A 144,179-nucleotide genomic window follows, 5' to 3' on the forward strand; every position below is an offset into this window, starting at 1 on the left:
TATAGAAACATAAACCAAGAGTTTGGGAGCTCAAATAATCACTAAAGACATGTCTCTGCCTATCAAATTTGTATGTGTTACAGTGCTTAGCACCTAAATTACACTTGCTTTCATTGCATTCACCTGGAGAAAAGAAAATCCATTTTGCTGTTAATGTTAATGGAAACAACATTCACATTTTAATGTTACACTGTCACCCTCCTTGTGCAACAGGCGGAACTCCCCACCCCAGAAGAGCTTCTAAAAAAGTTGGGTTTACACAGAAGTAAATAAATGTTCGTTTCAATATTTCAAACAGTACATACTAAGGGATATTTATACTTAAAGAGCATCTTAAAATTAATCCTTTATTTAAGCAAAGAACCCTTTTGCAATTTGAACAATCCCCATGTGTATTTGCAATATAAGCCTGGATTTTCATATATTAGGTTTGAATCACAAAAATCTTAGTGATAGGTTCCCCAGGCCACATATTGTATTATCTTCTTAGGCCATGACACTGCCTTGTTTGCAATGAATAGAACAAAAGGCATTAAAAGCACTAATCCCTCTTGCCCTCAGGATAAGGTCCAAACTCTTTAACCTTTCATGGATCTGGTTCCCCTTAATCCTCCAGCCTCCAGTTGACTGACATAAAATAGTGGGACCTCTGTCAGTCTAGCTTCCTGAGAAACTGCATGGAACAGAAACACCTCCACCCCACCACTGTCTCTTCCAGTCCTATTAGATATATAATGTGAGCCATAAATAAACAAACTGTTTTCCTGAAACTCTTGGATTTAAGAGTTGTTTGTTACAACAGTGTAGCCTAGCCTCAGCTGTCAGCCCTTGGGCAGCCAAGGTACAGTGTGGCCTGGAACACTGCTTTCCACACTTAAGCCCTGGACTTCCATGTTCACAACTTTTTACATCCCTGAATACTATTTTTATTGAAATCAATTTAATTTTTCCATCTAAAAATATGTATTTTAAAATAAAACTACATGTAGTAAAACCTTGGTTTGCAAGCATAATTCCTTCCAGAAACATGCTTGTAATCCAAAGCATTTGTGTATCAAAGAGACTTTCAAGAATCATTGGCTCAGTTGTGATCATGTGACGTATGACATCACATACTACTGGTATTGCTAGACATCCGTCTTTAGCAAGTTAAAATTTATTAGAAATGTTTGCCAATCTTGCGGAACACTCACAGAACAAGTTACTCACCATCCAAGGTTTTGCTGTATTACTATTGTAAGCGGAAAATCAGTACCACTTCCAGTAAGTAGAAACTATAAAAACATTAACTCTTAAAATAAGGTATTTATTTAGGTACTACATTAAAATAGGTAATGTACCACTGACATGGATCTAACACACTTTTAGAAATACTAGTAAAGTAAAGAAAGGCATTAGCCTTGACGTCTAATTGACTGGACATCATCTCCACTTCCCACACTGTATCCTCATGTAGCTTAACTGACCTCTCTGAAGCTCAGATATTTTATCGATTTTATAACATGGAAAGTGATTACATAAGATTAATTTGAAGATTAAGTGAGAAATGTCTGTGAAATTCCCAGCACATACTTAAAAAAATATATATTTTTTTAACCTTTATTTATTTTTGAGACAGAGAGAGACAGAGCATGAACGGGGGAGGGGCAGAGAGAGAGGGAGACACAGAATCGGAAGCAGGCTCCAGGCTCTGAGCCATCAGCCCAGAGCCCGACGCGGGGCTCGAACTCACGGACCGCGAGATCGTGACCTGAGCCGAAGTCAGACGCTTAACTGACTGAGCCACCCAGGCGCCCCTCCCCAGCACATATTTTTAAGTGCACAGTTTAATAGTTTTTAGTATACTGGCTCATTTTTAATTGTCAAAAATATTAGATTTATTGCTATTATTATCAGCATCTCATATCACTAGAGTGTGAGCTTCTTAAGGTATGACGCTTATTCATCTCTGAATCCTCATACCTAGTGTTGTCCTTTTTTGAGGAGGATAATATACCTGGTATTTGTCCTTTGTTTTCCATCCCTGTACATATAGAATCAACCAATCGATTAAATTACTTCTCATGGTTCAACTGTAAATCGCTTTAACCAAGCTGTGCCTGATTCCTACCTATAGGCTAATCAAGGGTTCTCATCTTCACAAACTGCTTTCATTCTTCAAAATAACCTAGATCTTGTCTTTTAGCTCAATGGTTTACTAATTAGTAGCAAAAGGATCTCAAGTTTGAAAGTTTGATGTAATTATAATAAATTATAATAATTATAATTATACTATATAATTATATATAATTATATATAAATTATAATAAAAGAAAAAGCCAGATTTTACACTGGGAAACCACAGGATCCAGGACATTCAGACATTCAGAGTATAAATTACAGCTCACCCTTCCTGCAGACATCCAGAGGCCATTTTGCAGTGGCTAAGCACACAGCATCTAAAATCAGAGACTTACGTTTGAACTTTGAACCCACCATGGACAAGTCACAAATCCTTCTGTCCTTAGTCTCCTCATCTGTAAGTGGCCCTATTAGTAGGACTCTCCTCTTAGGATTGTCAAAAGGGCTAAAAAGAAATGCACAAAGCTTACAAGGGTTTAGAACAGGCCATGGCACACAGCAAGAGCTCATTAAATGTTAGCTGTTATTACCATCCTTTGTATACATGATTATTATGATTATAAAACTATACATCTGACAAAGTATAAAGATTCACACTTTGAATCACGATAAAAATTTCAGGCAACTGAAGGGAGAGACCTTTTAGACATCCTACAACTGCTTTTTTAAATATTTTTTTTCCAGTTCAGTCATTTTATTAACAATGATAAACTAGATTATGCTGTGGTTTAAAAAGAAAAGTCCAACAAACGTTTCTCTCGCTCTTCCAGATGACAGAAAATAGGACACTCCAGTGTTGCTCATCTCCACATGCAGCCTTCGTTCTTACCTGCTTGAACCGGAAGGCATCTCTACCTCAACATGCATGTGCATGGCTGATGGGAGGGATGAGCAGGCTGGGTAGCTGAGCTGTAACTGACACACTCTACTCCCTTTCACAGGCCTTGGCCAAAGCGAACTGTAGAGCATACCTATCCTCAGGGAAGCAGGTGGAGAAAAGCCGCCCACCCAACTGTCGGGAGGCAAAGGAGAACCAGACACTGAAGAGGAGTCCTAATGCCTGCCACAGTTGTGAGTGAGTATGACAATCACTTGTGTGGTGACCAGGTCTTGGCATTTATAATGTCTTGAAACTCTTAATAGAAAGCTGTCATTACATCATAAATCCAATAGAACACTTAACAAAATTCCAAAGCAGATGTTAAAGGTTGCAAAAAAAAAACAAAAACAAAAACAAAAAAAAAACAAAAAAAAAACCCTGCTAAAACATACTTAATTCACATACAATCCTGTGATTTATAGTAGCTTATTTTCCCACCCTAAACTCTGATCTTAATTCATGCAAGAAAAAAAGGGGGTTTCCTCTTTTTTTTATCCACAGAAAAGCAAAAAGGGCTGTTCTAATTCTCAGGTCCAAGGAAATGTGGGTTTGGATTTTAGTCAATAGGATCGTGTGATTTGCATTGGGCAGGCAAAAAACCAACAATTACCTTCACACAGGAAAGAGGTGCCCCTATTTTTCTGGCTCCTTCCAGTTTCCCTCCGCTTTCTTCAAAAATGATAACTTTCTTATAATTCTCCTGCTTGTTCAAGCTATCTCCCCAGTTTTCTTTTTCCTTTCACTGTCAAACTACTAAAGCAAGTTATATCTCCTGACTCTTGTTCATTATTCTCTGTTTCCTCCTACCATGTAACTTTTGAATTTGATCCAAATCAGCACCTCCAATCTCAATCATCCAGCTACATGGATGTGACGTCACTTGAATATCTTACTCCACAAATCTAGAATCGCACCCAGAATTTCCTCCAAAGCCAGGTCTCTCTGTTTCATTATTTTAGTTAATATTCTGCCCAAGTTGTAATTGTCAATTAACTCTGATTTCCTCATGTTTCTTGACTCTAAATTTTATCTGGTCCCAGGCTTACTTAATTCTTTTTATGAAATCTTTGTTTTGCATACTCCTCCCTCTCCGGTCTTTATCATCATTATACCTAGTAACTCATACCTGGACCACTGAAATCATCTTCTAACTAATCTCCCTTTCTCTAGGCTTTTCTATCTCCTGATTTCAGCATGCCACCTGCACAGTCATTCCAAAACATTACCTTTATTAAGTTAATCTCCAGGAAAGGGAAAGACTCTTTTATAACTACCACTGCATACAGTATAAACAACCATCTCCTTTTCATCATTGGGAGTTTTGTCATGGGGCGTGACTCCCTCCCAAACAAAACCAAAGCACTCACTGATTTTAGGAAAGATCACCTAATTTCTCTTTCTCTGCCTTTCCCCATCCATTGTCCCTACCTAGCATATTATCTCCCACTTCAAATCTCACTTGTCATTTAAAACCTAGAACCAATTCATCCATAAACTCTTCCTGAACCATGGTTGGCTCTGTAAATAGAACTTAATTTGTATACAACTATGTAATCCCAAAGCAGCATCCCACAGCATGACACTCAGGTGTATTCTGTTTAGTCAACATGGTGTTGCTGTTGTTGTTGCTGTTGCTATTGTTTAAAATTTAATACTCTGAGGGACTACATATACTCTTCAGCTTCCTTACCACTTGAGTTTGAGAACCCTGGTCTATGCTGTGTCATGCTGGTGGCATCATTTCATAATTTTTGTCTGTGATTTTTAAACATATGCTTTGTTTATTTTTCCAACTTGTACGTTTCCTAAGGTCAGAGAAATGTTTTTATACAATTAAAATTTTAAATAGGGCAAGATGAGAAAACATTTATAAACATAATTAGCCAAAGAGTTGTTGGCTGCTCTGTTTCTTTTACCCCAAGTTCTGCCAGCACCAACACCAGGAGACATCTTTAAGCCATTCAGGAACCAACATGGTTTTATTACTGGGGAAGAAAAATCATTCCATAAATCTCTTCTTTCTTCTTTTCTCCTTTCCCCACCCAACTGATAACTTTTATTTTTGTATTAATTCATAGATTTCTTCAGCCCTTGATCCCGATTTAATATTCAAACAAAAAAATCTATATGTAAAAGCATCCATTTGGGAGCTCTTCAAAGCCCGTATAAGACAAGTAGTTGTTAGAGAGAGTAGATCCAATATAAAGAAATGAGCAAAAATCATTTCAAAGAAAAAAAATATGGAAATTCAGCAGAGAGGGGAAAAGTAATCTTAGTGTTTATAATGGCTTGGAAATAAAAGAGGAAAAATATTTACAGGAAATACTTTGAGAAAAGAGCAAAAATAGGAATATAGTAGTGATTGAAAGAGCAAATTAACTAATATTTTTGAGTATCTAATGCCCGCCAAGATTTCACACACCTTCTATCATAGTGACCATACAAGGTTGATGTGATTGTTCTTATCCTCAGTAAGGATCCTTTGTAGAATTTACCTGAGGCTACACAACTCGGTAAATAATAGCATCATGACCCAAACCTGGATCTGTCTGACTTGAAGCCTGCATTCTTGGAACTTGGCTACACAGCCTCCTAATAAAATAAAATAGAAATAGTAGGCTTAGTAGATGACAATTGACCCAACAATTTATATTAATTAATAAAAGCTTTCAACTTTATTCAAAAAGAAGTAGAAGCCCCAGAATAAAAATTCTAACACTGGCATAAGAAAAATTATGATTAAGAAGAACTATTCTAATGTGAAATGAGTAAGAAGTGGGCATCAGGCATAGCAAAGCAGCAGTCTGGAGAGTCCTCGACCTGGGACAGGACTTGGAGATAACGAACACACAAAGGCAGGAAATTCTAGCGAGACCACACTAGTGAGGGCCGAAATTAAAGTTGACTTTGTAAAGTGGTTCAGATTTTTTGGATGAGGATTTTGTAATATAGTTCGATATCCATTAAAATTTACATGCCTTATGTGAAACAGAAATCTCAACCTCTGGAAACTTAACTCAGAAAAATAATACAAAACGTAGGGTGCTGGGAAGACAGGAGCCTGCATGAAGAGAAATGAACATAGCTGTGCTTATATACAAACAAAAACAAAAACAAAAACAAAAAACAAAAAAACAAACAACAAAAAACTGGTAATAATATGAATATCCAATTTTGGGGAAAATATTGGTAAACTATGGGATATTATATAAGCCATTGAAGTGCTAAATGTGATTGCTTAGAAACCTTAGAAAAGTACTTAAAATAGGCTAAAGGCAAAAAGAAAAGCATTAATCATTTCGCAACTATAATAATGGCTACTATTTTTGAGTACTTACTATGTGCCAAATTCTGATCTAAAAGCATCACATGCATTAACTCATTTAAACCTAATAACTACTCTTTTCTATGAGGAAAGTGTTATCATCTCCATTATGTAGAAGGGAAATCTGAAGGTAACTAACAACAGGTTTGTGCCCCAGGTCACACAGCTACTGAAAGTATGGGACAGGTTTCCAGCCCATGCGGTTTGGTTCTAAAGCCCAAACAATTAACAACCACAGTGTTAATGCTGCCTCCATAATTACAAAATCTGCAATTTAATGAATGTGGAAGTGAAATATATAGATAAATATTAAGAAATATTTCTGAAGAGGAATTAGTACAACTTGGAAGTAAGATGAAAGTAGGCAATGGAGTAGATTTATTAATTTATTTTGTTCCTAATCTGTGTAAGGGCGTGTACTGTCATAATAAGAGAGCTCTCTGGCAATGCTTTCATTCAATCCTTCCTGGAGTGTTAAATTAATCTTGTGGTCCTTTCCACATTTTTGTTTTAGAGACATTAAAATCTCATAGTTAATACTGATCATAGGTAACTAGCCACATCTAGTTGAAATTTATACATACAGGCTCACAGAAACTTTCATCCACAAAACAAGACATTATAATGACATAAAAATAGTGAAGTATAAACAAACAACCAGTAATAGGAATAAAATTATTCCCCCAGCTCCGTCAAAAAAAAAAAAAAAAAAAAGTTAAACTCTTAAATTTATCACGTATGCCTTAAAGTAGTGAGCATTTCGTACCATAATCTAATTTCTTTGAACTAAAATATGATTAAACATTGTAAAGAGATTAGTGAACATTCGAATTTTCAAGTTAGATTTAATCCCTCAGCATCTTGGGGGATTATGGTAAAGAGAACTACATTGTTTTCTTTAGGATAGGACTGTATAAAATGATATATAATCAAATATTTCTTCAATTAATCCATGTCTTATGACCTACTACAAATAAATCCCAAAGGACTACTGCAATAAACGATGTTACATCTAACTTCTGCAAACCGCAAACTGTCACTGTAATGTCACATTTCACTTCAACCCAATTTCAAGACTATAACCCTCCAATTCTCAAAGGTAATTTAAACTGTACTCAACTTTAAAAGGTTTCAACTTCAGTTAATGCCATCTTCATTGTTGCTTGGACATTACATACCTAAAATATTAGGGACAAATTAATGTAGTAAAGCAACCAGAGGCTCTGTTATCAACAAAAGAGACATTTTTCTCGTGCTACTCCTGGAAAACGATTTTTTTTCACTTTATAGACACACCATATGTATTGTTTTCGTAGGCATCAAGAAATTATCAACCTAACAGCTATAAAAAGAGAATGGTTAAAGCCTCTGCATAATGAACACTGAAGCAAACCATATATATTACACATACAAATTTTCAAAACACTCCTATCACATACCATTTAAAAGGAGCTCATGTGATTGAGTGTTGTAAGCCAAGGAATTTTATCCATTGTTTCTAATACTGTTTCAAATGGAATCATTTGAAACCTTGATTAAAAATGTATACTGGCATGTCAGGTAAAGTATTAGGGAATAGAAATGTGCTTTTTAAGACCCATGATACAATTTTTTGCTATTGGAGGAACAGAAAGTAAGAAACAAAATACCAACGTAGGTTTCAAAATAGCAAAGCTTGCCACAGCACCCATCCTCAATTTTCTCCTACCAGAGGTTATATAAAGAAATAAAATTACCAAATGGAAGAGCATACCGAGGCATACAGCAGCATTGTAAAAATCAATTTAAGAAGTACAGCTGCAGTTGTCTTTCCTGGGTTTTTAATTATGTGTTTGTTTGCCATGGTGGCCTAATTTAGTCAAGAAGATGAGCCAACATTAAAAGCTGGTAGGAGAGGTAAGTAATCCCCAGGGTGGGCTGCTTGTGCTCAAGAGTTTAAAAGCTACATATACAGAGGCAGAAGCCAAGGCACATTTGAGAAGGGGGTCCACATGACAAACAGTGAAAGGCGAGCAAATCAAATTTTTCACAATTAGTTGAACAACAACTGTGACAGGTTTAGCGCTTAGCATTTTCATTTGTGTGCTCAAATTTGGTTATCTGTCCTCTTTTATGCAAATGCGATGTGACAGGAGAAGCTGGGAGCAGTGGAGCAGGCCAATCACTCACAACAGGGGCGAGGGGCTGCTCAGCTGAGAGGCCGGGATTAAATGGACTGAATGCTGATGGATAAATGACAGGAGCGGAGCTGAAAGCCTCATGAACTGATTTAAAACTTCTAAGGGAGGATGCCAAGAATATAATTATGCTTTATGCCCCAGCCTAAACTGTCAAAAATAAAAAGATAAAAGAAGAATATAAATTGTACCAAATGAATATTATCAGCATTCATAATTTAACTAAACCCAACATGTTTATCCTACCCTGGAAAATAGATAAGATTGGAAAGCTGTGCTTTTCTACCACAGGCCTTGGGACTGAGGCAAAGTTTAAAAAATTTAAAAGCAGAGCACGGTGGAAGGAAATCCATGTCGCAGCCCTCTCCTTAAAGGGCTTCCATCTCCAGCAGCGCAGAGGCCCTCTCTGCAAAGGGGGTACAGTCAGTTCACCTTCCACTGTCTCTCTGCAAAGAGCTGGAGGTTCAGGGTGGCACCTCCTTCATGCCTGGAGCCTCAGAGCACAGTCACCAGCACCTAGGAGATCCTGAGTGACATTTCCATGAGGTTGTAGGCTGTCTGCATTCTGCGCAACCAGCACTAACAGTCCATGATTCTATCAAGCCAGAAGGGTTGGAAAACACTAGAGCTTATTGTCTCATTTGCTTCATGTAGGTCTTACAATGTTATTGTCTCTACAAGTTCCTAATAGAATGTTCTATAACACTAAATTTCTCAGAAGGTAGATTCTCCTATCTGAAAACAGGGGTATGAACTATCATCCTTGGTTTCTTTCAGCATCTGACTACAATTTCTCTATTATCACTTCACTGCACGCGCGCACACACACACACACACACACACACACACACACACACATATCCCTTTCTGGGAAGACATCAATGATGTAAGACAAAAAGACAGAAAAACCCATGGTTGTGTACTCTGTGGATAAATACATACATGAAGGGAAAATATAATCTTAAATTCTCTTCATCAAACAGAAGAATACCAAGCAATACGATACAACAGGAAGAGACACAGAAAGTAAAGATGGTAACAAAGGCAATCGTGTTTAAATGAGCTGCATAATACTCATACTGAAGAAAATAAATACATAAATTTAAAACATAATTTGTCCCAATCAATTGATGCTATTAGCTAATAGACATTATTTTTACTTTGTAAGAAACTTATTTCTTTATAAGAAACATATTTTGTTACCTTGGTCTACCTCTTAAAGTTCATCATGGTTTACCACAAAATTAACTACTGTAGAGAATGTCACAAAATTCAGAAAATATTAATTGCTATACATAACGTATTTAACAAAAACAACAGAATAAAAATACCAATTCTTGTGCAAAAGACTTGACCTTAATATGCTCCTAAGAAATAATTAAGCCTATCTTTGCAAGACTAGAATAATATAAATAAAACATTTATTACTAAACTAACCTCTTAATATTTTTTATGAATGTAAAAATATGTATGCAGAAAAGCATTCAAATCATATATATCGATGACATTTTACAGAGTAAATACACCTGTAGCCACCATCAAGATCAAGAAATAGAGCATTACCAGCACTGCAGAAACCCTTGATATGCTCCTTCTCAGCCACTAACCCTTCAAATGTAACCACTCTTGAATTCCATCAGCACAAATCTCTTTTTCTGTTTTTGAAATTCATACAGATCAAACCATACAAAATCTACTCTTCTGGTCTGACCTCATTTTTAGGAAGGTGGGAATGTCCGACTTCTTTACGCAGTATTATATCTGGGACATTTATCCATGTTGTTGTGGAAGGGCAGTTTATACTTTTTCATTGCATAATATTCCATTGGATGTACAGAATATTCTACTCTGACAAACACTTGGTTTGTTGCTGAACATTCCTGTACATTCACTTTGGGACATATATATTTTCATTTCCATGGAGTACATATTTAGGACTGAGATTGCTGGGTCATTGCCTCTGCATGTATATTTTAATATGAATACACGGCTTTAGTAGATCTGGCCTAATAACTTTCTAAAGGAGAACAAACACTTTTTATATAGTAGGAAAATCTCACCATGCCCTGTGAAATTTTCTTTTAAGTTACAAAAAAATTAGCAAGAAAAAAATTAACCAAAATTAAATACACATGCCACAGACACAATTCTCAGCCGGAAAATAATGCACCTAAATTGAAACCTGGATTGATTTCTCTTAGCTCTGCTGATAGTATTTATGCCTCACCAGGAGAAGAAAGGAGTGGTAGTCATGGCTGGCAACTTGGACGCAGGCTGCTTAGAGCTCATTGAATGAACTAGAAAATGATCAGTTCATTGAGTGGTTTCCCCAAAAGTGTGCCGTGTGACTAAACCTAGGTATATTCCCACAAGTCCCAACTGTATGTGGCAGATACAGGACCCACACTATGTTATTCAGAACATGAGCCACACTTTTATTCATCTAATAGATCTGGGTTTATCCTTTTAGAACAACAAAAGGCCTGTTGTTTGATTTATAAATGTGTTTTTTCAGTGGGTAAACGGACAGAGCCCCCGCTGTTCAGTCTCATGGCCAGTTTCATACAGGTGAGGGCTTGGACGACACTGTAAGTCAATCACGATACTAATGAGGTTCCTCTACTGCTGAAATGGGGCCACACAGCTTAAGAAGGAAATCCAACTCCTAACGCTATCTACCAGGCATGCCAAGACATGGTCACAACTGAAAACATCAGCAATCTCCAAACAACATTCAAGTTTATATCAGCAAATTTACAGTCTGTGTCACACTCACTTCTTCCCAAGCTTTCCATAGCTCACAAGGAGGAGGAGCTGCGATCTGGATCTGTTCCCTCCAAGAAGGCTCTTCATCTGAGACTTTGCCCCACTTTCTCCCCAGAAGCAGTCGTGGTCTGTGGTGTTTTCTTCTATTGGAGTGGAGGGTAGTTCGCACACATTGGAAATGAAATCTTCACCCACTGTACGCAATCAGCTTATCTTCCCCTGGGTTCCACATCACCTTTCTTCTGGCAGCTGACTCCTCTTGTTCACCTGACCAGGTGATCTTGATTGTCATTCTCATAACTTCATATTTAACCTCACTGCCATTCCCCAGCACAAGATACTATTTATGTCTCTATTTTCCTAGAGAAGCTAGGTCCTTTCCTGGGATGTCCTTGATTTCAGGCCACCCCTTTCGAAATCCACACACAAATTCCTTCATGAACCCCTCCAATCCCCAACCCCCTTCCCAGTCAGTGTGCCCTCTTCCATTCTCTCTGAATGTCCAGTCTTGATTAGCATGGTTATGTCATCTCTGCCACCAGGTTGTTTCCTGGTGTTATCATCAAGAGATATTTAAACTTCCATCTGAAATGCCTCATCCTTCCTCTCCCAGGCAGTTCAAATTATGTTTCCACCATTTGACTCAAGTTTCTTAAACAAACATCAGAATTCTCATTAACTATTATATTTCATTTTTTTACACTCTACCTCAACCAAAACAATATGAAAAATATAAATAATTTGTGGGGAGAAATTATTTTTCAAAAGTGCCAGCATACCTAAACTATCCTTCTCCACCAGACACATTTTTATTCATCCGTTAACACTCAGCTCAGATGTCATCTCTGTAGAACCTGCAGCAACTCCTTGAGACAAAGTTAGTCATTTCATTTTTTGAGATTCATAAGACCATTGCAGCATTTAGCATGTTGTATTGGAATTATACCTGCTAGGGTATATGCCATCTCCACTGGGCCATGAACTCCACAAGAGCAAGGGCTGTGTCTGTTCATCTTTCTATCCTCCATTTCAGTTCAATTCAGCAAATATTCAGCACGCAGCACTGTGTCAATTTCAAAGTTGGTACTTAATAAATATTTCATGAGAGAATGGAAGAGTGAAGGGAGATAAATTTACATTCTTTTAAAACTCTTTCAAAAAAGTTCTGTCAGAACCTTCCTTTTTCATTCTCACATCCAAAAGGAAAAAGTGTGTTCTTACAAAATCCATATTTAGATCAGGGAAACTTGAGGTTTGTTTTTCCAAGTTTATTTTATGTTTATAAACCTAAGTTTACGTGATGAATAACTTGAATTATATAGCATTGCACAAGTGGCCTTGGAGGTAATCTAGTCTAGGGAGACAGCTAATATATGACACTCTCAGTGCTGCTCTCCACCTCCAGCACCCATAGCAGACAGCACTAATCGATCATGGCACTCCTTCTCATTAAGCCCAGACTCAGCCTTAGAATTCTCCACTCAGCACTTAACAAACAGGCTGCTCTCTAGAGTTAGTGGTCACGATGAATCCTGCTTGTCACTCTTGGTCTATTCTCTCTTATTACAGATAAGCAAAGAGAGTCCCAGAGAGGTTAAATGGCTTTGCCCAGGTCATAGAGCTAATTAGTAGTAGAGGCTGAACCAAACCCTTATCACCTAAGACCCTTTCCACGAGAACACACTTTTTATTTCTATACTTGATTAATAGGAATGAATACTTCATAGAAAATGTTAGTTTTGTTTATTTTATGTACATATGTGTTATATACTAGATTATATGTTATAGATAATGGTTTAGAGCCTTGGCTTGCTATCTCTCAACCAATTGTGTCAACGGACCAATGTATCATAAAGACCTCATTGGTATGTCATACCAATCCAATCTTCCCTTAAAGCCATGGAGGCATAGTTTTTAAAAAACTAACAATAGCTTAGTCCAGCTCTCTGGAACAAACACTAATTTTTTTTTTTTAATCAAAAGTGAAGTGCCTCTAAAGTTTGCCATAAAAAGTTGTAAAACAGGGAGTGTGGGTGATGGGTATTGAGGAGGGCACCTTTTGGGATGAGCACTGGGTGTTGTATGGAAACCAATTTGACAATAAATTTCATACATTGAAAAAAAAGTTGTAAAACACAAAAGGATGCAATGAAAAAGAAGCACTGGTCAGTTTAACTGTTTGATATCTTTCTTAGAGCTTCTTTTCAAAAAACATTGATTGATTGATTGATTGATTGACTGATTGATTTTGAGAGCGAGCAAGTGAGCGAGCAGGGGAGGTGCAGAGAGAGAAGGAGAGAGAGAATCCCAAGCAGGCTTCATACTGTCAGCACAGAGCCCAATGCGGGGCTCGAACCCACAAACCATGAGATCATTACCTGAGCTGAAACCAAGAATCAGTGCTTAACTGACTGAGCCACCCAGGCACCCCTCCTTTTTATAGCTTCTTATCATATCGAAGACATATTTGAAATTAGAATATAAGCAAGAGTTGTCACCTATGTTAGTGTTTCAATTGGTTGTTCAATTAGTAACTTTAAACTTTCTCTTCACATTTTCCTCTTCCATTGCAGTGTCATTGCCACCAGTACAAGTGGGGTCAGGTAGGAGTTCAAAACTTCTTATTAGTATTTTTTTAAGCTGCTCAAATGCTGTAGTTATCTATCTTTATCATACATAAATGCTTATTATGTGTAAAAGAATGTATGTAAAAGAAAACCAAAAATATATTAAGAAGTAAGTGTAAGCCATTGTTTTCTTTTCCAGAGTATAAGCTTCAAATTCTCCAAAGGGGTAGACTTGTTTCTTCCCAGTGGGCCAGCAGGGGTATAAGAAAGAAACCGAGAAAGTTGAAATAAATTAAAATCTCAGATTCCTTAGCCTCTTTTTCTTTGAGTAGCAAAGTGAAAAGTACTCTCAAAGAATCAACACCCAGGATACCTCATTACCAGAAGTAGAGAGGCAAATAAGAAAGAGAGTAAAGAAAAAGCAACCCCACAGCCCAAGAATAGATGAAAGAAGACAAGCTAAGTTCTTAGACATGGAATCACACAAAGGTTAGCCATTTGAGGAAAAATGAAATAAACCATTAGCAAATAACAATGATAGCTTTTTGTGGGGGGAAGTATCTGACTTTTATGGACAAAGAAAAAGTGCTTATAACTGACCCTTGATTGATATTTGGGCAACATTATTTCAATGCATGACTTACAGGTGTAGCAGACTTATGACAGTGGCCCTGTAGAAATGCCTCTTCAAAGATCTGAGGTAGCAAAGGAAAGCATCAACAATCCTATTTTTGCAACAATACCTAGGAGAAATTGTGATGGCAATTATTACAGTTATTTACCTACTGCTTCTCAGACCCAGTCCGACCCTTCTATATTTGGCTTTAACTGTGTGTCTCCAAACTACATTTGCCAGACTAACTGCCGATAGGAGGCACTGCTGGAAGACTTACAGGGAGAAGAAGGGGAGAAGAGACGCTCCCACTTCAGTCTTTTTTTTTTTTAATGTTTATTTATTTTGAGGCGGGGGAGACACAGAATTTGATGCAGGGCTTGAACTCACGAACCACGAGATCATGACCTGAGCCGAAATCAGCCACTTAACCGGCTGAGCCACCCAGGCGCCCCCCACCCCCAACTTCAGTCTTATGTGCATCCTTCCAGCATCTTTTTCAGCTGCGTGTGATCCCCTTAGAAGTCCAAACACCAGCTGTGAGTCAGTTCTCTTCCGTGACAGCTATCTGTTCCCTTCTATTCTTTGCTGTTGAAAGAACAATGACTGCCTCCATTACTTTTAAGCTGTTGTAACTAACACTCCATTACCTATTTTTGTAAACTGTTACATGAAATTTATCACTGGGAGACAAGAAGGCAACATGCTATATATGCATGAACTGAATAAAAGATGCACAGTGACCAATCACAGACAGACTTAGAAAGAAGCAATGTGATTGTTTACTGATCATGATGCACATCTCTTATTTACGCAGTCATTTGTGGACTTAAGAGATAGTGATGAAGTTAGTACTTTAAACACTCACAGTTAATACACTATGGTAACTGATTGTGAATCGTAGTGTGTGGGACTGGTGTTATTAAAACTGTGGTAAGTAAAATTCATGTACATTGGGGTAGTCTAGAGCAAAGACTGCCTGTAGTTATTTGTATTAAGACTCAACTATTTGGGGGCCCCTGAATGGTTCAGTTGGTTAAGTGTCTGATGTCAGCTCACGTCGTGATCTCATTGTTCTTGAGTTCCAGCCCTGCATAGGGCTCTATGCTGACAGCTCAGAGCCTGGAGCCTGCTCCAGATTCTGTATTTCCCTCTCTCTCTGCCCCTCCCCTGTTCGCACTCTCTCTCTCAAAAATAAATAAACATTAAAAAGTTTTTTTAAAAGACAAGTATTTGAGGGTTCATAACTTAATTTCTTTTGAATCATAATTTATCCATTTCAACAAATGTACCTCCAAACAGACCTGACTAATCTTTACTTTTGAAGCAAATTCATGGAAAATTTTCAAACGAGGGTTATCCATTTCCTTCTATTCTTTATTCCTTCATTCTATTGACACCTTTCCTAGAGTTCACACACTAGACATGAGTCATGGTGGCTCATGCCCATTGGCCTATTTTCACTGTGGGATGCTCTATTCAGCAGACTTTTGTTAAGCACAGCCAACGATTACATGAGAGTGGGTACCTGATACAGACATAGATTATAGTTGTCTGGGACAAAGTTTGAGTCACTGTTTACAGTTCTCCATAATTTCCTGTTTTAGAATTTTACACCCATGCTCTTTCCCATGAGACATTGCTTTATTAGAGTAAGAAGAGTATATTTTTACCATATTGGTGGCTTTGGCTGTGCCTTGCTTGAGCTGATGCAATATGGGTAGATGTGACAATGTACCAGACTGATGTCTCAAGAAGCATGACTTATTCGATTATCTACCATGAGAAGAGAATGCCCCAGAATGAACATATATGAAACATAGCTGAAGCCAACCCGTAGCCTCAAGCAAAGCTTCTCAGTTGACTCCAGTTCTAGATCAGCTGAATCACTGTCAACCTATAGACATGCAGAAGAATAAAGCCTTATTGTAAGCTACTGGGTTTTTTGGATGTTTTCCTACACATCTGTAGTTTTTTTGTTTGTTGTCATTGTTGCTGTTGTTTTTGCAATAGTTGATTGATGTAGGACAACAGAGTGCATTTAGCCAATTAGAAAATCCCTCCAAAAATGTATATTGGAAAATACAGAAAAGTGGAAGGATCAGAATGGAGTAGAGACACAGAAAAGGATGAGATATTATGGAAAAAGAGGCACAGAGTAATGTTACCAACCTTGACTAATTTTGGAATTTCAGGCCATATATACCTCTGAAGCCAGTTTTCTCCAAGACATTGAGCCCACAAGGGGTACCTGAAGCAGCCTGAGTTCTTTGCAACACGAAGAGTTCAACTCTCACTATTCCACAGCTTCCATGACTCCTAAGATCAGGGCTTCAGAGTATATTAGAAGCAGATGGAGGGGAGAAAGAGAAATGATGAGACTTTCCATAGCATTCTCTATATCTAAAGCAGACCAGGTCTGAGGGCAAATCCAATTCATCCTTCTGAATAAGGCACTGGGAGTAGATGGTAGAACTAGCCTGCATCCATTTTCCTTATAACTATGTGGGCCTTTCCTTTGCCCTAAGACATGGAGCCCATAGGAAGTATTCTATTCTCTGAGCCTTTCAGATAAGTAAAAATACATTAAGCCATTACCATATTCCAAGAAAATCCTTAATCCACATAATTTCGTCAGATTTTCTCAATAGTTCAGTGAGAAGGTGGTATTTTTTTTTTACTTCCATTTTACATATGAGGAGACTGAGATGGACACTGTAAATTAGTTGCTTGAGGTCACATAGTGACTAAACCCCAGGTGTTCCACCTCCATTCTCCAGTCATCTTATACCGGTTGTTTTTAGGAAGTAGTGGCAGGAACCAAAGTACCAACTCTTGCCCTGGAAAGATTTTCATTACCCTAATCATCAAGATACAGTCCTTGAAAGAAGCAAACAGTTCAGGGGGGTGGGAGGGAATCTTTTTCTTTTACTCACAACAAGCATAGACAAACACATTTTTCCCTTACACTGGATGTTTTTATTCTGGCACTAGGCTTTGTTATTCTGTCTTCCTTCCCTGGGATTCCCCCCCTCCTCAATAGTCCTTCCTACACCTTTTTTATTTTATAATTTCCCTTCTTCTGAGTGGCCTGAATGGCTCAGTTGGTTGAGCACTGGACTCTTGATTTAGGCTGAGGTCATGATCCCAGCTTCATGGGATCGAGTCCCACTTCGGGTTCCATGCTGAGTGTGGAGCCTGCTCAAGATTTTCTTTTCCTCTGCCTTTGCCCCTCTCCCCTACTTGTGTTCTCTCTCTCTCTCTTTCTCTCTCTAAAAAAAATTAAATAAATAAAATATAATTTCCCTTCTCCCTTTCCCCAGAAAAATCCAGGGTAGCCTAATCCATTTATTTGACAAACATTTGGGTGCTTATTACTATCAGCAAGTTACTTACATTTTGTAATGGACAATTACAATATTCCAGCAATGTTAAGATTTCTAGGGATTGGGTGAAAACAGTAATCCACATATCCTAACACCTCACAGCTGCCTCAGTTCTGAGCAAAAGAACTTTCTATCAAAACTGACTTGAAACACAGAATTCCATTAGTTCCATGCATTTCTTTCGGCCATATCACACTTGGGCAGTCCTCAAATGATGGGGCTGTGATGACTATGTTCTCATGTGCTCTGTCACTCTTCTCACAACTCATTCTGCCATCCTTTCCACCGTGCACCCTGAAATGTCTATCAGTTACAAATTCTCTTACGTTCTTCCCTCCTTCCCATTGACTCTCTTCCTTCAGTCTGTAAAATATGGACCTTTCCTTTGCTTTACCCAGCAAAGTCTTCAAGCTACCATCCTAAATTTTGCCTCCCATTCTGAATTTCCTACATTCATTCTCTACCAAACATCAGTCTGACTTCTCCTTCCATGAAACTGCCCGTGGCCTTTTGAATCGGCAAATCCACGGGTCCTCGCTGTTCTGATCTTACGTCTTATTTTATCAAGCCCCCATGTGTGATGTTCTCGTCCTCATTGGCTTTTGTGACATCCTTTCAATTAGGTCTTCTTTTTTTTCCTAGCAACTCATTTTCATCTACTCCTCTGGCCCTTGCACATGTTGGGGTTTACCATCCTTAGTTTTCCTGCTTTGCATGCTACCTGTCCTAACTGGGAAATCTCATTCATATAGTGCCTCTGGTTCTTAGGCTTGTATCTCCGTCCCAGACTTCTCTCCTATACTTTGGGTAGCAGACATCTGCCTACAGGATATTTCTGTTTTGATATCCCATGAGGCCCTGAAGCTCAACATGTCAGACATGAATTCAACTCCTTTTCTTGTTCTACAAACTTTCTCCCAATCCCACAGGCCCAACTCAGGGTATGACACAGCCAAACTTGGTTGCTCAGCCTAGAATCCAGGAGTCTCCCTGCCCCTACTATGCCCAGTGTCTCCCTTGCTTCCAGTACATCCTCCTCATCACTGTAAAAAATGAACTGCAAATATAATCACTTCACATTCCTCTGCCCTCATCTCTGTCTTCCACTCCATCCCCTTCTTTCTTCTAAACTTTCAAACCTTTCCATGCCTCCCCGACACCTTAGCATGATGAAATTCAATGTTCTTACCATGCTCTGAACCATGTTTCTTTCCAGACTCTTTGTATTCTAGCTTCCATTTCTTTTAAAACCCTTTACATTCCAATCGCTTCATGCTCCTGGCCACTTCTCTCAGTACTTTTCTTTTCTTTTCTTTTTTTAATTTTTAAATGTTTATTTTTGAGACGGAGAGAGACAGAGCACAAGCGGGGGAGGGGCAGAGAGAGAGGGAGACACAAAATCTGAAGCAGGCTCTAGGCTCCAAGTTGTCAGCACAATGTATGAAAGTTTATTTTCATAAATTGATATTTATGGGAATTTTTCCCCCTACATATCAGGAAAGAGAGTAGATAGAGCAGAAAAGGAGTATAAAAGAGATGGCAAGATATTTGTTGACTCACTGGCTTGAGAGGTTTAGGGCAATAAGTAAAAGGAGCTGTGTTCGAGAAAGAACAGATGCTACGCATTGTGTCCCAGGAACAAAGACTGATGAGCTGGAGAGGGGTCAGTGACTTCTTCAGACTGCAGTGCAGCACTGCCACCCTGAAAGTGTGGTGTGGGTAGGGGAGAGGCACTGTGAGGTCTGGGTGCACCCAGTAAAGCAGTGTTTTAACAGAGACCACTGTGATTGGCCATAGAGGCTGTGGTGAAGGGTCCAGTTGAATCTGGTGGGGAAGAATGTGAGGGGACTAGTTAAGGCAGATATTCAGGGAATGCTCAGGTGTAACTGGGAAAGAAGGTAAAGCAGAGGGCGTGCTATTCAGCAGTTGTACGGGGGGTGGGGAGACCATGCAGCAATTGATATTCCCACTAGCTGAAAAGAAAACTGAAGTCATCTAACGGAAACTCTGAGTTCTACTACCAAACTTTCCCAGAACACGAAATTTTCTTCCCCTCCTTGCTGCCAATTAAAATGGAGGACTTGTGTCTACTACTCTCTAAGGACACTCTTTCTAAATGTGCTTTGGATCTTTTCTTATCCTGTTTTTAAACTACCATTATTGTTCATTCTATCTTATTAGAACTCCTTTCTGTAAAGATTTTAAAGTGTTTTTTGTCTTGTTTTTGTTTGTTTTTCGAGAGACAGAGAAAGCATGAGCAGGGGAGGGGCAGAGAGGAGGGAGAGAGAGAGAGAGAGAGAGAGAGAGAGAGAGAGAGAGAATCCCAAGCAGGCTCCACACTGGCTTGAACTCACGACTCATGAGATCATGACCTGAGCCAAAACCAAGAGTCGAATGCTTAACCTACTGAGTCACCCAGGGGCCCCTCTGTAAAGATTTGAACATGATTGTCTGGCCTTCTATTATCCTACCTGCCTTGCAAACTACTAATCTCTCTCTCTTCCACCTTTAAAACTCTTCTAAAAAAACCTACCTGTACTCTGTTTCTATATCCTTATCTTCCTTTTACTCTTTAGCCTATTCATTTTGGCTCCCATATCCGTCATTAAAAAGCAAATAAGCAAGGGGCACCTGGGTGGCTCAGTCAGTTAAGTGTCTGACTTCGGCTCAGGTCATGATCTCCCAGCTCGTGAATTCGAGCCCCATGTCGGGCTCTGTGCTGACAGCTCAGAGCCTGGAGCCTGCTTCGGATTCTGTGTCTCCCTCCCTCTCTCTGTCCCTCCCCCACTCACGCTCTCAAAAATAAACATTAAAAAAATAATCAAAACGAAACAGAAACATTCCAGAGTCATTAATGACTTCCTTATCCTAAAATCCAATGGACATTTTTCATATTTCATCTTACTTTGCCTTGTAACATTTGACACTTTTATCACTCCCTCCTCCCTAAAACAAATTTTTGTTGTTGTTTTGGCCCCTATTTGTAATTACCATCCTGGTTTTCTTCCCACCTCTTTGGCTGTCCTAATTCTTTGCAGAATCTGCCTATATCACAGAAGTTCTTCATTCTATATGTGATCTCTAGGAATCTCAATCTTATAGATTAAGATTTCTATGCTAAATAATTCTCAAATTGTGTATCTCTGCATTGCAGTCACACTGGGCTTCTTTCCGTTCTTCAAATATACCATACTTGGTCCCTGTATAGTATTTTTGTACAAAATTGTTCATTCTTCAAGAATATGCTCCCCCTCTAATAAACTCCTACTCAGCTTTCAGATCTCAACTAAAAGATCACTTTTTGTGGGAAGACTTTCCTGACATCAAAGGTCAGGTTCATTCACTTTATACTCCATAAAACTCTGCTTCTTTCCTTCAGAGAATTTAATTTATAATTTTGCTTTTGTTCTATGTTTCTTTTCTCTTTTGAATGATTTCAACGTGCTCCCTGCCCCCCCCCCAACCCCTGAACTATGGTAAAGGGCAAGAAAAGCAAGGTAAGTATCAGTTGTTTTCATCTTCACCCACCTTTCCATAGGCGAGCTCTGCCCTTCCTCAGTATGAAGTCTCTTTTAGGCAGCAGTGCTGACTGGAAGAATAAAAGGTCAACATGTATGTAGAACTACTTCATTTACTGGCACTGGTTGTAGTGTAACCAGTGGGAGAAGTAAATCTGCAGTACTTCCAGGAATTCTCAAGCATGCAAACTCAATTGACTCCTCTTACAAATATACCTCAAATACTTGCTCTCCGGACCTTATTCTTTATGAGGAACACACATCTTTCCGAGACATTTCCCCAGATAGTGCCCTAAAATGGAAGTAGATGTTACTCTGCCTTTATGTTTTTCTCAAATTAAGCTTTTTGAGATAATTTAAATCCACATGCAGGGGCGCCTGGGTGGCGCAGTCGGTTAAGCGTCCGACTTCAGCCAGGTCACGATCTCGCGGTCTGTGAGTTCGAGCCCCGCGTCAGGCTCTGGGCTGATGGCTCGGAGCCTGGAGCCTGTTTCCGATTCTGTGTCTCCCTCTCTCTCTGCCCCTCCCCCGTTCATGCTCTGTCTCTCTCTGTCCCCAAAATAAATAAAAAACGTTGAAAAAAAAAAATTTAAATCCACATGCAGTTGCAAGAAATAAAGATCTCATGTATCCTTTACCAAATTTCCTCTCATGGTAATATCTTGCAAAACTATAGTATAAGATCACAACCAGCTTACTGACATTGGTAGTCAAGAGACAGAACATTTCCATTACCTTAAGGATCCCTCAGGTTGTCACACCCACCACCTCCATAATCCCCTGGCAACTACTATGTTCCCATCTTTATAATTATGTCATTTCAAGAATGTTATGTAAATGGAACCACACACTATGTAACCTTTGGGGATTGGCTTCTTTTCATTCAGCATAGTCTTTGGAAATTCATCCAGGTGTGGCATGTATTAATATTTCTTTTTTTGCTGAGTAGTACTTCATGGAATGAATGTATCAGATTAATCACTCACTCATTGGAAGTCATATGGGTTGTTTCCTGGTTTTTATTACGAACAGTTATGTACAGGTATTTGTGTGAAAAAAAAAGTTAAATGGCCCAGGTGTACAATTATTGTTGGATATGATAACTGCATGTTTAGCTATTTAAGAAAACACTGTTTTCCAGACTGGCTATACAATTTAACGTTCCCACAAGCAATCTACGAGTGATCCAGTTTCTCTGCATCCTTGCCAGCGTTTGGTTTTGTCACTATTTTTTCTTTGGCCATTCTGATAATATGTAAGGATATCTCATTGTGGTTTTAATTTCCACTTCCCTAATGGCAGATGTTGAATATCTTTTCATGTGCTTGTCACCTGAACATTACCTTCAGTAAAATGTTTGTCTTTTGCCCATGTTCTAGTTGGATTGTTTGCTTTTTATTGTTGAACTTTAAGAATTATATATTCTGGGGCACCTGTGTGGTACAGTCGGTTGAGCATCTGACTCTTGGTTTCAGCTCAGGCCATGATCGTGAGTTCGAGCCCTGCATCAGGCTATGTGCTGACAGTGTGGAGCATGCTTGGGATTCTCTCTCCCTCTCTTTGCTCCTCCCTTGCTCGTTCTCTCAAAGTAAACATGTATTAAAAAATAATTATATGTTCTGTATCCAGTGCTGACACATACTAGATGTGGATTGTAAATAATTTCTCCCACTTTTGTAGCCTATGTTACTATCTATCCTCTTAACAGATTCTTTCACAGAGCAAGTTTTGATTAAGTCCAATTTATCATGCTGTTATGGATCATACTTTTGGCATCAAGTCTAAACTTTTGCCTAGTCCTAGATCCCAAAGAATTTCTCCTTTATCCTATTTCCTTCAAGTTCTGTAGTTTTACATTTAAGTCATTGATCCATTTAGAGTTAATTGTTGAATACATTGAATCTTAGGTCTGGGAACAGGGCAGTTTGTTTTTCGCCAATGGTGATTGTTCCAGGATCACTTGAAAAGGTTTATTTTCTCCAATTGTTTTTACCTTGCCAAAAATCATTTGGGCATATTCACGTGCATCTTTATGAGATCTGTGTTCTGTCTCCTTGATCCATGTGTTTATCCTTCCCATCAAGATCCATCCATCATAAACAGTCTCAATTACTGTAGCTGTAAGTCTTGGAATTGGACTCCTTCCACATTGTCTTTTTCAAAATTATTGTATTCTAGTGCTTTTCCATATAAGTTTTAGGAGAATCTTGTTATACACACACACACACACACACACCTTCTTGGGATTTTGATAAGCATTAAACCTGCATATGAATTTGGAGAATTGACACTTATTATGTTGGATTTTCCAATCCATGAAGCATCTCTCCGTTTACTGAGGCCTTCTTTATGGGCATTGTGTAGTTTTCAGCACACAAGCCCTGTCCACGGTTTGTTAGATTTACATTTAGGTAGATCTTTTTGTTTTTTCCAGGTATGGGTGTACCTACCATTGTGTATCTAATTTCACTCTCCCAAGTGCTCAATGTTAGTATATAAAAATACGATTTTTATGTTTATTTGTAGCAAGCCATAGCTAGAACTGCACATAGGAAGGCCTGAAGTGTTCGCATTTTGGAAAATTCCCAGGCAAGAGCGGTCACAGGTAGGGCACAGAATATAGCTGTGAAAATCTTAGGAAATTGAAGTTGGTTGGACATTATATCTGAATGGTTTGGCCTATGACTTCATGTGGGAATATAAATTGTGCTGAGGTGCTCTTGTGGCAGATTAAAAGGGTGTCTTTTTTGGTGGTGGTGGTGGTGGGATAACTTGGAACTCACTCAGGTTGCTATCATCACACCTATATTGAGTGCTTCCCATAAGGAACGGAAGAGGAACCCTGAATTAATGTACTCTCGGATGCGTGTTAACGTAATTTTTATACATTTGATGCTCAATAAAGTTTGTCAGTTGCGGGGGGGGACAAAAACAAAAATGTATTACTTGCTTATAGGATGCTTTCCTTCCATTAGAACTTTAGCAAATTCAAGATTAAATCTGGTCTTCCCATCTTCAGCACCTTAGAAGGCTCTGTTCTTTTGTGAGTACCCCCAATTTGAGGAGTCTCTCCTATTTTTCAATGGAAATCTTGATCAAACAAAATTTAAAAACCCACTCTAGGTTAATCAAAGAACGGTTGGTTAGGATTCTATTTCATTTTTAATATATGTAGTTTTCATCCATTTAGTATTTACAAATATGACACATGTGAGGGCTGTCATGGCTAACAATCAGATCAGTACTCAAAGAATATTTTTGTTAAAAGTTACCTGTTTGGTGCTTAAATTCTTACCTCATTCAGACATGACAATTGTTAAGTGCCAGAGATCTTCTTTTCTATCATTTCTTTAATTTCTGTTAACTCTGAACATTAACTTGATTTAAAAAAATATATATGAAATTGACATACCACCTACTACACTTAGAACACAAAAATACTACTACATTGAACTTAGTACCAATATGACTGCTGACCATTTCTACTCCAAAATCTCAGACCTCTACAATTTCTATTTCTTCCTAACACCAATTTCTAAAAAAAAAAAAAGGGGGGGGGGGATGGTCATGTCCCTAAAATATTTTATTTAAATAAGACCTTTGGAATAAGTAACATTTCAACATTAAAAACGTTCCAAAATGTGGAAGACTTTCAAGGCTTACTTTGAAATTTGCACTCTATCCTCCTTGAAGTCAGAAGTCTTTTCATTAATTCCACATCCTAAATTCAAAATCCTCAAAATACATTGCATACTGTATTTTAAATAATCAGAATCATGATTCTCTTTAGCACTGAATACAAAGTGCATTCTTGTACACTTCATAACACATTTTAGGTTTTAAAAAAAAAAGTGGATCAAATACTGGCAAGAGAAGTCTGCCACATTCCAAACCCTCAAATACTAGAATTTAATGTCATATGATACAGCATATTAAATATTAGATAAAACATCATTACATAAATAGCTCAGGAAAACGTTCATGGTTTGCAAGGACTTTTATTTTTCTCAAGAATCTAGATTATCTTTTCAAAAACTTTTTTTTTTTTTTTTGGCTTAGGACATAGAAATAAAATACATATGGAACCCATCCTCCCACTTCTTTATAATTTTCTTTCAGCCTATTTCATGCTTTATGTTTCAGAAACAAATGTTCATGAATTTCATGGGGAAAATTGTTTTTTCTGGAGAAAAGGAATTTAGAGAGAGAAAAAATATGGGGAGTTTATTGTTGCTATAAATTACATGGTCTTTGTGTATCTAGTGGATGTGGTATTGAGAAATGGAAATTCCAGTCCTGATTCTGCCATTCTTAAAATCTTATTTAATAAATGTAAAGATTATCATTCTATCTTTCAAAAGACTAGTTACAAGACTGCAAAAGCTCTTAAAAATTTATAAAATGCCATAACAAAATTATAAAAATCTGTAGTTCCAAGGAAAAAAATTTGCTACGGTATACAAAATCTTGGCAATGACATATTGTAGAAAATACTAATAATCGTGTCAACTAATGCATCCAAGCTGAACTACTGTATCAGGCATAATTTGGTTCCTGCTAAAACATGAATATAAATTCAACAAATTTTAACACGTGCAAAAAACTGAATTTACAGAGTTCTCCAAAGCTAGAATACTAAAGTATCTAGGCGTTTACACATTATGTCCTTTGTAAAAGATCAACTGAGAAAGTCTCACGAGTTTTAAAAACAAGTATACTTTGGCCCAAAAGTTTTGAGAATTCATCTCAAAGGAATAATCAAAGATGCTCAAGGATACAGTATCATTTATGTTAAAATAAAAAATAGAAAGAAAGGCCTTACATGCCTAAAATGAGGATTGACTCAATACATTAGGCTTTATCTACAAACTGGAAGGGCTTTAAAAATGGTATAAACCTAGTATCATAAGTGAAAAAAGACTACAAAACAGTATACATTATATAACCCCATTTTTAAATGCTCTGTGATCACTTATAACAGGCTTTCAATCATCCTTTTTAATTTCTAGCTTTTCTACATAACAGGTATGACATGTGATTTAAAAAAAAAAAAATTTAAGACCAAATTCATATTTCATGCAGAAATATTGTTTCAGGTTAAGTGAAAGCTGACAACACACTCAATCTGCAAATATTCCACAGGGGCTGTATATGTAAAGTATATATTACATAAAGTATGTTTTAAGAACAATTTTACTAAGTACATCATTATTTATTAACCAAAGTCCTCTACTATTTCAAGCCAGAGTCCTCTACTATTGCATAACCAGATTTCTTTAACTAGATTTTTATCAAGACTTATGCACTTTGAGATTGATAATGTATTTTCTTGTAGAAGCAGTGTCACAAGTGGAAGACAGATGATTACCAAGCTTATTTAACCCACGTTATAGGTGATAGAAGGTATATCTGCAATGAACACAAAAGAATATGGCAATATTTATCACTCAATGCAATTAAATATGAAATGAACATGCTGAATGCTGGAAAAGCAGGTCAAATCAGACCAGAAGAATAAATGTTGAGATGAAAACTGAACATTACGGAGGGACGTTCCAAAAAGTGTCAATGGCTTTAGAGGCTGACAGTATAAGCACTTTACATCTAGTTTCACTTCAGAATATATGGCAGTCTTTCTTTGACATCACAATAGTACTCTACCGTTATTACTCATGATAATGATAAGGAGAAGCACTGTGGCCTTCAAACAGAATAGAGATCAATTCTAGCAGAAAAGAGGCAGGAATTGGAAGAAGGGTATGAAGGATTTGTAGGTGTGTGAGAAAAGGAGTCATCAGGCCAACAACACACAGGTACCAAAGGTGACTTAGAACAATTTAAAGTGGGAATGGAGGGTAGAGAGGGGAAGAGGCAACCTGGAGCCACTTGTATAGATACATAAACATTTTCAGAATTCTCAATTGTACAATGCCTGAGGGCTGCAAATTTTTCTTTCTACTAGGTCATATAACTGATGCAAGATGCAGGACAATTTTAAAAAGTTAACAACTGTTTTTAGTAAGACTATTTTATTTAAAAATTTTCAAAATATAAAAATAATAAACATTATGGATATTTAACAAACAAAACAACATAATTCAACTATAAATAATAAAAATGTTGACAACCCCACATAAACATGTAACACTATAAACATTCTAAGCATACAAGAGTAGTTTTCTAGTTCAAGTTTTACCTTTTTCAGTTCAAGTTTTATTATCATTTTGAAAAATAAACAAAAAAAAGCTGCTACAGCTTAACCAATTACTTTCGCTCCACTCAAAGAGCAGGGAATTTTTTCCCCATGCCAACACACATTCGTGAAATGGGATACTTATGGGCACAGGTATTAAAAACTGGAACAACCCAGTCTCCAGACAAGAAAAGACTCCTTTGGTGTTTTTAGGTTCAACAATCCACAGAACTTGAGTACAACTAAACCACTTATTAAAGGAAATCTTGTGCCAGATAACATGTTCTGAAGTAATAACACACCCAAAACAGGTTCAGGATTCTGAGAATCAAAAGTAAGTATCTATGAATGCTTTGCTGATACTTAAAAATTGTATCTTTAGAACATTCACTAAGGTGCTGGAATGAGTCTTATAGATGTAGAGAACAATCTACACAACCAACGCAAAACTTGTACAATGTAAATAATACATCTCTTTTCAACTCATCAAATGTTCTATAAATATTTAAGAATTACCCTGCCTCCTGTTCAGCAAAGACAGATGGGAATTTGAAGCAGAGCAGGATTACACCATATTTAAGACTAGAAAAATTTTCCATGTGAAATATGGGAAAACTGAGCCATGCTGAATGTATTGTTGTTTTTATTCTAGCCAGATTAAATTCCTCTTATCAAAAGAGCTAATGACAAACTGAAGAGACTATTTTCTTTTTTGGAAGCTGGGCACAAATAAGCATACTGTCATTCTGTATCGTATCTTTAAATTATGGGGTGTTTCTAATGGACTGGGCTCTTTTCCTGACTCACCACAGACCACTTTTATAATTATGCTGCTAGATTAGAGTAAGTCACAAGTGATCATACATTAAAGCCTAGCAAAGTCTAGATAACAGGTTCAAAAATGATATTGAAAGGTTTTGTAGCACCAATAACTTTTTCCTAAGACACTTGAGGGGCTGCATCACTTTAAAGTATTATTTATCTTGTAAACAAGATCAAAAAATATTCAGTTGATCTGTATTTTGAGCATAAATATTTATAAACTCTATTTAAAAAAAACAAATATAGCATGACTAGAGCCGCTAATAGTGTAAAATCTAAGAATATTGAAAAATATAAAGATATATAAAAGGCTTCCATAATGCAATCATGCAGAGGTAAACTGCTTCAATCAATTACACAAAAGTGATTCTGTACAGTTATCTACACATAGCTCCATGAGAATCCTATTTAGGAAAATGAAATAATGAAAATCCTCATCTTTAATTAATCAACATATAAGGATTTAAATATGTAATGACCTATTGGCTCTCACAGAAATTTTCAAAAAGCACAATGATCTTAATGAGAATCAAATCATCTCGATTTCTGATTCCCAATGGCATATTCAATTTTGTTTTGCTTTATTTTGTTTTTAATTTAAAAGCAAGGGAAAGAAAAAAGAAAGATGACAAAGTAAAGTTGAGGGGGCTGGTATGTGGTCCACATCTAAGAACCAACTGAAACTGTTAACAAGTATGGTCTCTTCAGACTATGTTCTTTGGGCTTCTAACCTAGCAAGTAAATCACTATCACAGGGGAAGAGAATTTTCTTTCCTTAAAAAGAAAAAATACTGAACTAATCTGGGAAAATATCTCCGAACTCCTTGTGGCTATATGCTAGTTTGCAAATGTGAACTAAAACAAAAGTCTAATTTTAAAAATGCCCTGCAGGCTACCAAGTCATAATTATATTAGAAGACTTTCTGAAACATGTACTTTTCCCTTAAATCAAGCCTAATATTCAGGAAGCTGTTGTCAACTAATGTGGATCAAAATAGATAATTTACATTATGATTGATGTGTTCATTCTTTTTATTTTTCACGAAGACAAATGCATTGAATACTCAAAAAGAAGTGTTTGCAGAATAGTCAACTTGGCACAAAAACTATGAAAATATGAGCACGGCTGAATGAAACTAAAAAAAAAACAAGGGCAAATAGAATCAAGTGTAATTTCCACTTTTCTAATAAAGAGCTGCTACTAAGAACAACTTCCAAACTTCTCAAATGCCTCATGAGAATCTATGAAGAAATACTCAGAAATTAATTTTCTGAAAACTTCTTTATATGGTGCCCATTACAAAAAATGGTATTTTGGGTGAATATTTAGGATAAGATTTAATCATACTCTTTATAAATAATTTTAAGTCACACTGCTTATAAATAAATATGGACATACACCTTTTAAGACAGTAAAACTATAATCTTTAACAATGTTACACACACAACACAATTTCCCCTTGCTTTTAAGATTGTCTTTGATGTCTTGATTGCAAGTGAGGAAAATATGGACAAACTGTGTAAACCAGACATTTAATAGAAATTTCTCAATATTTATAATCCACAGATCATCCTGTATTATTTGAAAAGAAAGAAAATTATTCTCCTTGTTGGTTTTGAAGAGCTAAGAAATTTTTTAAAAATATTATTTGGGTAAGTGGCCTTGGCAACAACCTCAGTAAGTGTATTTAGAAGAAATAGGCAAGTTATTATAGTGTATAAAAAAGTATTTTAGCATCTGTTCAAAATCATTTAAGTGACTACCTTAACCCCAGAAATGTATCCTAAAACCCAGAAAAATTAAAACCAAACCCATGCTTAACTTTTTAATCATTTTCTTCATTCTAAATTGTTCATGCTAATGAACACAATATCATGGCTTTATAGATTTCTTAGACACAATTTTCAACGTGGCTGAGACTGAACTTATCTCATATTAGGAAACCAAAAGGTCTTTTTCCTTAGTGTTTAAAAAATAAATGGATATAAAGTAAGGGGAGAAGACGTTTAAGAATAAGGTCAGACAAAGCACACACTCAGACATACTTCTGGACTCGGATGTACCAATTAGAGAACTGTGAAGAGACAAAATGCCAATTATAGTACATGTAAACATCTATTCAAATTGATAAAGAGCAAACATAAAATGATAGGATGATATTTTAACAGTCGTCTCCAGACAGGAACAGGTCTTGCTGTTGTAGTCACAAAGCTAAATTCAGGCAATGATGATCTCTCTCTGCTGGAAAAAGAGAAGACTATTAAAAACACTTTGAAAATAGTAAGTAAATCTAAAAACTGAATCACACCATAAATTGATCGCCAACTTTTCTAAACATTAAAAAAAAAAATCTATTTCAGAAAGGAATCAAAATCAAAGTTGAAACAAATTCCACAAAGAATCAGCTTTGGGTTAATGATATTAACAAAACCTCTCTGCATCATGCTTCCTTAAAACATTAAGCCACAAAGATCTCAGCACTACAGCATGGCTGTGGTCTACAATTTCTGCTTAGGAAATGCAGTAACTGACAAAAGAGTAAACTGTTATAGAAGTATGGGTAGGCAAAGTAGTTTTAAGAAATTATGAACAAATTCCAAGACACTGTATATAAAAATTAAAGCAAGAACAATCTTCTTAAATTTCCCAAAGATTCCAAAGTAATTGTGAGTTGGATCTACTTTCCTTAAGCTCCATATGATAATGACTTCATTCTTTAATTAATATAGGACATAAAATTCTATACTAAACACAATGATTAACAACCAAAAATAAAAAGAACACATCAGAATGAGACAGTGCTTGGTATACAAAAGAAGACTAACTTTGGATGATGGGAAGATAAGTGGATGGATGAAATAAAGTTAATAGGGAGGAGTAATTAGAAAGAAACAAGTAATCTTAAATTGATACAAAAAAAACGCAAAAAATGCTTTCAGTTACACTAAGTAATGAGTACATATTACTGATAAACTGCAAGAAAGTTATTTACCAAATTAAGAATTTTTCTACTAACAAAGTATGACGTTTTCAATTAGAAATTACTGAGAATGGCAGTCATTTCACCAAGATTTCTTTCTTTCTTAGAACTTTTAGGTAGCTAATCTGGAAGATAATCTGTCATCTGATAGGTGTATAATGATCGGAGAGAGAAAAAAAAACTACTCTTCTCTAAAAGCCTGTATACATACCTTAGAATAACTAGCCAGTTCAGGAAGTTAACAAGAACAAGGTAGTTCCTGAGATCTGGGAAAAGGAAATTTTCCTCTCTGCCTTACACACATCATTCCCTGATGGTTTAATCCTAGATTGAATTTTCATTTTTATTTATAGGGCTTTAGAAGAGTAAGAGAAGCCCTGAGAGAAAAGACCAAAAAGTGAACTAATTTAATTAGCCAGAATTTCATGCAGAATTTCATGCAGCCTTTGTTTTAAAAGGCTAAAAGGGAAGGGAAGGGAAGGAAAAAAGCTTACAAATATTTATACAAATTCTAGAAGGACTAAAACTAATTTTCTACAACTGGTTCACATCATGTGTAAGGGGAAGGAAAAAAAAGAATATATAGATTGATAAAGTTTGTATAACACTCTAAAATAACCATTCATATTTCCACATATCAAACAAGCAACTGTTTTTGCTTTCTTAAGTAACCCTTAGAGTCAATGATTAGTGTTCCAAGTAAGATTGGAAATACAGTTCCCATAAACAGTTCTAGTCACAGGAAATTTCCTACATTTAAGCTCAGCCATACTTTCTACAGGTCATCAGCTAAAACACTAAAGTCTCATCTTTATAGTAAACTACTGGTTGATACACTTGATCATATTACAGTAAAACAAGAGCTATGGAATACTCTCCCATTCCTGCAACATGATTTCATTAAATGGTTGGGCATCAGTTAAATACTAAAATTAATTTTTTAAATCTTACAATTATCCAGTAACATTTAAACAACACTGCTTAAGTAGACATAAAATATTGAGTGAAATATGTAAAATGACAACTCAACCATCCCTTGAAGTAATCCTAATCAATCTTTTAACCAATAATATATAATTTCTCTCAATTTTTTCCTGTAAGCAGTGACTACTACATTGTTCTCAATCCTTTTTGACTTCAAATTCAGCTCAGATCTATACTAAAACAAAGAACTTGTTGGGAGAACTGTAGAATTTAAAATGTGTTTCAAGTTTTAGGTAGCATATTGTAATAGGAAAAGTGTTTTAGCCTTTGAGTTTAGAAGCAAAAGGAAAAGTTATAGGTAGGAAAAGTCTAGTGAATTTGGAAGTTTATCTATACTTTAAAGGTTAAATGAATTTTGCACCAGCCAACGGTGAGCATTTGGGAACACTTACATATAAAACTGTACCAAGACATGATATACAGATTATCATAATCAAATCTAAGTTGCTTCCATTGATGACAGAAATAATGGCAACAGATAGGGAGAACTGGTACAGATACATTAAATTGTTTTAGATCAAATACTAATATACCACCAAGGAAACTGTAGATGTGCAAGGGACCTTACAGATCATCTAGTCCAAGCCTTTTCATTTTACAGACAAGGAAACACTCCTGGTTGACACTTGCTTAAGGCCAGAGAGTTAGTTGCAGAGCTGGGACCATAAGCTAAATCTCTTATCTAGTATTCTATGCGAGGTCATCTTTGGATATAAAGAAAATTAGTGGGATGGACTAGATTGGTGGCTCTTGGTATTTCTATTCTTATACACTGACAGAAACCAAAAGCTGTTTTACTCCTGAAACTGACAACATTTAATACTCCAAATTATTAATGTCTCACTTAATTGCTGTGGAAATTCCACTAAGACTACATGTACATTCCTCCAACAGTATTTGTAACCCCACTGTTGCAATACTTAACTGTATCACTTGTTTAGCAAAATAGTCTCAATAACGGAGAAGACCTTCAGGAGAGACTTTTGAAAAATTGATAAGAATTAACAAGGGTGGTAATTGTCACTCCATTATTGGAGATTTAAATATGCATTCATTCGTTAATTCATCCAACAAACATCTGAGTGCCCACTATGAGCCAGGCTTTGTGATAATCACTAGAGATAAAAAGATGAATAAGACATGGTCCCCTTCCTAGAGGAGCTTGTAATTTAGTGGGGAAGACAGACATATAAACCAGATAAATTATATTACAACATAAGTACTGTAACAGAGATATGAACAAAGTGCTGTATTAGAAGGGAGTGTAAAGGTATGAACTAGCTAATGACCAGGAAGTCTACTAATTTTGTGCAAGAACTACCACATTTACTGCAAACACAATCTCATGCTCAATCAATAATTAGGAAGGAGTAACAATGTAGAAGTAAAAAAAATAAAAAAAAAATTGGCACTGAAATCAGAATGCCGGCATTTAAATCTAGTCCTTTCACTCACTAGCTGTGACTTTGGGCAAGTCACTCCAACTCTATTAGCCTAAGTTTCCTTATCTGTAAAATGGGAATCAGCAACTACTTCAAAGGGATATCTTAAGTTTTAAATCAGAAACATGATAGTACATACAGAGTACTAGTATTTATAAACATATTAATTTTAAAAATCCAATCATTAAATACTAAGTAATATTTATAGCTAAGATCTTATTAATGAGAATAATAATATAATTGTGACCCTAATGAATGTGTGTAATGTTTAATCCCCATACTTTGGGACCAAACTGAAACGCTTGTTTTCTGATTCATTCAAAGCAATATGGCTTAAGAAAACATTTTAATTTTGGGTTACTAGAGAATTTAAGACTAGGGAAACTGATAAGCTATTTATGGATTTAAATAAGTAGGAAGTAATTATTTTACAATAATTTTTAAAATATCAGGCTAAAATGTATTAATCAAATTATAAAGCCAAAAAATCAGCATGGAGATTTAACTGGCCTTTGAAAGATTTTCTTTCTTTATAATACCTGTTTGGTGTAAAGAGAAGAAACGTGAGCCTCTGCCAATTTGGCACCTTTCACGACTACTAAAAAGAAAAGAAAACAAACTTACCTAATGAATCAGAATAGCACATAGTCAACATACAAGAGACTACATAAAAATATATCACAGATCTAAGAAGTTTTTGAGTAAAGTCACTATTTTGACAAAAGAAATTGATTTTGAAATTTTAAATATTAACACGTGTACCAACTGCAAGCCCAAACATTCCTATGAAATAGCATTATCATCAGGAACATATATACAACTTTAACCCTAAATGTGGGAGGAAAAAAAAAAAAAAACAGGAACAGCATCCATTATTTACCCCACTGACAGAAGATTATGGTGTTTGGAATTACAGTTGTGACTGTGAGGATCCCAGTATGGGAAGAAAGTGATTTTTTTTTTTTTTTAATGTGACATTTAATATAATCACTATAATCTCAGAAGGGGCAGGAACACTTGCAACTGAAATGATGAATTTTAAAAGATAAACAGGTAATCTCCCACCCCCTCAATCTACAAAGAATGCATTTATTTCCTGAAACTGCTGTTTTATCAACTTTCAATGATCACGTTCATTTGCCAGAGAAATCCACTTAAAAATCACAATATTGTGTCAAATGTCAAAGATTTTTATACAAAGTATAGGAAATGCACACTTAAAATATCAGACTGGAACACTTACCAAACAGTGTTTTCCTAAAGTAGTATCTATAGTACATTTCTTTATTCATACATCTTCAAATGGTCAAGTTTTCTTTCATACATCCAAAATGTAATGTGATGTTTTCTTATTCACCAAATGTTAGCTCTACTTGAAGTCTGGTTCCAAACTAATCAGCCTGCTTTTAAATTTTAAGACAGCTGTTGAAAATTTATAGGATCAAACCAAACTGAAGTGGTATAAATTTTTAACATTGGATTGTACATTATTTGTAAAGGTACCAGTAATCATTATTAATAAGTTAGTGATTATAGCTCCTTTTGTGATAATTGGGGGGAAGGGTAGATCACCATCTGGAATGGTCTATTTATTTTAATTTTTTTTCTTTTCTTTCTTTTTTTTTTTTTTTTTCTTTTTTAAAATCAAGGAACATTGTCTTGGTCTTTGTGGGCTTTTTTTTTTGTCATTTTCTTTTCTTCTCTTTTCTGTTCTTTTCAAGAGACCATTCCGCTTTATTTTTAACATCTGAATGTATAAGGACTTATATGCAAAGCAGTCATACACCGTTATCATTAAAACCCATATGGTAAAATACATACACAAGTCCAACAAAAGGCTAATACATAGTAAAGCCTAAGCATACTACTATGTAATATTATGAATACATAACTTGGAGACTTTAGTTAGAGTACTATGTTATCTATTCATTTTTGAAAACATTCATTAAGATTTTAAATGCAAATTCATTCCTTATTTGGAGTAAAACAAAATCCTCTAAGTTATAACAAGTATTGGTCATAAGTTTTTAGACCTATTCATTAAATTACAAAGAACCCAAAGAATTCTGTAATGTTCAGTAGAAGTATGTAATAAAAACATTGCATATGTTTCTAGTGTGATGTCTTTAGCAATTGTTTACTGAAATAAAATGCAAACATCAATCTTTCAAAATACAGGATCAGAAGGTAGTTTTCTTCTCTTTTGTCTATTTGTGAAATCCATCTTCATCACATTTTACCAAAAAATTGTTTTTACAAATATGTAAAAGTACATTAGATAATACTAATGAAACACAGGTAGAGTTCTAGCATATGCAGATCAATGATCAGTCAAATCATCTTCTCCAAGAACGAGATTCATTGTCCTCTTCTTCTTCATCATCATCTTGAAGTAATGAGTCATCCACCAAAGACTCTTCCTGAAACTTTAGGTTAAAATGCATTTAGGAATTTACCCAAAAAAAAAAAGAAAAGAAAAAAGGTGACACTTTTAAATACTGATTTCTCTCAACAGAGTCGAATACAAAAGGTATTTCTATAGCTACAATATTCAAGAAACAAAGAAAAGCAACCTTTATCCACTCAATGGTTTCTCTACAGTATCTATTCTATTGCTTCTAGCAAACAAGCACTAAAAAAATATCTAAGTAAGCTTTTTGTACATGCCATTTCTCCTGCCTCACTCAATCAAATTATGCCATCTTCTACACCTACAAAACATTGCTCAATACCTTTTGTTGGAAAAAAAAAAAAAAAGAAAAAAGAAATGAAAAAAAAGAAAGAAAGAAAACATCAATAAATCTTCTCTGACTTACCCTAACCCTGGACACTAAATCAACCAATTAACTTGTAGAAAAGTCTATCAAGATTTATATTTCTTTTCTGCTATATGTAACAAACATTTCTTTTATAGAATTCCTTGCTTTTCCCCATTCCCTTCATAAAAGCTTCTCAGACTGCTTTTCAAACTTTTCAAAATACCTAATACCAGGAGCTCTCCTGCTTTTCTCCCCATTCAATTCAAACTCATGGAAGGACAAAGGTATAATCTAAAATATAAAATGACAAATCATGTATATGAGTTTCAAAATACACATTTTATTCTTGCATTTGACTACGGATATGTATAACAGCCTTGAATGCTCTTCAAACAAAATGAAGTGCCATTACAAGAATCTAACAAAGGTAAAACATGGAATCAGTTCCCCACCTTACCTTTATTTATTAACTTCCTCAACTTTTTCCTACAGCTTATTTCATGATTAAAATAGAGTTGCTTATTTTTAAGTGTATGGTTTCAAAGTGCTCTCCCATTTCACTGTTCCTTATGCTTACACCTCTAAGCCACCATACTGATTGCTGTACCCAAGAAAAAGGGACCCTTCCATACCTGTTCCTCTTCCACACCTAAAATGCCTCTCTCAACTATATTCCCAGTTGGCTGGGATATATAACCAAGAGCTGGCTCTTGGTTATGGAAAGCTTTCTTATCCTTCAGGGTTCAGCTCCACTGTCACCACCTTCTTCAAGATTCTTCTGGACAGAAATAATCACTCCTTCCCGTGGGTTCCCACAGCGTATTGTTCAAATCTTTATTGAGCATATCACTCTGCCTTTCATTATAATTAATTTTTTATGTGTCTGTCACCACCCCCCTTTCCAGATTATAAGCTCCTTGAGGATAGGGACCGTGTCTTATTCATTTTTGTGCCTATCACAGTATCTACCATTTAGCAGGCATTCACTCTAATCAACTAAAACAATATGAATTAAAATAAAGGAAACCTGAAATGTTAATAAAGCAAATAAGTAGGATATATACTCTAAACTTAAAATATTACAAGATTTCCTGTGGATAAAAATCTAATGAATAATTATTGTTTTCTAAGAGTAAATGAAAACTGAGTATGTGTGTGTATATACATATATGTATATATGTATATACACACACACACACATATATATATATATATGATTTTCTTTTTCTTTTCTTTTTTTGGATTAGCAATCCACAGTTCTCATTAATCCAGAAAATTTAAAGTTGTCTGCATTTATCTGATATCCCCTGCCTGGAATATGGCTCAGGAATAAAAGTTTTAGGTTAAAATCACAGCCATAAAATCACATTTCATAAAAAATGTGAACATTTGAGGGCAAAGACAAATTAAAAAAAAAAACATACTTCCTCTTCATCAGGTTCAACTTCTTCTGTTTCAACAGCTGAAATATTAGTTATTGGTTTATTCCATGCCAGTTTTAGATCCTGCCCTTTGAAACGAGCTCCATGAACTGCAGCCTAAAACAATTAAGAACATTAGAATGTAGAACATTAATAATTTCTGAAGAAAACAATGAAATGTTACAGTACTTAATATTTAAATCAGTAAAACAAAAGTGAAGACAGCTATCCATTTACTTTGTGGTTATTTCTCCATTTACTATTTATTATTATATTTATAATTTACTTTTTATGGTTATTTACTTCTAAAATCAGTCTTGTGATTGGAAATACCTTTAAACAGGAAACAAGAACACTTTCTCATACTTCAACGGAACTACTTTACTACTGGCCGGTATCTGACTAGAGAACTATGTCTACATGTTTATAATACAATGATAACTGCTATTCAAGCAACAATCTCAAACCATTTCAAGATCTTGGTTGTAGGTTCTGAACTGAAGTCTCAATGAGAATCAATAGGCTAAATGTATCTTAATGCATTTTAATTCTTGTTAATTTACGAATGACATATGTAGTAACTACAAACTGGAAACCTTTAACAAATATAATAATTTTGCATGCGTAAAGTATCATATTATTTTAAAATTACATCAGTAGTTTAAAGTATCACATTATTTTTAAATATACGATGTATGACATATCACTGTTACAAAACGTAAGTATCTCCATGAGAAAAGAAACCCTGAATGTTTCTATTGAAACTAAAGTACTTCCTACAAAGCTTTCAGAACTGCATATAAGTTAAACTTAGTATTTGTTACATTAAGTGGCTGGTGAAGAAATCGTCCATTCAAATTAAAGTAACATGAACTAATAATATAAATCAATGTTAGCAACATACTGAAATAACTCATAGTCACAAAAGATTTATAGTACAACCTCAAAGTATAGCATAATGTGAAATCTAGAAACAATTACATGTTCAATGACAACTGATCATAAGTTGTATGACATTAAAGTCTCTAGGTATAAATTTTAAATCTGCACATAAAAATCCGTGATAAATTTAAAAGATTCTGCGCCTATTAAAATGCAGCTCGGGAGGAGTTTTTAGTCCATGGCTTCATCACAGTGTCACGTAACTGAAAGAATTTTTAAGTACTTATATATGATATTCCACTTAACAACTTGCAAGTTTTTAAACCTGTAACTATTACATAAAAATATACTACAGTAATATATGTACATATATATACATATATTACCGTAAGGAATTCGAATAGACTCATGCAAAATGTCTACTCAGAAAGTCCATCTTTTCATCTAGTTAAAAAAGGCCAAAAATTTCAGTGACATTTTCTATAGGTTCTTGACAAACATTTCTGATGACCTAGTATTATAAATCTCTATATTTAGCACACACATCTTCAAATTTATAAGGTGAGTCTACAACTCTCTAAAGTTTTAATTTTAACATTTTACAGGATGATTTTCAAAGTTAGATGTACTCAACATTTTATCAATGTTCTCCATTAGAAACTTTTGACTATTTGGCTGTATAAATTTTTGAGATAACGGAGTCCTTGCTTTGTGAAGAGGCAAATTTATTTTAGATAATCTGCGACATAAAATCTTTAAAGTTAAAAAAAAAAGTTCTGCAATCCATCCATTTTATTATTTAAAAAATTCAAATATTTCAGGTCACATAATATAAAAAATTGTAATTCATGATTAATCTTCCCAAAGAGATAACCACCATTCCATGAAGAATTTGGGAAAAAGCTCTGCAATACACTAAAAAAAGTCCTGTACACATACTAAAAGGGTTTGTGTATATACATATGTATGATATGCACATGGGAACATACTTTACATCATACTTAAACTAATTTCTTGAATGGAATTTTGTCATATTTGGCAAAATACTCTTATCTCAAATGGATCTGGATTTTTGTTTATAATGCATGTTTTTACTGCTGTTGTATTTGTCATAAAGAAGCTTAAATTTTCATGTTCTGTAATTTATCTATCTTGTGCCAGTCCTTTAAAAAGCTTTTCCACACTAGGATTATTTTCAGAGATCCCCTAGCTTTTTACTAGTCATATGTATTAAAAAAAGAAAAAAAAACTTTTATTCATCTTGATTTTGATACCAAAAATAAAGACATAATAATGTACTATTTTTTTCCTAACAGTCCATTGTCCTAACACTCTTCACAGATTATTCAGTAAATTTAAATTCCCTGACTTAAATAAAGCATTTCCTTGTAATCCTCTATAATTTTTATATATACTTATTATGTCTTTTCTAGACTCAATTTTGTCCTAGTCTCTATCCATACCATTACTATATTCTTTATTTCATAATGAATTTGGTATGCTTTTCAGAATATTTTTGGTTATTCTGACATTATTTTGTCCTATGACCTGTGGAATCTTTTGGCAAGTCCAGTATCATACTGTGTTACTGATGCTTGATAATATAGTATCAGCTAGATCAGTGCTTTTCATTTCTGTGGCATTTGCTTCAAGAGTTCTGCCACCATTTTATTAAAATGTACATTAAAAAATGAACTTCATAACTACTTATAAAATGTTAATAAAAAAACATGTTTAAATATATTCCAGGGGATGCTTATCTGAGCAAGGTGGCAGTGGACATAAAGGTGGAAGTGGGGCTCAACATAAAAATATACAAAATAAGAAAGGAAAGTGGGAGCAAGTAACTTCAGAGAAAGATATGAGGAAGATTCAGAGGAAGAAATTAAATTTGCTCATCTCAATGTAAACAGTTGATAATCCAAATGAAAAATTACCAAAGAACCAAAGTAAAGCCAGAAAAGGAAAATATATATATAAACAAATCTTTTCTAAAGAAAAAGGTTTTAAAACGATACATGGTCTAGGGGGCGCTGGGTGGCTCAGTCAGTTAAGCGTCCGACTTCAGCTCAGGTCGTGATCTCGCAGTCTGAGTTGGAGCCCTGTGCTAACAGCTCAGAGTTTGGAGCCTGTTTCAGATTCTGTGTCTCCCTCTCTCTGCCCCTCCCCCACTCACGCAGTCTTCCTCTGTCTCTTAAAAATGAATAAACGTTAAAAAAAAAAAAAAGATTACATGGTCTAAAATCAGTAAACCCTGATAATTTCACAGATAAATTCTATTAAACTTTTGAGAAAATATATCTCCAATGCTACTTAAAATTAACTCAAAGCAAAAAATGGAAACTTTTCAAGTAGTTTCTATGAAGTCAGGTAAAACGGATAACTGATAAAAAATAATATCCACTCCCCCAACCTACAAACCAATTTTACTTTTGAAAACTGAATTAAAAGTAAAAATAAATACAAGAATAAAACCTTGCCATTTGCAAAATCATGGATGAATCTGGAGACTATTATGCTAAGTCAAGTCAGAAAAAGACAAATGCCACATGACTTCACTTACATACAGAATCTAAAAAAACAAAAACAAACACTCTTAAATTCAGAGAACAAACTGGTGGTTGCCAGAGTCCGGGAAAAGGGTAGGGGAATGGCGAAATACACATAGGAGATTAAAAGGTAAACTTCTGGTTAAAAAATAAAAAGTCACAAAAATGAACAGTATAATACAGGAAATATTAAAACCGTAATAATGTACATGGTGACAGATGGTGACTACACTTGTGGTGAGTACTGAATAATGTAGAGAATTATCAAATCACTATGCTTGATTGGAACTAATTGGAACTAACTTGGAACTAAGAACTAACTAATTGGAACTAACTTAATTGGAAGTAATATAACACTGTATGTCAAGTATATCTCAATAATTTTTTTTTAAAAGTGAAACAAAACCAAAAACAAAAACAAAAAACAAAAAACCAAAGAACAGACTTCAGATTTCAGGGATTTATCAAAGAAATACAATACTGTGGGAATTTATACCAGAAGCAAATAGTTCAATTTTAGGAAACAATATAAATAGATGAAAGAAAACAAAAACCCTCAAATTTCTAACAAATACACAAAAGTTATGATATAAAATCTGTTTTTGATAAAAACCCAAAAATCTCTACAGCATTCAAAAATGGGAATCATTTGGGGCGCCTGGGTGGCTCAATCGGTTAAGCCTCCGACTTCAGCTCAGGTCACGATCTCACGGTCCGTGAGTTCGAGCCCCGCGTCGGGCTCTGGGCTGATGGCTCAGAGCCTGGAGCCTGCTTCTGATTCTGTGTCTCCCTCTCTCTCTGCCCCTCCCCCGTTCATGCTCTGTCTCTCTCTGTCTCAAAAATGAATAAACGTTAAAAAAATTAAAAAAAAAAAAATGGGAATCATTTGCATGCTACCTTCACCTAAAAAGTCAGCATCATATATATTACTAAAAGTATTAAAAATGTTTTCATTCATTTACCATTTTCATTCATTTCATGAACAAGACAACGAATGACATTTCATGAGTGAGTAAATGAGTAAATACACAACTACTACTACTACTACTGTTATTTAACATTTTTCTTTTTTTATTTTTTTAAGGTTTTTTTATTTTAATGTTTATTTATTTTTGAGAGAGAGAGAGAGAGAGAGAGAGAGAGAGAGAGCAAGCGAGCAGGAGAGGGACAGAGAGAGAGACACAAAATCCGAAGCAGGCTCCAGGCTCTGAGCTGTCAGCACAGAGGCCAACGCAGGGCTCAAACTCACGAACTGTGAGATTATGACCTGAACTGAAGTCAGACACTTAACCAACTGAGCCATCCAGGTGGCCCTATTGAATAACATTTTTCTGAAGGTACTAACAATTAAACAACACAAAGTAAGAAGTTATAAACATGAAAGACGAAGGTAAAACTACCATTACTTAGTGTTATGATTGAATGAATACTTGACAAACCCAAAAGAACAAAATATAAAACTATCAAAAGATAATTTGGTAAAACCACAGTTACATATTTAATAAAAACAAATAGTTTTTCTACATACAAACAATCAAGAGAAAATACAATGGAAAAAATACCTCATTTAAAGTAACTTTAAGTTAAATGATTGGGGAGAACTACTAATATATTTACCTATACAAAGAAATTATACATATTGTTTATATATATTTTATATTATATAATCTGCAACACATGTATATTACCTACATCTTATATATAAATAAAATACATACAAATATATATATATATATCTAATCTATATAAAGAAAATCTTTAAATGCTCTCAGAGGATAAAAAAAGGATTGAAATACAATGATATACTAGAGGAGTATTTAGTATCATAAAGATGTTAATTCTACTATAAAGTATTCTTCTTTTTAGAACCAGGTAAGTAATTTCTAAAGTTTATATGAAAAATAAACACATAAACATCTACCACGAAGATTCTGAAAATGAATAATAATAGCTGGGCATAATAAGAGGGAATTCAAACAACAGCCTTGAAAAGCTATTAAAATATATTATAAAGTTTAGCTTAATTAAAGATGAGGAAGAAGCACATGGAAAGAAAACTGATCAATGGAAGAGAACAGTACTAAGTAAGAGTACCCTTACATCCTACAGGTGAAATTATGGGAAAACTAGCTTTACTCAATGTAATCAAGTAGACACCTAGTTTATTCCTTACATCAAATAAAATTCTTACGAATTTTCATAAAAATGTTTAGAACTAATGAGCTAATTTTCTAGTATATAAAGAATTCCCATAATTCATTCAGAAAAAAAAAATCAGTAGAATAGACAACTCAGCAAGATAATAGGCAAATGACACAAATAGTTGACAGAAACAGAAATAAAGAGTATTTAAACACGAAAATGTTCAACTTCAATCATAAAAGTGTATTAAAAATGAAATGAGTTGCTATTTTTACCAAAATAAAATTGCCTGATATCTCACGATGGCTTATGTACCCATGTATTTTACATAAGCAAACCACTATGCAGAGTACACACATATGGCAAGTGTATGGGGAAAAGGCACTCGCATACATCTTTGGTGGGCAAGCAAATGTGGTACAACCTATATGGGTGGTGGGTGGTGGGCAATTTCAGAACTTTTAAATGCATATATCCTTTCATCCAGTAATAACGTTATCAAGAATATATCTTATAGTCATATTCACATACATACATAGAGAAATATTCACCAAGAATATTCACCGCTACACTGTAAAAGAATAAAAACAACTTAAAGTCCATTAACACGGTTATGTTTGGTATATCCATTTGGGGACAATCTCTCACTTTTCAGTCATATTTGAATGTCTCGTGTACCTTATTTTGTACTTTCACTTTGAAATATTGTGCATCTATGGATTATAGAAAATACAGAGACATTCATTCACTCATCTAGGACAATGGTTCAGTAAGAACAATGATATATTTGGAAATAAACACTGAAAAAGGTTGACAATTTTTTTTTCCCCCTTGGGAAGACTTATCACTTACCTTGAGTTTACATCCTCTTATATTTTTGGTGTTAAAATTTTATTTATTCTATAAAATGATGATGGTGCATGAAATTTCGTTTGTACTTTTAACGCATTTTCCTTGATAAAATTAAAAACTGATACCTCTATGTCAACACACTAATTTTTAAATTCCTAAACGTTAATGATCCCGGATATCCAGAAGTTTGAAAACCAATGCCTTAGCCTATATACCCTGCTTGTAGAAGATCAGCTTCAACTTAATTTTCTATTCTCTTCTACAATAGGAAGGTTACAAAATTTTAAGAATTTTTTGGTTTAAGCAAATGATTATGATTTAACAACTTCCATAACTTAATTTCAAATGTGTATCATGGCAATGGTAGTTCTTCGTTTCAGCCTACTGAATAATTCCAACTAAAATGGTATTTACTCTGAAAAGGTAATTCTTTATTATATCTAACTTATTTTGTCACATATTCAAACTCCATATAATTCAGCGTTAAAGTCTTGTTTATGCATTAATCCCTAGTCTTTTGAATTGATTGCTATTCATTTGGAAAACATGAATTGTATTACACACACACACACACACACACACACACACACACACACGTGAGGTGGAAAAAGCAACACCCAAGAAAGAAGGTATATGTCAATAAATCTTGTAAGAGCAAAACTTCCAATACTTATTTCAGGGGTAAGAGGTTTTTATTCCTCAGTCACATAAGCAAGGAGAAGTTTTAACAATGACAGCTACCATTGTTTTATGACTACTGTCTAGAAAATAGAACATAAAGAGACATACTCAAGCTACCTAACATTACACTGAAAAATGTCACTAAAGCATCAATTAAAGGAAGCTTATTCTTAACTTATACTCAATAATACTTTTTGAAAAAACCTGATCAAAGATTTACTTTGGTTAAGTACCTGACTCCTTCCTCTCTCTCTCAAAAAAAAAAAAAAAAAAAAAAAAATTTAAAGTATTTTAAAAAGGGTTTAGTTTTTAATGTAACATATATACATACAAGTTTTAAGAAGTTTTAAACTCTCATCAATAATACTCTCACAAACGATCTTTAAGTGAAAAGATTACCCAAACGAGATTTAAAAAAACATAACTCTAGGATCCATTCCTATTCTATAAAATGATCCACTTCCTACATCACTGATCTTAAAACTAGTTATTCCAGGGCCCCAGCTGAATGCTTAACTAAGATTTTTCAGACCCACACTCTTTTACTGGTTATAATGCCCCAAGAGCAACTCCCACCAGGTTAGGTCCCCAATAAGGTATCATTGTGTTGTCAGGGAGTATTCACTATAAAGAAGATAAATCAATTTAGAAAGTTTTTTTAAACTTTAACTTAGACCACAATCAAGTTAAAACTTCTGAAAGGCATACCACTCTTCCATTCACATTAGGTTAACTGTTTGGAACTCTTACAGCATTTTTCCAAGGACAAAATGGTACATGTATCTCTCTATAATCCTGAAGAAAGAACACACAAGGCTAAAAACATTTCCTATAAATCTCCCACACCTCATATCCATTTTCCTTTTTTTTAATCTTTTAAACCCAGATGAAAGACAAGGTTGCATATACTTGACCATTCTTTGTAAAGACAATTCAAGATACATAGCTTAAGATTCCTATAAAGACCCTAAAAGCTAGAGCTATATATCATACGTTGCAAAAAGTTGTAGAGGCCTAGTTGGGGGTATGCTAAGCTAGGGACACTTCTTTAGAGTTCAGCTTACTGGGACTAGTAAGTGGCGGATGACAGATGGCTTAGAAGGACTGCCATCAGGATTATATCTTAGCTTCTACCTTATCTCTCATCACTCATTCTCCCAAAGCAGACTTTGTTCTGGGCCAGCTGAGAAAAAGCGTAATGGAAAGTGGGATGGCCCTATCCCAGGTGAAAGAGAAAGGAAGGAGAAATGCTGGTGTCTCAAGACAATACAACTTAACATTCAACTTGGTAACTATTCTATCATGTTATAAACAGAATTGACTAACTGCTTTAGGACATTCTTTGTGGCCATGAATTCCAATTCATATGACCTATCTACTGTCAAAGTGCAGTTATCTAGTAAGTTAAAATGTTTTCCTTTATATAAAACTTAAAAGAAATATCTATAAAACATTTAAATCTGAATTTTCAATAAATTAGATTTCTAATACTTACTGCTTCAGCTTCTGCTCTTGTCTTGAATGTAATTACTGCATGAAGTGAAGAGTCATCAATCTGACAATCTTCAATTTCACCATATTGCTTTAAATTAAAAAGAAGTATTTTCTCCAAATAAATATTTTGAAACATCCAAAATCCTAATGGTTTTTAAAACACCAATAAATGTAACCCAGAATATATAACAATTCATGGTGATTAACAGAAAAAAAGATGAATAATTAATTTAGTACTTGATGTTACAAGATAAAGAGTAGTCCTGTTTACAATTCTACACTTTTTAGAATTAGGGAAACTTATACTTGATTGAACTGTGCTTTAAATCAACGAAAGAGCGTCAAACACTGGGTTTCCTTATTGCCTTTCCTTGTACACTCATTATTCCAATCCCATAACGTGCCACCTTCTTTCTAAAACAGAATATTGAATCCTCAGAATTCATATTTTTGTGTGTGCCGTTCTCAATTTAAAGATGGTGCAAATAAAAAGAGTCAGAATTTAAATAATTTTCCCAAAGTAATTCAGTTAAATACCAGAAGAGTCCAGGTCTTTTAAGTTTAACATTCAAACTGACCCTGCTTTCACTCTTAACACATACTCCTCTACACCACACTCTTATAAAGAGTTAAACATGTTAAACAATGCTTGCTTCTGGTTTGCTGGATTTTATTTTTTCCATATGTAGAAAGATTTTTCTACAAACAACCTTTATCATATAAATTTCTAGTCCTTTATATATCATCACTAATACCTTTCTTCTTTTTTACCCCAAAATAAAATTATAATTATAATCTCGTTAAATACACACGCACACACTCTATATTGAAAATTTCTATGAAGATAATGGACTCTAGAATCTGTTCTGTCAGGTACTAGCTTTGTGAACTTGAACAAGTTACATAATCTCTTCATGCTTCATCTTCATCTCTAAAGTGGGCATAATAAAGGCACCTACCTCAGAGAGTTGTTGAAATAATTCATAATATATTGAATTATATAAAGCACTCAGAATAATATCTGACACGAAATAAATGCCCTATGATTTTTATTACTACTACTACCACTACTACTGCCACCACCACCACCACCAGGCCCAGTGGGTAAATTAAAGAAAGCATTTCGTTAATCACAATTTGTAACAGTCAACAGTCCTATGAAAATGTAGGTTCTTTTCTGTTACTTGCCACAGGTTCAAATTCCAGGTTGAGACAGAGAACTACACTTTAAACCTGCATTCTTAAAGACTGATCATTTTTAAATGTGCATTACCACTACTAAATTTGGACTTTCCAGACTCCTCTTCCTTAAATATTAATTTTAGTAATTTCATAAACATATACCACTTTTTTCAGTAACTCTCTATGTCCCAACAAAGTATAGTTTCACCTTTGTAACTTCTGTTAACAGCTTAGAATGTGACTGTCAAACATATAAATCTGAATTTCCAAAAAGATTTAATCATTTCTGTAAGCTTATTGATCCTTCAAGATCTAAGTTCCAGTTTTACTGCCTTATGAAATTTTCTACTATCCTTTTCCGATCATATGCCTGTGTAAAAGATACTTCTCTAAGTTACTACTTACAGTTTTTAATAAATGTAACTTGATTATGCCACAAATTATGTTTATAATTTACTTTAACTTATCTGTGTTAAAATAATATATATAAAATCTTTGGAAGGTAAAGAACTGGTTATTTCCTACATATCTCCAGAGCAATTACTATAGGCCTGAGGGCATGACTGATGCTTAGTAACTAACCTTTGGGATACCACTAATCACAACGTTTAAGTTGAAACGGCCTTTAAACAAATATAATTTCCATTCTGCACATGAGCCAAATGGATCCCAGGAAGTCCAAGTTAAATAATGGCTTAGCCAGGACTAGAATCTCATTCTCCTTTCTCATAAGTCAGTCAGTCTGTATTAGACTGTATACCCTGGCACTGACTAAGGCAACTTCAAGATCATATATCAAAATTTCATCTTGCTTCATTTCTAAGGTCAGCTAGATCAAGAATACAGTATTAACAAATAAAATTCCATCGTAATTTTAAAAAATCTGGATGGCTTACATATGTTAAATTTTCCCTTAAAAGTATCAAATGACACTAAACTACTGAACTTTTCCCTCTGCGATAGCAAAGTTTAAATCATTCATTTCACAGTATCTGAAGGCCTACGAGGTGTTAAGAATGGTAATGTTTCTTCCAGATAATAAACAAACAAAAATATGTCTGCTTTTTAAATAATTAACAAAAGATAATTATAGATTAATCAAACCCTTTGGTCAGATTAATGGGATTAAATTACTCATCATTTTCATAATTTCTCCTTTAATCATTATCCCCAACAATGACTATCAGTACTTGTTTTGTTGGACAGTAAGAAAGTACCGCAAAATGAGGAAGAAGATCTTCTCTATCACTCTCTGTAAATGCAGAAATTTCCAATGCCCTGGGACGATGATCCACCACAGCATGACCAGGCACACCTCGACCTCGACCTCGACCCCTGCCTCGGCCGTGAGCTGCACCTCGACCTCTTGAGTGAATTCCTCTACCCCGACCAGATGAAAGAATCCCTCGTTTTGCAGCCTTGAAGAGATTATAGACACACAAGTTAAATGCCACAATTTCTAACACAAGCCACACGTTATACATACTCTATCAAACTTTTATACAATCTGATATCATATTCAAATACTGGCTTAGAAAAGGGTATCATAATTTAAGGCTTTAGTTTTTAAAGTGAGCGTAAACTTAGGTAGCTAATGCATTTAGAAAACAAACAAAGTAATATTTAAGTCATGTTTAAAATTGTTAAATGTGCCTTTTTCTAAGTTCGTTATTTTCCAAGATCTCAGATTGTATCATTAGATGACCAGCAATTCTTGATTTCCAAATAATACACGGTATGAAAATGTTACTTCACTAGCTTAATACATAGATACATAATTAATATACAATAAATTAATTTTTCCACTTAGGACCTTTGAATACAGTGTGTCTATTTATTTGCCTGGTGGCTTCAGTAGGTATAATTATCTCAAATTATCACTTTGGTCACTTACACTAACATCATCATACAACCAATGTAGCATGTTTAACTTCTATTCCACCACAGTACTCCACATGAAAAGCACACCGTTCCTTCATTCCACAAATATTTAAAGAGCACTTCCTATGCTCGAGTCCTTACCTTCCTGAAACTCAAATCCTAGAGGGGTAAAGAGACATTTGGCAACCAAGTTATTTAATTATATTAATGAGAAGTAATTAAAAAAGTAAGGAAATGCTTTACTTAAAGACTTGAACAGAACATTCAAGATCTTCAATAAATATGCTAGAATATCCATGAGGATATTTTTTCCTTGTTTTATTCTCCACCTGATCCCTAGCACTTACAATGGCAGCTGGCAGACTGTAGATATTTAGTATGTGTTCAATGACTCAAAGAAGAAACAAAGAACAAGCAAGGTAAGGGTGAGGGGTAGGGGCTACAACATGAACAAAGGAATCAAGGCTAAAATAAACACCGTACTCAAAAATACAGGAAATCCAGTGTAACTGGACCACATGGGACGAAGAAATGAGGCCACAGAGATAAGCAGAACCAGATCATGAAAAATTTTAAGGATCACTAAATTAAAGATTTTTATTTTTGTCCTAAGAGCCATGAAAACCAGTGAAAACATTTTAAGTAGAGAAGTAGAGTGATACAATAAATCAGTATTTACAATGTTATTCTTGCTAGTTTTAAGAACATAGTAGAAGAAAGATGAGAATAAGCTGGGAAAGCAGTTGGTAGGCTACTAACGTAGCCCCAACAACTGAGGATGGAAGCTATGTCTACACTGGTGGCAATACGAGTAAGAGAGAAGAAAACATATTTATGACATACTTGGAAGTAACACGTATAACACTTGGTAACTACTTAGATATGGATAATAAAGGAAAGGGAGGAATCAATGAAGATTCCCAGATTTCTGGTTTGTGTAACTGTGTAGATGGAATTTAGGGGCAAGATAAGCTCAATTCTGAACAAGGGGGAGTCTGAGGATGTGAGATATCCAAGTGGAAATGTCAAGCAGGCACCAATGACAGATCTTTTCAAGTATTAATATTTGTTTCTTCATCTCAAGACAATTCATCTTAATTAACATTAGCTAAAGTAATAACCTAAAATCCAAATAATAAACTTCACAGGTCAAGGATTAATGTTCATAATGGGAGTAGCATATACAAAAGCATGCTCTGAGGAATACTCTCTCAAAATGTTGCCTGAAAAAGGGGGTCCATGGACAAATAAATTTGAGCAATATAGAATACTGATTATGTATATTTAAGGATTCACAAATTAAAAACCTCTAAGAAATCCTATGGCAAAAAGAATGTTTAACCTTTTCCAAATTTATTTGGCCTTAGAAGTTTTTGCACTAAGATCTGTTAACAAAGAATGGAACTGGCATGTTAAATGACACACTCCGGGACATACTGCATTATAATATCTGCATATGCTAATAGTAACTACAAACTATAAAGTTTAGCGATCATAAAAGAAAAGCAGAAAATGCCATTCAGTGTTTAGCTAGATCACGATAGAGAACCAAAGCATGGACTAATAAAGAATACTGGTAGAACTATTATTTACTAAAATTTTATGCGCCCAAACTTTTTATGTGGTAGCTTAAGTCCCATCAACACAAGCAAGTATCCTCCATAATAAAGAAAACACAATTTCTATATTAACATAAAAGAAATACATGTTTTTCAAAACCTGTTATCTTGTCTAAGATGTACAGGCAGCCCTACCAACTTTCCAGAGAACGTAAGATGTACACAGGGTTAGAGGCCATCCTATGATTTCCTATGACAAACAAGACAGAGCTTTAATACAAGCAAAGTGGCTGCTAAATGTGAAGTCTGTTAACGTTAATACCTGGACGCCAGTACTAAATTCAGATCTGTCCTAGGTCAGAAAAAAAAATCACCAGGGTGCTAACAAATTTGGGAAAAAACCCCATAATTCTCAGATGAAGCAAAATAACCTGAACCATAAAAAAATGCTAACTGTGGCATCAAACGATGATAAATATAGGCAAGTACCAATTACATTGATGGCATTAATGTCTCTGTACTTCAAAATGTAAACATTTTTACATTTAATTTTAAACATCTTTTTGCTAAATGTTACAAAATGCTAATTTGTAATAATTTCATAATGTCACTAGATTTTTCTTACAAAAAATAATCATATAGCTAAACTAGAGAAGAAAGTAGTTTATTTTCCTTTATAAACATCCACAGCACCATCTATAGGCAAAACTTAAGTAAGCATGTTTTCAATACAGTTCTCCAGTAAAAGTCTGGGCCGTATAGCAATTTAATATAATATGCCTATATATGTACAGAAGATCTCTTGAAAGAATACCTGAAAAGGCTTTAATAGATTTTGGTCTCAGGGAGGAGAGCTAGAAAAAGAACCAAACTTACTAGAAGTAGAGGGACTTGGGTGTAGAGGTAGAACTGCTGCCACCCCTCATTAAATGAACGATTTTATCTACCAGGTCTGAAACATTTGCTAACTTCTTCTCTCTTTCCTGTATTTGTCAGAGACTACCAACAATTATTGATTAGGATGAGGGGATACATTTTCAAATTGACCACCATGCCTACTACATCTGCTCATCTTTAGCATACTGGGTAGTTGTGGTGAAACGTACTTCCAGCTGTAATTCCGTATACTTTCTCCTAAGTTCAGTGACTTCTTCTCCAGCTTGCATCTTCTTATATAAATCCAGTTCTGTATCAAGCAATTCTTTCTGCATCTAGAAAATGGTAATTTAAATGACAATAATTCATATCCTACATTTATAAAATGTTTTTTAATAAAAAATGTTTTTTAATATATATATTACTTATATATATAATAGTTTCTGTATTTATATATATATATATACACACACATATATATAGAGAGAGAGATATACATATATATATATTTTTTTTTTACAAAGAACTTTTATAAATTCCCATTTAATCCATACATTCCTTCTCTATCTCCATCCAGTCCTACAGCCCTAGTCCAAGCCATCAATCATGTCTGGTCTACACTCCTACAATAGCTTCCTAATTTGTTCCTACTTCCGCTGATTTCCCTATAATTCATTTTCCGTACAGAAGCCAAAGTGAGGTTTCTATGGACTCATATGAACTAATTTTCAGGAAATAACTGGGAAAAGAAAAACAAAAAAACCCAAAGTGTTAATGAGCGCTATACAGTATGCTTTTATGTAGGAAAGAATACATACACGCCAAGAGGGAGGGAAGAATGGGAACAGAGTGGCAGGAATCAAAGGGAAACGGTCTTCTATATATACCTTTTTATATAGTTTAACTTTTGAATCATGTTTATGTTTTATTTATTCAAAATAATGTTAAATCAGCAAGAATGAAGGGAAGGGGTTCAAAACAGACTATCAATAGAAATACACCTAACTTTACCAAATTGATAACATAACCGCAGAAAGAAAAAAAAAAAGTAATCCTAGGCCACAGTTCTGACTCTATATCCTTAGTCGAATATACAGTGAACTTTTAAAGAATACAAATAAATTTTGAATCTTTTACTTAGTCGTTGGAAGTGGACTTCTTGTAGCAATTCTGGAACTATTTGGAATGTATTAAATGACTGTGCAAATGAGTACCGTATTGGTGTTAGTGGGAAGCAAGTTGTCATTATGGGAACACAAAGGTAAAATATGGAATAAGAAGGAAAAGAACCCTGGGGTGTTGGATTAGAATCAGAAATATCAATATGAACTCATGATTCTACACATGTATGTACATATACACAACACCAAGTATAAATACTATATAACTCTGAAGTTTTAAAAAAATTGCTTATCAGGTAAAATTATCTTCCTTACTTATTTATATCTAATGGATTGATCTATCTAAATTTCCCTCCTTTTAATCAATTCTATATAATGCTGTCAAAATGTTACTTTTGTTTATTAACCTTTTAGACTATGAACTTACAAAGTTCAAACTCTTCTGTCAAGTATTCATCAAGCATTCAAGTACCTGTATCACTTTGTCCTCAAGATATCTTTTTAATTATTATTATTATTATCCATAAATATTCTAATTATGGACTTTCCAACTGAAATCTAAAAAGTTTAAAAGATGAATAGAGTTTTGTTTGTATATATTTACTATTAATTAATGAAGGAGGGGAAAATGTTAGCATGTAACAGTCAGATTTTAAGCAAAGGTAATTACCTAAAAGGAAAACAATGTTAAGCAATGCAGCACTGTAATGTTTTCAGTAAGTAGTAATATGAATAACAACATAAATTAAAATACCTGAGTCTTGGTTTTTATACTCTTTGGAAGACAACGTCCAGGAGAAGCAGCTTTGACCTCATCTTTCAACTTGGTAATATTTTTTGTCAAAACTTCTAAAGTTTTCATTATTTCTGCTTTATCTTCAGACTTCATTGCTTTGTTTTTCTCTAGTTTTGAAATTAACATCTGCCAAATTTTTAAAAAGAGAAAAACTAAGATACACAAAGTAAACATAGCAAAATAAATATAAAAATAAGTAACTACTAGTTTTAGTTTACATATTTATGGCAAGGCTTACAACCACTAAGACAGCAGAACAGATTTGGTGATGCTATCTGAACTCAAGCCTTAATCTTGGCACATTTTGTGAAGAATTACATTGCCACTGGTCTCTCAGAATGTAAGTTCAAAGAATACAACCTTAAGAAATTCAACTGAAAAGCTGTCAATTTGAAGCAATACTTCAGAAAGTAATACTTTTACTTTCTAATGTATTTGTGGGTATTATGGTCTCTAAGTATTCCCACTCCAAATGTAGTCTACAACCCAGAGAGACGCACAGAAGTTTTATGGTTCCCTTCACATAATGAGATCTTAAAACAATTAATTACTTTCTTTGTCACAGGGAATAGAAACTGGCTAACGTATGAATGGTATCGCCAACGTGGACAGGAAACAAAAGATAAACAAGGTGATATGGGGTGAAAGATAGCACATATTATAGGTTTTATGAGTCAAGGTAGCTTCAGGTTTTGGTGTCAAGTACTGTGATTTCTTTATCAAGTACTGTATATCCAAATTTAAATTAGAAAAGATACATTTTAAGCCAATATGTAAAAAGTTTCTGTGTTTTTAATATTTTGAGATGCCATAACCTTTATTACGAGACATAATCAGGAATTGGCACTAATTAAATGTCATAACCTAGAACAACAATGTACAAAAGAAATACTGTAAGCCACATAAGTAATTTTACATTTTCTAGCAGCCACATTAAAAAGATAAAAAAACATAAAACAAAAAACACCCAACCAGTAAAGTTAATTAATACTGTATTAAACTCAGTATATCTAAAATGTTATAAGCTTCAACAAAAACTATTGAGACATTTTACTTTTCTTCTTCGTATTAGGTCTTTGAAATCTGGTATGTATTTTTTTTAAAAAATTTTTTTAATGTTTATTTATTTTTGAGACAGAGAGAGACAGAGCATGAACAGGGGAGGGGCAGAGAGAGAGGGAGACACAGAATTTGAAACAGGCTCCAGGCTCTGAGCTGTCAGCACAGAGCCCAACGCGGGGCTCGAACCCACGAACCGTGAGATCATGACCTGAGCCAAAGTCAGACACTCAACCGACTGAGCCACCCAGGCGCCACTATATTTTATATACTTACAGCACATATCAATTTGAACTTGGAACATTTCAAGTTCTCAAAAGTTGGTTGTAGCTATTAGCTACCCCACTGGACAACACAAAAGTAGAGGATCCCAAGAAAATTAAAGAAAGGTACATATCTCAACACTGAGAAAAAGTTTCCAAATTCACTATCTGTTGACAAACTACTGTGTAGCAGCGTATCTGGATAAACATTCCTTATTTCTACTTCACCAGCCACCACAGTTCCTTTAAACCAGTATAATCCCCAGTTCACCATTTAATGTATGCTCTTCATCCCCAATACACATTAATCAACTGACATACACATTATCATTTATATACATTTCAGTGTTACCCTTATCAATTTAAAGTTTCTTAAAAGTAACTATATAGTGTGAGATTAAATTTACTCAAAATTATAACATCTATATTTTGCCAAATCTAGCTTAAATATTTTACCTTCTGTGTTTCAATGTGCTTTTCTAAAATTTCTTGTTTCCTTTTCCTTACATCCTGCTGAAGTTTCAGTGCCTCCTAGAGAAAGATATCAAAATATCACTAGTATACTTACTGTTTATTGTTCTGATAAACAGATATTCCAGAGGAGACAAATGGTTGTGGATGCAGAAGCTTGGCAATAACAATTAAATGCAAAGTTTTGGTATGCAAAAGTTAACTATGTATGTAAGTTTCTAAGACCAATCAAGAGAACCTTTTGTCCCCCTCCCCAAATTAATATTTACTGCTATACAATGAAAAATAAAAGTTCAGTGGCAGCCAACATACACTTTTCTTTTAGCTCTATTTTGTGATAAGCCTTAAAAAAAAAAAAAAAAAATATATATATATATATATACACACACACACACACATACACACACACACACAGAAAAGCTTTCCTACATGCAAATTTTGTACACTGCTAACTGTATTTACCTGTTTTTTTTTCTGTGCTTCATTATTATCAACTGCAGAGGTGGAAACAAGTAAGGTTTTCTGTGCAGCCTTCAAAGCAGCTGGATTATATACTGTTTTAGTTAGGCCAGTAGATGTAGACAACACCTACCAATACAAATTCAGTTTCTTAAAAAATGTACCAAGCATTCATGATTACCTATCTTGTTTTCTATAAAACTCAATTTTAAAACACTTTTGTCAAAATTCAGTACATTGAAATAAATGTATTATATACATATAATAACTAAAGCACATTTAGCGATTTGAAAGGAAGGGTATGAATGAGGCTTAAACTATAAAATAAAAAAATTAACAGAATATACCTATAGAAAAAAAGAACATACAAAAACTTCAAATCAAGAAAAAAACACTGACGTGATATAGTCACAAAGCCCTAATCATTTATTTCTTCTACCCAGATCCTTCCATGAAATTTATTCCTACAGTTACTCAAATATTTAATAAAAATCATCTGATGATATATTAATTTATGTGTCTCTCTCCCTGTCTACAAAACCATGTTTTTCTCCTCTTTGTGCTTTTTCTAGTACCTAAACCTTATTACCAATAATTATGAGACCCTGGTTAACTTTAAGCACTTTTTTGGGGCCTCAGCTTGCTCATCTCTAAAATGAGAATGTTTAAGTTGATGGCATCTAACGTCCTTACAAATTCAAAAATTCATTCCATGAGGGTAGGGATGTTTGGCTTGGTTTATCACTCTATCTTCAGTGCCTAAAACAGTGCCAGGGCACGTAGTCAATACTCAATGAACACTTTTGCACCAAATTAAACTGAAATGATGATAGATCAGGATGGACAATCTTTTCCACACAAGGGTCAACTCAAGAAAATAAACTGTACAGGCTACCTTTTTTATCCTTCAAAAGCAAAAAGTTGTAGGTTCAATGGAGTGGTTAGTTACTGGTTCTTAGGAGTTTAGAGATCCCTTAAGGGAAATCCATGAATGTTATAAAAACTAAACATGGAACCATATGTGTGAACAGTGTAACTTTCCAGAGGAAAAAAAGTTTCCAAAGAGTTAAGGGAGTTCATGACCTAAAAGAGGTTAAAGGAACTACACAAACAAGATTATCAATGAGAAAAAGATCCCACCATTTTAGCTAGTAAAATGTAAACATCCAGGTCTATTAGAGAAGTAACAAGCAGACACTATTTTCTAATCATCTATCATACAGTTAGATTAGGGAACATCACAAAGAATAGGCAATTCATCGCTGTTCTAAGTATTCAAGAATGTTTTAGCCTCCATGTGAAACAAATCTAGAATACTGTTGGGGTGCCTGGGTGGCTCAGTGACCAACTCCTGATTTTGGCTCAGGTCATGATCTCACAGTTATGAGTTTGAGCCCTGCATCGGACTCTGCAGGCAGTGTGGAGCCTGCTTGGGGTTCTCTCTCTCCCTCTTTCTCTCTCTGCCCCCATACCTTGTTCTCTCCCCACCCCCCTCAAAATAAATAAACTTAAAAAAAAAAAAAAAAGCTTAGAATACTATTATACTGGTTGCATGCAATGCAGATGATGTTTAAAAATAAAAGTTCTTTATAATACTTGACATATATCAAATCTGGTAATTTTCTTATATAATGAAAAGTAATACCCTGACATCACTAACAAATAATGAAATTGTTGCATTCAGTAAAATATGGAGTAAATCTAGAGTTACTTTGCAGTCTGACTTCAGTCACTGTTCTCTGTAATACTAGAGGCAAATTTCTCCCATGCTACCTTACCATACTACACAATGTTAAACTGCAGGATTGTACAAGGATTAGACAGTAACTTCATAAAGAGAGAAACACAACATTATATGCTAAAGACAGAGTTTGAGTGTCTCCTAAACTTTTCTTCACAAGGGTTCCAAGACAAGTTGAAAAGTTGTGACCAAAAAGATTTCTATACTCAAATAAGTTGGAAGTAACGAATATCATAACCCTATCTTCTAGTTTCAAAATGTCTATTACCATAAAAGTTGTGAGAGAGCCTGAAGTAAAGAAACCCATGTAATGCAATCTGTTTAATTCAGCATTCCTTAATTTCAGTATACTCCTTTTTCAAAGTATACTTATTAACTAATATCAGGCTAAGTAAGAAGTGGTGATGCAAAGTAAATAAAAGTATATGACAAGATTCCTTTAAAAGTATCCCACTTCCTTGTTTTATCTAGAAACTCCTTCTGTACAAACAGAACATCAGCTAACATATTTCATTGAGCTCAAGACATCACTATGAAACACATTATGATAATAAACCGCTATTAAAGACAAAAAGGGTGCCAATTATAACCATGAGCACCAATACCGTAAGATATTCTGGTGTTAAAAAGTGAAAGCAAAATGTCTTAGAAACAATGAACTATATGAATCCAAATACTGCTCAGTATTTGAATCTATTTGATTCCAGAGTTTAGAAAGTAAGAGTATGAATAGCAAGGGACATCTGTATTTTCAAAAGAACAGAGTTGTGATAAAAGAGAAGAAAATCTGTTAAAAATGAAACCAGTGGAATGAAGTAACAAATCCAACAGAAAAGAAGATGCTGCAATTCCGAAGAACAGAGTCAAAGCATAGGCTGTGGCCTTTCAAACAACCACACTGTCTCTATTTTCCAAATGAGTTTCTTCATGTGCTATATTTTTATATATTGACCTTACTGCATTCACCTGTGAATTCCAAAGACTTGTAAATTCTTTTGGATTTTTCACATATACTATCATGTCATCTGTGAGTAAATATAATTTTGTTTCTTCTTTTGCCACCTTTATACTGTTTATTTCATTTTCTTGCCTTACTGAACTGGTTAGGCCCCACCCTACTGAATAAAGCGGAGAATGGATATCCTTTCTCGTTCCTGATCTCAAGAGGAAAAGTATCCAATAATTCACCATTCAGTATGTTAGTAGATAAAATTAAGGAAGTTTCCTTCTATTCCTACTTTGCACATTGTTTATTATGACTAATAAATTTTATCATATGCTTTTTCTACTGAAATAGTCATAAGAGGTTCTTCCCACCCTTCTGCCCCTTAGGTGAATTAAACCAATTTTCAAACGTTAATTCAAACTTGCATTTCTGGAATAAATCCTACCTGGCCAGGATGTATTATCTTTTTTCATATCACTAAACATTTGGTAATATTTAGCTTAGGATTTTTATGTCTACATTCATGAGCTATTGGCTTGTAATTTTCCTTCCTTGTAATATACTTGTCAGGGTTGGTGTCAAAGGTCTGTTGAATTCAAAAGGTGAGCTGAAAAGTATATGCTTCGTTATTAAAATGTACATCACTCATACCTCTTACTTCAAGACAAAAAACAATTCCCTAATAAGAAAGAAGTTGAAATCCATTAATACCTCTTTATCTTATTTCCAATGTAAAACATTACCAGCCATAACTACCATCAGTACTTGTAAAGAAAGAGAAAAACAGATTTTTCTCATGGATAAGAGTGGAAAGGAAAAAAAAAGTGTTTTGTAAAAATTACTAAAAATAGAAGACTTATATATTAAGTCATCAGAGTGTTATTTTTTTAATAACTAATGTCCAAGTTGGAATCAAATATAAAAGGAACAGTTACTATGGTTCACTGTGACAATCAAACTAAGCTAGCTCTAACAGGTTTCTACAGCAGAAATGCCTTGTTTAAATGTAATAAAAAGAGAATATGTGAGGAGTTATGTGTATATAGCTTATTAATACAATTATTGTATGGTCAACTTTTATTATAAGTAAATTATTTTAACAAATCTAAACATTAATATATGATATTCTCATAAAGCAGCAAACTGATGTTTTTTTCTATAGCAAAAACCAACCTTAATTGGGAATTCTAACGAGAATAGCATTTTACTTTAAAGTTACATTTATAAGGGGCGCCTGGATGGCTCAGTTGGTTGAGCGTCCGACTTTGGCTCAGGTCATGACCTCATGATACGTGGGTTCAAGCCCCGGGTCAGGTCTGTACTGACAGCTCGGAGCCTGTGGCCTGCTTCAGATTCTGTGTCTCCCTCTCTCTTTGCCTCTCCCCTGAACACACTCTGTCTCCCTCTCTCAAAAATAAACATCAAAAAAATATTTAAAAAATAAAGTTACATTTATAAAATATTTTCAGGGATTAACAGGTAATTTTTCCCCCAAGAATATAAGCAGCTTAAGAGACAAAGGGATTAAAGAGCTTACAAAAAAAAACATTTTAATGTCAAAGAAAAAAATGTGTAGTCAGTAATCAATTGCTGCTGCAACAGCTTGATTTCCAAAAAATCCAACATAGCAAATAATTTTATAGAAATCATTTTTCTCCATAATAAAAATAATCGTAATAATTCTAACTAAATAATCTAGGTAATAATCCTGAGAGAGGTTAATGCATTAAAAAAAAAAAATCAGGGGCACCTGGGTGGCTCAATCGGTTAAGTGTCCGACTTCAGCTCAGGTCATGGTCCAACAGCTCATGGGTTCAAGCCCCTCGTTGGGCTCTGTGCTGACAGCTCAGAGCCTGGAGCCTACTTCTGATTCTGTGTCTCTATCTGCCATTCCCCTGCTCACTCTCTGTCTCTCAAAGGTGAATAAATGTTAAAAATAAAAAAAAAAAAATCAAAAGTAGGAAATGATCATACATTCCCTTAACCTTTATATTTACAACAGCAAAATTACACAACAAATGCAAATTAAAAAAAATCAAAGGGTCACTTAGATGACTGCATTTTATAGCTCATGAAACAGAGGGTAAGACTTGTGCACGATCATACAGACTGTCAGCTGCTAACTAAACAGCTGAAGTCTCCAAAAGACATGCAATGTTCCTTCAGAATACCACACAATTTCCCTTTCAAAGGTTCCATAGTACATATGTTAACATGTCATAACACAGAGACCAAGATATATTTTCAGGTTGCAACAACAACAAAAAAAAGTACTGCTAAGGAACAACAACATCCTGTATCACAAAAGTCTGATACACCTAAAACTGGTCTGACATACAAACATTAAATATTCAAGTGATTAATCACTTGCTTCTTAGTCTTTAGAAGAGCTTTGGGAGATAATCTGGACAGTCTAAGAAGTCTTTTTTCTAGACTAACCACGATGGTATACACACAAGTGCCACCTTATTCTTGATAAATTGCTCTATCTCTTGACAGGTACTCAAACATCATTTCACTGATCACTCTTTCCAAATAATACCTATTTAACAGCTACTGCAATACCTTAAGATTTAACAGTTATCAATTAGGTTTTAAGTTTCCTCTCTCAACCCTCTCACAAAAATGGAATTTTAGAATAAAGAATCACTCAAGGGTTACTCAGTGTTGTTCATAGAAAGGGGAAAATCTGTGTATATGTGTACTTCTTTGGTTTAATAATGACAGAAATACTGTATAATTACTAGCTTTGAGTACTACCCAAAGTACTCTTCTTACTTCAATTAAGAAGAATAAAAAAAGAATTTAAACAATATTTGATGATGGGAAACATTCTTCTAACCTTCCTAAGACTTCTCTGAATTACTAACCTCTAAGGATTCTTCAGAGAAAACCCCTATAGACTTGGGGAACAGGAACAACCAAGAATAAGCAAAAACAAAGCGCTATTCTATAAACAGGTTCCCTGAAGATGACTGCAAGTTACACATTTGTACATTATGGCTTTCCTCAAAAGAGTCTTTACAGTATTTCCTAAGTAATTCTTTTTCACAAACAGCCCACTACCATTAGTGATTTTTCACAAATTTAGTTTTTGGTATCTATATTAGTAAATGTATACTATTGATTCCAAGTTTATATCCCTTTTATCCTAAAGCTATACAAAACACATTTAAAAAAACAAAAGCAGATGCAAACATACCAGAAAGATTCTGTAAAACCTATAATAAGTACACATCAACTTCAGAGTTGAAATCTTAACATAAACAGATGTTAAGCGTAAGGTTTTTAGGCCTCTCCAGAATTGCTCAGTACTACACAAAGTATAACAGACTTTATTTTCTTTATTCCTTAGTTACTTATTATCAAGGAAAATAAACCTAATCAAAGTAAGTATTTAGATACAGCTAAATTCAGTACAACAGATTAATACATGGACAAATTCACAGACATAAGGAGGCATGATATGGAAAAAAAATTGAAGATTTCATAGAAGAAAGAGATTTTCAATCTTTAAAAGAATGATTTGAATCCACTTAAGAGGAAAATGCAATCCAGGAAAATCACCACCAAAAAAAGGAAAAAAAGGCAGGCAAGACTGAGAAACAATGAGCAGAAAAGGGAGCATTAAGGTAGAAAGGAAGGACTAGAGCAGAGGTAACTGCGCCAGAATAACTGAGGTCTGATGAACTATAAATCAAGCAGTTCTTTAGCCGGGGAAATGAAAGTTTCTGCAAGAGTTAACACTGAAGTGAGTCTCTGAGCAGGATGGTGGTAGTAGAAAGCACAGGAGGAACATGCAGCTAGGACACCACAGCTAAAGGCTGGAAACTGAGGGTGGCAGAAAAAGAGAAGTGGGTGACAAACACAAGTGAATGACTCTTGGGCTTTTGAGACAGTACAACTTAGAAAATGCTGATGTAACTTCCACAGGTTGGGGTACCAGAAATTCATTTATGTGGGAAATGGTCATTTCAGGCACATCATGCCTGAAGTATTGCTGAGGTGCCCAAGATGAAAATCAGATACACAGAATTAGATTCAGATTCAAATTTCTACAATTGCCTTAGTTTAACATGGTAAATAAGGAAAAGAATATACTGAAGAACCAGTGGAGAAAGAAAGTCAGCCATCTCATGGGATGCTGGTCTATGGACACATGAAGTCAACTTCCTACATAATCTTAATAATGGAAAGAGCCACGGATGTGAAATAGGAGACCCACATTCCAGTCCTGCCTCAAAATTCCTAATGTATCTATCTGAGCCTTACCTTCCTTTTAAGGTGAGGACATAGAAATGAGAAAGACTACCTAATTCTATTCTATAATTCCACATACCTCAAATAAGACTAAAGAACAAAAGCATTCACTCATACCTAAATAGAAAAAAAAAAAAAAACAAAACAGTAACAACACATCTACACCGAACTGTTAGACAGGTACTTAAATAGTCTTAATTTAATCAGTGTTTATATCCTCATTTAAAAAAAGAAATGACAAACTGTCAGGCTATGCACAATAGCTGTTAGTAATAAATAAAAAACTTGCATTTACATCATCCTGTCCAGTTAAATACTTTTAAATCAATCATTTTATTTAATCCTCACAAACCCCATGAGCAAGACAAATATTACAATCATCATTTTACCAATGAGGAAGAAGAATCAGAAAGGTTAGGAGCACTGCCCAATCTCATGCTGTTAGTATGTGAAGAGCCAGAAACTCAAACTCAGGTAAAATTCCTACTTTGTGGTCTTTTCTATTAGGCTGCCAGAGTTTTCAAATCAAAATGCACAATATCTCTAAAGAAAATATAGTAAATAAAAAGAAAAAACAAAAAGAAGGAAGCACATGGACACATACTGAAAGGCAGATATTAAAATGCTAATGCAAAAAGTAAACAAAGGCGGGCAAATAGTTTTCTTTTTCAGCAAATGAAAAGCAAAAGGGTAGGAGTAAGAGGTACAGATACTATTAAGAAGCAAGAGTTTGGAACTATGAAAAAAATTAAAAACTTAAGATGCCACCTGAAAACATTTATGAAGCCAAGACAAACACATCATGCTATTCTTCTTACCTTTTCAGTTGCTGAAACAGATGGCTTTGATACAAAACCCAACCTGTCCTTCACAGATAATTTAGTTACATTCTAAAAAAATTAAAATGGACATATTCAGTGTTTCCCCAAACATATAGGTCTGTTGGGATTTTGAACATTCTGATTCTACTAATTTATACTGACTCTTTTAAGTATTTTGATGTTAATGACAAAAACTTGGGCCATTTTCAAAGTGACAGAAAGAAAATGTGTATGGAAAAACAAACAGTATGCAGTATTACTCAATCATAAAAAATGATGCAGTAAGGTATTTACTAAAAGCCCCCTCCATCAATACAGAATCATAAATTCTTAGAATCCTATGTTGACAAGTAGGAAGTTTGAACATTGTAAATATTAGATGTGAGTATGAGTAATTAAAATATATGACGGCTTCTCGAGCTTAAAAGTAAATGCCATTCTTGCCTAAAGTATGTTTGGTTTGTAGCCAAATATACTGGATCTGGTGATGATTTGAGATCACAGGACTGGGCTTCTTTTTTTTTTTTTTAGTAACTAAGAATTTATCAATTTCCATTCTGCATGTTTTCATAGAATCTCAATACCTCATGCTTCAGGAATTATCTAAAACACTATTTTAAGGAAGTGGCATCCTATCAACATCCTACCTCTTAACAGCAAATGCTTAAACATCTAGAGACAAAAGAAAGCTAAGTTTCAGAGGCTTAGGGTGTAGAAACAAGAAATTACCACTCAAGTGTGGAAGGGAGGGGAAGGGAATGACATGTGGAGAAGAAAATCTGAAAGTCAGGAATAAGTGATGCAAAGTTCGGAGACTGTTGCATATATAACTGGAAACAAGATAGTATCAAAGCGTGCTTAAACTTGATGGTTTATCCCTTCCCTTCCCAGAAGCTTTTGGTTCAGTTTGGTGTACAATTTTCTCTGGAATAAAATTCTAGTTAAGTAAAAGATGACAGGAAAAATAAGATTTAGTACACTGAACTTCATTTTTCAGGCAGTTTTGCTTGAAAAGTACCTCCTCCACAAAGTGAAAGAAAAATAAGTATTAATGAGAGAGAGGAATTTAAAATTCAAATACTATAGGAAAAAGTAGAATATGAAAATGTTATGGTAATGGTAAAAAGAAAATTTACAGGTGGAGTTCAAATATGTACAGACTATGATATTTCTGTATGAAATATATACAATTAACTATAATTCAAATCACAAGGGAAACTAATTTACTGAGAACCTGCTATGTGACAGACACAATGTTAAGACTTTTCATTTACCTGAGGAAGGTCTGAACTGGCACTTTGGGCTTCTGCCGGTTCAACAGTACTTGAAGGTACTGGACCCAACCGCTCTTTGACTGACTGCTTCACAACAGGCAAAATGGGCTGCTGGACTAAGGGCTGCATTACCTCAGAACAAGAAAAAAACGTTAAACAAGAGGATTAGTTCATGAACTTGGAAAGTAACTTTTGCTAGTTTGTTATTAAATTGCCCACACAGATACAGTTTTAAAAGTACAGCTTACAATCAAAACCTGTCTTCCAAATTCCTTCACACATACCCATAAACGCTTTTCTTTGCATAAATTATTTGTAAAGTAGGGGGAAAAAATTAAAAATCTACCCTTCACTGTATCTTTTGTATCTTTTAAATGAAAAGGAGAAAGTTAAATCGAGAAACAAATTGCTATAAAACTCTCCTACAAGCAATTGATCTAACTTTACAGACTGATTGGCTCAATGACTGAAAAACAAAAAGAGGGAAGGAAGGAGGGAGAGAGGCAGGGAAGGATTTCCAAGATGAACACACAGTCTGAGTTTCTGGAAAATGTATAGCTGCCATATACTGAGTGTCTACTACCTACCAGGGACCTTTCTCTAACTTAGCATCCTATAATTGTCTAAACTAGGAATTCACTTCATAATAAAATGAGAGAACAGGTTGGAGACATTAAGTAACTTCCTTTAGTCTCTACAGCCAGCAGTGGAAGAGCCAGAATCTGAACTCAAGTCTACCTGACTGCAGTAACTCTGTTCTTAAACACTATGCTAAGAGCTTTCTAAGGAAAGCACTGAATTTCACACAAATCTCTCTCCTACCTTTGGAGAAGCAGTTTGTAACTGCTGGGTACTTCCTTCTCTGTGCCAATAAACCTTAATAAAGCGATTGTTTAGTACTGCTTCTGTACTGGATATTGCTTTCTTTGCTTCTTCATATGTTGCAAATTGGATAAGGGCACCTTCAGGATCCCCATTATAAGCAACCTAAGATTTAAAATATGAAGAACACTGAATTACAAATGAATCCAGTGCTTCATCCAATAAAATTCCTCAAGAGATGAGGTTCTGGTCCTTCCCGGTACTATTCTTTGTTTACCCTTTCTTTAAAGCTAGATTATTTACCATGGTCTACTTTCACTCCAGAAGAAAGGTAAACTGAGTACTGTTCAGAACAGAACCAGAGCCTCCTCTATGTAATACTTTGTAAAGAACGCTCATTGCACAAGTGTTATATACAAGCAATCAAAACGTTTCATTTTTTACCCCCAATATTAATACTGAGAAATAATCTCTATATCAATGAGTGATGAGGCCAAGATCCAGAGTCAGGAGAAGCCAGTAAACTACTTTGAAAGAGGTGACTCAAACTAAAAATTACAGAAAAATCCATTTGTAAAAATTTCCATATTTGCAGCTGTCAAAAAAATATTTCCAAGAGTGTGAGAAAATTTAAGGGGGGGAAGGGATTTACATAACAATAGCAATTACACTTTACACATAAAGAAAATGAGATTCAGAGTATGTGAGTCTGCAGATCCATACAAATAACAGGTAACAGATCCAAGGCTTTCACTTCAAATTTCTTGTTCTCTCAGTAATAGTAGTGTTTTCTAAAGTGTGGTACACAAGTCATTGGTAGTGAAGCAATACAAAATAGGGACTAAGAGCACAGACTCTAAATCAAACTGCATGACTCAAACCTTGACTGCTATGTTCATGGGAGACCATAAGCAAGTTATTTAACCTGTGACTCTGTTTCCTCTTCAAAAATGGGATAACAATACTTCACTCTGTAGTGTTAAGAATCAAATAATAATTTATATAGAACAGAGAATATATAGTAAGTATTCAATAAATATTTACAAGCGTGATTTTAGGTAGCATGTTAATAATCATACATTTATTGGAATTTAAAACTTCAATTTTACCCATAGGCCTAATCAGAATAAAGTTAATTTTTAAATGATTTTTAAAAACATGTTTTGCAAATAATAATACAGGTCGTATGCATACACACCAAAGGCCTAGTAAAGAGATGAGATATTAACCTCACTAGTAACTGAGGAAATGCAAACTGAAACAACAGTGAGATACCGTGTTTTGCTCCTCAGCTGAAAAATTTCTTAAATTTAATTTTACCAGGGCAGTTAAATTGCACAAGGAAAAGAATATTCTGAAAACTTTTTGTGTCTGGATCTAAATGTGGGAGATACAATTGTATTGCTGTAAAAAGATATTCAGAGACATTCAAGATTAGATAATTACAGGGTAATACGTATACCACGGGCCTATATATTTTTTACTTATTAAAAAATTTTTTTCCGAACATTTATTCATTTTTGAGAGACAAAGCATGGCACAGAGAGAGGGAGACACAGAATCCAAAGCAGGCTCCACACTCTGAGCTGGGGCTCAGACTCACAAAGTGTGAGGTCATATATTTTTTAATATATATATGTTTTTGATGTACTGATTGATAAGCAGACACAGAAATACAAAAAAAATCTAAAATAATACATGATAAATTGTTATTAATGCAATTATGGGGATATATGGTAAGGGGAACTGAGAAGGACACACAGTTGAAGGAGAAACACTTTCTTTAAATTCTATATAAATCTCTATTGCCCCATACCAAGAAAGCATTCATTTTTTTCATGTTACTTTTGTATTATTTTTTAAATGTTAAGAGGGGCGCCTGGGTGGCTCAGTTGGTTAAGTGTCCAACTTCAACTCAAGTCATGATCTTGAGGTTCATGGGTTCAAGCCCCGCATTGGGCTCTGTGCTGACAACTCAGAGCCTGGAGCCTGCTTCGGATTCTGTGTCTCCCTCTCTCTGTCCCTCCTCCGCTCGCTCGTGCTCTCTCTCTCTCTCTCTCTCTCTCGCTCGCTCGCTCTCTCTCAAAAATGAATAAACACTAAAAAAAGAAAAATTTAAATGTCAAGAAAGCAAAATTTTCCAAATAACATCAGCTGTACTCTCTAAAATTTATTCTTATTTTCATCAGATTAATGGAAAGAATTATTTTAGCTGACAAAAATGGGGAAAAAAAAGGCCCTACATTATTTAACACTTTCAGTATACCTAATAATGTAAACTTAATACTGAATAACCTTACAAGTTAATATACACTCCAGCCAAGGTCTGATTTTAGGTGAAGTCAAATACAAATTACACTGATATTTAATCTTGAAGGACATTCAAAAGTGATAGGGGAAAAAGTAAATGTTTAAACTAATTATGGATTACATGGTATTTGGTCCCCAAAGGTATCTGTTACATGCTTCCCAACACATACAGGCAGCAAAAATAATCAGACTGAAACTTTCTGCAGTAATAATGTGGAGAAACTAAGGAAATGAACACTACCATAAAGACTAGATTTTCCTAGCTTGATGATTTAAAGTTTTTATAATTCTATGATAACTTCTATCAGGTAAACAGTACATAAAATGTGATCAAACTCCTGCTTTTTGAAAGTAAAAAAACTTACTCAAAATCACACAATATTTCAAAAATATAGTTTCATTTCATTTCCAATTTTCCAAATTTAGAACATAAGCAAATTTTCCATATTCCTTTATAAAAGTATTCTTCTACTGTATTAAGTTTCCTCCTAAAATAAGCAAAAACCACAAAATTACTTCATAGCTCTTACCTGTAAGTTAACCAAGGTTCCAAATCGACTAAAATGTTCATTAAGTTTGCTGATATTATTTAATTCTGGAGGAACTTTTCTAAGTTCAAGTTTGGTATTTTCATTTCCAAACTGAACCTTTTTCTGGAAGCCTGGGCTGTTTGTTCTATTAAAATTTGGCCTGTAACAAAAATCAAGCTGATTAATACATTCATTTGTAAATCCTGACCCCTATCAAGTACAAATTAACGAGGTTTTACAACTTAAGCTTAATTTTTTTTTCAAAACTGAAATTACTGGTTGATAAAGAAAATTTAAATTTCTTCCAAAAACTGAAATTTCCATTAGTAGCATATATATCTTTCATAGAAGCCAAATGAGAAGGGTTCTTGTCATTTATCATGTTCCACTTTAAATCCATTCCTACTTAAAATTCTTAGCAGGAAAGATCCAGCACCCTCTTTCAATAAATTTGCATATATAATTTTTGTTGTACTTCTGCAAAAGCTAGCTTACTGAAATGTATCCTATTCTAAAACACTGATTAAAAACAAGAAATGACTGTTTCAACCACTTTCCAACTCAGAAAAAATGTCAAAACTATAGCCCATAAATTTGACTATTGAATAAAGGACAAAACTGTGGCCCAGGGAAGTTACACTGCTTGCCTTAAATCACAGAATTACAGGCAGAGCCAGAACTAGGTATTAGCCATTATTAAATGATATTAAAGTATGAAAGTGTGATCCTTTCCTTTAACTTGCAAATATTCATAAGAGAATCATCACACGCACCCCAAAATTCAGATTCCTTACCTCTTTCTCTGAAGCCCTTCCCTGACAATTTGTGTCTATCCAGCCTCCCCTGCTCCCCAAAAGATCACTTTCTAGCTCTTAACAGGACCAGCCTACATGCTAAAGCCTCCTCCCAAACCAGACCCAACCTCTTTCCTTAATGGGCTCATGACTATCCTTTATATAGGTAGTTTTCAGTGACATCTCTAAGTGAAGGGGTGTTTTATGGGGAGATGCAGGATGACAGAAAGAGGAAAAACTGTGTCCTCAACTACCACACCGATTCCATTTGAAAATGCCTCCCAAGTGCCAATTAACTTAAAAACTTTTGGAAATCAATGCACACGCTAGTGTGGCATCACCTATAGAACAAAGTTAGAGAGCGTTCATTTTAAAAGAGAATACTATACTGTCATAATAATATTCCAGTATTCTAAAAATCACTGCATAATAAAATTCCTCAATTTTCCCTGCCAGCTTACTTATCAAACCAGGTCTTCTTTGTAGGAGCTCCAGGCTCCCCGGAACCAATGGTTCTTTTCCTTGATTCAGAATCCACTACTATCCTCATACTGCTTTTATTAGGAGGCTTTTCTATTTGAAAAGAAAAGAGAGCACAGATTAATATTTTCTGTTTATCATAGCTATTTCCTTAAATGCAGAGTGAAAACAAAGTTCTGGCTTTTGTCCAAATATGCATTCTTAGAAGAAATAGTTAAATGTATGTTCACATATAGTAATTTAAGGGATTTTAACTTATTTTGAGTTCATGTCATATGTAAGTAAAGAAGACTCAGTAATTCTTACATGTCAAATTAAATATGACTTTGTAAGCTACTTTTTGAGGGTGTGGAGGGTAAAATCCGTATCACTGTTTCCATTTGCCATCACCCTCGCCATAAATAAGTAAATGTACAAATAAACAACAAATAAACTATCTTGAGGCTTTGAGTTCATAGTTTTGAAATCAAAGGCACAACCTAAAAGATTCAAAATTTAACATTAATCCAATGACCTTTCTTTAAGAACTGATAACTCAGAGTTGCGACTGAAGTGAGTTGCCTATTTAAGTATCAACATAGTAACATAAAGTATACTTGACTTTAAAAAGTAAATATTCAAGATTGAAATACAGTGCAGAAGAGCTATATATATCTGCTACTTTCAACACTTTACATTTACTTTGTTGGAATTTGACAAGCACAGTACATTTAACCTGTTATTCCCAAATGACCCTAAAGCTTAAAACATGCAAACCTTAATCCACACAGAAAAATATAATGGATACACTGATTGCATATATCCTATTCTTAGTATTTCTGAACAAATAGCTAACCAAAGGAACTGAGGATTTTTCAGCATAATCTCTCTCGTGGATGGCTACAACTATGATCTCCACACAGAAGATCGTATCAATCTTTCTACCACACACAAGCTCTGCTCTAAGAATAAGTCCGAAATTTTTAATTTGTTGGTTTTCTTTGGCCATCTTCTGGAAATCCTACAGGTTTCTCAAAATTCACTACAGTATATACAAAATACAAGTTATCTTTATATCAAATGTATGTTTTAAAATCTTCGTTAAACATTACTATCAATGAAACTAACATTCTCCCAATCATATTGATTTGTGACTCTGCCCATATCCCTTCAATTTATCTTGCATATATTTCCTCTCATTTCTCACTGAGACAATCTTAGTACAAACTTGCATTACTTTTCACGTAGTCTACTGTACTAACTGGATTTCTGCTTCTGGATTCTCCTTCCAGAAATTTATCCTACATAAAGAACTGGCAAAATCAGTGCCCCACAGCTCTGCTGTTTTCCTCCCTCTTCAGCCTCTTCCTCTAAACTGACACTTCCCTCCCATTAACATTGAAGCAAGCTCGGGGCGCCTGGGTGGCTCAGTCGGTTGAGTGGCCGACTTTGGCTCAGGTCATGATCGCACAGCTCATGAGTTCGAGCCCTGCGCTGGGCTGTGTGCTAACAGCTCAGAGCCTGGAGCCTGCTTTGGATTCTGTGTCTCCCTCTCTCTCTGCCCCTAACCCACTTGCATTCTGTCTCTGTCTCTCTCATAAATAAATAAAAACATTAAAAAAAAAAAAAAAAAAAAAAAAACAACATTGAAGCAAGCTCAAATTACTCCATATTTATTTATTTATTTTTTTTAATCTTTATTTATTTTTGAGACAGAGACAGAGTGTGAGCAGGGGAGGAGCAGAGAGAGAGGGAGACACAGAATCCAAAGCAGGCTCCAGGCCCTGAGCTTTCAGCACAGAGCCCAACATGGGGCTCAAACTTACGAACCGCGAGATCATGACCTGAGCCGAAGTTGGACGTTCAACCGACTGAGCCACCCAGGCCCCCCAAATTACTCCATTTTTAAAAGAAACTGCATAAAACTACTTCCTCTCCAGATACAGGTGTCTCCCTCTCTCTCTCTCCCTCTCCCTCCCCCCGCCCCCCCCCCCCCCCAGCTATTTCCTAAGAGGTGTCTGTCTACATTTGCTAACTTGCTTCCCTACCACCAATTTCCTCTGGAAATTGGCAGCTGCTTCCATTACTGAACTTAACTTGTTCATCCTAAATTCCCTGATGTCCTAACTTGTTGCTTAAGCTTATAAATAAATCCCAATCCTTCTCTTATTTGACCTCTCAAGATTATTAAATGCTGTTGATCACCTTCTTCTCCTATCTTGATTTGCAGGACTCTGCAACAGGATTTTTGACCTTACTCCTGTCTCCCAAGCCTGGCTCACTAGGTTTTTTGAAGTCTTTGAGCTATCAAATGTCCTTTTTTACTTTATTATGTTCTTTACTTGAAGGTTCACTAAGAGAGACAGTAGTAAGTTTTCCCCCCAGTCACTCTGATGTGTTTGTTCCAACTCATCTATGTTCTCTATCAGATTCTCTTCCATTGTTATTTATTTAAGACTGTTAAAAAACAAAAGCAAATTGTTCTTGGTATATAATTAGCAAACGTGTCTATTAGTTATATGTACTGAGTTTTCACCCCAATATCCTTTTAATGAATTGGTTTTTTTGCTGACAGCAAATGAAAAACCACTCAGCCCTTATTTCTATATATATCCAGTGAAAGGAACATCCATCAAATTCTCTACCTCCTTAGAAATCTGAAAAGAACAATTCTCAGAGCCCCTCGGTCACTTTTATACTAGGAATTCTAAGGCATCAATGCACCTATATTTTTTCATTTGTTTAATAATGAGAATTCCTCATAAGTTTAAAGTATGAAACATAATGATATAATTATCACATAATAGTCTGTGACAAATTTAAATTAAGGCCATCTACAGACTATAAGAAATGTACATACAGTATTATATAATAAACAATATTAAAAACTTTTAATTATGCATCCAGGACAATAAATTTCAAACCAAATAGGCAAAAGATGAAAACTTCTTAGGGGGAGAAAGAATGACAACAGTTGAGAAAACAGAAGTATAAGTACTACTCAATTTAAATGGGCTGCTAAATCAGTTCTGTGATACCGAGAAACAATGTTATTACTGGAAAATATATTCCTAAACCAGGTCACAAAAATAGTACGGGATGTATCTGAAGAACAGTACTAAAATAATCACTATGTACAATGATTCTATAGGAAAAGGCATTTAAATGTCTAACCATATATACTAGACATTTCTCTCTCAACAGGGCCACTTCCTGTAACTTGTAACTACAAGCATGTGGAGCTGAAACTACCCTCAATGCAACTTCTACATTGTTGCAAGATTGTTTGCAGGGAGTGTGGTCCTTCTTCCTTTTCTTAATAACCAACAAAAAAGTTTGCCTGGCATTGGAATGGGTCTAGTAAAGACTGATCTGTAGTAGCATATATTTATGCCATTCCAAAGCAGCAAGGTAAGAGCTGACTTCACGTGGGAGGTTCCAGTAAGAGCAAGAAGTGTTGATTGGCATGATGAAAAGAAAATACGTGCTAAGTAGTGACCAAAGAAAAAAAGGGTTTTCTCTGAACTAGTCAAGTAAGAGATTTGAGGGATAAAGAGCCACAATCTTAAGTGGCTTATAACTTTCATTTATGAGAAATCTTATGTCCCTTACATAAAACTGTTAAAAAATCTTTTCTTCTCTAGTTGTTGTTAATGATAGCTATTAGAATTCCTCAATGAGAATTTAAAAGGTATGAAGGGAAAGGTGGCATCCACATGAAATGCTTTCCTCTGATGTCAAAGATGATATAAATTAAACTGGATATAAATTATCATGTTCCTCATATCTCTATTATAAAAAGTGCTTTGAACACTGAAGTTAGATGCTCAGAATCCGATAGCTTCAACAAACAAATCAAAAAATGCAAAGTATAGTAATCACAAGCTTACTAAACCACATTAGGTATTGACTGTTATTTAACAAGTTGGGTTATTTTATTTGTGATTAATGAGGCATGACTTTTTTTTTTTTTTTTTGACTAGAAAAAAAAGACAGCAAGACTAGAAAGAAAATGGGATTTAAAAATTAGTTGAATTAAGGAAAAAGATCTGTAAGTATTGGCCTACATAATATTTTCCATTATGTCTAACAATCCCTCATCCCCTGATGTCAAATACTATCTGTAGCAAACGCTCCCTCTTTCAAACAAATACCAGTGCTCTCCCTCCTCTGAACCTTCCTATCAGTTTGCACCCCCAGGACAGCAGTTTTGCTCCCAGCAGTCTATACATAGGTCCCCCCAGCTTCTGACTTTATCATCAAAACTCTTATCGTCTTCTCTCATTTAGAAATCTTATCATATAGTCTGTCTCCTGTAAGAGAATTTTAGAAGCTAATGAGTCACTTCCTAAAAAATAATTCTTTTTGCTTAACGTAACAAATTCAATACATGTAAAATGCGTATCAACCACAAGTTTGTAAAGCTGATTTCATTATCCAATCTATGAAAAAAATATCTATTTTCAGGAATAAGCATTATTTTCAAGAGTTTAAATGAACCAATTAAGACTGCAAATGATAGAAAATACCCCAAAAAGCTACCTTAGAAAATATGTACTTTTCGGAAATTCCTTTCCCCTTAGGTGGCAGAATAAAGTGGCACCAGTAACAGAAATAGAGAATCACACACTACCTTTTCTCTTAAGAGAGACCAAAGCATCAGAGGAATAAACTTAATCACCATCCCTTTCTCAACCCCAATAAATGCAAAACCACATTCTTTACAAATGTCTTGCCATTCATGATATGAAAATGATAAGAAGAGAAGATTAACCGGGGTACCTCTGGGTGGCAAATCCATATCCCCTGATGTCAGTCCTATCAAGTTAGGCCTCTGTGCGTGCACTCTGTGTCTATACATAGGTCTGGAAGTGTTTGTTATGCTGGGGGCTTCAGGATTGTAGCCGTCTGTGTCATATGTATCTGGTAATACAAAAACTGTAATTAAAAAACAATTATAAAACGCCACTTGGTAATATTTTTACATTGATAACAAAAAAAAAGTACATTACACAACATATTCTAATATACAGCTAACATGCTGTATGCATTAAAAAGAAAATTTAGTTTTATAAAAATGAAAATGTTATTAAACCAAATATAACTTAGTTTTTAAAACAAATCATAAATGAGGACTTGCATTTAACATCCATTCGCTAATCTACATCTTATTCTATAGGATTTTAGTGAGAAAAATAAACCTAATAGAGCTAGTCAGTCTCTAGACGTTTTTATATTCCTACCTAAAACTCTGCTCTAAAACTTCATTACATTATGAATACAAAGAGGGGCAAAACTGCACCTGCAGTAAAAAGAGAGGGTGGAGCAGGAGGAGGCTGGTGATGGATGCCAGTCGTTACTACGGTAGGAACAGAACTGGTTGCAGAGTTTGGGGGAGCATCCATGCCAGATGGCTGCAAAGGAGGAAGTGGAGGTGGTGGTCCTGTCAAAACCAAAGAATAAGAAATATCATCTGAAAGCAAACAAATAAAATAAGTTACTATATATCCAAACATGATATTCTCATTTATCAGCACAATTATAATATCTACAAACTCCCAAGTTCTTACAACTGTATTAGTTTTCTAAGGTAAGATATCCTGTTAATGTATACCAAAAACAGGTTTGTCTTATAAGCTATAAAGGACTACTGGCAGCTGGGATTTATCAGGGACGTGCATTAAGTCAGGGCCACTCCAAACCACAGTAAACCATAGGTCTGGCAAAGCCTGCGAAGTCAAGAGTATATTCTAAGTAAGAGTACCTTCCTCTTAGTTTTTAGCAGGCAACTATAGGATTACTTTAGATATTTTTAACAAAAGCAAGCATCAAACCATTAACTTTGTAAAGACTATGAAGAGACAGATATTAGGCACCAGCAAGCAAATGTAGTTACTTACCTGTGACAGGTGGAAGGCTGGGTGGTAATGGGCCTGGTGGTGGCACTGGGGGTCTCAGATTCACAGGTGGGGGTGTAAGAATTGGTGGAGGTGGGGGAAGTCCAGGAGGAGGCGGTCCTTCAACAACTGGAGGCTGTGCTGGGAAAGGCAGCATGCCAGGAAGATTCACATCTTCTACAACTACGGGGTCACTTCCGTGGTCAAAAGGGCACATGTCTCCTCTCATACAGAAACCTTTTTCTGTAAGGAAGAATAATTAAAAATATGGTTAAGTGCTGGATATATAAATTTTCTATAAGTTATCAAAGGCAAGACTTTTAAAAATAAAAAAATTTTAACATTGGGCCAGTTTAACTATGTAAGAGCTAATTTCCAGTAATATAATTTTGAAGTAGATAATATAGCTAACACACACATTAAAAAATACATCACCAAATTAAAATAAGTCTACTTAGCTAGCAAGACATAATATATAACTTTTATAACATAATATACATATTATAGTATATATACTTTTTGTCACTAGAAATACTTCATTTAAATCTCACCAAAAACTTTAAGACTATTGCAACTACAGCCTTAATACAAATTATAAAACTTTTACAGTAAAACTTTAAGAGTCTTCATTAATAAAATTCTTATACAGGTGAGTCACATGTCTAGGTTCTACTTACATGCCAATAACTATTTACTTCTAAAGAAGTAAGTTTTGTCAAGAATGTTTCAGTAGCAGATTCTCAAATAACTCAGTAAATATTTTTGTTTGGTAAACCTCAAAAATCTATTAAGATTTATGTGTAAATAAGCAATATCTTTAAATTGGTATACAACAGTCACTGGTGACTAATGAAGGTTTAAATAATATGAGGAATTCAAGAAATGCTAAGACTAATTTACCACCATTTCCAATACATTAATTATCTTTGAGTAACTATAAAATCTAGACTCATGGAATGCTGTCAACTGGAAATACTGACTCAGTACGTCATGAAACATTAGAAAGACTTACCATCATAGTCTCTACACCGTTTCTTTGGCATGGGTGGTCTTACATATGAGTTATGGTCCACTTGGTCTTCATGAAATTCAGACCAACTTTCGGTAGTGTTATTACCATGATGAGTAGGAGCAATTACTGTAATAGTGCTGCTCAAAGTAGGTACAGGGTAGTGACCAGATGATATATTGGGTACCGAAGAGACTGGAGTATAATTGTTTTCTAGTGGATCTGTTCTATCCAGGTCGTATTTAGGTTTTACTAGATCCCTTTCTGCAACAAAATATAAATGACTTATAAAATTATACTCTATTAAAAAGAAGTCCCAGATCTACAAAACAGTGGTAATTTTGCTGAACAGAAAAAAAAGTTCATATTTTACACAGTCCTCCTTTTCTTTTGAAAACTACTAAATGAATATACAATGTTCCAAGATCAGCGGTTTCTTTTCAATATGACCTATACTATAAAATTACATATGTTGCTACACTTAATGAACATTTTTTCTGTTTACAGAAAAGAGATTTTCTTCACTACAATCTTAGTATGCGTAACTTCAGCCCACAAAACATAAACTAAAATATGGTTATTTTCTCTGTGATGAACATTTGTCATCTACCTAAAGTTCCTAGCATGCCTTTTTAATAAATACCATACATTATTAATAATATTAATGGTGAAAGCTATTTATTGAAGATAGAAATGGATGAGCAAAGAGGAAGGAAAAAAAGTTCATATTAAACATGAACAAAAACATTAGCTAGGCTGTCTATGGTCCCAAGGAAAGAGAAAAGGATTAAGGAGACTAGTTACATAAAGCGCTATGTGGAAAGGCCTAGTACACCTAGATCACAGAGGAGGAAAACACTAAGAAAAAAGTAACAGCGAAGTATAAAGCTTATACGCAGACTTGGTATAATAGAAATAAAAATTGTTTCCCAATAACTAAAGGTGACTGTACAATATAGGCTGAAAGAGTAGCAAAAAATCTAAGCTTGAGTAAAGGTGTTTTATTTGAAGGTGTTTTAGTTGTTTTTATCTCCTTTGGTTTCTTCCTTTCAATAACACACACTGGAAGAAAAATTATACATGTTGGAAATGACATGCTCTTGCAAATACACACAGCTGAAATGAGAAATTTAATTGTTTTCTTAATTTTAAGGTATAAACTGAATACATTTATACAATTTAATGAATTTTATCTATGTATACACATGTGAAACCAAACACCGTAACCAAAATAATATACACACTAATACATAATCATCACCCCCCAAAAGTACCCTTTGCTCCTTAGTAAGTCATCTGTCCTTTACTCCATGCCAGGTGACCACGGATTTGTTTCCTATCACCATAGATTAATTTGCATTTTCTAAAATTTTATATATATATTCTTTCTCATCTAGCTTCTTTCACTCAGCAGTATTATTTTGAGATCCATCCTTGTGTCACACACATTATCCAAAGTTCTGTTCTTTTCATCCACTGTACGGATGCATCAGTTTATCCATTCACATGACATCTGAATTGTTTCTAGTGTTTGGCTACTGCAAACAAACGTACCATGATCACTCATGTACAGTCTCTGTAGAAATACACTTCTGTTTCTCTTAAATACTCAGGCGTTAGGACAGCTGGGTCATTCAGTATGTATAGATTTAATTTTTAAGATACTATGAAAGTATGTTCCAAAGAGTTCAGTTTATCTCCATCGTTACTAATACTAGATAGAGTCAGCCTTTTCACTTTCAGTCATTCTGAAAGGCATGCAGTGGTGATTCACTGTGGTTAAAATGTGCATGAAATAAAAATTTTAGAAGAAATTTTTAAAAAAGCATTCACTTGGACCACAAAATACATCAAAATGGAAAAAATGAAGACAACACTAACAAAAATTAAAACTCAAATACAGTTTTTTCACAACAGAAGAATGCTAATCAGAACATACATATATATGAATTATTTACCCCGGCTTCGTGTTCTGCTTCTGCTTCTAGTCCTACTTCTATCCCTATCCCTGTCACGAAGTCTCTCTTTACTCCAACTTCGACTCCGACTCCTGCTGTAACTGCGACTTCGGCCTCGTCTTCTATTGTACCGATCTCTGTATGAATCTCTTCGAGGAGGGTTTCGATCATAATCTCTTTTGCGAGAACGATCATCTTTTTTCCTCTCATCACGACTTCTAAAGAAATAAATGATCACTTTTAGGAAAATAATTTTTAAGTGGATACAGGAAAAGAATCATTAAATGCAAAAGTATTATTTAATTCTTATAATGTTATGATTCTTTAACCCACCGCAAATATAGAAAACTCAAACTGAAAAAACTGAACATGATCTGCTCAAGAACTCTAAAACACTTTAAAAGAAAAAAAACCTCCCAAATAACTCAGTCCTTTGTCTTATACACAAAGACATTTTTACATTTAGCATCTGTACATCATGTCGTATAGAACATACGATCTTGTACATATAACTCATACTTACAGGCATGTATCACATATAATTGGCCTCTAAATGCTTTTGAAGCCTTAGTGGGGAAAAATAATTTATTCACACTAAAGGGAAAAATTCATGCAAAAAACATTCTCACACTAAGATTTCACTGGAATTTGAAGATGGAAATAAAAACAATAGCAATAATTAATGCATGCCAAGCACTTTTTTAAACATCACTTCCAGAACCTACAAATCTGACACAAATACTCTTGGTAAGAAAGGACTGAGTTGCACTGTCCTAGACCAATAGAAGAGTACACACTACTTGCCCCTAAACAAAAGATAATCAGTCTAAGCATTCATATAAAAGATATCCAATGTCTGAACAGTGAACATGGTTCAATAAATCGATCACCTATTTTCTCTGTATCGGGAACTTGACTGGGGAGGACTATGATTTAGCCTTCTGGAAAACTTCTTCTCTCGCTCTTCCTCCTTTGTGATCTGATATACAAAGAAAAATTTGCTAAGTTTAGCAAGTTATTCCTTGCCATATTACTATTTCAGTGACTTAACTGATATTAAACCAGAAAAGTGTTTTCTTCTAAAAGCATTAAAAATACACATTTCGAGTACAATCATTTCATTTAACAATAGAAAAAAGGCTTGTTGAAAGTTAAAGTAAATTCAAACAAGACTCAAAAATGTTTATCTTAGATAGTAACAGCTGTGAAAAAACATTTAGACAAGTGTTCTCATTTTAACATTATTAGTCTAAAGCCACTTTTATTCCTTCTTTCAAAATTCCAACATACATTCATGTTTTGGTTTCATGAATTTGGTCTGGCACCAAACACATTAATATAGGAGAATGCATTAGAACTAACCAAGTCAAAGGGCAGCTAGGTGGCTCATTTGGTTAAGCGTCCGACTTCTGCTCAGATCATGATCTCACAGTTCCTGAGTTTGAACCCCGCATTGGGCTCTGTGCTGACAGCTCAGAGCCTGGAGCCTACTTCGGATTCCGTGTCTCCTTATCTCTTTCTATCCCTCCCCCCACTTGTGTGTGCGTGTGCGCGCTCTCTCTCTCTCAAAAGTAAATAAACATTTAAAACAATTAAAAAAATTTTTTTTCAAAAATAAACAAAAAACTAACCAAGTCAGAAATAGAGACATATGAAAAAACAATAAACAAGGTGAAACAGTTCTTCAAGTTTCTCATAGCAATACAGCAACTATATATTCCTCCTTTCTACAAGGGGCCTCCATTCATATTACATTATTAATAGAAAGCACCCCTGGAAAATATTCCCTTTACCAATGCTACTTTTCTGAGGCCAGAATTTTCCATGCTGTACTGTCTAGAACACAGGTTACATAGGACATTAACAGGTGTTACCAGGAAAAACAGGATTTAGAGGATAAACAAATAGAGGAAATATTGAACATGTGGCTTCTGTAAATATGACAGGGCTCAAGGTTTTCCATTTTTAACAAGAAGTCTAAGATATTCTGATGCAGGCAGTCTACAGGATAATATAACTGTGTCCATTTATGCCAGTTGTTCCGATATCCCTCTGGGAGGAGCCTCTCACTGTCAAAAGTGTTCTATGTTGGATGAAAAATGGAAATCCTATCACTAGGCCAGACTTCGAGAAACACTGCTTAAAAGCCTTTTTTAATGCAAGTCCATAGTGTAAGATACTATGCATAAGAGAGTTAAAAGTAAACCTGAGACTGTTAGCCTCAGAAAGGCCTGCTTCTTGTAAGATAAGCTCTTGGCTTGCATCTGTGAACTTTGATTTCTGAAGGGTTCCCATCATTCCCTGACAATAATAGCTCACTATATGCCTGAATTGTTTGTGTAAACAATATGGTTTTAGGCTGAACACATGCTCTCCTCTGGGAGTTTGAAATGTTGGTACATATTAGGCCGAAGGTTCATGTGTGACCAGCCCTAAATTGAAACCCTGGACACTGAGTCGCTAAGAGCTTCCCTGGTTCACATGTGTTGAACTACTTGTTAAGATCTTCTGTGATTCCACTGGGAGAAACCTATGGAAGCTTGTGCCTATTTTCCCCCAGACTTTGCAACACCCACTTTTTCCTTTTCCCTATGCTGATTCTGCTGTAAGAAATCACAGCCGTGAGTATGACAACAGGCTAAATCCTATGACTGCTCCAAGGGATGTTCTTGAGAAATCTCGATACAAATACAAAAAGTAAAATTCAGTTTAATTATTCCATGTATGTTAAAAAAAATGTTTTTAATGTTTATTTTTGAGAGAGAGAGAGAGAGAGACAGACAGACAGACAGACCATGAGTGGGGGGAGGAGCAGAGAGAGAGAGACAGGGAGACAAAGAATCTAAAGTTGGCTCCAGGCTCTGAGCAGTCAGCACAGAACCCGATGAAAGGTTCAAACTTGTTCATGAACCATAAGGTCATGACCTGAGTCGAAGTCGGACATTTAACCAACTAAGCCACCCAGGCACCCCTAATTCCTTATATGCTTTTAAAGAACATCCAAGGTTTAACACAAATCCTTACCTCTTCTTTTTTTATATCTTTTTCTTGGTGCTGAAAAAATTCTACCTTTAAGCTTCCTGATGATGGCTGCTCTGGAGGAGGTAGATAACTCTTTGTATTCACAGCATCAAAAAGTTTTTCCACAAATATCTGTGTCTCTACAAATAAACCCAAAAAAAACCACAGATTAAAGAGATTTGCTAAGACATCAATTCTTCCCCTCTGCACATCAGAGTTCAATATGATGAAATATACACTGACTTTTATAAATCTAGAACACTATAACACCAAGAGCTTTCCAACCAGTGTGCCATGGCACAAATCCTATGGTAATACTAATCCATTCAATTTCAGGGTAGAGGGACTAGGATGGCCAGGGCTTCTAGGCCAGTTGCTTCCAGCCATGACTTGTCTCCATGTACCCCGTGCCCTGTGTGCCAAACATAAATATCATCATTATCTAGATGGTGGCAACATGAAAAAAGTTAGAAGCACTATCTAGACAACATTCAAAGCAGTTTCTTAAGCAGTACTATTTTTAAATAAACAAGCATTCAATCATTTAATCTTTTAAGGAAAAGTATCAGCATGCTTTAAAAAAGAGAATAAAGATGTTAAGGGAAAAAAAGCTTCCATATATGGCTAACATCAGTAATAATACTGTTTATGACAATTAGAGCCTATTCTCTGAGTTTCTTTCATATTGTGGAAAATCTTTCTTAAAATGATTTATTGAAATAAACTAGTATTTTTAAACCAAAGATTTTTTTTACCTTTTTGAAGAAATACATCCAGTTGATCAATACATAATGCCTTTAACTCTTTTTCACTTTTATCTTTCTTTACCAAAGCGAGAACATATTTTGCTAGGGCTGATGGATCTGCATCACAGCTGAAGAAAAAAACAATGTTGAAGGAAATTTAGCCATAAGCAATTAATTACACATTCTAAAAACTCCAGTTATAAAACTGACTCAGTCAGTATGGTAGTTAAGTGAGTTAATATATGTAAAAAGCACCTAGCCCATAAAGCAATGAAGAAATCGAAGTTCTCTCTTATAGGAATGTATTTTACATGATATATGCGGCCATTACTCAGTATCCTTCCACATATATACTAACATACGTATTAAAAACTCAGCAGGCTTTACTATTATTTAAAAGAGAAGTTTTAACAAAGTAAAAACAGTATCAAAACATCAAAAACGTAGTATTAGTGTGGCACCAATAAAAATCCAAAAAGGCTTCCCCTCCATCCCAATAACTAAATTAGCTAAGAAAATCCAGACAGAGAGGGCACTAAAATAAAACCTGAAAACCCACTGCATAGTACATTAACAACAGAAACTTTAGCTTTTATAAAGGGCATTAAAGTATCCAGAAAAAAATAAGACAGTTACTTTAGAACTCTGGAGTAATGAAGACTTTTTGAGTTATGGCAAGTTATCACAAGAGTAATTTGACTGTACAAAAAAAGGGCAAAACTTCAGAATGAAGAGTCAAAAGACAAATAAAAAAAGCTCAAATGGTTTTTTGCAAAAGGTGAATTCTCCTAATATGCAGAGTTTCTATCAATTAGTAAGACCAAAACCATAAAAGAAAAAAGACAAAGAATACAAATAGATGCTGAACAGAAAAAGAAAAGTCAGTCTGAATATGAGTAAAAATACACCCTCATCCAAGAGAAATTCAAACTTAAGCTATACTGAAATACTATTTTTTGGTTATAAAATTGGCAAAAATCTAAAAAATATGAAAATATATTCTGGAGATAAGACTATGAGCATACAAGCAGTTTTTCTCAAACACCGTGGCTGCTGTGAGGAAAGCAGCAGCCCCTAAGGTATGGCAGCTTACAATCACAAGTACAACGGACAGCAGTTCTACTTCTCTGAAGTTGCCTCGCAGACATACTTACATACTCAAAATGACACATGGACAAGTCATTCACTGTCACACTGATTGAAAATAAAAATGCAAATGTCCATTTACAGAGGACTGGAAAAAGCAATTATAGTATAGTAAATCTACACAAGGAATGGGATACACCAAAAAAATGCAAAAAAGAATGAAGAAGTTTTCCTACTACAGAAATGTTCCCTATGAATTTGTTAAGTTTAAGAGGCAAGTTTAAAAAGGTAGAGAAAACCAGGTACGTTACCATTTGTGTGGGAAAAAGAGAAGAAATTATATCTTTGGATTGGCTTATGTCTGAGTAACAAATATGTGAAAGTATAAACAAATAATTATGGTTATTGGTTGTTTTTTTCTTTTTCTTTTTTTTTTTTTTTTTTTTTTGAGTGGGGGGAGCAGGTAGCGGGGACAAGTGAAGGAGGAACAGAGTGAGGGGAGAAAGTTTTTGATGCCTGGGCCATGCCCACCCTAACAAAAAGTCAGATAACTCTTTTTCAACTAAGCTAAGATTGTTACCTATTTAATTAATGACCATTTTACAAGTCAGGGTGAATAACAATAAAATACTAGCAATAGCCAAGCATTAATATCTACTAATCTAGTTTGTGCTATGCACGGTACATACTGTATTTAGCTCTATTCTGTAACAGTTCTACAAAAGTATAGCGATAACCTATGTCACTGAATCAAAAAGTACATCTTAAAAAAAGACAGTGAACAGCTTTGGTTGTACAATAGAAACACCTATGGAAAAACCTGAATGCAAGTCAATCAACAGGCCTAATACAACCATCTATGTTTTGCTTCAATGCTTCATAAAGGCTGCACAGGTTAAGTCTAATACAGTGTCAGAATTGACAACTACTCTATTAAGAAAATAGTATATAGCATTTATCATATACTGTAAGACTTCCTAGTCTACATTGCTGTGATAATTAAGTATGTCTTCAAATTCTTCACTCTTCCCTTCAGAAGGTACAGCCTGATTCCCCACCCTTTGAGAGAGGGCTCAATTTAGGTACTTAACTAAACAGAACAGCAGAAGAATGCTCTCTTTCTGGATTCACTTCTAGAGAAATCAGCTGCCATGTTCCAAGGACACTCAAGTAGCCTTATGGAAAGCACCATGTGGCAATGAAATGAGAGCTCTGTTGGCTAGAGCTCTAGCCAACAGCCAGACGACTGAGTCTCTTGCCAATAACCACATGTGAGTGAGCTTGGAAGCCGATTCTACAGTCTCAGTAGAACCTTGAGAAGACTACAGAACTGATCGACAGCTTAACTGCAATCTCGTGATTCCGAGGCAGAAATACTCAGCTAACCTGCTTCTAAATTCCTGACACAGGAATGATAAAGGTCATGAGGTGATAAATGTCTGCTGTGCTACTAAATTAAGTTTCAGGGTAATTTGTTAGTAATCATAAGTCAACTTTCCTCATAGGTCTATTTCCATTTATTTACAAAGACTTGAAATGGGCTATTACCTAAACAAGAATAAAAAAGAAATCTGTTCCAACGGTACATGAAAAAAATTTTTTAAGACTTTTCCTTTGAAATTTATTCCAATATATGTACTTAAACCCACACTTTAAAGAAAAGAGACAAAATGATTTATGGCAATTTTTTTCATGTTTTATCATAATGGGCATAGAAATATTTACATCTGTGATAAAGATAAGCATGAAGAAATGGGACAAATATAATCTCATGATGTACCTATAGCTTTACTTAGATCCAGCAATCTGGTAATACTGCATGAGAGACCCTGAAACAATACCTATTCATGTTAGGTAACCTGAATAAACACAGTCGACTAAACACATACTTAACCAGACATCAAGCTAAACAAACTTCAATTTGTTGGAAATCACTGTGATACATAATACTATCACTGTGTTTTATTTTACTGTTTTTATATTTTACTGTTTTATTGCACTGCTGTTAATAAACCAATTCAGACTCTCTACACTGAGTCCAAATGCTACAATTTAATTCAACACTGGTCTGACTGTTGTGGTGAATTTTCAACTTAGTAATGGCTTTTCTAATGACTTAACTGTGAGTTTATATTTCTCTTAACTAAACACCAAATCTATCTCATTGTTGCTACATTATTTTTCTAAACAGGACACTGTAAGTCAATTAAAATTTTACCAGCTAAAAATCTAGAAAAAAAAAACCCTTGCGATTTCTGTAATATTATGGTTTACAGACTATAATTTCATAAAACAGCAGGACGGAATCATTTCTGAACAATGATTACTCAACATCTTCTACAGGAAGCAACTGAATCAAATCAAAAACCAATAAAAATAACAACCACCACAGCAAATTAACTACCATACACAAATATCCTAAATGCTTGAAATTGTCTGAAAGGGCAAATTACTTTTTAAAATCTGTTAGACTGTAAATTATATGGTAGAAGCAAGGTTTATAATTTCACATTTAACAGAAAAATGGGTAAATTTATAGTTGAGAGGCAATTTTTCTTAAACCTTATAAGATTTCATATTTATTTTTAAAAATAAAAAAGGTATGTACTTGAAAATTACAGCTCAGTAAAAAAATCTGAACTACGAAGTAATATGCCACAATGTCATAAATCAAGAAGAAAAGGCAAAATATGTGCTCTCTTTTCTATCTTAATTAAATGTGCCAATGCTACATTACCTGAACACCTTGCAATAACCTGCTATGCAAAATTAATGCAGTAAAAACGTTTAAATCACCTAACCAAAGAAAATCATATTAAAATAGTAAGGGGCTATTTAAAAAAGTCTCCATGGCAAGCAAGATTGTTCATGTGGTACTTTACTGCACCAGTTGCCACTGTTGATGAGAGATTTGTAGACTGAATGAATATATCTTGTCAGAGCTAGACTTTGCCCTATGCTATGTTACTAGCATTCTAGAAACAGTGAAAGAAAAGTGAGACTGAAATCTCCTTTCACACCAGAGACAGCGAAAGAAAGAACAGATTTTGAAAATAGTTTCAGTACAAAGAACACTTAGTGACCAACTTCATCCCTATCTTAGAAAACAGGCCAAATTCCCTGAATCTAAGTTCCATTAAGTACTTCTCAACCAAGCAAGTACATAATCTGCCAATAAAACATCAAATTAACCACAGAGTGCCCCAACTCCAATTACCCTTGTGCCTGTGTGTGTGTGTGTGTGTGTGTGTGTGTGTGTGTGTGTGTTGGGGGTTGAAGAGGGCTGGGTGGGCAAAACACAAAGAAACCATAAACTACAAAATAAAGCAGGCATAAGACACGATTTGCCAACAGCACTTGTGAAAGATGGAGTGGAAGAGGAACAACTAGGTATTTTAGTTATTAAGTCATATGAGACAAAGTGTGAAGTGGTTGGGGAAAAACTTAAATCATAAAGATGCAATAAAATAAAAAACTAAGTACTAAAGAGGACAGTGCAGCTCTCCTATACAGTAAAGAGAGCCAAAGCTTTCATTTCTAGGTACCACCTTTTATAACTACATAAGCAAACTCAAACGGATTCCTGGGAAATGACCAGAATAGTAAATGAGTATCATTATCAGATAGCTTACTAGGGATTCTCAGCCTGGAAAATTGAAATGTCAGAGAAAACTTGGTGGGTTTTCAAATAATTGAAGGGCTATCACAAAAAAGATTACACTTATTCAATACATCCTCCATGGGATATAATTAGAACCAGTAAGTGGAAGCAACAGATTTTGGCTTAAAATAGAGATGAACTTTTTTTAATAACCAGAGGCCTCCCAAAGGCAGAATAAACTGCTTAGAAGAAAGGGAGTTTTCCATCATCAGAATGGTTTTGAGCATAAGCTGAACAGCCCCTGGCAGATAAGCACTGGAATGGATAGTAAATCGCTCACAAAACTGTAAGAGTTTAATCCCTTAGGTTTAATTTTGTTCATGCAGATATATGAAATATAAGATAATACAGTATTGTTTATAATTACGGACTTGTAAATATTAGTAATAAGAAAAATTAAGTTACCTGGCATTATAAATAAAATAGACACTATTATATGAGAATTTTACCAAAAACATACGAAAATCCAAAAATAAAACGTCTTACTCACATATTAGCCTCTGGGCCTAATACAGCATCTAAGACAAAATATACTGAGACAGAGAAAGAAAATATATTCAAATCTATCTCACTAGATCAACCGCTCACTTTTCTCAGGGATCCTTTCTTTTTCATCTTCATAAAGTACTGAAAATAACATGATTTACTGATTATCTTCCAAATATCACATTCATCTTTTGAAAATATTTAAGCACGTACTACGTAAGGCGCTATTCTAGATCTTGAGGATACAACTTTGAAAAAACTTAAGTTCCTGTTCTCACAGAATTTACATTAGGGGTATAGCGAGGAGACACAATACACACATAGATCTACACAACATACTGTCATGTAGACAAGTGCTCTGAGGAAAAATAATGTAAAGCGTGGGGATAAAACAGAGTAAAAGTAATGAAGCAAAGGAAGGAGGAAGAAACAGGAAAGAGGAGAGGAATGAATGAATACATATTAGATAAGATCATCAGGGAAGGACCCTGATGAAGTAACATTAAACTGAATCTAAACAGGGATCAAAATGGAGTACAAACCAGCTTTGGGCTATCTGGAAAAAGGACAGCCTAGACCAAGGGAACTCAAGAGAAAAGGCCTGGAGTGGATGCTTATTTGACACTTGAGGCACAGAAGTCTAGTGGAATGGAGCAAAGACAGCATTCATGAACAGCTGGATTTCTAACCTCTCCTGTAAAGATTTAAAATTAACTGTTTCAGTGAGCTTTGACAAATTAAAAGTCCAAATCACTATGAAGTCATTTAAACCAAAAATTGTAAAGACATAAAAGTAAAATTTTAACAATCTTTGAATTTATGTTAAGGATAGAGTAATAATAGTGAAAAGCATTAGCACGGGTGACCATCTAAGGTCATTCTCTTCCAACAGTATCTGGGGAGGGAAGTACATACACTAAGTAAGTTGGAGAAGCCAAAGCAATGCAGAAAGTCAAATGCTAAAATAAAATCTCCCAGGGGCGCCTGAGTGGCTAAGTTAGTTGAGCATCCCAACTCTTGGTTTTGGCTCAGGTCATGATCTCATGGTTTGTAGGATGGAGCCCCATGTCAGGCTCTGTGCTGGGCATGGAGCCTGCTTGAGATTCTCTCTCTCCCTCTTTCTGCCCCTCTCCTGTGGGCACAGGCTCACTCTCTCTCAAAATAAACATTAAAAAAAGTAATAAAATACCCCAGAGGAAGAGACTTTTATTAAGTAATACTTTAAACAGCATGAATCAAATTGCCCCTAGTTACAATGATTGTAAATTAATCCTCCTAACACACTTTTCATATTAGTTTTTACCTTTTAATTTAGGAGTTTCAAAATAGTAATGGCACATTAAAATTAAAAAAGGTACCCTTCTAGTACATTTTTTCAAAAAGAAGTTTGTTTTGTTTTACTCAAGTTTCTCAAGCAAGGCTTTAGAAACTCAGTGGAAGATAAATGAAGGAACTGAACCCAAGCTTCCATTTTCGGTAATCTTGAGAAGGTGTAGCTGGAGGTGGCAGTGGAAATTAAAAATTAAATTTAAATATGTTAACTCAGTAACTTTAGAACACGGATATACACCCACATCTGTTCCTACCAAATTTTCACTTTATATTCAAGAAAAATATCTAATCTGCATCAAAGTCATAGTTCTATTATTCTATGCTTAGGATTATCATTTAGAAATCCAAATCCCATTGCAACAATTATAATGCATATATTGAAAAACTCAATTGCCATAGGTTATTATACAGCTTCATTCAATTCAAGTAAGGAGGCAAAAATAGATTATTTGTATGCAGTAATTAGCTACCGCAAAAACCTTCAGAGAAAAAAATCTTTAAAGAAAGGTTATTCTTTAGAATTATCACACCACTTCATTCTACAAGATAAAATATAAGCATATCTAAACATGATCGATCCATGAGCATCATACCAATCACTTATCACTGCAAACACTTACCACAATATATATAATTACAACACTGAAAACTGTTCAGTCAGTTCTTTCATTCCCTATATTACCCCCAAGAAATAGCAGCAATACCTTAACAATGGTAGTTTTCAAACATTTTGGTCTCAGGATTCCTTTACATGTTAAAAATTATAGAGAACTCCAAAGAGCTTTTATTTAAAAGGGGTACATCTATCTGGGACTGCTGGGTGGTTCAGCTGGTTGAGCGTCTAACTCTTGATTTTGGATCTTATGGTTTGTGGGTTCAAGCCACACAAGCCTGCTTGGGCTCTCTCTCCCTCTCTCTGCCCCTCCTTCCCTGCTCGTGTGTACATGCACTTCCTTTCTCTCTCAAAATAAATAAATAAACTTAAAAAATAAAAGGTTTACATCTATCAGTATTTACCAAATTAGAAATTAAAACTGAAAATAATTTAAATTATTTAGTATAAAATAACAAATCATAAAATAAGTATAACAATTATTTATATAAATATAAGTCAAAAAATAACAAATCTACAATTTAACATAAATAGCCCTTTGGGTGGGGTAATCAAAAGGAGGAATTTAATAAATGGGAAGTGTAAAGCTAAAGCTAACTTTAGGCACAGCTGGATCCAGGAGTTGAAATGATGTCACCAGGATCCTCTTTTCCATTCTGTTTTGCTCGGAATTCACTTCATTTTAAGGCAGGCCCTCTCCAGGTGGCAACAGAGATGACCCTGAGCAGTTCCAGGCTTATGCATTCTGATAGCTAGTGAATCCAGAGAAAGGCAGCTGCCCCTGGTCCTTGAAAATAACTAATCTTCTCTAGTTTGGGTCCTATCCCTACACAAGGCAGGGATGGGCAGAGTTCCATGACTAATAGCCTCCTCTGAAACTAAATACCCTGTTTTTTGGTTTTTTGGTTTTTTTGTATGAAAAGATAATTATATTTCCACAACAAAATAAAAATGTAGTGAGAGGACTGATGATGTTTCACAATTTTTGGAAACACCATTATGTATGGCTTAAAAGAAAACAGACCAATTCTAATATCTACTTTTATATTCAATCTGTTGGGATATGCTATTCTGGTTGAAATACATAAAGAAATCTGACCTCAAACAGATGAATAGTTGGAAAAGTGAGGACTTCACAGACCTTAGTCTCAGGAAAGCCCAGGAGTCCTCCCACCACACTTGAGAACCACTGTTTTAAAATTCATTTAGAGGGGCACGTGGGTGGCTCAGTCAGCTGAGCATCTGACTCTTGGTTTCAGCTCAGGTCATGGTCTCACAGTCTTGAGACTGGGCCCACCTTGAGTAGGGCTCTGTGCTGGGCACGGAGCCTGCCTGGGATTCTCTCCTTCCCCCTTTATCTCCTCCTCCCCCTGCTCACGCTATTGCGCATGCACTCTCTCCCTCTCTCTCAAAATAAATAAACTTTAAAATTCATTTAGAAAGTATCTGTTAAGTATCTAATTCAAAGACAAAGTCAGTCGTCAGCTTCTCAAAGATAAGACCCACTAACTCAGATTATAAAACTGTATCGTTCATGGAACCATTACTCAGCCATCAAAAAGAATGAAATCTTACCATTTGCAACAATGTGGATGGAACTAGAGTGGATTATGCTACGCGAAATAAGCGAAAGACAAATATCACAGAATTTCACTCGTATGTGGAATTTAAGAAACAAAACAGATGAACATAGGTGAAGGGTAGCAAAAAGAAGTTAAAAACAGAGAGGGAGACAAACCATAAGAGACTCTTAAAATGCAGAGAACTGAGGGTTGCTGGTGGGGTACTGGGTGGGGGAATGGGCTAAACTGGCAATGGACATTATATTATGGAGGGCACTTGTTGGGATGAGCACTAGGTATTATATATAAACACATGTAAGCGATGAATCCACTAAATTCTACTCCTGCAATCATTATTACACTATATGTTAACTAACTTGGATTTAAAAAAAGAAAAAAGAAAAAATAAACAAACCTCTATATTGTTCAGTGCAAAGAGCAATAAATAACCCAAATGGCAAACTGAGCACAGACACGTGTGGTTATAGCATGTTGTCACAGAACTCTTTCTTAAAAGAAAAGTGGGGACTGGAGGTGAGGTGCTGATATGGCAGCCCACAATAAAACCCCACATTTCAGTACATGTTTTACATTCCAATTCATGGAAAAGTTGAGTTTTCTGGGAAAGGACTCTGGCCTCCAAAGGCATCCCCTTCAGTTACTCATTCACATTCTACCTACTTATAAACCAAATCTGAGGTACTTCATTCCTTCAGTTACTAAGGAAGGAAGAAGCTAGGAAGTGTTTTCTCTCATGACCAAGAAGCAGCAGAATTATCCAATAGAAATAGCAGTCATAGAATCCCCCTTTCTGAACACTCATGAGCAAATTTTAACACCTTGGGAGAGATAAATAATAACGAAATTCAACCAAGTAGAAACATTTTATAAATTGCCAGACCTTAAGATCTACACATATTTCTATCACCATTAAATTGTTACTCTTGGTATGTTTGTCTGTTTCCCCTACAGAAATTCTAGGTAACTATGTCTACCTTTACCCCAGACCCGACCACAATGTGTTGAGAAATATCTACTGATTATCACATTATGTAAGCGTGTACTAAATCGAGAGCATTATCAACAAAAACTCACAAAAAACAACTCTCAGTTTAGGTCGAGACCAATTATGACACATATAAAGGTGTACTAACAAGTTTAAAGATCTGTCACAGATACAAAAAAAGTCAATAAAACATCTCCTAGCACACTGACAAGTCCTTCCTCATTGCCTTTTCCTCCTATACCCTCACCGCTGATATGGTCTTCATATACATTTAGTACAGACTCTCCCAAGAATATCACCATCTCTCTTTGTACCTCCTGCCAAAGTCCAAGTTCAGGCATTCACAACTCACTCTTAAAGCTACAAGAAAAAAACTGCTAACTAATATTATGTCTCCAAAACGCTACAATCTAATCAAATCTCTACACACCACAGTATCATTCTTTAAAAAAAAGATCTAATTAAATTACTCCCCAGCTTGATCTTCCCCAGTATTCCATAACCTAGTCCCCCAAATGTCCAAACATTTCAGCATGGCAATAAAACCTATTCTTTACTCTGAAACCAACAAACGCTAGCTAGATTCAAAAGACTCTTCCTAACCAAAATGAATAGTTATAATTCCTCGCAGAATGGTTTTTCCAATTTTGGCTATTTAATGTAACCAGAAGATCAAAACTTTAACACAATCCAATTTGAGAAGGTGCATGAAAAACTTCATAGACTGGTCACTGAAAGTTTATGAACAGTTTTCAAAATGGGATCTGTGTCTTGCACTGTCTCCTATTATAAACAATTAAACTTTATGAAAAGTAAAATAAGGGGGTGCCTGGGTGGCTCAGTCAGTTGAGCTTCCGACTTTGGCTCAGGTCATGATCTCAAGGTCTGTGAGTCCAAGCCTTGCGTCTGGCTCTGTGCTGACAGCTTGGAGCCTGGAGCCTGCTTCAGATTCTGTGTCTCCCTCTCTCTCTGACCCTCCCCCATTCATGCTCTGTCTCTGTCTCAAAAATAAATAAACATTAAAAAAAAAAAGAAAAAGTAAAATAAGAAACGGAGATATCATGGGGCACCTGGATGGCTCAGTCGGTTAAACGTCCGACTTCAGCTCAGGTCATGATCTCACAGTCCATGAGTTCGAGCCCCGCGTCAGGCTCTGTACTGACAGCTCAGAGCCTGGAGCCTGCTTCAGATTCTGTGTCTCCCTCTCTCTCTGCCCCTCCCCTGCTCATGCTCTGTCTCTCTCTGTCTCAAAAATAAATACAAACGTTAAAAAAAATTTTTTTTAAAGAATTGGAGATATCATTTAAAAAACAGTACAAACATATAACACATTGACAATTTCTTATAAAATGCCCCAAAGAAGTCCTAAATTACGTATCTTAAAGTACTTACTACATTTTAAACTGTATTACAATCATCAGCATCACAGTAGCCTGAGTCATTCCCTTTTTCTCTCCTCTTTGCTTTACAACTAATTGGGCATCCATAACCAAACGAGAAAAAAAAGTACCTCCACACAGGATACCAGGACACCTGAGAGATCTATCCATCTGTGCACCTTAAAGTGAGTGGACTGAACCAGAGAGGCTGCAACAAGAGCAAAGAAGGTGGTGGCTGGTCCAGCAGCAAGCCAGCAAGCCTTTCTGGCACAGGAGGTGGAAGGTAAAGGCGGGAGACTAGGAGTCTGTCTACCTGACCATGCATGCAGTAGTGGCAAAACCCAGCTGCTCTCTCTGAAGAGAGACCACAGTGCCTGCGAACAGCAGAAGGAAAGGGAAGTAGGCAAAGGAAACTGAAGGAAAGTGTCTCCTGCTATCTGCCAGGGGGAGGAGGGGGAAAGGGGGAGTAAGAGAATAACTCATGGACCTCTGGTACCCACCCCACCTTGAAGATTCCCCAGCAGGCCCCTGGCATACCCAAAGCCCCAAGTGCTAAATATACACCTCTCCTCAAGCTCTGCAGCCACCTTTGCTCCTTTTTCTTTTTCCTTTTAATGCATCTGCTTACAACCTTAATATGAGTTAGTTCTGGTAAGAGAAACCAAAGACTTGTGCTATAGTGCCACCTTCTGGAAAACAAAATGAAGGCTCCTAATTACAAATCTGTTGAATTCTAAGAATCAAAGTAAACAAAACCTTGCCTAAATAAGAAAGGTGTTCACTACTTCAAATGGAGCAGAGGCACTTTCCATCTGTAATATGAAATCACAAAAGAAAATGACAGTTTTCCAGCAACTGAACCCAAAGGACATGAAATACTGTAATCTAACTGATAAAGACTATAAAACAGCTATAAAACAGCTATTACAAAGAAATTCAATGAGCCACTCAAAAACTCAGAAAGGCAATAAATGATCCCAGGAACAAAATTAACAAACAAGAGTATTCTGCCAGACAGGTTAAAATTCGAAAAAAAAGAAAAGAAAATTCTGGGGTGAAGAAATGAATATATGAAGAATGAATTAGAATACCCTGGAAACAGAACAGATCATATGGAAGAGTAAGAATTAGCACACTCAAGGATAGTAATATAGAAATGATCCAGGTGGAAGGCGAGAAAAAACTAAGATTTTTTTTAAATGTTTATTTTAGAGAGAAAGAGGCGGGGTAGGGGCAGAGGGAAAGGGAGACAGAGGATCTGAGGCCGGCTCTGCAATGTCAGCATAGAGCCCAATGCAGGGCTTGACTCCTGAACCATGAGATCATGGACCTGTGCCAAAGTCTGACACTCAACCAAGCCACCCAGGAGCCCCAGATTTAAGATTTTTAAAAAGTAAAAAAAAAACCCTGGGGTGCCTGGCTGGCTCAGTCAGTAGACTCTTGATCTCAGGGTCTTGAGTTCAAGCCCCATAATAAGGGTATCTCAAAAAAAAAAAAAAAAAAAAAAAAAAGAGGGAGAAGGGAGCACAGAGTGTACTTAAATGATAGTTGAGAACTTTCTAAACCCAGGGAAGGAACTGGATACAACTCCACAATGCTGACAAAACACATTATTATACCAACACACAAAAAAAACTTCTTTAAAACACATTGTATGAAAACTGTCAAAAGTCAACAATAAAGAATTAAAAAGGCAGCCCAAGGAAAAAAGACAGTAACCTACAAAGGTACCCCACCCCATAAGGCTATCAGCAGGTTTCCCAGCAGAAACTCTATAGGCCAGGAGAGAATGGAATGACACATTCAGAACACTGAATGATAAAAACAATCAAGAATACTCCATTGGCAAAGTTATCTTTGAGCTATGAAAAATAAAGAGAAGTTTTCCTAGACAAACAAAAGTTGAGGGAGTTTGCCATCACTAGACATACTTGTAAGAAATGTTAAAAGGAGTGCCTCAAGCTGAAATGAAAAGACCAAAGTACAGAAAATTCTGATTCAGGTAATAAATACTCAGAATACTCAATATTAGAATACTGTAACTCTTTTTTAAGATAGTATATTAAACTCTTAACTACAGCATAAAGATTTTAGAAAGTATTAAGAAATAACTATAGTTACCTCCTGATAATGAAATCACAATATAAAAAGACATAACTGGGGCGCCTGGGTGGCTCAGTCGGTTGAGCCTCCGACTTCAGCTCAGGTCACGATCTCACGGTCCGTGAGTTCGAGCCCCGCGTCGGGCTCTAGGCTGATGGCTCAGAGCCTGGAGCCTGCTTCCGATTCTGTGTCTCCCTCTCTCTCTGCCCCTCCCCCGTTCATGCTCTGTCTCTCTCTGTCTCAAAAATAAATAAACGTTAAAAAATATATATATTTAAAAATAAAATAAATAAATAAATAAATAATAAAAAGACATAACTTACAACATCAAAAAAATATAAAAGGGGAAGAGTAAAAGGATAGAACCTTTATAGGCAAATGAAGATAAATTTTTTATTAGCAGAAAAAGGACTTCATTACCTCTGAAATGTTTTGTGTAACCTCATAGTAATCACAAAGCAAAAATCTACAGCATAGACATGAAACATCAAAAAACGGGAGACTGAGCAAATCACCATGGAAAACCAACTTACAAACAGAAACAAAAGGAAAAACGAGAAACAAAATAACCAGAAGGAAAAATATGAAATGGTTGTAGTAAATCCTTACATATCAATAATTACCCTAAGCATAAATGAATTAACTTACCAATCAAAACACAAAGTGGTGGCACCCAGGTGGCTCAAATCATCTGAGCATCTGACTCTTGATTAGGTCATGATCTCACGGTTTGTGGGATCAAGCCATGCATGGAGCCTGTTTGGGATTCCCTCTCTCTCCCTCTGTCCTTCCCCTGTATGCATGGGTGTCTCTCTCAAAATAAACTTAACAAAGCAAAACACAAAGTGGCTTGATAGATAAACAAAACAAGACCCAACTACATACTGCCAATAGGAGACTCATTTCACTCTAATGACACACGGGCTGAAAAGTGATAGGACAGAAGATGATATTCTAAGAAAACAAACAAAAAAACAAACAAACCAAAACAAAAACAAAAACAAAAACAAAAACAAAAACAAAAAAAAACAGGTGAGCAGAGCCATAATACATGAAAAAAAAATAGACTTCAAGCCAAAAAGGGTAACAAGAGTCAAAGAAGGTCATTATATAATGATAAAGGGGTTAATACATCAAGAAGATATAACAATGGTAAATATGTACATTCCCAAATCCTAAGCACTGAAATCTATGAATCAACTAAAACAAATCTTAAAGGAAAAACAGACAATACAGTAAGTAAATATGAGAGACTGCAATATCCCACTATGTGAAGGAAAGATTATCAAGGCAGAACATAAACAAGGAAGCACTGGAATGAACCACATTTCAGAACCAAGTGTTCTTAACAGACATATAGAACATTCCATCTAACAAAATAAACAAAATAAACATTCTTCTCAAGTGCACACAGAACATTCTCCAACACAGAGCATATGGTAGGCCACAAAACAAATCATGACAAGCTTAAGAAGCCTAAATTCATACCAACTATCTTCTCTGACCACAATGGTATGAAACTAGAAACCAACAAGAGAAAAGTAAGATCTACAAATATATGGAAACTAAGCAACACACTTCCAAACCAATGGATCAAAGAAGAAACCAAATAGGAAATAAAAAATTACATCAAAGCAAATGAAATAAGAACACAATATATCAAATATTGTGGATGCAGCAAGAGCAGTTCTGAGAGGAAAAATTATAGCAGTAAATGCATGTATTAAAAAATTAGAAATAGCTCATATAAACAACCTAAACTTACACCTCAAGGAACAAGAAGAATAAGTTAGACCCAAAGTTAGCAGAAAGAAGAAAATGGTAAGGATAAGAGTGGAAATAAATGAAATAGAGACCAGAAAAACATTAGAAACCATCAATGAAATGAAGACCTGGTTCTTCGAAAGATAAACAAACCTTACAAACCTTTAGCTAGACTAAGAGGAAAAGAAGTGCAGGCTCAAAAAACAAAAATAAAATTAGAAATGAAAAAACATTACAACTCATATTACAGAAATACATAAAATTTTAAAGTACTGCTATGAAGAATTATATGTCAACAAATTATATAGCCTAGAAGAAATGTATACATTCCTAGAAACATACAACTGACCAAAACTGAATAAAAAGACATAGAAAATCTGAATAACAAGAGACTGAATCAGTAATCAACAACTCCCAACACAGAAAACTCCAGGACCAGGCAGTTTCACTGGAGAATTCCAAGCAGCATTTAAAGAGTTAACACCAATCCTCCTCATACTCTTCCAAAATAGCAAGGAGGAGGGAACACTTCCAAACTCATGAGGCTAGCATTACCGACACCAAAACTTGATAAGAATACCCCCCCCCAAAAAAAAACACAAAAAAACAAAAAAACTACAGACTACCATCCCTAATGAATACAAATGCAAAGTTTCTCAACAAAATATTAGCAAACCAAATTAAAGAACACATTAAAGGGATTTTATATCATAACGAAATGGGATTTATCCCTGGGATGGAAGAATGGTTCAACATATGCAAATCAACAAATGTAATACATTACATCAATAAAATGAAAAACAAAAATCACATGATCATCTCAATAGATGTAAAAAAAAGCATTTGACAAAATACAATATCCCTTTATGATAAAAAATCTTAACAGGCTGAGTAGAGAAGGGCCAGAACTCAACACAATAAATGCTATCATATAGGAAAGCCTCACAGCTCATATTATACTCAGTGGAGAAAAACTGAAAGCTTTTCTTGTAAGATCAGGAATAACACAAGGATGCCCACTCTTATTCAATATACTACTGGAAGTCCTTGCTAGAGCAATTAAGCTAGACAAAAAAGTAAAAGGCATCCAAATTGGAAAATAAAAAGTAAAACTGTCATTATTTTCTGAGGACATGATTTTATCTATTTAAAAAAAAAAAACTCTGAAGACTCAACCAAAAAACTTTTGGAACTAATCACTGATTTCAGTAAAGTTGCAGAACACAAAATCAACATACAGAAATCAGCTGCATTCCTTTATACTAATGATGAATCATCTGAAAAGTAAAGAAAACTATCCCTTTCACAACAGCACCAAAAATAATAAAATATATAGGAATAAATTTAAACAAGGAAGTGAAAGATTTGTACAACAAAAAATACAAGAAATCAAAGAAACAAATGGAAAGACATCCCATGTTCATGGACAGGAGGAATTAATATCGTGAAAATGTCCATCATTGCCCAAAACAATCTATAGCTCGTGCAATCCTTATAGAAATTACAATGTCATTTTCACTGAAATAGAAAAAATATATAATGTATATATTCTATTATAAGATATATATATGTTATATATACATTATATATATGTATTACACACATATATATACATACATATATACATATATATATACACATATATATATATAACCTATATATTCTATTCACTGCAATAGAAAAAATAAGCCTAAAATTAGTATGGAACCACAAAAGACCCTGAATAGTCAAGGCAATCTTGTGAAAAAAAACAACAAAGCTGGAGGCACCATACTCCCTGATTTCAAACTATATTACAAACTGTAGTAATTAAAACAGCATGGTATTGGCATAAAAACAGACACACAGATCAACAGAACAGAATAAAGCCCAGAAATAAACCCACACACAAATGGTCAATTAATTTATAATAAAGGAGCCAAGAATTCACAATGGGGAAAGGACAGTCTATGGTCTCTTCAATAAATGGTGTTGGGAGGGGCACCTGGGTGGCTTAGCTGATTAAGCATCCAACTCGATTTCGGCTCAGGTCACAATCTCATGGTTTGTGGGATGGAGCGCCATGTGGGGACTCTGTGCTGACAGTGTGGAATCTGCTTGTGATTCTTTCTCCCTCTCTCTCTGCCCCTCTCCCATTCACGTTCTCTCTCAAAATAAAAATAGTAATTTGAAAATGGTGTTGGAAAAACTGGGACAGCCATATGCAAAAAAATAAATAAATAAAACTGGACCAGTATCTTATACCATATACACAAATTAACTCAAAATAGACTAAAGGTCTAACCTTAAGACCAGAAACCATAAAACTCCTAGAGGAAAATATGCGTGATAAACTCCTTGACATAGGTCTTGGCAATGAGTTTTTGAAGCAGACACCAAAAGCAAAAGCAATAAAAGCAAAAACAAACAAGTGGGACTACATCAAACTAAAAAGCTTCTGCAGAGCAAACAAAACTGTCAACAAAATGAAGACAACCTGCAGTAAGGGAGAAGATTTTTGTAAAGCATAAATTGGAAGCGGTTAATATCCAAAAGATATAAGAACACGGTCACTCAAACACAAACAAAACCAAACATTCCAATTAAAAAATGAGAACTAAACAGCCATTTGCCCAAAGTGGACATCAAAATGGTCAACAGACACATGGAAAAGATGCTAAATAGCACTAATCATCAGGGAAATGCAGAAACAACAAGATACTGCCTCACACATATTACAATAGCTACCACTGAGAAGACAAGAAATGACAGATGCTGGTAGGGATGTAGTGAAAAGAGAACCCTTCTACATTATTGGTGGGAACATAAACTGGCCCAACCACTACAAAAAGTAGCACGGAAGTTCTTCAAAAAATTTTAAAAGATCTATCATTCAAGCCAATGATTCCACTTCTGGGTGTATACCCAAAGAAAACGAAAACAGGATTTTGATGAGATATATGAATTCCCATTTTAATCATAACACTATTCACAATGGCCAAGATCTGAAAAGAACTCAAATGTCCGTGGCCAGATAAAAGGATAAAAAAGATATGGTACATATACACAATGGAATATTATTCAGCCACAAGAAAGGAAGATATCTTCCCTTTTTGACAACATGGATGGACCTTCAGCACATTACACTGAAATCTAAAAAAGTTAACTCTATAAAAGACAAAGTAAAATGATAGTTACCAGGGAATGGGTGGGGGTGGGGGGAGAAGGGAGATAAGAGTGATGGTGTTTAAGGGTACAACTCGTAATGAATAGTAAACAGGTCATGGAGACCTAATTCACAACATAATGGACACTGACAATAATATTGTATTATAATTATGTGATAAGTATCACTACACTGGCAATCATACATATGAAAATATATAAATGTATCAAAATAACATGCTTTATACCTTAAACTTACACAAAGTTACTCAGCAACTTTATTCAATTAAAAGAAACTATTACAAAGAGCAACAAATGACCTGCTGAACTGCATATTTTAATGCTTATATGCATAATTTGTAATCATTCAATTATTTATCATTTGCAGTAACTTTTTAAGATTTGTATGAATCTTAAATTTAAGGTTTGTATAGACGTTTTTTCATAGCAACTTTTTAATTGCCAGCAATGGAAATTGCATAAGCAATGGAAAAGTAGTAACTGGGGAATGTAGGCATAGAAGCAGGGAGTGTAGGAATAGCAGGACACAGAAAGTTACAAAGCAAAAACAGACCAGAATTTATACAGACATATTATCTCTCCTTCTGTCACTTTTTAAATGGCTGAGGCAAGAAAACTAGAGAAATTACTTGCCACAACGCAGTACGCAACTTCATAAAACAAGTTCATCTGAACTACTGGATTTAAACCACCACCACCAAAAGTACACCTGGTTAAGCTTTCAAATTCACATCTCTTAATGTTAAAAAGGCCTCCAACAGCAGCATTAGGTGACATCTGGAAAAGAATTATCTAATGAGACTGGGAGTGGGGGGTGAGGAGGAGAAACAAAGAAAAAAGAGAAGGGAGGGAAGGGGAGAAAGATATAGAATGAAAGAGAGGGAGGGAAAGGAAGGAAAGAATAAGGGAGAGAAAGAGAAAAGAAACAAACTACATACAGGAAGATGTTCATTGCAGTTATTTATAAAGTAAAAAAAAACCTAGGACATGAACTAAATGACAAGAATATGGCTAAACTATGGAAGAATCACTCAATAAAACTGGAATCAGCTGTTTTAAAAGTATAAACACTACATATTAACAATGCTAGGGTAGGAAATATGAAGAGGACTTTAACTTTTCATTTCAAAGCCTTCTGGGAAGTTTTCCTTCTTGTAACTATGTGCAGGAATTTAATACTTTAAGAAAATAAGTTAATGTTTTTCTTCCTTTTTTTTAAGTTTGTTTATTCATTTTGAGACAGAAAGTGCAAGTGGGGAAGGGGCAGAGAGAGAGGAGAGTGAGAATCCCAAGCAGGGGCTCGAACTCACAAACCGTGAGATCATGACCTGAGGTGAAGTCAGACGCTGAACCGACTGAGCCACCAGGGCACCCCACTAAGGTGTTTTTTTCCTAAAAAGTAATGACCATGTCTTACATAAAGCACTATTAAAACAAATTATAGGGGTTCCTGGGTGGCTCAGGCGGTTAAGTGTCTGACTTCAGCTCCAGTCATGATCTTCCGGTTCATGAGTTTGAGCCCCACATTGGGCTCTGTGCTGAAAGCTCAGAACCTGGAGCCTGCTTGAGATTCTGTGTCTTCCTCTCTCTCTTCCCCTCCCCATCTCATACTCTGTCTCTCTCAAAAATAAACATTAAAAATTAAAAAAAAAAAAAAAAAAGCAAATTATAGTATATTCCCAGAACATAATACTATGGAACCACTGAAAAAAAAAAAAAAAACACAGGAAACTACTTAAGAATATACTCATATGAGAGGATATGTAGCACGTCTGTTACCTGTAATATCAGTTACAGTAAAAATGAATAAAATTATCCTATGTTAAAAAATTACAGTCAGCTCTTGAACTAACAAGGGTTAGAAGCACCAACCCCACACAGTCAAAAATCTGTGTATAACTTTTGACTCCTGCAAATATCTTTGTTTCTTCTTCTTTTTTTTTTTTTTTTAAAGTAGGCTCCATGCACAGGAAAAGCCCAATGTGGGGCTTGAACTCATGACCCTGAGTTCAAGACCTGACCTGAGTCGGACACTTAACTGAATGAGCCATCCACGGATGTGACAAACAGTGAGATCATGACCTGAGCAGAAACAGTCATTTAGCACACATTTTGTATGTTATATATGATTACATACTGTATTCTTACAATAAAGCTAGATAAAAGAAAATGTTGAGAGTTATTAGGAAAATACATCCAAAATGCTGTAAAATAACCATGTATAAATGGACCCATGCAATTTAAACCAGGGTTGTTCAAGGGTCAACTGTACACACCTAAATAAACATAATACATGTATATTTTTATATACATACAATTATGTGTTTATGTACAGGGATCAAGAAGGGGCTAGGAAGACTCACTTTTAGTTTGTATTTCTATACTGTTCGAGTTTTATTACAAATATGTATTATTTTTAATTAAAAACAAAAACTGTGCCCAATTAACTAGTCAAAACTAAAAATAGCACGGGCATTATAACTACACAGCATGCATTGGACAATGGAATACTACACAGCAATAAAAAGGAGCTACAGATATTTGCAACAATATGGATAAATCTCAAGAACATCTTGAGTAGTAAAAACAAGTCTTGTTCAAGAGTACTCATTTTAAAATTCCATTTATATGAAGTTCCATAATAGGCAAAACTAATATATAGTAAATTAAAAAAATCAGAATAGTGATTGTTTGTATGGATAGATGGGAGTATGGGGAGGAGAATGAGGGTAATGTTCTTTATTTTAATAGGGAATTGAGTTACAAAGATGTATGCATTTGTCAAAGTTATCAAAGAGTACACTTTAAGATCTGTATATAAATTATATCAACTTTTTTAAAATTACAAATACTGAACTCTTATGATATGCATGATAAGTATTTAGGGGTAAATTCACTGACATTTGCAATTTACTTTGAAATAAATCAAAAGATAGTGGCACGTACACTAAAATGTTAACAGCAGAACCTAAGTGATGGGTATATATGGGTGTGTCATGTGATAAATGTACACACTACAATAGTATTTGTTCAGTTCATCAATACAGATGGTTAAATTATGGCATATCCACTGAAATACTATGCAGCCTTAAAAAAAAAAGACAACATTTTTATGATTATACAGAATGACATCCAAGTATGATACTAATTATGTAAGAAGCAGAAAGAATACATAAACATATTTGCTTGTATGTTGGTAAAATAGCTCAAGAATCACTGAATACCAGATTTCAAGTGAATTTCATTATTTCATACACATATACAATAGTAAATATGACCCCAAGTTAAAAATAAACTTTTACCAATTTGAGGTTATTATTTGTAGACTAACAAGGATTTTTCCACTAAGAAGAGGTAATGGGAGTAAGTAAGTAAGTCTGGTAGGGGAGGGCTTATACCATCCACTCATTTCTCTCATTCTCTAGTTTCTGGGGCTAAGGAAGCAGGAGGAAGACAAAAAATTCCTAGAAACCATTTAGCTCACGCCTGAATTAGTCATTCTTGATGTTAGACACCAAACACTGGAATATCTTATTTTCTGTTTTGCTAATAATACTATCCCTGTCTCTTGATTTATGCATATAGAATAATTTTATTTGAAAACATTATAAGCCCAAGATAAGAAAGTGCTAAAACATATAGAAAATGCTAAATCCATTTTAACTAGTCAGTGTTCACATGGAAAAGCCAAGTTGCTATGCAGCAGTGAAATGTGGTGATGAGTCAACTCAACAAATGTTAAAGGGATGAAGAAGGCAATGAAAAATATTTTAGCCAATAATTAATTATAGAAAAACTCTTCTACCAGCTGTAAAATTCATTAGACTAGAATTACCATATATTAATTATTTTCCGGGCAGCTCCATGGAGGCCAGCAGCTTGCACATAACAGTATTCAAAAATGCTTTGAGTAAATGTCATTAATACTCTTCACTGTCCTTTCCCCCTAAAAAAAAAATCACTTAAGCTTTACATAATCTGAAGATGCTATGAAGTAAAAATAAAGAGAAAGAGACCCAGGGATTAATAACTTTTCAAACTGCTCATATATCTGCTGCTCTGAAATAAAACTCTAAAGTATGGTAGATTCTTTTTTTTAAGTTTATTTGTTTATTATTTTGAGACAGAGAGTGAGAGAATGAGAATAAGCGGGGGAGGGGCACAGAGAGAGGGAGGGAGATAATCCCAAGGAGGCTCTGCACTGTCAGCACAGAGCCCGAATCAGGGCTTGAACTGACAAACCGTGAGATCACGACCTCTAAGCGGGAACATTAATCAACTGAGAAAGCCCAGGTGCCCCTAAAGTATGGCAGATTTTATAGTTTACACTCCTTTCTGCTTAGGTTATGGTTATATAAACTACAAATATCAACCAGTGCATTTAAACATACCACACACAAGGTATTGTACTGGGTGCTGTACACAACAGGAAGACATTTAAAATTTAAGACTTGGAGTCTACTTTCAAGAACCTGAGATTCTAATAATGAAGCTAAAATAAGTAAGGATTACTAAACAAGTGTGCAAGTGATGACTGTCACAATCGACACAAACTAGTTCTAGGCGGAGAATCATGTCACGCCTTCCAAATGGATGGATCTTATAAATAACTTTCTGGAAGAACTAGAATCACCCTTGACCTTTGATTTCAACTTATATATAAGTGAAACAGAGAAAGGCAGTATACCATAATCTACAAGGGTCTGATATCAAAATGTCTTGTTTCAAATCCTGTCTCCATCATTTATTAGCTATGAATGAAGCATATTACTTAATCTTCCTAAGACTCAATCTCCTCATATTTAAAACTGTGATAACAGAATCTAGCTCACATTCAATGAATACACAATGATTAGCATAAGATAAGTGCTCAATGTTACATTCTAAAAGTTGGGAAAAGGGGACAGTATAAACAATGTGATGATACAGAATCACAATGAAAGTTCAGCCTTGCTGAAATTAAGACTCACACACAAAAAATAGGAAGATACAAACTGGAAAGGTAAGCAGATTACTGTATATGTTTGAAAGCCAAGTCTAAATGTACGCAACTTATTTAGGAGTGCTAAAGATTTTGATTGGACAAGAAGATATAAACAAGGTTGGGCATCCAGGATGGAACTAGAGGGGAGAAAAAACCCAAAAGTTTAGGTAAGGAGTGTGAGGCCCCCTACTGAGCAATGTCATTATTAAGAATTATTAAAAGAAAGAGACAGGGGCACCTCAGCTCAGGTCATGATCTCACGGTTCGTGAGTTCGAGCCCTGCACTGGGCTCTGTGCTGACAACTCAGAGCCTGGAGCCTGCTTTGGATTCTGCGTCTTCCTCTCTCTCTGCCCCTCTCCCATGTGCACTCTGTCTCGCTCTGTTTCTCAAAAATGAATAAACGTTGAAAAAAAAAAAAACAGGAAAGAAATGATTAACTGATGCAGGAAAGGAATGAAGTAAGGAAAAACCAAAAAATAAAATTCCAAGCCTGGAAAATCTGAGGAAATGAAATGGAAATCAGTGAATTCAGAGAACATTTATTCTCAGAAATGTAATTTGAAGTTCATGGGAGAACCAGGTGGATATTTAGCTAGCAACTGGAATAAGAGGTTAAGGCTTTGAAGAGTGATCAAGTCTAAAGGTACATATGTGAAAAAGTAATGCAGAAACTAGAGGTTCTCTTGGAAAAGCTCTGAAATTCAATGCAAATGTGTATGTAGCATATGCAATATCCTAAGGAAGGAAGTCTTTAATCAAACTTTCAAAGACTCTACAACACACACACACACACACACACACACACACACACACACGGTTTTTAAGAACCACTGGCACAGATTATAATAGAAACCATCCATGGAAATGAATGTGCACGAGAGGACAGGAGTAGAAACAGTTGAGGGAAAAAAGGCATGGAAACAGAACTTGAAAAAATACAATTAAAAGGCAAGAAAAAGAACTAAACAGGGTAGGGCTGATTTGCGAAGAAAGAGAAGCAATGCATTAGGGATTCAAGATATGTGATGTTAAAAAGGCAGCATTAACATTGTTAAATGTTATACATATAGGACAAAGAATATAAAATTTATATAAAAATCTCTACACTTAATTAGAATAAATTGGTAACACTGAAATATGCAATTTGGTTTGAATATAAACAGAAAGAAACTACATGACAAGGGATTAAGAAGTAAATAGTTGGGGCAAAGGAATGAAAAAATAAAGACTACTATTTCTAGATTTACTAGTAAAAGGAAAAGAAAGCTAAAGCTAGTATAAAAGTAACTAGAAGTATGATTTTATTTTGTTTTCACTGCTACTGTTGCTGAGTTTTTTTTCCTTAAAGACCAGGAAAGTGAGTTTCTATGCCCAAAAGTGTCTGTAAAAAGAGAAAGATCAAAGGAGGGAAACAGGAATAAAGTTCAGGAGTAAAAAGACCACCTTTCAGTTCTTCCTGTAAAACAGGAACAAAAATAATTTTAACGTGGTGAGAAAGGTATAGTTAACAAGTGTGAGTGAAGGGAGAAAGACTACAAAAGTTCCCGAAGAGGTTTCTTTCTTACACTGTAAAGCACTGATAACCATGACACTTTAGAACTTTATTCCTTTATAATTGCAGCTAGTATTATGAAAATGTAACAGTAAAAAGTGCATACAGTTACAAGAAAGAATACATGGTATTGTGTAGTAGTAAATTAAGAACATGGCTCTACAATCAAAAAAGTCTGAGTTTAAATTACTGTTGAGTCACATGCTATAGCTAGCTGTGTGACTCTGGACAAGTACCTTAACTTCCTGCTTCAGTGCCCCAGTGGCATCACTTGCAAAATGGAGGTAACAGTGCTTACCTCATAGAACTTGGAAGTAATACAAAACCTTTCAACAATGTATGCAAATACAGGTGGGTAGCGCCAGCAGCAGTGGTAGTGATAATAGTAACAGTAGCAAGTAATGTAACCTATTTGTGTTTAATCAAGTAGTATTTAAGGAAGGTCGAAGGGGTAAACTCTTAAAAATGTGTTTCAATTCTTTCAACTACAGAAGAAGTATAATTCTACCTATTATACCAGTAAGGAAAGAGGAGGTTCATTTGCTTAGATTACTCACTAAGTGGCAGAACTGAGATGTGAACACCAGTCCACGTGGATCAAAGCTTGGCTTCTTTCCACTACACATTACCTCCACAGCACTACACAGCAGCAGGAGGACAAAACGAGGCATTGTGTTCTTTACTATTAAGGTCACAAAATAAGGGTACATCATTAAGTCTATCTGCCTTTCCATTTTTTGAAAAATTAAGGAGTTTATTTTCACTTGATTTTAAGGCTTCCCTCCAGCTAAAAAAAGTCCATAATTTTATTAAATTACCACACTTGGTGATGTGTAAACTCATAAAAACGTCTTAGAACACAGCAGAAAATCTTTTCTGTTTAGAAAACAAAAACAGAAAAACCGAACATCAACAAAAAAAAAAAAAAAAAAAAAGCTTAAAATTTTTTCCAGGACTTCAAATTAGCAAAAAGAAATGAATGTTAAACACCAACATCTAATTTCATTTTATTATTAGCAAGCATGACTAAGCAAATGTTTTGAGAATATAGTATCAATCTTAAGTATTTTAAGATGCCAATTTTAACACCTACATTTTCAATAATTTATGTGAAAAACCCACAAAACTCAAAACCCTGACATATCTACAGACCTTACAATCATATTAAGTGCAGATCTGCCAACTTTCATTTCATGCCAAAACAGCGCAACCAGGCTGGATTTCGTGTTTGCTTTTATGTCAATCTGAAAACTCTCTGGCTTCTAAAACCCTTCACTGGCTTCCCACTATCCTTCAATTAACATCCAAAATCCTTAACATGACTCAACAAAGTCTTGAATGTTCCTGCTTCTCTCTCTGAGCTATCCACTGCTATTCTTCCCTTTGGTTTTTTTAATTTTTTCCAACTTGTTTCAATTTCCCCAAGACACTTTTTTTCTTCCATTTTTGGGCTTTCATACAATCTGTTTTTCAAAACCTAGGATGCTTTCACAGTTCTCCATCATTCCCATCTTTTTGGCCTAGCAAACTGCTCTTCATCCTTGCAGGCTAAGATCAAATGTTACCATATCAGCAAAGCCTTTCCTGACCTCCCAGACATATATTTTGACAGCATTCTGGACTTAGTAACACTCACTGGCCTTGTAATTACTTGTTCAACACGTCTTCCCTGCTAAGTGGTAAACAATACAAAGATAGTCCTCTCCGCTCATTTCCCACTATCCCCAATATCTAACACACCGCTCAGTACAAAGGAGATTAAGTACTCAATGTTTGCTGAATTAACATACTCAAAATGCAGAGGAAGTCCAAAACCATGAGATGCTTTACTAGCATGAGTAGCTAGATAGTTCCATACAAGTTCTGAGTTACATCTTACCCTTGGTCCTTCAAATGTTCTCCTTCAAACAGGTGCTATTTGGCAATTATAGTTTTAAAGTAAAACAAAAAAATCCTTTCAGATAACAAATACACCTTAAAGTTTCACAAAACCAAGGTTAGAAACCACAAATCTTAAATAATTGGAATTAGCTTTCAAAGTTACCAAGAATTCATCTGAAATGCAATTAAAGGGACAGGAACTTGGATAAGGGCTCAATTTTACCACAGCAATGTACATTATGAAAGGACCAATTCCAATTCCTACCAGGGTTTAGGCTGTACTCTAGCTGGCAGTGCCTTATTTATTCTACCAGTAATGACTGCAGTGCTACAGTCATCTGAGTAAGCTATATGATACCTGAAACATGCTTTATTAAAACTGAATAAAAATCATAAGCATACACATGAAGTAACTATAAATAACCTTCTTTTAGATTATGGCATAAAATATAAAGATACTGGATCACCATATTGTATACCTAAAGCTAATGTAACATTATGTGTAAACTATATTCAAAAAAGTTTTTTTAAAAAGGAATGCTATTTCAACTTAAAACATTTTAAGTTTTCTGTTCACCTAGTACTTATTGAACACTAATTACAAGCCAGGCAGTGTTCAAAGATTAATACATATTCATTATTTCCCCCATACAGATGAGGAAACAGGAGGCACTGAGTTAAGTAATTTACCCAATTTTAAACAGCTGGCAAAGTGGCAGAGACGATATTCAAAGCCAGCCATTCTGGTTCCAAAGTTTGTCCTCTCAACTACTACACTACACTGTTGCATATTTTCTCTCCATTTGCTGAAATAAGGGATCTAGAGCACCCCACTTCAATGAAGCTGTTTTGCTAAGGCTACCAATGACTTCTACCGTTCCAAACTTAAGGGCCACTTATCTGCCTTCATCCTTTTCGGCCATTCTGTAACATCCCATCAAGTTGACAACTCACCTCTTTTGTTTCTTTAGTAACATAAATCTCAACCATCTACCTCAGACCTTGGCCCTCCTTTCTTCCCTATCAACACATTCTTAATTAGGAAATCTCCCACAACTCCATAGTTTCAAATACTATCTGCATGACTCCAAATTTCTCTAGTGTTCACCTGAGTTCTAGACTCATAACCCAACAACTTATTTGACATCTAACTCAGATGTATAACAAACACTTTATATTTACTGATCAAAACCAACTATCTTTCCTCCTCCCCTCAATGTGTTCTCCCAGCCTTCTCTATCATCACCCATCCAGTTGCTAACTTCTTAGTCATCATCCTTGCTTTCCCTTTCCCTCATCTCCCACATCCAATCAATATCAGCAAGTTCTATCAGATCCACTTATAAAACATGTTTTGTTGTTTCCACTACCACTCTAATACAAACTACTCACATTTCTGCCTACAATGCCCTCAGAACAGTCTCCTCACATTAATGCCTGCCCCCTTAATCTCCACAAAGCAGGCAGCATTAAAACAAGAACAGGCCTGGGTGGCTCAGTCCGTTAAGCGTCCGACTTCGGCTCAGGTCATGATCTCACAGTTTGTGAGTTCAAGCCCCACGTCAGGCTCTGTGCTAACAGCTCAGAGCCTGGAGCCTGCTTCGGATTCTGTATCTCCCTCTCTCTCTCAAGAATAAAATAAATTAAAATTAAATTAAAATTAAAAAAAAAAAACAAGATCAAATGAGGGGCACATGGGTTGCTCAGTTGGTTAAGCATCTGACTTCAGCTCAGGTCATGATCTCGTGGCTCAGGTCAGGATCCCATCGGGCTCTGTGCTGACAGTTCTGAGCCTGGAGGCTGCTTCAGATTCTGTGTCTCCCTGTCTACCCTCCCTCCCTTGCTCACGCTCTGTCTCTCTCTCTCTCTCTCAAAAATAAACAAACATATTAAAAAAAAAAAAAAAAAAGAGTTCAAACCAGTCCCTGCCTGCTTTAAATTATCTGAGGTCTTCTCATTATAAATGAAATCCTAGCTCTTGACCATGGCCTAGAAAATCCTACATAATTTGCCCTGCCAACTTCTCCAATTTCGTGTCCTTCCATTCTCTCCCACCCCCATCACAAGGTTCCTTGCAGTCACATTGCCTTCTTTGTCTTCCTGGAACACACTGTGATCATATCTGCTAAAGGGCCTTTGCACCTGCTGTTCCTTCTGCAAGGAAAAGTCTTTCTCCAGACTCTGACACAGATGGTTTTCTCCTAAGTGTTGTTCAAACGCTAACTCCTGTGAGAAGTCTTCTTATCACCCACCCTTTTATATGATCCTATGTTATTACAACCGCCATTCCTATTTTTATCTGAAGTTATCTTATTTAATACTCCTTTATTATTGCCTTGTCAACTTCGGAATTTAAAAGCTCTATCACCAAAGCCTCTCAGAGTACATAGCAGACACTGGATAAACTCATTAAATGAGTGGACTTTCCATATTTTAAGTTGTTTACTGTAAATCAACCAATCTTGATAAAGCACCTGGATCAAGATATATTTTGTATATATTACTGTAAAGACAAATCCTTAAAACATTTTTTCAATCTAAAACATTCCGGCACCCTGAAGACACAAACCTACACACACACACACACACACACACACACACACACACAATCCATCTACAGCAACCCACTTAAAACTGCTAAATATTCCATATGGATAGATAACATTTTCTTCCTCCTCTCCAACTTAACAAACGTGTAGGTGGGAAAAGGGAATCTTACTGGGTACCTTAGCACCTGTTACATCTTCAATCAGTTAGAAGAGGTGCGGATGAGCCAGATAGCACATGGGAAACGTGGCCTTTCTTTCAGGGACTGTATTTATGTAAAACGTGAGTGGCCTGCACTACAACTGCCCTAATCCCTAATAAGGGCCATTTCACTCCACTTAAAGAAACAAGGTATATTAGTCTGTGGGCAAGACGTTATGATTGGATTCATTAAACGAAAGGAAACTGATTTGGGGGCCCTCGTCCAATGTGTGTGCGGCTTGGGGTCGATCTACACATAACGGGAAAACAAGAGAAGATACCAGTTCAAGGACCAACTCGGTGATAAGATAAAGATCAGCTCAGGCTCTCCTAAACCTGGAAGCGACGGTGGAAAAGAAGGAGAAAACAAAAAAACCCTGGGACCTCCGTTCACCGCTTCGGCCTCCATCACAGGCACTTGGGGGAAACTGCACAGATCTATGTGTCCGCCTATCTCCCACTTCCATCCCTGCAAGGAGATAGCCCCCGGATACTCACATGGGCTCGAGAGTCTTGCTGAGCCAGGACTTGAGTGCCTCGAAGTTTTCAATGATCATTTTAGAAACCATCCACAGCGGCCCCGAGGCCCGTCACACTCCTCCGCCCGCCCAGGTCTCGGCCGCTACAGCCGCCGCTGCCCCCGCCCCCTCCTCCGCGCGCCGCCCGCGTGGGCCGCGGTGGGAGGCGCCGGTGGCAGGTTCCCGCGAGCCCGGATCGGCGAACAGCTCTGCGGGTACCGTCGCAGGCCGCGAATCCACGGGGTGCCAGGAGCTCCCCGTCCCCGGACCCCGGCCCGGGCTAAGGCAGCAACGGTTTGCCCGAGCCCTCCCCTTTCCCTCCACCCAAGCAAATCTTCTTGGACCGGGAGGTCGACACGCGCCTAGATCCGAGCTTTCTCTCAGCCTCGGAACCAGGTGGTGTTGGCAACGGAGAACAGGCAAAAGTGAAGAAAGCGAAGACGAAGGGCAGCTCAATGGGAACGATTCTGGGGGTCTTCCCGGCTCCCAGCACCCCCAAGAAGATGGCTGCCGATAAATCTCGCGAGAATTGATGAAGTCTCGCGGTGACTCCCGGAGCCTGCTGGGAAGAGACGTAAGCTCGGCGGAGAGCGCGCTGGGCGAGTGCGGTACTTTGATATTTTGCGTATTTGCCTCGTTTGAGGCCTTTGTGCCTTTTTACGCTTTGGTCCGCTTATGGAATAAAGACTTTATTTTTATGCGCGGAGGGAAAGGCCTCTGACTTCAGAAACAGCGGGAGCCCCACTCGTCCTGTGTATAGACGGCTGTGGCGCATCAGCCGGAACGAACCTGCGGACTGGAGCGCTCCTTGAGAGCGTCTACACGTTGTGCGAGGACGCACGGCGGCCAGTGGGTTCCAGGTGTGCTGTACTGCCTCCTCCGTTTATCTCAGTGTCCTGCAATACCGTATAGTGTGTGCTGTGGTGTGGACAAGGTTGGGAAGCACAGGCTGGTATAATCTAACCCAGTGAAACTTCCAGAGGATTAGTGTTTTGTCCAGAATTACTCAACTTGATGGTAGGACAGTAATGATCTAGGGATGCCCCAAAAGAAAGGTGAGATAATCTTACTAGTTCTCTAATAGTTTTCAAGCATCTGAAACTTCAGACTTTTCCCTGGCTAAAGATAAGAACAGTGTGTTTTTAATTCTCTTTACGTAGAGCCGATTCAGTCACAGATAGGGAAAATAAATAGTATCAAAAGACAGAGCCTTCATATCAGCATCCTAAATTAACTTCCCTTCTGAGGAAGTTTGGATCCTGCCTGAATTGGTCTATTTGCTATTATTTACTATCATTAAGGTGCTAGGTGGAGGTGGGGGCGGGGACGGGGTAGGAGGCGCCTGGGTGGCTCAGTCGTTGAGCCTCCGACTTTGGCTCAGGTCGTGATCTCCCGGTTCACGAGTTAAGGCCTCCGTTGGGTTTTGTGCTCACAGCTCAGAGCCTAGAACCTACTTCAGATTCTGTGTCTGTCTGTCTGTCTGTCTGTCTCTCTCTCTCTCTCTCTCTCTCTCTCCCCGCCCCTTCCCTGCTCCCCCACGCTCTCTCTCTCAAAGTAATAAAATAAAATTTAAAAAAAGGTACTAGGTGGGATTTTGCAAAAGGTCTAGTACCTGTAAAACTATAATGAAATGAAAATAATTTGCAATATAAAGACGCTTAGAGTAAGTAGACAATGAAAAGCTCTTTAATGATAGTGGTAGAGTAAAATTGCCCTTAGGAGCCCTTTTTTATAATTTGCTAGATTGAAGTGTCCTTAAGCAATAAGTGGGAAAGATTATCAAGAAAGCTAGACATTTGTTTTAAAATATAGCATGTAGAGTAGAATGAAATTAGAATTCAACCACTGAATAATCAGGGTGTTGATTAAAGTGATTTAGCTGAGTGAAATAAGCCAGAAACGAAAGGACGAATATTGTATGATTCCACTTACGAGCTACCTAGAGTAGCCAAACTCCCAGAGATACAAAGTAGAATGGTAGTTGCCAGTGCTGGGCCGGTAGGGGAGGATAGGGAGTTATTCTGTAATGAGTAAAATGTTTCAGTTTGGGGTGTGGAAAAAGTTCTGGAGATGAACATTGTTGATGGTTGCACAACAATGTAAATGTACTGAATGTCATTGAATTGTACATTTAAAAATGATAAAAATCATAAATTTTATGTATATTTTACCACAATAAAAGTGATTTTTTAATTTAATATTGCTGTGGGAAAAGCAAAATCCTAATTGTTTAGCCTGTTTGATAGGTTTGTCACGGGCTGACTCCAGCATTGTTTTCAACTTCATCACCAATTGTTCCGGACCTGGCCTTCTGCTCCAGCCTTCCAAAAGCTAATCATTTTTCTTCTGTCAAATATTGTATACTCCAGGCAAACTGACCTGCTCACCCTCCCCTTCTGCAAACATTTATATCTATCATTTCTACAAGGAATGCCTCTACTTCTTTCTCTGGCTGCTCAAACCTTACCCATTCTTAGTACCACTGCTAGTATATGTTTGAAGTCTTTTTTTATTTTCCATAAATAATAGCAACAGCCTTTTAATCTCTCTGCCTCTTAGGCTGCCCCCATTATCATTTCATCTTCAATTGCCTTTATCATCATTGCCTTTAATAGTAATCATTGTAAAACTTGAATCTAATCATGTCACTTCCCTGCTTACAATCTTCATCAACTCCCATGTTGTCTTCAGGATACAAATCCAAATTCTTTAACATTCTATAAAAGGCCTTTCATAATCAAATCTCTACCTATTTGCCTTAGAAATTTCCTTCACAGGGGCGCCTGGGTGGCTCAATTGGTTGGGCGTCCAACTTGGGCTCAGGTCATGATCTCACAGTTCACGAGTTTGAGCCAGCCCTGCAAGGGGCTCTGTGCTGACAGCTCAGAGCTTGGAGCCTGCTTTGGATTCTGTGTGTGTGTGTGTCTGCCCCTCCCCTCCTCTCAGAAATAAATATTAAAAAAAAAGAAAAGAAACTTCCTTCACTGCTTTTCAGCCATTACTTTGAGCTATTATTCCATGTTCCTTGAGGGAGGTGTGTTCTCTCACTAAATGGAGCCACTCTCACTAAATGGAATGTTTTTCCTTCCCTTTCACTTGATGAAATCCTACTCATCCATCATAATTCAGTGCATACAGCATCACCTTTGGAAAGCCATCCCTGACCTCCCTGCTCTAAAGCAAGAGTCCCTCTGAGGTTTTCTCACATCAGCCTATGCTTGCCTCTGTCATAACACTCATTGCTTTATTTTTTGCAAGTATCTGATTATCTGTCCTTCAGTAACTATAGTTTTGAGTTTTGAAGTTCCTGCTCCAAGCATAGCTCCTGATATATACAGTCAGTTCTCAACTCTTGAATGATTAAGTGAAGCTTTGCCACTTGCATGAGATCTTCCCTGACCAATGAAGCTGACAGCAACCTCTTCCTCCTCTAAATCCATTATACAGTTGTTACTACTCCACACTTAGTCATCAGTGCTTTGCAGCATGCTTCTCTTTCTTAACCATTAACATTTACCCCTTATCACTTTAGTACTTCTTTGGCTGTGCCTTCAAAGGTGATCATTAGCTAGTGTGATTATCAATGCTGCTAAGGGAAGACGAAAATAATCTCCATAAAGTACTTTCTGCATTCAATAACAAACATTTCAGAATGTTCATTATTAGGTTACCTACTTAACATTTTCCAATAAACTTTCAAAGTCCTGTTTCTTTGTTAGTGATGTTGCCTGGAATGACTTTCCTCATTGCTCAAAAACCAGCTTTTCGGGGTGCCTGGGTGGCTCAGTCGGTTAAGCGTCCAACTTCAGCTCAGGTCATCATCTTGTGGCTTGTGAGTTCAAGCCCCACATCTGTGCTGACAGCTCAGAGCCTGGAGCCTGCTTCGGATTCTGTCTCCCTCTCTGCTCGTCCCCTATTCTCACTCTGTCTCTCTCTCTCTCTCTCTCTCTCAAAAATAAAAAAAATTTTTTTTAATTAAAAAAAAAACAAAAAACCAACTTCTCACTGATGTCCTAGGCGAAGGTAGATGCCTCTTGGTTTCTACCTGTAGGATAGGAGTTAAAACATTTAGTTTTCTGCTCTGTCTCCCTGACTAGATTATGAACTTTTTAAGGACTAGAACTCAAGCATATTCGTCTTTGTACTTCCTATACTTAACAGTGTCTGGAGCTCAAAAACGTTTATTGAAGGATATGTGCTTAATTTTAAATAGGAAGGAGGTAGAGGCAGGGGAAAATATTTTGGACAGGCAAGTCATAATGACACTTCCTAACAGACTTATATCTCCTTGTGGTTTCCTTAGCTGTCCTCATCCTAGGAATATTCTGTATAGTGTACATAACTCCTCCTTGGGTTCTTCCAGTTCTCTCTCCTAGCTGATGGATATAATCTTATCACTCTCAGTGGTGCCTTTGGGCTCTTGTTTAAAAACTCAGCCTGCATTTTGACTTCACAAAAATATCCTACATTTTCTATTTCCTTTATTGTTCATTACTCTCCAGAGAATCACATGTAGATTGTTATTCTCTCTGGAATATATTCCTTTATTTGGTGTAAGGTGGGCATCTAGCTTATTTTTCTCCAGATGGCAAGCCAATTTTTCTCTGTAATTATACACAATAGTCTGTCCCTTCCTCATTTATTTTTGATGCCACTTTTGTCATATATCATATTTCTATTTATATATGGCTCTGGTTCTGAACTTAGTTGGTCTCTTTGTCTATGACTACACCAGTGCCATGTTGTTTATATTTACCATCATCTTACAGACTGTCTTAGAGCAAATCCCTCCTTTTTGCTCTTTTTTCCCCTGAAATTTTACTTAGCTAAACATTAACCTTTCTTTTTCCAAATACTTTCTACAAGATTGTTGAGCTTATCAAAAAAAATCCTTTATTGAATTTATAGATTAATTTGGGTTGAATTGGCATCCTATAATGTATGGCAGTCGCAGGTACACTTCAGCTTTGCCTCGAGAAAGGACTCACTGCCCAGCTGAAGGCATGTACTTAGCTGATAGCCTCCGGCTGTTAACTTTGGGTTTGCCTCAGATTTCAAGCTTAAGTTACACTATTCTCAGGGCAGCCCCTTCCCCCATGCCCATCCTCAGCCAAAGACTGAGTCAAGCATAGTATAAAGACCTACTCAACATTAGGAAGACAGAAGCTTTGTCAGACCTGCATGGCAGTCACATGGCTCCCCCTGCCCAGTCCTGCTTCTGCTCTCTCCCTTTCACGAGTGCCACTCTGCAATAAATCTTTTGTACTTCTAACTCATCTCAGCATCTCCCCAGAGAGCCCAACTTATGATACAACTTAAGTCATCTGACTAATTCTGTTTTCATAAATTAAAAAAATTCATAGTTAATAACAAAATCTAACCATACTTTCTGGCCCAATTACTTCTTTGAAACCATCACTACCTGACTCAATTTAATACACTTTCTCCCGGGGCTCCTGGGTGGCTCAGTTGGTTAAGCATCTGACTTCGGCTCAGGTCATGATTCACGGTTCATGAGTTCCAGCCCCACATTGGGCTCTGTGCTGACAGCTCAGAGCCTGGAGCCTGCTTTGGATTCTGTGTCTCCCTCTCTTTCTGCTCTTCCCCCACTTACGCTCTGTCTTTCTCTCGCTCGCTCAAGAATAAACGTTAAAAAAAAAATACACTGTCTCCCAAAACATACATTCTAACAAGCCTTTGACTTGCTCTGTCCATCATTGGTTTAGTACCTGTCATTTTATTTTTTAGTGTACATATACTTTATCCTCCATCAAATGCTCTGAATGTAATCCCCAGTGGCCTCCTTGAGTACTTTGATCAGTTACTTTCTTATCTCCTGTGTTCAACCCTTGAACTCTACTGGGCCTTTCTAATGGCAATGTTCAACAAATGTTTCCTGAAGGTCTGCTCTACTTGCTGACAATACCATATCATCATGCCATTACTTGCTGAGAATATAGTGGTAGATAAAAAAGACATGATACATGCCCTAAGGAGCTTACAAGTTAATAAAGAAGGCAGACTTCTAACAAATAATCATATAAGAAAAAACTTATGCTTACAAGTTATGTTAGGTATTATAAGGAGGGAAATATGAACATTTGAGCAATTTAGACTGGAAATGCTCAAACATGGCTTCTCTGAGGGTATGTTATTTAAATGGTTTAGGAAAGTGAATTATGAATACAGGTTAGCCATGTGAAACAAAATAGAGATGAACATTCCAAGCCTACATGATAGCTTGTGGGATGTTCAAGGTAAGGAAGGGCCAGCATCTTAAAGGCCAGAGAGGTGAAAGCATGTTGAATGAGGAGGAAACATACCTGTGGGTCAAATTAGGTAAATAAATTAGGTAAACATAGCTGTGGGTCAAATTAGGTAAATTAGGTTAAGATTTTTAAACAAGATTTCATTTAAAATATGACGAGAAGCCGTTGAGAAGGTTTCAATGTGGCGAGATGAATTGAAAACCTGAACATCTCATAAGAGAAAGCTTAATTAAATTTTGGAGTTTTTTAATCTCTTTTTAATTTAACTTATTTTTTTAATATTATTTATTGTGTGTGCTCTTGGTTTTGGGGGTAGATTCCCATGATTCATCGCTTACATACAACACAGTGCTCATCCCAACAAGTGCCTTCCTCAATGCCCATCATCCATTTTCCCCTTACCCCCGCACCTCTCCATCAACCCTCAGTTTGTTCTATGTATTTACGAGTCTCTTACGGTTTGTCTACCTCCCTCTCTGTAACTATTTTTCCCCCACCCTTCCCCCATCATCTTCTGTTTTCTCAAGTTCCACATATGAGTGAAAACATATGATATCTCTCTTTCTCTGACTTATTTCACTTAGGATAATACCCTCCAGTTCCATCCACATTGCTGCAAATGGCAGGATTTCATTCTTTCTCATTGCCAAGTAATATTCTATTGTATATATGAACCACATCTTCTTTATCCATTCATCAGTTCATGGACATTTAGGCTCTTTCCATAATTTGGCTATTGTTGAAAGCTCTGCTATAAACATTAGGGTACATGTGCCCTATGAATCAACACTCCTGTATCCTTTGGATAAATTCCTAGTAGTGCTATTGTTGGGTCATAGGGTAGTTCTACTTTTAATTTTTTGAGGAACCTCCACAGTGTTTTCCAGCACTGAATGAATGGTTTGCATCCCCAACAGTGCAAGAGGGGGTCCCCTTTCAAATTTTGGAGTTTTAAATAAAAACAAAAAGGAGGCAAATCACTTTTAATGTAACACTAGGATTTTTATTTCCCTAGAAGAAGAATCAAGATCATGTTAATAAAGGGAATATGGTTTTCTCATCTGAGACTAGAAACCAATAACTTGGAAAGAGAAATAATGCTTTGTGCCATGGTGAAGTATGTCCTTAGGTAATTCAAGAGGAAACCCTTCAGCAGTTGCTAATAGTGTAAACTAGGAGCAGAGGACATACTATAATTTCCCCCTTAATAAGATCAGAGTACTTCTGGTGGCAATAAAAGAATTTGAAGGACAATCACATTCTTTAGTGGGCACTCCATTTATACCCATAATTGATTATAATGACTCCCTATTGTAGTACTTTAATGGAAGGAATCTAAAACCTAGCAGAGCAGTACAGAGTAAGAGGACTAGAAGTTGTGCTACTAATACACTGAACTCTTTGTAAGAAGAGGAGGGGCCCTGGTGGCTCAGTCGATTAAGCATCCAACTAACGGCTCAGGTCATGATGTCATGGTTTGTAGGTTAGAGCCCTGTGTTGAAATTCCTTGAGTTTTGACATACATTGTTTTCTCTCACCTTACCATTGCTCAGGATCTTTTCTGTATAATTATTTTTCTCTACCTCCTCTCTCCACCTAAAAAACAAACAAACAAACAAACAAACAAAAAAACCAGGGGCGCCTGGGTGGCTTAGTTGGTTGAATATCTGACTTCAGCTCAGGTCATGAATTCATGACTAGTGGGTTCAAGCCCTGCATTGGGCTCTGTTCTGACAGCTCAGAGCCTGGAGCCTGCTTCAGATTCTGTGTCTCCCTCTCTCTCTGCTTGCACTCTGTCTCTGTTTCACAAAAATGAATAAACATAAAAAGATTTTTTTTAAAAGAAGAGGAAAAGTTCTTCCATTTTAGAAAAGCACTATCCAATAAAAATATAATAGGAGCCACATGTGTAATTTTACATTTCCTGGTGGCCATATTTTTTTAAAAGTTAAAAGAATGGTGAAATTAATTTTAATATATATTATTTTACCTATAGTATCTAAAATACTGTCATTTCAATGTGTGATTAATGTAAAATTTATTGATATTTTACTTCTTTTGTTTACTAAGTCTTTGATATCTAGTGTATACTTTACCATTACAGCTCACCTCAACGCCACATCACAAGTGCTCAATAGCCACACATTGCTAGTGGCTCTCTATTGGACAGCGCAGGTTTAAAACTTTAGAGAGTGTCTCATGTGGGTATTTAATTGTGGCTGATGTCTGTTGTTTCAGTGTCATTGGTCATTTTCCTCTGGTCAGGTCCTGGCCTTCAATAAAAGTGGGCTTGAATTTCAAAAGCCCTAATTAAGGTTCTACATCATTACTTTTATAATAGACAATTTTGTCCTAGGGCTACTATGGAAACAAAAACAAAGCATCTAGGTGAACTTTCTCCAAAAGACTGTTCCTCCCCTTATTTCAGGTGGAGAATGAGAAGGGAAGGGACAATAGGGTATATACAATTTTCTTCTGATTCTTGGCTTGAAGGACAAACACATCTCCACAGTAAATATTTGTTGGATAAAAAGCAATGAAATGAAATGATATGGCAGAGTCCCCACAGAAGCTCTCTGGGGATCTTATGCATATAAGCATGTAAATACCTACTTCTCATGGAATTCCAAAATGAACTTTGTCGATCTGCTTTGCTTTCTCTTTGGATGTTTTTGTTTGTTTGTTTGTTTGTTTGTTTGTTTGTTTTCAGGCATTCATCTTTACAATAGCTAATGGAATGCTATGTAGCATGAAGATAAAGGGAACCCCAGGAGTCTTGGCTCTCAACCTAAGCTGTCAGACTCTCATTCAGGTTATAGGAATTGTTCTCCAGTGTTAATTCATTCAACAAATATATATTCATCATATATATATATATATATATATATATATATATATATATATATATGTATGTATCTAGGTCCTGGAAATATAGATGTAAAGAAGACAGGCAAGGTCCCTACCTCAACAGATTTTTTTTAATGCTTTTTATTTTTATTTTGGAAAAAATTAAACATACACAGAAGCAGAAAAGAGTATAATATTTCTTATTCAGTTTCAACAATAATCAACTCATGATCAATCTTATTTCACTGATACTCCATCCTCTCCTCTTACTCCATTTCAAATTATTTTGACAGCGTAAACATCATATCATATGATTTCCTTGACAGATGGTTTTAATATTACACATTTTCCCCGTCTGGATACTGGAGATTTATACCTGTCATCATCTATAGCAGTTTGCACAAGAACTTTGTAAATGTGTGCTTATGTGTGTATGAATATGTAATGTATATACCTGCATGTATGCATATATCTCTTCACCCTCCATCCAATCAATCTTTAGTATTTATTGAGTCTTCCTCATAAGTACACCTAGAATCTACTCATTGTCATTCAACCCAGGCTATACACTGAAGCCAAAGAAATCCATAAAAGTCCATGCTAATCATGTTACTACGTAAAATCCTTTATTGACTCCCCATTTACCAGGTTGAAGTACAAATTTATTCATAATAATACCTAATTGAAATTTAGCGTGTTTTATGGTATTAAACACCATGCTAAGTGCCATAGAGAGACAGAGTGTGTGAGAGAGAGAATATCAGAGGGAGAAAGAGGGAGAGGGAGAGAGAATGTTAATCCTCACAATTGAGCATTCCCATTTTATAGCTGATGAAATTAAAGTCTTGAGTTGCCTAAATATATTCAGTGAGTGCTCAAGCATGGTAGAGCTTGAACTCAGATCACTAAACAACAAAGACCACATCTTTAACCACATTTTACTAAATCTTTCATTAATTGGTATCTGTCTAGCTCTCCAGCTTTATCTCACTTCTTCACCTTTCACACTCTACAGTACTGCCTTACCAAAGTATTTGTAGTTCCCCAAATAAACAATACTGCATTCTGCAATAAATGAACTGGTATATTCTGAAGAAAACATCAAAACAGGGACATGAATATATTTTTTAGAGAATTTGGAATTTCTTTTCTTTCTTTTAATGTTTATTTTGAAAGAGAGTGCAAGTGAGCAAACATGGGGGAGGGGCAGAGAGAGAAAGAGGGAGAGAGAGAATCCCAAGCAGGCTCCACAATGTCAGCATAGAGCCTGATGCAGGGCTTGAACCCATAAACCGTGAGATCATGACTCAAGCTGAAATCAAGAGTTAGATGCTCAACCGACTGAGTCACTCAGGCATCCAAGTGGTTTCTTTTAAAGTATCAAACTGAACATGATAAGAAAAACCAGACAGAAGGAATTTTCTGCATGTATTTTATCATTAGCATTATTTTTATTTTGAATTTCAAATGGCAAAGCATTATAATATTCTTGATGCATTGGGCCTATAAAATCCTCAGTCTATTCCTAGCTGTCCTTTATTCTGTTCCAAAACACACTGCCCTTTATTCTGTCCTTTGCACAAGGAGCCCCTGCTGTTTAGAGCATTTACCATGCCCAACTCTATTCTGTATTTAGCTCCTAATCACACTTCAGTGTTTAACTTAAAAACCACTGCCTCTGGGATACCTTTTCTGACTGGGCTGAGTGTTCACAGTATTTATTCCTGTTATAATAATATCACCTTGTATGGTTAATAGTTGTCTGTCTACCACATTGAAGGATTATGTTCCTTGAAGGCAAAAGCTTTTTTACCATTCACTGTTTTATTCCAAATATCTAATGTATAATAGACAGTATTTTTCTTTTTTCTTTCCTTTCTTTCCTCTCCTTTCCTTTCCTTTATTTTTCTTCATATTTAGTATATGTGCTGCTGAAGCGAGCACTTTTTCTTCATATTTAGGTTTACTAGTTGGCTGCTGCAAGGGAGAGTGTACACCATGGAGAGTTCAAATTTCAACAGGTGGCAGTTATGAAAGAATACCTATAGAGTTTGAAGAACCAGAATTAGTCAGGATGGCCTTGGCAGGAATTGGTCAAAATTTGTAAATTAGAAAGTTGCTAGAACCATCAGTGGTCTTATCTTTAGGACACATGACTTTGTTAGGTTAGTTTGTTTGCCTGTGGTCTTATTCAGAATACCATGGGTCTAATGAGTTGGTATTAAGGGTCCGAAGATAGTTTGTGGTGCATGTCATGGGTTTATACAGTTTTGCTATTTTGTGAGTGACAATACAGTTTTGCAAGTTGTGGTTTCTGTTTCAACTTTTAGTTCCCTTTTCACATCCTGGTTGCCAGCTTAACTAGTTTTTCCCTTTATCTAAAGAATAATGACAAAGCTCCTGTCCTCTAAAGAAGTTCCCAGTCTAGGCTATTATAACTTGATATAATAGAGATATGAATAAAGCATTATGGAGTTAAGAAGAAACAGCCAACTTTTTTTTTTAACTACCATTTGTTGAAATCCTGCCATATGTAAAGCTCTATATATGATAATGTACTAGGCAAGTTACATACATTATTTAATCCTCAAAAATCCTATGAAATTGATGTTATTTTTCTTATCCTCATTTTAAAGTCAAGAAATTGAGATGCAAAATGAGATGCAACCTAGCTAAGATGTTATAGATCTAGGACTTCATTAGACAAATATTTGCTGGAACTGTTCTAGGTGCTTATCTAATCTCCAAAACAGACCTTTGAAGTAGCTACCACTCTTTATCCTATTTCACTGTTGACGAAACTGATTCATGAGGAAATAAAGTAACTCATCTAAGATCACAGAGCTTATGACTACATTGTAGAGGCAGGATTCAGGCCCAGGCCACTTTGCTGCTTCTCTTGAGCCCTGTTCTTGGGCTCTCACATCTCTTTACTTAACCACTGTGCTGATGTGCCTCATTGGTAGAGGAGAAGCTTTACAAAAGAGTTGACTGTGGGCTGGAGCAGTACAATTTTAAGCAGGATACTTCCGGATGGATCAGAGAGAGAAGGCTATGCCATTTTATTCAGGAGGAATAGCTGGTGTGGAGCCCTGGGAGCAGGAAAGCTCCACTTGTTCAGGAAATGGTGAGGTTTGAGGAATTCTGAGTGCCTTGAGTGAGGAGTTGTGGCAGCTGAATAGAGCTGGACACATGTATTGGGACCAGATTAGGACTTTACAGTTGCCCGTCCCCTGCCCCCATTTAACCAAAAGGATTCCCCTCTTAATACTGAACTTGGTTCTGATTGACCATTCTGGTCATAATGCATCCCCAAAGGAAAGAGATTTGTCACCAGTAAAGATATTCATGCTGGAGGCAACTTCAGAAGAAAAGTTCCAAGAATGTGTTAAGCAAAGAGACCTTTAGGGAAAAAATGCTGCTTAGAGATATTCTTAAAGCAATTGCTTTGTAGAGCATAAGGCCCATTTGAAGGTCTATGTCCTTGTAAATTAAAGAAAAAATATGTCATCATCTTCAATCAATCCAGGTTCCTGAATAGGAGCTTTTATTTATGGGGTTCTGGGAGCTGACACGCATTTATTCTTCACATCAATCCCATAAGGTAGATACTATTCATTCCTCAACTGTAGAGATGAGGAAACCAAGGCAGAGAGGACTGCAGGGATTTGGGCCCATAGCACAGTGGGAGGTGGTAGAGCCAAATTTTCAACCCAATTTGCCTGATTTCAGAGCCTGTTCTACCACATGGCCTTAAGGAGTCTGAGATCTTTTAGCTTGTGGAAGTACAGAACATCCCAAACAGAGCAGGCAGTCAAATGTCTGGAGAGCTAGCAGTGTAGAGAGAGAGGGCAGTGCCAGGGCCAAGAGGAGGGGACTTGACAGAGCTTTATCCATCCCTGCCCCTTTCTGCATCAGACCTGCCCCTGTTTGCATGCATCATTGGGATTCATTGGTTTAAAATAGTGTCCTCAGCCAGTGTTACTCCTTGGACAGCAAGAGATAATCCAAAAAGCTAAGGACTGAAATGCTGATTGCCCTTGGGCGGCGGAGCTTCAATCAGGTTTGTTGGAACATGGGTGCATCAACCAGTTAGCAGATATATTTGTATTGACCTTTTTGTTACAACTTAGTGATTTGCTTATTTAACTAATGACAGGTGCTCTCATCAGGAGCTGTGACCACAGAAAGATCTTTGCAGACTCTGGACAAGTGATGATCTGTGTCAATTTTTGTTGTGGCATTCAGGATCTTCACAGCATCAGGGAAAAGTGGTGGCAACAGCTAATGAGCCCTCAACTGCACATTTTGAAAATGAAGGAAATTATCTTTTTTTTTTTTCTATAGAGTGTGCTTGTGGATTAGTTGTATCAACTGGTTAACTTAACCTAAGAATGACCTGGTCCCTTTGCCCTATATTTGTTCCTACTAGGGGCAGTGGTATATAGTGTGGCCAATGAGAGCCTGAATTGTAGTTAGGCCACCAGAGTCTGAATCATGATGCCTTGGCTTATTTTGGGCAAGTTACTTAAGCTTTCTGCACCTTAGATTCTTCATTTCTGAAATGGGAGTAATAAGATGATACATTTTTAAATTGTCATTTATTGCTTTTTGGTGGTCTTCTGCGTGGTAATTATCATGGTATCATGCTCATAATGTGAGTTGCAACTCACAGAATGATGAGAAATAATAAATGCCTTTAAGCCACTAGGTGGTGGTTAGTTTGTGTTGGCTAGTTATATAAACATTAATTGTTACAAACGCCAATGTACACTGAGGCCTATACTCTCTATCAACATATACTCTTCTTATGACACAGACTTAACTTTCATTCCATCGTTCATTCAACCAATATTCATAGTTGATTTATGTATATCAGGGAGATTTTTTAAGACAAAATTAAGGTAACTCATGATATCAAAAAATGTTTAACAACAAGCCTCCCAAGCAACAGAACCAGCACACCTCTAAGAATCGTACCAGCCAATTTGTTCCTTCCTGGACCTTTTCTATTGAATGCTCCTGCATTCCAATGACACAATAACAACCACCCACTCTGAGCTTCTCTGTTCAAGACATGAATAATAGGTATAGAGAAGCTAATTGACTTAGCTTGATTATATTCCTATCTTTTCACCCAATGAGCGATTTTACTTCCAACGTAAGTTGTAGGACAAAGCATGTTATCACAGTTGGCATGTTAAAAGTTGCAACTTTAAAACAGTAACAATAACAAGATTAAAATTCTGAGTCTTTTCCTTCAATAAATGATCTTCTTTGCATATAATTTTCCAGAAGGTGGATATTAATTTAATTTGAGAGCTGATGTCCAAAAGGCAAATTCAAATCACAAATAAAACACTCAAGCTCACAAATACCCCCAAACAAAACCAATAGAAATTATCATCATATAAGACTTACTTGGAGCTGAAGAAGTAGTAATGATCAATGAGAGCTGCTTAGCTGATAGGTTCTGGCTCAGGGTCTCTCATGAAGTTGCAGTCAGGATGGCTACTGGGGCCTCAGTCTTTGAAACCTTGACTGGGGCTGAAGAATCTTCTTCCAAAACGGTTGTTGGTAGGAGTCTTAAGTTCTACACCACATGGGCCTCTTTGCATAGATGTTTAAGTGTCCTCTATCATATGGCAGTGGGTTTTCCCCAAGACAGGCAATGCAAGAGAGAGCAAGTCAGAAGTCACAGTGTCTTTTATGAATTAGCATGGGAAATCTAACACTGTCACTTTCACCACATTCCATTCTTTAGAGTCACCATACAGCCCACATTTGGTGGGAAGGAGAATTAGGCCTCATCTTTAGAAAGGAGGTGCATCAAAGAATGTGTGGACATATTTGAAAACCACAGCACTTCTAATGAGGCTGGGTGAGTAGGACATCAGTGATTCCTCCAGGAACCCTGGCAGAGAATTGACTGTTTGCCTGCGTATACTACCTTTGCAGATAGAGACTGGTGGTGTGCTGGTTAATATTTAGCAACTGGCTTTCTAGAAAATAGAATACATGGATACATATGTATGTATATAAGTTTTACTGCTGTAAAAGATATGTAGCACACAACAAATGATAAAATATACAATACTCTTTATTATGAATTCCATATAACAAATCAGTTCTGACCATGTTTTTGCTGATTTTTGCCAAATGCTTGTATCTATAACATTTTATGCACATTTTTTTACATCTAGACAATCAACGAAACAAAAAATCAAGCCCAGCTCTGTAGCAATTGCCAATTTCCATGGTGTAAATGCTCCCAAAATAGCCAATTTCAGGTTATCAACATACCACTGAATGCAGAGTTGGAAAGAGATTCACAGGAACACATCATTATACAGTAGTATTTCTACCATGAAGATACAATAGCTGTAAGTAACCTAAGGTGTACAAATAATAATAAAATAGAGTAAATAAGAAGTGATAAATTTTTAGTATTTATTGCCTTTTAAAATACAACTGATGTAATTTTAAGCTTAGATAGTTTTTAATACAAGTTGTATAAACCTCTAGCTTGTAAAATTCTTGAAAATAAGCTCTTACAGGGTGCTAACAGCCAGCTCCAGCACACCATTGACTGGAAACACCTTTACCTTCCACTACATGAGGTATTCTCAATTTTTCAGCAACCAGAATTGAACACATGAAACAAGAAGCACAAGTAGTTTAAGAGAGTAATATCGGTCAGAACAAACAAGAGAAAAATGAAACTGATAAAAAAGAGGGATGAAAACCTGAATTTTTTTTGTTTTATTAAAAAAAATTTTTTTAATGTTTATTTATCTTTGAGAGAGACAGAGACAGAGTGGGTTAGGGGCAGAGAGAGGGAGACACAGTATCTGAAGCAGGCTCCAGGCTCCGAGCTATCAGCACAGTGCCCCACGCAGGGCTTGAACTCACAAGCTGTGAGATCATGACCTGAGCTGAAATCGGATGCTCAACCGACTGAGCCACCCGGGCTCCCCCTGAATTGTTTTTCTAAAAGGCATCCTTAAAGAGATTTCAGTTCAACCCCTCTCAAAATTAAAGAATTTAGTAGATAAAGAGAAGGATAAGATGGTCACCACTGAGACATTAATCAATGATCTGGAAGATAAAAATAGAAATCATAAAAAGAGAAGAGGTAACTTGTAATTTTGCAAAGCACATCGTAGTTTAGTACATCATTGATTGCGCTGCCATGACAAAAAACTATAGATACTCAGAATTGTCACGTAAATTATTTTTTAGCTATGCAAATATTTTATATTCCTCTTAGCTTCAACATATGCATATGATATTTTTAATCTATTAAACATTAATATACTAACACAACAGTAACATTTATGTTCACTGTAGTTTGAAAGCCATAATAAATTAAAAAGTTAAAATACTCCTTCGTGTATATATTGTGCATGTAGAGATTTTTTGTTGTGCAATCCACTTATGTGGTACCATATTTAAAGATGTATTAAGAGGAACAGGGACATATTGAATAAAACTTTAACATTTATATTGAAATGCTCATCTTACTTGCTAATATTAGTGGTATATTAGCAGAACTTAACGTATGTAAGATTATGGAAAACACACAGTTTAAAACTACTCTCTTTAATATTGGCAAATGAATTAATGGCATTAACCATGTGCTAGTTTGTTTCTAAATAAAACCAAAATACACTCTGATATGCTACTACAGAGCCGGCAGAGGGAGCTCAAACATTTTTGCTATGCTTTTTAATTTACTATTGAAAATATTTTCTCTTTTAAAAGGTGTTAGATTCTGAAAAATATGTAGTTATCATTTAAATAATAAAATGTGTTCATAAAAAGTCTTTCAGTTAAAAATATATTCACATAGAAGACATCAATATCACTTAGCTTATTTAGAAATGTCAGGCAATTGAAATTACGTTCTTTCCATTTACTTTTTCCAATAGCCTGCACTTCCAAAAATTTTTCTAACCAAGATTTCTGGTTCTGGTAAGGTGGACGAAACTAAAATGGAAACTTTCCAGCTATAAACATTAAACATGGTAGATAAAATATGACACATTTTAAGTTTAATTCTTGTATATGTAATAAAACAGGAACATATTCCCATTCACTCATTTCTCAGCTCCTCCACATAAACACCATTCGTTATTATTTTTGTAAGTATCCTTCCAGAATTTATTTATGAATACACAGACACATATGAATATAAAGTCTCATTCTAATGCACTTTTTCCTATACAATAAGTAGCATTTCATACACCCTATTCTGTATCTTGGTTTTATCACTAATATATCTTGGAAATCTTTCCATAGTCTACAATTGAGAACTTAATCACTTTTTAAAACTTTTGTATAGTGGATAGCAAGCGTTTTATGAATATATCACAATTTATTTACATGTTCCCATTTGGTGGGACATTTTGAGTTCTGATATTTTTCAATTGCAAATAATTGAATAATTATTGAATATTATTGAATAATAACCTTATATACATGTACCAAGTTGTATATGTAAAGAGTATACCTGAAGGATAAAATCCCAAAAATGGGATTGCTAGGTAAAAGGACATATGAGTTTATAATATTGATGGATATTGCCAAGTTACCATATATGAAGATTTTTATCAATTTATATTCTCTCAGGAGCAGTGTACCTATTTCATAACAATATTTGTCAACTGAATGTTATCAAACTTCTGAATTTTGCCAATCTGATAGATGACATGTATCTAGGTATAATGTACATTTCTCTTATTATGAGTGAATAGAACATCAGTGCCAGAGCCATTTGTATTTCTTTTTCATGACCTTACTGTTCATAATCTTTTGCTCATTTTTCTGTTGGTTTGTTGGTCCTTATTACATTGCATTCTCTTATTAGGGCAATTAGCCCTTTGTGATATGTGTTGCCACTTTGTTGTCTTTTGACTTATGGTATATATTTAGCACGCAGAAATTTCCATATTTACATAGTCAAATTTATCAATCTTGTTTACAGCCTTTTAGATTTTGAGTCACAATTAGAAAATCCATCCCCACTCCCAGGTTATAAAGAATTCTCCCATGTTTTCTTCCAATAATTTTATGGGCTTTTTTTAAATCGATTTTTGGATTTGAACTGTATTCTGAAGTACAATGTGAATTATGGAACCAACTTCATTTTTCCAAATGGGTAGCAAAATGTTCCAAGACTGCCAATAGAGTATAACATCCTAATGACTTCACCAAAAAATCATGGCAACTAATAAATGAATTCAGTAAATTTGCAGGATACAAAATCAACATACAAATATTAGTTGCATTTCTATACACAACAAAAAGAAACAAAACAGTCCCATTTGCAATAGTATCAAAAATAATAAAATACTTAGGAATAAATTTAACCAAGGTGGGTAAAGATCTATACACTGAAAACTATAAGAAAAAAATTGAAGAAGACACAAACAAATGGAACAATGTTCCAGTTTTCTGAATTGGAAAAGTTAATATAGTTAAAATTATTGTTAAAATACTACCCTAAGCTATCTATAGATCCAGTGCAATCCTTATAAAAATTCCAATGGCATTTTTCACATAAATAGAAAAGGTAAGCCTAAAATTAGTATGGAATCACAAAAGACCCCAAGTAGCCAAAACAATATTGAGAAAAAACAAAGCTGGAGGCATTACACTTTCTGATTTCAAATTCTGTTACAAACTTATAGTAATCAAAACAGCATGGTACTGACATAAAATCAGACATACAGACCAATGAAACAATTAAGAACCCAGAAATAAACCCATGCATATATGATCAAATAATATTTGACAAGGAGGCCAAGAATCAATGAGAAAATGATAGTCTCTTCAATAAATGGTATTGGGAAAGCATGCAAAACAATGAATGAAATTGGACCCCCATCTTAAACCACTCACAAAAACTAAACTGAAATAGATTAAGGACTTAAGGTCTATAAGACCTGAAACTGTAAAACCCCTACAAGATAACTTAGGGGAAAAGATCTTGACATTGGTCTTGTGAAAGGTTTTTTGGATATGACACCAAAAGTGAAAGCAACAAAAACAAAAATCAACAAGTGAGATTACATCAAACTAAAAGCTTTTGCTAGCAAAAGAAATGACCAGTGAAATGAAAAGGCAACCTATTTGCCTGTATGCAAATCATTATCTGATAAGGGGTTAATAGCCAAAATATATAAGAAACTCATACAGCTCAACAGCAAAAAATACCAAATGATGTCATTAAAAAACGAGCAGAAATTTGAATAGACATTTTTCCAAAGAAGGCATACAGATGGCCAGCAGCACATGAAAATATGTTCATTGTCACAAATCTTAAGGAAATGCAAGTCAAAATCACAGTGAGATACTACATCACACCTGTTAGAATGGCTATTATCAAAAAGACAAAAAGTAACAAGTGTTGGTAAGGATATGGATAAAAGGGAACCTTTGTGCACAGTTTATGGGAATGTAAATTGATGCAGCTTCTATGGAAAACATGTAGGTTTCTCAAAAGACTAAAATTAGCACTACCATATGATGCAACAATTCTTCTAAATATTCATTCAAAGAAAATGAAAACACTGATTTGAATAGATATGCATTCCCATGTTTATGGCAACATTATATCCAATAGCCAAGACATTGCAACAGCTTAAGTGCCCACTGACAGATGAATGGATTAAAAAAAGGTACACACACACACACACACACACACACACACACACACAAACTGGAATATTATTCCACCGTAAAAAACAATGACTTCTTGCCATTTGCAACAACATGGATGGACCTTGAGGGCATTATGCTAAGTGAAATTGGTCAGACAGAGAAAGACAAATCCCATATAATTTCACTTAGATGTGGAATCTTAAAAAAACAAACAGACAAGCTCATAGATACAGAGAACATATTGGTGGTTGCCAAAGAACATATTGGCGGGTCGGGGGGTGGAGGCATGATGGGTTAACTGGGTCAAAAAGTACAAACTTCTGGGGGCACCTGAGTGGCTCAGTCAGTTGAGTGTCCAACTCTTGATTTCACATCTGGTCATGATCTCACAGTTTGTGAGATGGAGCCCCATTTGGGGTTCTGTGCTGACAGTGCAGAGCCTGCTTGGGATTCTGCCTCTTTCTCTGGCCCTCCCCCACTCACGATCTCTCCTCTTCTCTCTCTCTCTCTCTCTCTCTCTCTCTCTCTCTCTCTCAAAAATAAACATTAAAAAAGTATAAACTTACAGTTACAAAGTAAATAAGTCATGGGGATATAATGTACAGCATAGTGAATATAGTTAATAACATTGTATTGCACATTTGAGAGTTGCTAAGTAAGTGGATCTTTAAAGTTCTCATCAAAGAGGCACCTAAGTGGCTCAGTCAGTTAAGTGTCTGACTCTTGATCTCAGCTCAGGTCTTAATCTCAGGGTTGTGAGTTTAAGCCCTGTGTTAGGTTGCATGCTGAGCATGGAGCCTACTTTAAAAAAGGAAAAACTTAATTAAAAAATCTTTTATATAAAGTCCTCATCAAAAGGAAAAAATTTTAACTATATGTTATGACAGATTTGGGTAGACTTATTGTGGTGATCATTTCACATTATATACAAATATTGAATCATTTTATTGTACACCTGAAACTAATATGTTATATGTCAGTCATACTTCAATTTACAAAATATCTGTTGACTATATTTATGTAGGTCTATGTCTGGGCTTTCTGTTCTGTTCTATTGGTCCATTTGTCTCTTCTTTGACCAGTACCACACTGTCTTGATTACTGTAGCTTTATAGTAAATCTTTCAGTTCTTCAACTTTGTTCTTTTCTTTCAATGTTTAGTTGGTTATTCTGGGACTTTTTCCCATATAAATTTTAGAATCCATAAAATAACTTGCTGGCATTTTGTTTGGGATTATACTATACCTATAGATCAAATTGGGAAGAACTGACATCTTGATGCTACTGAGTCTTGCTGTCTATGAACATTGAATATCTCTCCATTTAGATCATCTTCATAAAATCTTTCTTCATTGTTTGGAATTTCCTCATACAGCTCTTGTACATATTTCATTAGATTTATACATAGGTTTTTCCGGGGGGTGTGCTGCTAATTTAATGTGGTAAATGTATTTTTAATTTCAAATTCCACTTGTTCATGGCTGGTATATAGGAAAGCAGTTGATTTTATATCGACCTTGTATCCTTCAACCTTTCTATAGTTCCTTATTAGTTCCAGGAGGGTTTTTTGTCAATTTGCAGAGGGGGGGAGGTTCTACATAGACAATCATGTCATCGATGAACAAAAACAGTTTTATTTCTTCCTTCCCAATCTGTACAACTTTCATTTCGTTTTCTTGTCTTATTGCATTAGCTAGGATTTATAGTATGATGTTGAAAAGCAATGATGCCAGAGACATCCTTGCCTTGTACCTGATCTTAGCAGGAAAACTTCAAGTTTTTCACTATTAAGTATGACATTCGCTCTCAGGTTTTTGTAGATGTGCTTTATCAAATTGAAAAAGTTCTGCTTCTATTCCTAGTTGGCTAAGAGTTGTGTTTTGTTTTGTTGTTGTTTAAGGTAGTTAACATCACTGAACTCACAGGATCTTTCCTATGGAGGGCAGCAGCTGCAATCTCTGTTCAGATCTTTTGGCCTTATCTAGGTTACTTTATGTTTTTATTTTTTATTTTCTTTTTATTTTAGAAAGAGAGAGAAAGCATCAGCATGGGAGAGGGACAGAGAGAGGGGGAGAGAGAGAGAGAGAGAGAGAGAGAGAGAGAGAGAGAGAGCATCTCAAACAGGCTCCATGCTCAGCACAGAGCCCGATACAGGGTTTGATCCTAGGACTCTGGGATCATGACCTGAGCTGAAATCAAGAGTTGCCTGCTCAACCAACTGAGCCACCCAAGTGCCCCTGGGTTACATTAAATATACCCTGAACAGCTAGAGCTTAGGCTTCAACTAAAATATGAGCAGAGTATTTGGAACTCTGGACCTCTCTTATATGAAATCTTCCTTTTTTCCTTCCAGCTATAGTTGTCATCCCAAACTCTATGCTTTGTTTATTTCTTGAAGTCAAAATGTGGGTTTCTCTCCAAAATTTAGCTCCTTCACTGGAGCCTGCCCTTAAGATAGAAATTATATATAAATATATATAAACCTGTAGCCACTTCCTTCAAGTGTTGCCCTCCCTCCAGTTTCTGCCTGATTTTGGTCACTCTCCAGTTCATTTAGGTAGTTGTTTTCTAAGGAATTTTTAAAATTATGGTGTATTTGAATGATTAGTGTCAGTGCAGAGAATTGGGTCTAGTGAACAAAGGTTGGATCCAAGAAATTACACATAATAAACTGATGATAGTCTGAAATGGAATAATGAGCATAAGAATAGGGAAGGCAAAAAATTAGAATCATCTACAAGCTCATATTAAGAGTATCATAACTCTGAACTGCCACATTTGACCAGTCTAAAATTTTCTCTATCATGTAGAGAGGATTAAAAAAAGAATTGAGGTAGTAGCAGTCAGAATTATTGTCACAAAAAATTCATAAATGAGGTAAAAATAAAAGAAATTAGTGGTAGGTTGAAGCAAAAATATTTGTTCCATTTCTCCTTAGTTTCCACTACAGGAAATAAATCCAAGCATTTCATGGAGTACCATTGATAGTTGACTGCATAGATGTATCATATTACATAAGAATTTTGACAACTACTAGCAATAGAAACCTGACTACTATGACTTAAACACTTTAGTGTTTATTGTTTTACATAAAAGAAGTTCAACTGTGGGCTTTCCACACCAGATGGAGTTCCACAAAGACAACAGGAATCCAGGACTTTCTGTATGTCTACAGTGCTTTTCTTGATTCATGGCTCTATCCTCAGTGTCACAAGATGGCAACAGGAATTGTAACCATCATATGTCCATGCATATGTCTCTATGCAGGCATACCCCATCTAGATGTTCAAATAAGCATTAGGAAGTCACTTTCTTTATCTGTCACCTGTGTTTTTATATGGAATGGAAATAGGCTTTGACATATTCTTCCCTTCTGGTGGCAAGATAACTACTAGAAATAATGATCTTACATTCTCCCAGTTTAGTGATCTTAGTGGAAAGAGATCACCTGTTTCTTCATTTTAGAAAGAGTCATAAGAGGGACTCATGGTCCTTGGTATCATGTGCCTAATCCTATAATAATTGTAGATAAGAGTATGTGCTGTTCCGATTGGTCAGATCTGTGCTGTGGACCTCATCCTCCCAGGTCAGTCCCAGCTAAACCATATGAACTGAGTTGAAGGAGATATGTCTTTCCAAATTAAACTCAATGCTAGAGAAAAGATGAATGGATTCCAGGCAGACAAAAACAACAGGCCTGGTGCAGAGGGTAATAACTTTGAAGAAAAAGTTTAATTCAGGTATTTTCAGTCCAGAAATGAAAAGACAAAATAGGCAAAATACTGGTGACCTATGAATCCCTTGCATGATTCCTATTCTCTCAATATTATTGAGTAACAATGTCCACAAGGAGAAAGTATACTCCAGGCCAGTGCTGGTAATACTTTGAGCATTATGAAAAGCTTTTGTAGTTCTAAAACAACTACCAATATACCAAGAAGTTTTTCATAAGTATGCTATTTATAGGGATATTTATTTGTGGTAACTCTTTTAATACCTAAATCAAAGAGATTTAAAGTGATGCACAATCATAAGTTAATCCTTTCAACACTCTGTATTGTACAAGATTATAAGGAGAATGGGGCTCAAAGCAGTGATGTGGTTTTTTTCCAAGGTCACGAATTGAATTAGTAGCTAACCAAAGTTGCAGACTCCCAAAATATGACTCATTCTGCTCCACATTTCTATACCTTATTTTAGTTTATCATAATGATTGTTCCTTTTTAGAATTTTTTTTTGTAGGTGAATGGCAGAAAATGAAAATGACCATATGTTTGAAGCTCAGCATCATCTGCCCTAGGGAAATAATAAACAAAACAGGAGAGCACAAATACTCAAACGAAAGAAGCAAATAGGGCACAGCCAAAAAATCTACGGAGAAAAATTGCCAGTACCTAAAAATAACCAATAGTGGTGTGTAAATTGAGGTATTAAAACTTTCAGTATTTGCCATGACAGTGAGTACATGTAGAGCTGGCTGTCTTTTATTTTGTTTTAACATAATGTCATACTTACAGAAAAATTTCAAAAGTAGTACAAAGAATTCCAGAAAACCCTAAACTCAGATTCCCCAAATGTTAACTTTTATTGTCTCATAATCTTCTTCTTCATTCTCTGTCTCTACACGTGAATGTGCACATGCACACATACACACACACACACACACACACACACATGCACTTGCGCTTCTGAATCATTTAAGAGTAAGTTACAGATACAATACTTCTTTCCTGCTATATAATTCAGTGTGTGTTTTCTAAAACCAAGAACGTTTTCTTATATGACGACAGCACATTTTCAAAATTGGGAAGTTAATACTGATACAACACTATTACCTACTATACAGCCTTTATTCAGCTTTTACTAATAGATCAGTAGTAGCAATTACAGCAAAAGGAATTTAAGATCATGCATTACATTCAGTTGTCGTATTTCTTTACTTTCCTTGAATATGGAAGTCCTGAGACTTTCTTTGTATTTCATGAAGCTGACATCTTTAAAGAGTACAGGACAATTATTTTGTAGAGTGTCCTTCAAATTAGGTTTTGTCTGATGTTTTCTTGTTATTAGATTCAAGTTATGCAGGAATATCACAGAAAGGATGCTCTGTTCTTCACAGTGCACATCAGAAGGCATATACTGTTCATTTGTCTCACTACTTGTGCTTAACCTTGATCGTTTGACTAAAGGGGTATCTGTCATGTGTCTCCACTCTGACATTATTATGCTACCTCTTATAATTAATAAATGACTTTTGGAAAGATACTTTGAGATTCTGTAACTATCCTGTCACTCCTCAGACATTTACACACTAGTTTTGGCATCCATTGATGACTACTACCTACTACTAACTAAAATAAGAATTTTTTAAAATGTTTATTTATTTTAAGAGAAAGTGCCAGTGGGGGAGGGGCAGAGGGAGAGGGAGACAGAGAATCTTAAGCAGGCTCCACACTCAGTGCAAAGCCCAACACAGGGCTTGATCCCATAACCGTGAGATCATGATCCCCTGGCCAAAATCAAGAGTTAGACACTCAACTGAGCCACCCAAGTGCCCCTAGAATGAGTATTTTTCAATTAAACTTGTTTCCAAAATGTATACCACTCATGCCATGCTAAGCATTAGCATAATCATGGGACTTTTATTATAGATGAATTCCTATAAGCTAAAAAACATGATAATCAGGGACTCTTGGGTGGCACAGTTGGTTAAATATTGGACCCTTGACTTTGGCTCAGGTCATGATCTCACAGTTTATGGGATAGAGCCCCACATTGGGCTCTGCACTAACCAAGCCCTCTCCCTGTCTCTCTCTACCCCTCTCCCTGCTTGCTCGCTCTCTCTCAAAATAAATAAATAAAAAATAAAAGACATGACCGGGGTGCCTGGGTGGCTCAGTCGGATAAGTGTCCGACTTCCGCTCAGATCATAATCTCGCGGTCCGTGAGTTCGAGCCCCGTGTCGGGCTCTGTGCTGACAGCTCAGAGCCTGGAGCCTGTTTCAGATTCTGTGTCTCCCTCTCTCTCTGACCCTCCCCCGTTCATGCTGTGTCTCTCTCGGTCTCAAAAATAAATAAACGTTAAAAAAATTAAAAATAAATAAATAAATAAATAAATAAATAGCATGATAACCAATGATAAGGTTATGGGATACATTTTCAATGTGCCTAAAAATGAACTAAGGACTGTTAATAGGCACCAGTGATTTTATTGGGGGGGGGGGTGTTAGTGTTCTAAAACTGACTCATGGTGGATGGTTGCACCACTCAATAATGTTACTGAGTCACTGAATTGTACACCTGAAATGAGTGGATTTTATAATATGTAAAACATATTTCACTAAAGGCATAAAGGTATAAATATAGGAAAAATGTATGAGTTAAAGAAATAATTGACTGATTTGAGTCAGAACCCAGAAACAAAGACCAGTGAAAGCAACTTTTAAATGTCATGATTTACATAAATAAGAAATAACTTCTAACTCAAGGGTTCTTAACCTTTTCTTATATCATAGGCCCTTTTGGCAGTCTGGTAAAGCCTGTGGATTCCTATTAAGAATAATGTTTTGAATACATAAAATATATAGGATTACCAAAAAAGTAACTATATTGACAACGTTATAAAATATTATTTTTCTGGAGCACCAGTTTGCCTCAGTCAGGATAGCACGTGACTCTTCATCTCAGGGCCATGAGTTTGAACCCCACACTGGACATGGAGCCTACTTTAAAAAAATTATGTTTGTAATGTAACAATATATGAATTTTTAAAAATATGCTACATAACAACAGATTTCAAATATAGGCAAATCAAAGTTAAATTGTATTTTTATAACACTTATCCGTGTGAAGGCCATTGTTGCTTAATATGAATAAGAACGATAAACTTTCTTTGACAGGGCAATGTGTATGTCATGTAAAATATCCAATTGATTTCCAGTTTGGGGTTTTTTTGGTTACAAGTGTTGACAATCCAGATTATCAAAAATATATTATCATAAATTTAATTAGTTTCCAGAGGTTGCTTAACAAGAAGTGGATAGGTTCCCCCAAGGAATACCAAAATTCTTTGAAGCTGTTGAGTTAAAGTTCTATTATGAGGTTATATAGCTTCAATAGGTGAAGGCCCAGATTAGTACTCCAGTGCAAGAGTGTCCATGGACAGGGAGGCTGAAAGCTAATACCATAGTACTTTTGAGGAGTGATCAGCATAAATAATATTTTAATATGTCTATAACAACTTCACTGTGGTCTGAAAGTATCTGTGGATTCTAATGGTGACAAGGTCACAGGGACCAAGATTTCTGCCAACATTCATGTTTGAAGGACTCTCTAAATTTCAGTTAAATGTTACTGAACATAAATTTTGTTTTTACCCATCAAGTTCAAATACCCTCTGAATTCTATCCATGGACCTTTTGGGTACCCAAGGAGTTCCGATTAAGAACTCCTGATATAAACAGATAGATAAATTGAACAGAATTCATAAACTCTCATATTTTGGTTATTTGGTACAGGGTTCCTAAAGACAATGTAAATACATCTTTAAGCCAGGCTGTTTTAAGAGAAAAGTCAAATTCCCTGGGTTTCATCTGTGTCAAGTTTAAAGACTTGAAAATAGGGACACCTGGGTGGCTCAGTCAGTTGAGCGTCCAACTTTGACTCAGGTCATGATCTCACGGTTCGTGAGTTCGAGCCCCCCGCGTCAGGCTCTGTGCTGACAGCTCAGAGCCTGGAGCCTGCTTCCGATCTCTCTCTGTCTCCCTCTCTCTCTGTCCCTCTCTATGTCTCCCTCTCTCTCTGTCCCTCCCCCACTCATGCTCTCTCTCTCTCTCAAAAATAAATAAACATTCAAAAAAATTTTTAAAAAAAGCACTTGAAAATAGAGTCCTAATTCTCAGTTTCTTTCAAGTTCTTCCTCATAAAACATGGTCAAACGACTTAGTGCTGTTAAACAAACAAACAAACAAACAAAACAAAACCAAAAAAACAACTCCAATGATGAGACATCTCTTTCTGCTCTTTCATTACTAGGCATTCTTGCAGCTTTGGTTTTTTTCTGCCTCATCACTTTGACAAGAAGAAATTGGTCTCTTGTTTTTTATTCTTATTTCCAATTTGGGGCTACCTTTTTAATTGTTTCATTCTCATCTATATTTAGATGTTGAATTCTTTTTTTAGATGTTGAATTATTTTTAAATTCATTGCAAGTGGGAGAAGTCCAGTTACTGTTCTCAAGCAATTAGTTCTTTCCTATTACAAAACTCAATTTAGTCCCAAATTGTATTATCTGCTTCTTTAGTTCTCTGAAAGAAAAATACTAGAGATGAAGTTTCTGCAACCTATATTCTAATCAAAATAAAAATTCTTGGAATTAAGATATAATGAAATATACTGCTGGAAGTCATATATGTTTAATCTTTTTAAAATGTTTTTATTTTTGAGAGAGAGAGAGAGAGCATGAGCAGGGGAGGGGCAGATAGAGACAGAGACACAGAATCTGAAGCAGACTCCAGGCTCTGAGCTGTCAGCACAGAACTTGACAGGGGGCTTGAACTCATGAACTACGAGATCATAACCTGAGCTGAAGTTGGCTGCTTAACCGACTAAGTCACCCAGGCACCCCTGTTTAATCTTTAATCTACGTTGTGCCAAATCAGGTACTCCTAAGACTATGTCTCTGAGCCTCAGTGCTGGTTATGTAGAAAATGAGTGGTCATGTTCTATCTAATCTCTAAAGTACATTCTACCTCTAAACACTTAATAAGTCATGACCATATCTTACACAGTCATCAACTGGACTGTGTTGGTGGCCACCTTCCCTTGATCTGGCTGGTTTGTCTACCCCTAATCCCCTAGCTGTTAGGAGTATTTGCTGTTAGCAATTCATAGATGTCCCCATCTCAGGCAAATTGCTCTCTTCCTTTCAGCAGAACAGAGAGAGACTGGAGCAGCCACACCCTTGAAGGGCTAACATGGGGCACATAAATTGGCCCCTTCCCTCAAGATGGGATGAGAATTTCCTGGGGGACTGGACTAAAGTTGAAGTTAATGTCTTGATGAGATTACATCCTTGCTAACCTTTATTCCATGTGCCGCCTTGCCTCTCTCACTCACCTCTTGAGATCACTTCCTCAACTAATCATTTCAATAAGAATCCTCATCTCAGGCTCTGCTTCTAGGACTTGATACAAGATAACCTCTTACAGCAGGCATTCAGCAAATCTTTGTGGACTGAATGAATGAATGAATGAATAAAGTTAATCTGTTTGGTGTTCATCATAAAAGTTTTAGACAAAGCCTTAGAATGTCTCATGTAGTTTTCCGCAATTACTATGTGTTGGGAATATTTCCTAGCAAGTACTATGAATATGTCTGTAAACTTGCTTCTTTCTGTCTTTTCTGATAAAATTAATTAGTTCATTTGCAGAAGGAGCTTCCCGCAGATGCTTATTCAGTGTTCAGCCGAAGATGGACTTAACCACTGGCCCAAGTGATCAAAGTTACAAACTCAATATTTAGGGAGGAAAGGAAAGCTGCTAGCTCATGTTCCCAGAGTTCAGCACCTTTAATTAATTATTTATTTCTAATATAAGGGGGTACATTATCAACTTATTAGCAATACAATATTAAGAATGTATGAGAAGACAGTGCAGTAAGTGCCCAAATGTGAAGCTAACTTTCAATTATTCAGTGATAGAGAGGAGTCATGTAAATGAGTAGGTTGGAACAGATTATACAGCTTGTACCAAGCCACAGAGAACAGACAAAACTCATTTATCAACATATCTTGTTTTAACTAATAACCCAGTGTTCTTTTTTTTTAAGTGGAAAAAGCAGTTGTATAAATTTTTAAACTTTTCACTGGAGAGGAATTCTCTGTAATTACTCTTCAGAACAATCGCAAATACAAGAGCTGCTCCTGTTTTCTAATAGTAAAGTCCCAGATACCGTGGTTTGGATTCTAGCTCTACTGGTGTATGGACGCTTTCTCTACTCAGCTCTAGGTATCAGTTTCCACACCTCAAATTTTTATCTTTTAGGGGGTATTTAGTTGTTAATGAACACCTGTTTGGAGATCATTAGGACATTCTCCATTAAATGTAGTAAAAGTTTTATCATTTTTGCATTTGTGCTTCTTGCAGTAGTATGGTTAAGCTGGAAAAAAAATGTTTTTCCTTAATAATTTTTCCATGATTAGGCTACATTTACATGTTATTGTGGGGATTTACGTTATTACAGTCAAAAAGCACTAAGATTTTAGTGATCATGAACAGAAAACTCAATTTTCTTTTGTTTATTAAAGAATGTAAGAGAATATATACGTATATTGTTTATTGTTCTGCTTGTTAGAGAATACAGGATTGATCTACCACTGTGGTCTTCAGCCCAGTTAAATCTGAATATTTTAAATTTCTTGAGTGAAATAACTGTTTCTTAAAATGCTCATATTTCCCACAGTGCCTAGCAGACAGGAAGCATTTTCAACTCACCTTGAAAAAAAATACTTTAAAACCCCTTGTGTTTGTTTGATAGAGCTGTCATAACAAAGTAACACAGACTGGGTCATGTACACAACAGAAATTTATTTCTCATGGTTCTGACCACGGTATCAGTAAGTTGGGTTTCTTCTGAGGCCTGCTTGGATTGCACATGTGCATCTTCTTGCTGTGTCCTCACATGGTCTTTCTCATGTGTGCATGTCTATGTCCTGATCTCTTCTCATAAGGACACCAGTCGTATCAGATTAGGACCCACCCATATAGTATCTTAATTACCTCTTTAAATGCTCTATCTTCGGGGCGCCTGGGTGGCTCAGTTGGTTCAGCCGCCGACTGCGGCTCAGGTCATGATCTCGCGGTCCATGGGTTCAAGCCCCGCGTCGGGCTCTGTGCTGACAGCTCAGAGCCTGGAGCCTGTTTCAGATTCTGTGTCTCCCTCTCTCTGACCCTCCCCCGTTCATGCTCTGTCTCTCTCTGTCTCAAAAATTAATAAACGTTAAAAAAAAAACAATTAAAAAAAAATAAATGCTCTATCTTCAAATACAGTCACATTCTAAAGTACTGGAGGTTAAGACTTCAACATATGAATTTTGAGGAACATAATTCAGCCCATTACATTCCTTTATGTTAGTCTCATACATTTTAACTCTTATCAAGTTTGTATACTAAAACAAAAAATAAATACTTAAATTATCTTTTTTATTTAAAATTTTGATTTTAGGGGTGCCTAGGTGGCCCAGTGGTTAAGCATCTGACTTTGGTTCAGGTCATGATCTCGTGGTTTGTGACTTCAAGACCCATATTGGGCTCTCTGCTGTCAGAACAGAGCCAGCTTTGGATCTTCTGTCCTCTTCTCTCTCTCTGTCCTTCTCCCACTTGTGCTCCCTCTCTCTTTCTCAAAATAAATATACATTAATATATATACATATATAATTTTTATTATATTTCACTTTTTTTTATTTTTGAGAGAGAGAGCTAGTGCAAACCAGAGAGAGGAGCAGGAGGTGAGAAGGGGGGGCGGGGGGAGAGAGAGAGAGAGAGAGAGAATCTTAAGCAGGCTCCACTCATGCCCCACTTCAGGTGAGCCCCACTTCTTTCTCTCTCTCTCTTTCTCTCTCTCTCTCCCTCTTCCCCTCCTGGGATTCTCTCCCTCTCTCTCTGCCCCTTGCTCACTTGCACACTCTCTCTCTAAAAAAAAAAAAAAAAAAAGAGTCAGACGCTCAACCTACTGAGCCACCCATGTGCC

The 144,179-nt window shown here is 35.7% G+C and overlaps 1 protein-coding gene across 12 annotated transcripts; it reads right to left on the reverse strand.

Moving 5' to 3' along the window:
• Window positions 1-30,414: 30,414 nt before the first annotated feature.
• RBM26 (RNA binding motif protein 26) lies at window positions 30,415-113,163 on the reverse strand. Of its 12 annotated transcripts, none has more exons than XM_049647123.1 (22): window positions 112,632-113,163; window positions 82,820-82,938; window positions 82,068-82,204; window positions 79,934-80,022; window positions 79,044-79,261; window positions 77,089-77,349; window positions 76,080-76,319; window positions 75,482-75,652; window positions 74,962-75,117; window positions 70,182-70,293; window positions 68,927-69,086; window positions 66,087-66,251; window positions 65,265-65,396; window positions 63,988-64,059; window positions 56,226-56,351; window positions 55,749-55,823; window positions 53,929-54,096; window positions 52,284-52,388; window positions 48,955-49,155; window positions 46,557-46,643; window positions 37,959-38,072; window positions 30,415-30,607 (listed from the first exon to the last, which is right to left on the reverse strand). In XM_049647123.1, the coding sequence occupies exons 1-22, from the start codon at window positions 112,700-112,702 to the stop codon at window positions 30,587-30,589; spliced, it is 3,000 nt and encodes a 999-aa protein (XP_049503080.1). In that variant the 5' UTR covers window positions 112,703-113,163; the 3' UTR covers window positions 30,415-30,586. The 12 variants fall into 12 exon arrangements, with proteins under 12 accessions (XP_049503080.1, XP_049503079.1, XP_049503078.1 ...); XM_049647122.1 differs by having other exon boundaries at window positions 30,415-30,610; XM_049647121.1 differs by lacking the exon at window positions 30,415-30,607 and adding an exon at window positions 35,364-36,201 and having other exon boundaries at window positions 74,962-75,102; window positions 75,482-75,622.
• Between the last annotated feature and the right edge of the window lie 31,016 nt (window positions 113,164-144,179).

The sequence above is a fragment of the Panthera uncia genome, assembly GCF_023721935.1.
Source record: "Panthera uncia isolate 11264 chromosome A1 unlocalized genomic scaffold, Puncia_PCG_1.0 HiC_scaffold_16, whole genome shotgun sequence".
Classification (NCBI taxonomy): Eukaryota; Metazoa; Chordata; class Mammalia; order Carnivora; family Felidae; genus Panthera; species Panthera uncia.

Excerpts from the sequence above, each read along its gene's own strand:
- RBM26 (XM_049647115.1), bottom strand. The coding sequence starts at position 112,702 with ATGGTTTCTAAAATGATCATTGAAAACTTCGAGGCACTCAAGTCCTGG. Across the intron at positions 80,023-82,067 it reads AAGATATAAAAAAAGAAGAG|ATCACAAAGGAGGAAGAGCG; the intron begins GTAAGGATTTGT and ends TTTGTATATCAG. Across the intron at positions 77,350-79,043 it reads AAGCAGAACACGAAGCCGGG|AAAGGGATCTAGTAAAACCT; the intron begins GTAAATAATTCA and ends ATTTTGTTGCAG.